Source organism: Talpa europaea (assembly GCF_964194135.1).
Source record: "Talpa europaea genome assembly, chromosome: 6".
Taxonomy (NCBI): Eukaryota; Metazoa; Chordata; class Mammalia; order Eulipotyphla; family Talpidae; genus Talpa; species Talpa europaea.
The window spans coordinates 22,195,640-22,336,087 of record NC_140072.1 but is presented as its reverse complement, the minus strand read 5'-3'; the positions used below and the strand labels follow the sequence as shown (position 1 = coordinate 22,336,087).

The window sequence follows — 140,448 nt, the reverse complement described above, 5'->3', positions numbered from 1 at the left end:
TGTTCCAGAAATCCAAAGTTCATTTAAGAAAGTATTAAGGGGACACACATATATATATTTTTAATAAATGTGTGTTATTTTATTTTTTTTAAGATTTATTTATTCATTTATACATGCACTGGGTACAGTCAGAAGCGCGGGAGGGTGAGAGAATTCACCAGAGCCAGAGCCGGGAGCAGAGCAGGCAGAAGGACCGAAGTACACTGCTGAGGGGAGCGGGCGGCAGGAGGGTCTGCCCGCCATGTGGGACCCTCACCCGGCAGTCGGGGATCGAACCGGCGCTGCAGAGGCTGCAGGCAGCTTCGCAACCCAGCGCTCAACCGCTGCGCCACTGGGGAGGGCCCAAGGGGACACACATTTATTAAAGTTCTAATAAATGTCAGGTACCCTTAATATCTCTTCTTCCACAAGTAGAAAAAAAACTTGAAGTATGTATTGGGAGTGGAAAAACACAGAGGTCACTAAATAATGGACCTGCTTTGGGTACCTCCGAATTATCTTTGGAAATTAAAAAAATCCCCAGCCCATCCCTGGAATATCCTGATTCTGTGGGTCCAAGGTAAGGCTCTAGAACTTGTCTTCTTCACAATGTCTGAAGGTTGTTCTGTTGCAGATTATCTGGGATTGATTTTGACTAATCTCAGATTACTCCCCCCCCCAAACAGATTGATGGCAGAGGACTAAGATAGTGCTACTAATGGCTTTAATAGATTTGGCAGATAAAATAGAAGAGCCTGTGTATTTCTTTGCTAAATCTGGCGGCTCTTGCTCATACTGCGACAGGGAAGGGGGAGGATGCTGGAAGCTCAAAGACCTGTTTTATTCAACCAAGTGCATACTCAGCCAGTCTTTCCTTGACGCTGCTTTTGGTTTGGTTCCTAGGTCCTTCAGAGGGAATCAGACTAGATTGTGGTGCAGGCTAGATTGTGAATCAGTGTGGTGCAATTAGGAGGCTTGGGGGTATCATGTTCCTGTAATCAGATGCTAATATGCCATAATAACTGTCTCTCAGCCCTATTTGGTGCAGTTTGAATGAATATTTAGCATTCTTACCACAAAGCCTCAATTCTCATTCATGAAGCAGGGGGAATTCTGATAGCAAAGAAAAAAGGGATTTCAATGAAGAACAATGTATGATTAAAAAAAAGAGACCAAGACGAGTTAAATTACAAGCTGCACCACATTCATTCAATAACCCTTGCCATGCTGCTTCATCAGAAATTCTCATAAACTCTTCAATTCTCATCAGCCCACTTAACATTTATGGCTGATTCATGCATAAGCCTTGTCACAACGCTGTGTTAGCAAAGATGTCTTAGAGGTTCTTCTGCGAGCAGGAAGTCCGCCTTTTCTTTTCTCAGCCTCCAGTTCTCAATGTTCTGCCAAGCTCATGATGTCACAAAGAAATAAATGCATCTGAGTGGCCAAAGCCAAGTGTTAGAAAGAGAGCTCTTGTAACTCAGCTCGGTAAAAAATGAAACAGCCTGGTGTCTCTCTAAGTTGTAAGGTGTACCTTCTTGATTTCATTTTCCTTTCGCTTTGAAGGGCTTAACATATTGTCCCAATAGTACTGCCTTGTGCTAAATCAGCTGTCGAGCATAAACCTTGATTTTTATTACCGAAATACCCCATTTTCCTAGTCCCACAGTGATCCACTAGAGGAATATATATGCACTTAAAAAATCAAAAGGAGGCTTAAATCCAAGTAAAAAAATTCCACCCCCAAATTTTGATTAGGTCAGAAGCAAGGTAGTGATTTTTGAAAATGAAGGATTGTCAATTTTTCTGAGATATTTATTTTTATTTTTGGGATGGGGCTGAGGGTAAGGTTATAAGGTAGAGGAAGTAGGAATTGTGATATTTAAGTCAAAAGGGAGTTACTTGTGTTAGTGTGTGACAGAGGGGCACCCTGAGACCCCTAAACTTGCATGCTCTAAAGGGGATCTCACCATCCATATGCACAAATACAAAGGAGACTTAGTGTGAAAGAACTTTAATACAATTAATGTGTATAGAGAGAGAAGAAAGGATAATAGTTTCTCAATAAAACACTCAAAGGTACCTATCCCCTACTTGGTTAAGTGCCCAGTCAACAAGGGTTGACCCAAAGTGGGGTCGCTGAGACCTGAAAGGTTGCTGCAAGTCTAAGGCACCTTCTGACAGGGCCCCATAAGAAAGGGGTAAAAGGGGGCCTCCCCTGCTGGCTCAGCAGTTGAGCGCCGGGCTGAGAGGCTGCCCTCAGCCTCTGCAGCACTGGTTCTTTCCCTGGCCTCGGGCGAGGGTCCCACAAAAAAAAAAAAAAAAGAAAGAAAGAAAGAAAGGGGTAAAAGGGGCCAGGCAAGTCTGGGACAAAAGGAACAAAATCAAAGTATGCCTCCCTGGTGGCACAGTAGTTGAGCGCTGGGTTGCGAAGCTGCCCGCAGCCTCTGCAGCGCCGGTTCGATCCCCCGCTGCTCCCTGGCCACCGAAGGAGGGTCCCACATGGCACGCAGACCTCTCCTGCTGCCCGCTGCTCCCCTCAGCAGTGTACTTTGGTCCTTCTGCCTGTTCTGCTCCCCGCTCTGGCTCTGGTGAATTCTCTCGCCCTGCTGCGCTTCTAACTGTACCCAGTGCTTGTATAAATAAATAAATAAATCTTTAAAAAAACAAAAAAACAAAATCAAAGTATGAATCAAGATCATGGTTGCCACTGTTGGCCTCCCCGCTCTGTCACCCACATGTGTCTTCTAGTTGTCTCTATGTGTCTCTCCTGCACACAACTTCTCCACATCCTCCAATTCCCCGGTCCAATTCCAAAGCCAAGAAGCAAGCATGTCAGGCCCTTCACTATGTGTCGCTCTGCTCTGTCCCCCTTCTCCTGAGCCCACCTGCCTTCCGTGTTATATAGCTTTGCCTGGCCATTGAGCTCTGCCCCTCATTAGGTGGGCAAGGAACATGGTACCTCCCCTTTTTATGGAGATGTGTCCGTTACACTTAAAGTGGATACTTTTTCTTTCAACCAGAGAGTGAGGTGTCAGAATAGACAGGTTAAAGAATAAGGTCTTCCCCTTTTTTCAAATGGAGTTTGGTCTCTAAGGTCCATGGATCCAGGGGACCAAGAATGCGGATATTTGAGCAGTGAGACCCACATCCCACCTAATTCAACATGGACACTCTAGGTGTGCTGTTCCTGACACCTGGGACCCATGGTGAAAGCTCCAAAGTCTTAGGCTGTCAGCAGGGTCACGGATAGATTGTCAAGTGAAATATAGTAAAACCAACTCTCAATGCCTCACAATTTGTCAATAAAGAGAACTAGGATAGAGTCTCTTCAATTATGTTGCAGCATCTCTGCTCTCCTCTTGCTCATTGTTCTGAACTCTGTGCTCAGTTTGTTAGGTCTCTTCAGCTGTACTTAGATTATTTCTTATCTTCCATCAGTACATTTTGCGGTGTTTACCCAACTGTGGGCTCCCTGACTCAATATTTTGACTTACACATAAATTTTTATGTTGTGTTTTTATTTTCATTAAGTTCAATGTCTTTTATTTCCCTTGAGACTTCCTCTTTGACCTAAAAAAGGGTGTTGTTTAAGTACCAAGTATCTGTTATAGATCTACTGCTGTTTTCTAACCTGATTCCTTTGTGGTCAGAGAATACATTCTGATGATTTCAATTTGATTAAATTTGCTTAGGCCCATTTTGTGTTATATATTTTATGAATACGTAGGGAAAGTGTGCATTCTACTGTTAATGCATGGAGTGTTCTAGAAATATTTATTAGATTCTGTTGGTTGATAATATTGAGTTCTTCTATAATTATGCTATTTTTTTAGATGTTCTACCAATTGTTAAGAATGTTGAAGTCCCCAAACGAGTTGTAAATGAGTATATTTCTCTTCAAGTTCTAACACTTTGCCTCACATATTTTGCAATTCAATTGTTTAGTGCATACACATTTGGGATTATTATGATTTTTTGTGGAATGGCCCTTTTTATTTTGTTATATCCTTCTTTGTATCTTTGCCTTGAATTCTACTTTGTCTGATGTTAGTGTAGCCACTTTATTTTCTTTTGATTTGCATTTACACGAACATTTTTTTCATCCTTTGAGGCTACATAAGTAGTTAAATTTAGAGTGAATTTCTGGTAGCACATGTAGTGAGGTCATGTTTTCAAACCAATTCTAACTATCTTTGTTTTTTTTTGTTTTTTTTTTATTTGTTTGTTTGTTTGTTTTTTGTTTATACATGCGCTGGGTACAGTCAGAAGTGCGGGAGGGTGAGAGAATTCACCAGAGCCAGAGCGGGGAGCAGAGCAGGCAGAAGGACCGAAGTACACTGCTGAGGGGAGCAGCGGGCAGCAGGAGAGGTCTGCGCGCCATGTGGGACCCTCCTCTGGTGGCCGGGGAGCAGCCAGGGATCGAACCGGCACTGCAGAGGCTGCGGGCAGCTTCACAAGCCAGTGCTCAACCGCTGCGCAACTGGGGAGGCCCCTATCTTTGTTTTTTAATTGCTGCATACCATTTACATTTAATAAAATTATTGATACAAAAATATTTTGACTTACATATTTTTTTTTGTAACCCAGACATCACTGTATTTGGTTTTACATGAAAATGGCATAGATCTGGCAGTCAGGAATAGTTGGAAAAATCACATCAAGTTCACAAGAGGTAGAATTCTTCATAGTTCAATTCCACTCTATTTTATAAACAATTTTAGAGCAGCTATTGAACTAGGTATTATGGGAGGTATGTGAGAAGTTATTAAGTGAACTGGATTAAATGTTACTCTATGATGTCCTTTTCATTCTTCAAATATACAATGAGTTTGTGCTAAATACTGTCTGTATTAACTACTGGTTATACATTTAGCAAAACATGATCCTTGCCACCAAAGAGTTTATAGTCTAAAGTGATATAATGCTCATCTCTAGTCTCCACAAAAATGTCTGTAAATTTAAAAATTTATGGCCAATTTTAAATAAAACAAAGTGCTAGGACTGGCTTCTAGGCAATTAAAATTTCAGGGTTACCCAAAATTGATCCCCCAGAATGGAATTATTTCAGAATTCTCTACCACCAAGCCCAGAGATGAGCTTGAACGAATACTTGATACATTCATATGTACAACACTGTAGTGGAGAATTGACTCTGATGTCAGGGACTTGAGTTTTAGAAGCACCAGGATTTACTGAGTAGACAGTTTGTTCAACTATGCTTAACCTATGTTTCTTAGTCTATGAAATGGGAATGATATCACATAACCGGCTCATCAATGGTTATTTATTGAATGGTAAATAATAAGCATAAAGTGCTAAAATTTTATTTGGCCCCATTATAAGTACTCCTATGAGTGAAGTACTATTATCTGATACTGAAACTGATACTTAAAGAGATTAAGTAACTTTTTCAAGGTAGCATATAGAGTCAGGACACCAAAATTTGACTCAGGGCAACATGGCTACAGAGATAGGAACTTTTAGCCATTTCCTTATATGCTGCCAAGAATTGCGGCCAGTTGAGAATCTGGATTCCTAAGCCCCTTATAAATTCCAAACCAATGTAAAATATTTTTCTTCTAATTTTTATGGTAATTTCAAGTTTAAAAAAAAAGTCAGTTTCTGTAATTAGGTCACATCAAACACATTAAACACTTGTTGGAAGTTAATTCTGATGTATTAAATTCTTTTTGAAATAACTATACATGGAGTTATTTTCTTAATTTCTTTTGCTTCTTATTTGTTATTTACATATAAAAAGGCTGTGGTTTTTTTGTGTGCTGATATTTAACCTGCCACTTTGCTGTGTTCATCTGTTGTTTCTAAAAACTTTTTAGTGGAGTCTGTAAGGTACTGTATATCTAATATTAAATGATCTGCAAATAATGATAGTGTCACATCTACTGTTCCAACTTGAGCTCCTTATAGTTCTTGTTTTTGTCTGATAAGTCTGGCCAAAACCTCTGATACTGAGTTTAATAGTAGTGGCAGTGATGGGCACCCCTGATCTTAAGGGGAATGCTTTCAGTTTTTCACCATTAAGTATTATATTGGATGTTAGTTTGTGATATATGATATTTATTATGGTGAGGTAATTTCCTTCTATTTCCACCTTGTTTAGAGTTTTTAATCATAAATTGGTGCTTAATCTTATTAAACACTTCCTCTGCATCTATTGCTAGTATCATGACTTTTATCTTTACTTTTGCTGATATGCTGTATTACATTGATTGACTTACATATGTTGTACCATCCTTACATCCCTGGGATAAATCATGGTGTATCATCCTTGCGTTACATTCTTGAATTCAATTTTCTAGTATTACATTGAATAATTTTACATCTATACTTATCAGGGATATTGTCTATAATTTTCTTTTGCTGTCTTTGTCTGGATTCAGTATTAGGGTAATGTTGGCACTGTAGAAGGTATTAAGGAGCATTTCTTCATCTTGTAATTTAAAAAACAATTTGAGCAAGATGGACATTAGTTTTTCTTTAAAGGCTTGAAAAAATTCACATGTAAAGGGGTCTGGTCCTGGGCTTTGTGCCTTGCAAGATATTTTATTATTGTTTCTATTTCTATGCTTGTGATCTGTTTAACTCACCTGTTTTTTCCTGGGTGAGTTGAACACATTGTTGGGGTCATAACCCTTTACTCCGGTATACTTCAGCATATAGCCTCTAAGAAAATTGTTATTTTCTTACTAACCACAGTATAAGTATCAAAATCAAGAAACCTAATATTAAAATACCAATATTCGTTGGGCCTCCCCGGTGGCGCAGCGGTTGAGCGCTGGGTTGCGAAACTGCGCGCGGCCTCTGCGGCGCCGGTTCAATCCCCAGCTGCTCCCCGGCCACCAGAGGAGGGTCCCACATGGCGCGCAGACCTCTCCTGCCGCCCGCTGCTCCTCTCAGCAGTGTACTTCGGTCCTTCTGCCTGCTCTGCTCCCCGCTCTGGCTCTGGTGAATTCTCTCACCCTCCCGCGCTTCTGACTGTACCCAGTGCATGTATAAACAAAACAAACCAGCAAACAAACAAATAAATAAAGCATGCCTCTATTAAAAAAAAAATAAATAAATAAAATAAAATACCAATATTCGGGCCTCCCTGGTGGTGCAGCGGTTGAGTGCTGGGTTGCGAAGCTGCCCGCAGCCTCTGCAGCGCCAGTTCGATCCCCGGCCACCGGCGAGGGTCCCACATGGCGCGCAGACCCCTCCTGCTGCCCGCTGCTCCCCTCAGCAGTGTACTTTGGTCCTTCTGCCTGCTCTGCTCCCCACTCTGGCTCTGGTGAATCCTCTCACCCTCCTGTGCTTCTGACTGTGCCCAGTGCTTGTATAAATAAATAAATAAATCTGAAAAAAAAAATACCAGTATTCAATCTCTCTGGATCATATGACCTTCTGACCCAGTTACCTGGTGCTTCTAAGGTAGAGTCAGCCTCACCCAACAAAATGAGCAGAGGAAGGGGCACAAGGGAAAATATAGATGCTGTTCCCAAAGTGAGAATGGATACTGAGTGGGCAAAAACAATATGTATCCACCAAGGAAAAAGAAAAAAAAGGGAGGGGTGCTAATCTCACCTGAGAATTGCAAATGTGTTAGAAATTAGAAATAAGAAATAACTGCACTGGGAATTGTTATAGAAAGATCAAGCAATTTAGCATATTTTGACATCAAAGTTTCTGTGTCTCACAAAGAGCTTTCAACATTTTGTCAGTGGTTCGGTAACAGGTGTTGCCACATCTTTACTTCTATTCTTTCATCTTTGTCTTCCTTGGTTATCTTAACTAATATGGTAGTAATGCAACCTTGCTTGAATCTTTCCCAACATTTCCAAATCCCCTGCTTTTTTCCAAAGGACAAGAGCTGCCAATGTTCTAGAAAGAATGTTAGTGCAGATCTAGCCTTACCTGAACCAGATTCATCCCTTCTTTGTTTGAGAATAAACCAGAACAGGAAGCTGCTCTCCAAGTTTATCTGGATCTATTACTCATGGAATCTTAAATCAAAAAGTACGGGTGAATATAATTCTTAACAGAAAGTAACATGAATACAATATTTAAAAATCATCTTACTCAAATAAATGTGGAGAATCCATTTATGATTTTGCCAGTCTGATACAGTAACCTCTGATTCTGTGCCTTTGATATCTTTTGACCATGTAAACTGCAATTAATGTAATCTTAATTTCTATGTGGAACTTGTTCAAGAGACCCCAAGGAGCATAAAATTCATAAAATTTTTATAATTTCTTGCTTTGAATGGATCATAATTAGTTCAGCTTGAGGATAAATTTTTCACAGGATACAATAGGCATTTTTTATTGCTGAATCACAACTTTGAAAAGTTACACTTTCATTAGCTAAGATTAGGTTTGGCTGCCTGTAACAGACACAAAATTACAGTCTCTTAAGAGTGAGAGATAAAACTTCTTTCCTAAAAACAGTCTACAGTTAAGTATGTCAGGTTCTGGGATTTTACCCTGCTTGCAAGCTGATAATTACTGTTTCAGGGATGCTGGCGGAAGACACAGGATTGCTCAGTTTGAGGTGAAGGATGATGATACTGCATAGCAAGGAGCATGGGCATCATGTGCTGGTTCCCCATGGTCCCCAGGACTGATGGAGGCAATACAGGGGGACAGAAGTAGACACTAAAAATTTATTTAGTGGGTTTGCATACAACTGAAATAGATAGTACTTGTTAACAAGTCTGTTCTTTGTCTGGGAGATGTTCCCTCATCCTTTGAGCCTGCTTATTGTAAACTCAGCTATGAGAAATGGTTGGCTAAATAGCAGTAAAGACCTTGCTTTATTGGCGTACCCCAAATGATGTTCAGGCTTGCTCGGGGCAGTGGATTGCTTGTGGATTGCTTCTCTCCACAGGTGGTCACGGTTAGGTTCTGTTCAATGTGGTGATCTGGGACTTATGCTCCCTCTAACTTGTGGCTTCCCCATCTGTAAGGCACAACTTGAGGTCCACATTTAGAGCAGCAGGATAGAGGAGAGGAGACAAGGTGCAAGGACATTGAGGAAGGGACAGGCCCCTTTTTTTAAGGACACTTCCTGAAAGTTTCATACACTACTTCCCTTCATAGCCTATTGGCACATATCTGGGCTGAGACTGTATGTATTAAATATACTTTGGGCACTGTCCAAGCTGAGACCACAAAGGAATTGGGTGATTTCCAGAAACCTGGAAAAAAGATAGGAATTTTACTTCAGATGATGGTGTATTTGTCAGTATTGAGCTAGAGACTCCAAAGATCAAATGGCAAGGTCTGAAAGAGCTCTGGTTGGAGAGGGACATTATAGAAGTTGGGTGGTACAGCATGGGAGCCATTTGGATGTTGATGGCTTCATCAACAGAGGAAGAGCCCATGCTACGGCTGTCTTCCCAATCCTCATTCGAGAGCTAGCTTCCATGTCAGATGTGGAGAAACCCTAGTGAGTCAGTACGGGATATGGCCTGTTTGTGTCATGGGGGAGGAGACTGAGCCAGAGTTGGAGAAAGAGGCTTCCAGGAGTCAGTGTTGACCCAGGATAGTTACAGTACAGAATTTCCTGGGGTCAAGACACTGGGATCTGCCTAGGTCACTAACTATCCAGTTCAGGTCCCTGGGGATGAACTTGCAGCTAGCAAGTCCTTCCTACATTATAGTCCTCTAGTCCCAGGGAAGCTTCCTTTTCTTGGATGACTTGAGCTGCTTGGCCAAGAAGCGCTTGGCCTGTTCATTCCACTTGGTCTTCTACAACAGATTGGGCCTTAGTCATGTCCCTTGATTTTGTGTCATCTCTTATAGTCTCCCTCTCTGTGCATGGGCAAGATAATCATTGACCAGGTTAACATTGGCCTAAACAGCGTCCTAGCAGAGAAATTCACTGTTAAACATTACTACATATTTTTAAAAAGACTAAGAATATCTTAACCTTTGAATGATTTCTAGTCTGCTACTAGGTCTACGAAGATGGACATTGATTGATGAAACTGGATGGCTTTAGTGGGACAGGGAGAAGACAAGGAAGGGGAGGATTTGGCATTTTAACAACCAATGCTGGCACAGCAACATAGCTGGAAACTCACGGTAAGATAAGAAAGCTTATCAGCAAAGCTTTGGCTGTACTCCTGGGGTCTATCCTAGTGGCAATGACTAAATAAGTTTATTGTACCAACTCTGGGGCATGAGGAAAAGCCCTGATAAATAGCAAAGAATTAGGGCAAAGACTCTAGCTTATACGACAGGCACCTTCTAACCAGGTTCAAAAGGTTAAGAAGCAGCTGGCGGGGGGAGTGAGAGGATACAGTGTTCAGTCAAAGTCAAGGCAATCAGTGAGTCCATAAGATGATGCCAGAAAATAGGTTCTCATGAGACAGCTTTATTATAGAGCAGCCTTTGCTCCCTGGCTTGTTGGAGACTGTCCTGGGTGTGGTGTGGATTATAGACACTGGGTTAGAGGCATGTAGGCAAGTCATGCCCTTCCTTAAGTCAGCTTGAACAGAAACAATGCAGGCGCCATTTCTACTCATTTTCAAAAGTTAATACTAAATTTAGGTCATAGAATTGCAGCTGAATTGGCCGTTTCTTCTGGGCTTAACCACATTCTATAAAGAAATGTGGTTGTACAAGGGCCAGGTGAAGTCACGAGGAGGCAAAATGTGACAAAGCCTCTGTGCAGTGGTTTTTTTCGACACCACTTCTGACACTACATGTGTGTAGTTTTCCACACACCAACCAGTTCTATGGTGCGCAATAATTCAGTTCAATGTTGACACCATCTACTTCCAGTTAGGGTGTGGCCCTACAAGTTAACGGGCTCAGTTCCACAAAACTGGCCCCACTTCAAACACTGGGTAAAAATGGGGTGCCCAGGCTACCCACACTCTGTGTGCTGACGACAAAATTATAGTTTTGATAATTTGCTCGAATGGGTCACAGAAGTCAGGAAAGCACTTTATTTTCACTTCCAGGGTCACTATAAAGAATTTAAGTGAGGGACAGTCAAATGGAAGGATACATTGGAGAGTTATGGGGGGATAGGGGTTGGGAGAGGGAATGGGGATTGGAGCAGAGCTTCTGCGCGCTTTGCTGTCGTGTCATCTTCTCAGCACATGAATGTACCCATCAACCTGGAAGCTAATGGAACCTGTCCTTCAGGGGGTTTTAATCAAAGTTTCATTAGGTAGGCATGATTAATTAAATCACTGACCATTGGTGATTGGATTCAATCATCCCCTCCCCTGAAGTCATGGTGTGAAAATGAAAGTTCTAACCCTCTTTTAAACACTTGGTTGGTTTTTCTGGTAAAAACCAGTGCCCATCTGAAGCTATTTAGCACCTTCTGGCCCCGCAGCTCCCCAAAGATGATCTCACTAGCATGTCACTTCAGACACTCATCACGTGAGTGATTCCAAGAGTTTGGTCAGTTTTGTGCAGAACCTGTAATCAGATCCCCACAGCACCCAGAGGCCACAGGGCAAGGTGGCTTTGAGTACACAGGTGAAGCAGAGTTTGGATCCTGGAGATTCTGCCTCAGGTCTGAATCAGGATTTCAGGAGAGGAATCATCACTAACATTGGCCAGTGCCACTGGGCCTGGAGATATGCATGTGAGGCATCTTGCCAAATTTCTCTCAGGGGAGGTATAACCTGTTGTTATTGCATGGTTAAGGAAACTGAGACTCATTAAGTCCAGGGCTGGTATTCAAACTCAGGCTTACTCAGCTCCAGTACTGAGCTCAAAATAGTAAGCATTTAAAGGGATTATGTCGAGCTGGTGTGACTTGGTTGTGCACTAGATTCCTCACAGCCACTGTGCAGAGTTCACCCCTTTGCAATCTCTGCTGCAGAAACCGGCACGCTGACAGGGTGGTTCTGTGCTGCCAAGTATGAAAAGCCTCAGCTCACAGAGGCTACTTACTGAAACAGCTAGATTCTCAGGACTTCCCAGGGAAATCACGAGTCCTGCTGAATGCTTCCCTGTCTACTTACTGAACTCAAACTCCTGAGATATAGCATGGCCAGCATTTCTGGAAATTGCTGAGATCTCCATATACCCAGCTGAATCTAGTCTGCTTGTGCCTCTTCTGACATGAGTGTGCCCAGGATAGTTCTATGAGTGTAAGTCCGGTCCATAAGACCAGGGCAGCCCTGTGACGGGAGCAGCCTTTCTGTTCAGCTTTAGGGTAGAGGCAGATGAGCTGATGTAGGACTGGTGTTACCCTGAGATTTTGAGTCAGCCAAGGTTAAATCTAATGGAAACAATGGGGGAAATGAACAGGGGAGTGAATGTAAAAATCAGGAGCCAGAACTTCAGAAATAAATCTGAGGGAAGAGGACTAGGTGATGGACAGCCTGACCGGCACTACTAGAGTATGTTGTAGGACAGGAATTTAGAGAAACTATGTGTACCTGGCTGGACTGTGTTCTACTTCCATGTGGGGTCTTGTCCATCTCCAGTGGAGGTGCACTGTGACATGATATTGATAGAAAGGACAAGATGGGTAAGCCATGGTGTTGCCTAGAGAAACTGGTCAAGTGAGTGATCAGTATGAGTCCAGAGTCTGGTCCTCAGCATTTCAGGGAAGAAACACAATCTTGATAGGATCCCAGGATTCATCCTGCTTAGTGAGACCACTACCAGCTAAACTCTTAAGAGTCTGCTGTATAAAAATATATTCCTTTTCTGGGTCATTCTTTTTCAGTACCAGTCTCTAGTATTGAAGAACTGGTGGCAATGAATTAATAATCAAGCATCATTTGATGAACATGGATTAGAGAAAAGAGCTGGTGAGTCTTGGGCCAGGCTCAGCCCAAAGAAATGTAGAAAAAGGCAAGGCAACAGGACGTTGTAAAGGACTTTGGGTTTCCAATCTTCAGTGTCTATCACAGGGCTGCATTGTGTTCTATTATTCATGAAATAAATGATAAAGAAGGACCTTGATGGCAGGTGGGGAGAGAGAATGGTGGAAAGTTCAGATATATTGGATGAAAAAACTGAAGTCTGGCTTTGTTTCCAGATCGTAGTGCTTTTATAAAGAGATTACTCAAATCCAAGAGAGCTCTAACTTCTCTTCATGGTACTCTTCTCTCTTCTAGATTCCTTCTTGAGAACAGATTTTTAAAAATCTTTATTGAGATAATTTGCAAATCACAAAATTCACCCATTTAAAGTGCACAATTCGATGGTTTTAGTATATTCACTGAGTTTATGTAGCCACCACCCAAATCTAAGTTCAAGACATTTTCGTTATCCCAAAAGAGCCAGCCCCACCCCACAGCAGTCACTCTCATCCCGCCTTCCCTCATCCACCCTCCCAGACCTAAGCAGCCACTATCTGTTTGAGAAAAAAATATTTAAAAGAGTCTGGATTTTTGCTGTGAAACGAGCTTCAGGGTGGGCACTGAGGTTTAAATATAACAGAAAGGTCATTCATTGGCTGTACTAAAGGTTTGTTTTTTGTTTTGTTTTTTCTGAAAGAAATGATCCAGGGCTGCACACACTCTGCTTAGAAGCAGAGTGTCTAAGCAATTCATCCCTTTGCTCATTTTGTCCTAAAAATTCATGCTGTTTTCTAAATCTTCTCTTACATAGTTCAACCTTTCTTAGAGATAAGTGAGATTTATAAAGTAGGTCTAACGGTCCTACTTTTACAATGTAGCTATAAAGTTACAAAACTCATTATCAAATTCAAAATCTCATTAAGGGAGAAAGCTTAAATTTAAAAAACAAAACACCCAAGGCTTGAAGAACCTAAACAAGCTGCTGATTGACAGAGATAAGGGGTGTGGGCGCTTTTCTTCTCCCTTCATTGGGGTACAGCACTGTCCCACTTTAGGTGTCATTTGCAAGAGATAATATCATTTTTCTACTGAGATGGAAATGAGTAAACAGGCTTAAGACCCAGAGTCACTCCTCTGGTAATTGTTTGCAACATTCCCTCTAACTGTTATCCTGCTCTGCTTCCTACCTGTTGCAGCTAGGCCAGAGAGAAGACAGGAAGTGAGGCAGGTATTTCGGCACAGGCAAAGGGCTAAAATCAGAGTTGCGGGGCCAGCGCTCTCTGATCAGAGGGTTGAGAAGTTGTGGAGGAAAAACAGAATATTTGTGCTAGTTAATATCAAAGAAAAGGAAAACCGTGAGAGCTAAGACAACGAGCCAGCTTTCGCTGCCGGGTTACAAGTCATTTAAGGAGAGGTTTTCCCCACCGAAGCCTGCAGATTTTAATGTTGTTTATTTGATGTGAGTCCCAAGCCATCAAGTATCTTTTCCTCTTAGCTATGTTTTTCTTTTGTTTTTAATTGCTATCACTATGGCAGAAGTATATTTTGTACCTGTTTAAGATGGTATTACAATAAAGGTGGCACTGTACGTGTTTTTATCTCATTTTTTGAGACCTAAATAAATTAACTGCTAAGCAGTTGCTATCACCAGTAAAGCCTTATTTTAAAAATATTTTTTCCAATTAAAATAATTCATAGATGAGACATATTTCTGATTTCTAGAACCAGTTGACCTCAGGTGGAAATGAGTTAGTCTAGTTAGTATCACATGTAAGTAAATCAGTGACTGCTGGAACAAAACACATCTGACAGTGCTAAGGAAAGTGTGTTTATGGACCATGATGTAATCACTTCTAAAATTAATACCAAAGTGGCAATCAATAGTTTAACTATAATTTCAGATTTATTCTTGTATCCCAGATGCTATTCTTTGATGGTTGATATTTTTGTCCTTGACTCAATATTGATTTTGATTTATCGATCTTATGCCTACGTGTATGTATTTCGTGCACCTCTGCTAGTGCCATATACATTATATAGTCTCCTTCAGCCTGATTTTTGTTCAGGCTCCATCTGCTTCCTAAATATTCTCCCAGTAGAAACTTGGATCTGTAGGCTCAATTTATCTAAGACAGAGCTCAGGATTTCCTTCCAAACTTTCTCCTTAGAAAACACATGTGAGTGTTGCTGCTATAAAAACTTTGAGCACACAAAATTGTTCTTTACACAATGAGAATCACCTATTTTTAAATCTAGTGATTTCCAGTTCTACTTTTTAAGTTCTAAATGTCCACACGCACATATAGACAAATACATAGATTTAGAAACCTCATAAATATGAAACAGATAGGCTAGCCCTTCTTGCACTGCTCTACAGAAGGGGTCAGCAAACCATGTACAGGGCCAGATAAATAGTAAATGTTTTAGGCTGTGGGGGGGCCTGCTGAGTGGGTGGTTTTCTTCACAGCTGCTTATTTCATTGCAGTTCAAAAGCGGCTGTACATTAAAAAATGGTGTGATGGTGTTCCAATGAAACTTTATTTGTAGAAACCAGAGGTGGATCAGATTGGGCCCTTGGGTAATGTTTACTCACCCTATTCTAGAAGATCAGTAGCTCTCAGGTAAGAAATGATCACTTGCTTCCTAGAACATCCTGCCTAGAGTGGTGCGTATAAGAAGAGGTCAGGTTGCTGCTCTGCACATTAACGGTGAGATTTGGTGAGTCTGCCCTTGTGATGTCTGCTTTGGGTGTCATATTCAAGATCACTCAGTTTTCCCTGCCCGAGATATCTTTGTATAAGTTGTGTGTCTCTCCCAGTGAACACTCCCAATGGCCTTGTATTATACTTTAGGATCAGCTGCTCTGGACAATAACTACTCTCTAGTTCTCTCCCCAGGTGAATATTTTGTAAACCATGTAGCCTCTCTTCTAAAGCCGATCTTTCTTTGCAAATATTCCATCTAATTCTAGCAAATAAATACGTTTAGCAAAAACGAGTCCAGAATCTTATATTGCTCTGTATAATCAGGGGTGCAGTGGTGGATTTACCACTTACTATATGTGTAGTTTGGGCAGATTGTGTATTTTTTTGAGTTTGAGTTTCCATTTTTAAAATAGGACTAATAATACTTACCATATAAGGTCTGCTGCAATGATGAAATGAGTCGATGTATATAAAGGATCTTGTGGCCAGGCACACAGCATATGCTTACTAATAATAGTGATCAGCACCAGCAAACACTCACATTGCACTTGCTATACACTACAGCGTTCAGGTGCCCTGGGCCCGCGCTGCCCAGAACCAACCTAACAGTGATCCTCTATGCAGATGTTATTATCCCAGTTTTACAGATAAGAAACTGAGACAAAAAGAGGTCAGACATCTAGGAAGTGGCATAGCATGAATTTAAAACCAGGCAGTCTGTTTCCATAGTTTTACTCCTTTATTCTTATTATTCTGCTGTGACCCTAATAAGAATTAAAGGATAAGAGCATCCTCTAATTTCTTGACTGTTGTTATGCTGTATGGTGTATTTTCTTCCTTATATCTTTGTCCATTTCAATTTACACTGTGAAATTAAAATATGGAAGGAGGTTTGTAGTATGGAAGGGACTTCAAGAATTTAATGCTGGGCCTCCCTGGTGGTGCAAGGGGTTAAGTCTACACACTATGAAGTTATCTGTTGCCACTGCAGCATGAGTTTGATCCCCAGCCAGGGAGCTACTCACATGGTGCAGCAGACCTCTCCTGTCTTTCCCACTGCTCCCCTCAGCAGTGTATTTCAGTGGATCTGCCTGTTCTGCTCCCTATTATTCTGTCTCTGGTGAATCCTCTCACTCCTTGCACCTCTGATCTACACCCCAGCTCTTGTATGCATAATAAATAAAATAAATCTTATTTTTTTAATTAATTAATTAATTAATTTATATAAGCACTGGGTACAGTCAGAAGCACAAGAGGGTGAGAGAATTCACCAGAGACAGAGCAGGGAGCAGAACAGGCAGAAGGATGGAAGAACACTGCTGAGGGGAGCAGCGGGCGGCAGGAGAGGTCTGTGCGCCATGTGGGACCCTCGCCCAGCAGCCGGGGATCGAACCGGTGCTGCAGAGGCTGGGGGCAGCTTCGCAGCCCAGCGCTCAACTGCTGTGCTATTGGGGAGGCCCAATAAAATAAATCTTTAAAAAAAGGGAACTTCCTCTAAAAAAAAAAGAATTTAATGCTATTTTAACAATTTCAGGACAAGAAGGATTCCCCCATACTATTTGCTAAAGACCTCTTATTCAGTTATACAGTTTACAGTGTTTTCTGAAAGGAAGACAAGATAACTAAACTGAACCCACCATCACAGGCACATCTATGGAATAATCTGTACGAAGTGTTATATGAGTGAACACGGTGCATGTATAACCTGTTTGAGTTATCACATTACTGTAGGCTACCTCTGCGCCCTACACTGAACAAATATGGGTTGAGGAGACAAATTTCCTCTTGCTTCCCTTTTTGTGTACTGCTCAGGACCTATTTAAGAGCAATTTGATGCAGTGGTTGCCATGGTAAATACTTTTCACAAGAACTCGGTAATTGTTAGAACTGTTGTAATTTACCATTGTTTAGTGTCAGAATGATTTGAATGTTCTCACTTTCCCCCTTCATTCAAATGTTTTATCTGCATCAGAATTTTTTTTAAATTTTCTGGGAGAGATATACTTTATAGAATAATTGTAGTGAAAATTTATGCATTGTCCCTCCAAAGGAAATGGTCAGTGTGGTTTTATGCTTTTTGATCTGCAGGACTTAAAGCATCTGAGTCTGACCTTTTATTAGCAGATGTTTTAAACCAGGCAACAGTCAGGGAAAAAAAGGGCAATTGAGCCATTTTATCCTGAAGGGAGTGTTTGTGAATGCTGCATTACAAATGTGCTCAGTAACATCATAATGGAATCACACTTCATTCAAACTCTAAAAGACAAAATTTGAATGCAGTTTTATAGCATAGATGAGTTCTGCAGCTGCAGTAACAGTATCTATTGCCAGGTGTCCTGTGGCTTATGTTGGTAATGGATACTCAGTACCCAAAGATACCAAGATAATGAAGTATCCATAAAAAGAATAGGACTCTAAGGCCAAAATGACAAGAATTTGAGGTGATGCAACAGGATTAAAAAACAAGAAGGGGAGGATTTTTGTTGTAACCACATACTCATAAATAGCAGCCAACCCAACACCCCAAAAATGTTAGGTATGTTTTAATCAAAGGCTGAAAGACTTCCCCACTAGGGCAAACTTTGCTTTTCGTTCTCAAAATCGAAGACTTCTTATTTTCTAAGTCTTTTGCTTCAAAAAATAAAACCTATATGCTGACAGTTTAAATTTTTAAATTTTTTTCTTCTTACTGATTTGAAAGTAGAAATAATAATAAATAAAATTTCCTAGGCACTTTGAGGATCTAGGACAAACCTTTAAGCACCAACATTTGGTGGCACACTCGAACCACCTGTGTGCGGTGAGTGAGGAATGCTGATACTGTTACAGGGCACGGTGCCCCCAAACCTGCCCACTCTAAATAGGTTCTGCCATCCGCTGCATCAAGACAAAACACACTCTGGTGTGTAAGACTTTAATGGAAAAAAATCTGTACTTTTAATATAATTGGTGTGCAACAAAGAAGAGAAAAAGAATAAAATTTTAAATCAAACACCCAAGTTACCCATCGCCTGTGGGTAAATGCCCAGCCAAACAGTGTTGGCCCAAGGCAGGACTGCGGAAGCCCAAAAGTTTGCCATAAGTCTAAAGCACCTTCTGGTGGGGACCCATAGGAAAGGCGCAGAGGGGACCCAGCACATTTGGGACCGAAGGAGCAAAATCAAAATCAAGACACAAGCTGCCATTGTTAACCTCCCCAGGGGTCTCTCACCTGAATCTGTTTCAATCAGTCTAAGACCAAGAAACAAGCGCGGCTTCTTCCCATGTCTCTCTGCAAAGTGTGCCTCCTCCAGGTCTCCTTCTTGCTCTCCATCCTGCTTCTCCTTTCTTCCAGTTTCCTCTCTAGCTTCTCCTTCTCCCTGCTCAGCTCCACTTCCTTGGGTGGGGCACAAACCTGGAACCTCCCCTTTTCTTGGGAACCACCCTGTTACAACATGGGCTTGTCCTATATTTCCCCACCAGTATCTTAGGTTCTTCAAAGCACCAATGTCAAAGTTATGTTCCGTTTGGCTTTTAGAAATCTTTCTTTTTTCTTTCTTGCTTTCTTTTGATTTATTTATTTATACATACAAGAGCTGGGGTACAGGTCAGAGATGGAGGGGTGAGAGGATTCACCAGAGACAGAGTGGGGAGCAGAACAGGCAGACTGACTGAAACACACTGCTGAGGGGAGCTGTGGGCAAGATAGGAGAGGTCTGCCGTTCCATGTGGGTTTTTCCCTGGCCGGCCAGGGATTGAACTCGTGCTGCAGAGGCTGCTTCATAGTTCATTGCTTAGCCCCTTGTGCCACCAGGGAGACCCCTAGAAATCTTTCTATAATGTGATTATCCCTTGTAAGATGAATCAACTTAGTGAGTATTTGTATAGGTCACTTTCCACCTTTGACATTGGACTGGGAGCAAGAAATTGAAAATTGGAAATGGAGAGAGAGAAGTATAATAGGAGAGGAAATTTGCTTCTGATTTTGCCTAGGGTGTGCCCCTTAGCAAAATTAAGAGTAATCCTTTTTGTGTCCCCCAGAATTTTAAGGCCATCTTTTCTCCCCTTTCTTCCTTCTTCCCAAAATATAAAGCTCTAAAAGCTTTGATTTATAAAAAATATTATTACAAGTCTTAACCAAAAAGGGCAGTCATTTATGCCACATAGGAAATTTCCCTTACAGGAAATTTTCAGTAAATTTTTCCTTTGATGGGTCTCTACATTAGAATTTTTCCCTTCTGAAAGTCTTGAAATTATTTCATAGGAAATAAAATCATACATTCCTAAACTGTGGTTTCTTAGGACCACGAAGTTTCCTAAAATGAGATTTTGCAGCATCAGCAATGCACCGGCTTAACTAAATCCTTGTATGGAGCAGACAGCACTACTGATGGCTTTAGGGCAAAACTGCCAACTTTTCTAAGATAACTACAAAGTACAGCATGGTCTTGAGAGATTTCTTATTTTAGCAAAGCCACACTCTGCTTTGACAAAGGTCAAAATGAGGGCAAAGGCATAGCTTCCTCTTTATTGGCCTTTGATGAATTTGTCACTTGATGCAGGACCTAGTAAGGTCAAAGGGGGAATTTGCTTTATCTTTACAATTTCATCTTGAAGCACTTAGTCTTATGGGCCAATCTTTCATAGACTTTTGCTTTTTTTCCTTTCTGATGAATGATGCCAAACCTTATCACTTTGAAAAATTATAGATTATTCAGAAATTTTAAAAAGGGTTTTTGCTTTGTATAACTGTAGACTTGTGCTTTCTTTCTGGCATTTCTGGTGTATTTATTGCCTTGGGGTTACTGGTCACAAAATTGGACTGCAAAATTGATGCAAAGCCTTAATAATATTTTTAAAAATAGGGCCTCCCCGGTGGTGCAGCGGTTGAGCGCTGGGTTGCGAAGCTGCCCGCGGCCTCTGCGGCGCCGGTTCGATCCCCGGCTGCTCCCCGGCCACCGGAGGAGGGTCCCACATGGCGCGCAGACCTCTCCTGCCGCCCGCTGCTCCCCTCAGCAGTGTACTTCGGTCTTTCTGCCTGCTCTGCTCCCCGCTCTGGCTCTGGTGAATTCTCTCACCCTCCCGCGCTTCTGACTGTACCCAGTGCATGTATAAACAAAACAAACAAACAGACCAGCAAACAAATAAATAAAGCATGCCTCTATACAAAAAAAAAAAAAAAAAAAAATTTTTAAAAATAGTACAGATTATGCAAAAGAGGCATCTCCATGGGGAGGTACCATGTTTTTGGACCCCATACATGCTGAAATACTGGAAACTGGGGTATGGAACTGAGCAACCAGATGAAGCCATATAACATGAGAGGCAAATGGGCTCAGGGAGATATTTGTAAAGGGCATGCTTACCTTTCAGCTTTGGATTTGCACCAGGGACCTTGGGACATGGAAGGAGACATGTAGAGGAAAGATGTGGAGACACTTGGAAAAGACACATGAGTGAGAGACCTGTGGAGAGTCTGACAATGGCAGCCATTATCTTGACTTGTACCCTGATTTTGCTTCTTTTTTTTAAAAGATTTATTTATTTATACTGGATCTGGAGTACAGCCAGATGCGTGGGAGGGTGAGAGGTCTCACTAGAGACAGAGTGGGGAACAGAACAGGCAGACTGATGAAATACACTGCACTGCAGAGGCTGCAGACAGCTTCACAGCATGGCGCTCAACCGCCTTTGCCACCAGGGAGGCCCTGATTTTGCTCCTTTTGTCCCAGACTTTCCTGACCCTTTGCATCTTTCCTATGGTATCCTGCCAGAATGTGTCCTAGATTTGTGGCAAGCTTTCAAACCTCAGCAGTCCTGCTTCAGGCCAACCCGACAGGGCATTTAACCATGAGGAGATGGGTAATTTGTGATGTTATATTTGGCAAATCCTTTCTTCTTCTTTTCTCTCTGTATATACACTAATCTATTACAATTCTTTCTCACTAAGAGTCTCCTTTTTCTTTGTGCACGAGATCCCTTTAGAGCATGCAACTTTAGGAGTCCTGGGGTTCCCCTTAGTCTGTGCACTAACTGTGGGACATCAGTTTCAAAGATGCAATTGGAAGTTTAGGAAGTGACAATATAGATGACAGAGCGGGAGCTCCACACTGAACTGGATTCAGCCTAGTCTTTAGGAAAGTAGTGGCAATCTATGCATGGGGCTTCTTGGGAGCTATTTATCCTTGGATATGGTGACCTCATTTTAACAACAGCTTAAAGCTGTATTAAAACAAAGCACTAAATCAAACTTGAAGATACTTCACAATAACACAATAATATTTATGGAGCCCACTTTAGCATAAGTAACTAAAACTTTCACTGTTGCCAAATGAAACTGTGAGGTGTAGGAAATGGGAGGTGAAATATCATCTTGGGAGGTAGGGGACTTGAACTGTTGTCTAGTAATGATGATTAATGTGACCCAGACCCATTTAAATTCTGCTGTAGATATCTCATCTTCAAAGGGCGAGATGAGGCTTATCAAAAGCCCTTATCAAAAAAGCAATTGTGCTCATTACAACAAAATAAAATAAACCAAGAAATTGAAAAATGCAGAAAAAGAAAGAAAAATACAGAGATAATCTCTGGTACGGATAATCCTACTTGTTCTGATAGATTATTTAATATAAACATAATGAACCTCTTACCCATTTTTTCATTTTTGTAAAACTGAAATCTATCTATCTCTCTATCTATCTCTATCTATCTATCTTTCTCTTTCTCTCTCTCTATCTATCTATCTATACATCTATCTATCTATACATCTATCTGTATATCTATACATCTATATCTGTATATATATACACATAGCTTTTTGAAAAGTAGTTGGTTCAAAATTCATTGTCCTTCATAAAAGAAGGTTGGAACAGTTGGAAAGGTGACAATATTCTTGGGTAGAACGACTTAAGAGCATAAAGAGGTTATCCCACTAAGGATTGGCAATGTCCATGAAAATTACAAACATTTGGACACAGCATTCCACTTTTAGCAAGGATTTCTGGAGATAGCATCCTAAAATTATTATTCATTTTTTTGGGTAGTAGTAAAATATTGGAAGCAATGTAAATGTCAGTATAGGTCTTGTTAAATAATTTATGGTATAGCTGCACTTTGGAAGGTTACATGCTATTAAAAAGAATGAGTAAATGCTTTTTGTATTGACTCAGAAAGATTTTCAAAACCATACTAAATGAAAAAAATCAAGTTTCTGTAAATATGTGCATTTTATTATTTGTATAGAAAAGGAAGATGACAAAGAATATACATTGTCTTTTACTGGAAACAACCCTCTAGAAGGCTAAACAAGAAACTATTAATACTGATAACCTATATTGGGGTTAGGGATGGGTCAGAGTGGAAATGAAACTTTATACTGGCATATTTTTATACATGTTTAACGTTTGATTAACCTACATGCTTTATCTATTAACATTAAATGAAAACAGAAATAAAAGTTTTCTGTCCTGTGTTTACTAAGATGATATTATTGATTCACCATGTTAAAAATACAACAAGCCCAAAATGCAGTCTTTCCTGCCAGCCACCCCCGCCCCTCAGATTTAATACCAAAAGCACGAAAGCAGTTTTAATCTCTCCTAAAAGTACAATCCTAAACCAATCAATCCTGAGTTTCCTAATGGGTACCAGTGAGGTAATCTACATGATAAAAACTCCCTGCCCTCAGTGGGGAAGTGACTTTACCTGAAATAATCTTTTCTTTTGCTAATAACCTTGTCCTACTCTCCTCTTGCCTATAAATACCTTCCATTTGTGTGAGCCCTTATAGTATTTAGTCTGAATGCCGCCCGATTTATGAATCATTTAATAACACCAATTAGATTCTACAGTTGTGAATTTTGTTTTTTAACAACCATGAATAGGACTTTCATTTTCAGTTTAATTTTAACAGTAAAATATTTGGGGCCTCCCTGGTGGTGCAAGGGATTAAGCACCGCACTATGAGATGATCTGCAGCCACTGTAGCACTAGTTCGATCCCTGGCTGGCAGGGAGCAACCCATATGGCACAACAGACCTCTCCTGACTCACCTGCCGCTCCCCTCAGCAGTGTATTTCAGTCAATCTGCCTGTTCTGTTCCCCACTCTGTCTCTGGTGGATCCTCTCACCCCCTGCATCCCTGGCCTGTACCCCAGCTCTTGTATGCATAAATAAGTAAATCTTTTGGGGAAAAAAAAAACACAATGAAATATTTGTACTGAATCTTGATATCACATTTCTTTGATGCTAAGAAAGTTTTACCCAACTATTAAGATCTCTGAAATGAGTCATTTCTCTTCAACTACTGTGTAGAAACTGTACTCTATTTTGCTACTTGACTATTATTGGACATTCAGGTTGTAGCTAGTTTTCCTCCTTTCATTTTTTTTCCATGAATAATTGTCTTACACGGTTCATTGAATCATGAAATGGTATTTTGTTTTCACAATTAGTAGCAGTGCTGCAATGCTACAGTATATATGGCATTTAAAAATGTGGGTTGCAGAATCATAGTGCCTGTGTTTGGATCCTGGCCCTAGTGCCTCCAGGCAGAGTAATCTGAGCAATAATTTAGCTTACGTCTCCTTAGTTGTGAGATGGAGATTATAACACCAGCTATTTCATAGGACAGTACCATACTTGGCACAGAAGCATTCCCTTTGTAACAAAAATATCTGTGGATATATAAGGATAATTTCTATAAAGCAGATTCCTGGAAATGGTAATATTTAACCAAAGGATATATAAAAATATGTTAGGACTCCTAGGAGGTATTGATAAATTACTTTTCACAAATTTGCATTAATTTACCTGCCTATCAGTAGTATAGTGTCAAAATGAATGTATTTTAATCTTTTTTTGAGACATACCAGCACTTAAATATTAAATGCTGCCTGGGAAGGGGGGTGGGCATTGACTGATGTATTTTATGCCCCAGGGACTGATCAGTGGAATACCTTGTTAATAAGATTGTAGCCATGGGTGATGGTCTGGAGTACATTAGTGGACTCAGCTCCCTAAAGTCCTAAATTCAGTTTTCAGTTTGACCCAACCTTTTTTTTCTATCAAAAAAAAGGTGAGGATCTTGCTCTTTTCTTTTAAAAAAAATTATTTATTTATACAAGAACCGGGGTACAGGCCAGATGTGCAGGAGGATGAGAGGATTCACCAGAGACAGAGCGGGGAACAGAACAGGCAAACTGATGAAAACTGATGAAATACAAACTGATGAAATACACTGCTGAGGGGAGCAGCGGGCGTGACAGGAGAGGGCTGGTGCGCCATGTGGGACTCTCACCAGCCAGCCAGGATCAAACCGGCACTGCAGAGGCTGCAGACAGCTTCACAGCGCTGCGCTCCACCGCCTGCTCCACCAGGGGAGACCAGAGGATCTTGCTCTTGAGCAGTGTCCTGCATCCTACAGTCTGTGCCACAACTCCTGTTGCTTTTCTTTATCAATGTGGTATTGCTTATGCAACAAGAGGTGCCCAAATAGGGACACCGCAACATCTATTATATTTGTGGTAGAAAGATTTTACTGTTGCTTCAGGTGACTCATCATAGTTTGTTTTTTCATGTTTTATGGTTTTGGGTTGTGTTCCTTGAAACACAGGAATTCTTTAAAGCCTGGATTTAAAGGATGTCTTGCCTAAGAGAACATTTGTCCTTGTTAAGTGCTTTGGAGCATTGATAAGTAGGACCACTAAGTTTCCACTAAGTTTTCAGACTGGGAGGCTTCAGGCTATATTGGCGGAGTGAATGTCCAGGATCTATGCAAGAGCACACAGCTTGTGGTTAGGATATCTGCCCCACCCTTTGGTGGTGGAGTTATTTCTTCGTTCCTTAAATTATCCATTTAGTGGGCCATCTTTAGAACATTCCAGCTTTATTTGTGGTCTCTGTTCTGATCTGTCATCTTGTGAAAGATGCAGGCTTTTCTCTTGCTGCCTTCTTACTCAGAAGGTTTATTAAAAGCTCAACTGCCAGGTCACCAGGGACCCACAGACGCCCCAGGGTAAACATGGCTTACTTCTATCACCTGCCCCCTGTATTCTTACAGTCTTGTAAGCTTTTAAACATTGCTAATTCCCATGTTGTAAGGCAGGAGCTATCTTCCAATCCACAGATCCCAAGGAGAATAACACCTTCTACCCCAGAGGAGCGTATAACACTTTATGGAGTCAGCATAGTTTAGGCATATTTATACACATAATTCATCAGACTATATGAAAGTATATAAAAGGTGACAGGAAAAAATACTGCATTGCAGAATAAGATAGTCACATGTGGTGTGCATGTTTGAGGCAGTTGGTGGTAATGTGTAGCTGAGTCAAAGAAGTTGGTCTGGTTTGAGGTAATTTTGCATGGAAAGGAATTGGCTTTGTGACCTTAATGACTGCGAATTGGAGGCCAATGATGCTTGAGATGCCAGGTGGTTTCATTTTCAACTGTGGTCCAGATAAAGGGTGGTTCAGAATTGCAATCAGACAAAAAAGATGGCAGTAAACTGAACAGGTCACCAATGTGGCTCAGTTGGGACCCTTTGGGATCAACTGGATCACTTTAAAGCTTGAAGAATTCAAGATCACAGTCATCACAACAAGAAGCACCGTAAGGTCCTCGTATGCCACGGTTGCTTCAGGAGCTGCCATCCCCTTTAGTCTCTTTGGTTTTTTTAAAATTAAAAAATATTTTAGATACACAAAAAATATATAAAATAATTACTCTCCATTCATCTTAATGATTAAGGCATCATCAATAAATATATTGTTATGCCTGCGGAATTCTGGTAGGTGTCTCCTTTCGTAAGAACTCTGGTTATGAAGTCAGAAACATCTGAATTTCATCTGATTCCAAGTATTAGGGAATACATCTTTTGGGAAAAGTGCCCACATTGTAGCCTCCTTTTCTGAGAACTGCCCCCAGGAATGTGCCCTACAAATTCATGTGATTACCTTAGTGGACACATTTGATTGGATCAGAGGAGGAGAAAGATTAATCAAATTTTCTCCTAATATCATGACCACTGCATTTAGAACAAGTAAACTTGCAAGCTGGGGGCAACTCTATTTGGCCATGCATATATGGAGAAGCAAAGTACATGCCTGGTGCTTAGACAAGAATGAAGACAGATGATCTTGAAGAAGGAAGTCAGAAAGGAAGAAAGTGAAAGAGAGATGAATTCTTAACCACAAAAATACCTTTACATGAATTCTGAGCCTTCACGGACGTCTCCTAACTAATTTCCACTTCCTGATTTAAGTCCATTTTGGCGCCTCATATTACTTTCTGACCTCTAGTTCCTGGTTACACACCTCTGTTCTTAAATTTCCTTTTTGTGTAGGAGGGGAGCTTAATTTAGCTCAAATGGGTTTCTATTGCTTACAATGTAAGAAAATCCAATTCTAACAATCATTTACTACCTGTGTAACTTAGGCAAGTTCTTTAACCTTCTTGTCTCATTTTCTCATTGGTAAATGGAATTGTCGGAGTATCTACTTCCTAGGGTTGCTGTAAGGATTACATTAGTTAACATGTAAAGTTTCTTAATGCTATTGGTGAGCCAACATTCAGCACATATAACAAACCCATAACTTTAGTTAGATAAAGGATTGAATATAGGTAATAAATTTGTTGTCTTAGCCTCATTATTTTTGTGGCAAGGTGGCTTCTTCTTGGGTTTTGTTACAGAAAAGACAATTAAGTGAAGTCAGCTGGAGAAAGGCTAAACTCTTATATAAGTCTGGAGAAAGTCACCAAAATCTCTACTTTTAGGTTTAAGAACATTTTCCAGGTCTTTGACATGTGAGATAATGAGCTCCATAAAAGTGTACATTTCCGAGAGGTATGTTTTGATTTGAAGACCAATAGACATTGCTACTAACCTATTCGGTGAAAATTTCCCTCTTCTTTCTTTTGATATAATCCTTATTTTGTTAAGGCAGCATGGCTCATCCAAAAGTAGATTTCACTTTTCTTGGCAAAGTGGTGGTGGTGTATGATTTTGGTCAATACGATGATCAATAGAGACACATACAGTTTGCACCATCATAGCTTCCTTCCCTCTTCTGCCTTGACTAAGGTGTAATGCCTGAAAGTGCAACAGCCATCTTGGGCCATGAGGAAAAGAGTGAGAAACTCATAGAGGTGCCGTCTCTGATATAATTGAGATATTGAACACTGCCTGCAGCTTCTGCCTCCATCTTCTTGCTACGTGAGAAAAATAAATTGTTATTTGTGTAAGCCATCACAGTCTGGTTTTCTGTTATTTGCAACTAAATGTAATCCCTGCTGATGTGAGACTCTGGGCAGAATTGTGCTAACTCTGTTGATCAAACAGCCTTACAGGCAGTGAATATAACTAGACTTGACACTATCCAGGATCAAGAACTCTGACTTCAACACCCAAATTCTGTTTTTATTTTGGGATATGTTTTCCTGTGGCAGGTTTTCCTTAAATGATTGGCCATTAATTTTTAAGAGTCTTAAAAAAGCTCTTCAGGGCCTTCCTGGTAGTGCAGGGGGTTAAGTCGCAGCACTGTGAAGCAGTCTGCAGCCACTGCAGCATGAGTTTGATCCCCAGCCAGGGAGGTGACCCACATGGCAGGGCAGACCTCTCCTGACTCGCTCGCTGCTCCCCTCAGCAGTGTATTTCAGTTTGGGTCTGCCTGTTCTGTTCCCCACTCTGTCTCTGGTGAATCCTTTCACCCTCCACACCTCTGGCCTTTACCATAGTTCTTGTATGTATAATAAATCTTTAAAAAAAAAAAAAAAGCTCTTCAGAAACTCTGAGTGCATTGATATCAGGTTTGTTGTAAGATGAGTGGATAGTGAACCAGCCTCATTACTGGGACACTCTAATGCCAGGCCTGGAGGGCTTCTCTCTGGCACTGTCCAGTTTCTCCAGCAGAGAATCTCTAGTTGTTTGGATGAAGACAGGGTATATGCTTGTTGCTGAAATTCCAGAGGCTGGAAAGGGACATACCATAGTTCAGTGCATGATAATCATTTTTAGTTCAATAGCTTGTCCAGGCCTTGAGTGTGGCTTAGTCTCCAAGTCTAGAATCTCTGATTAATTTCTCTAGAGTATGAATTTCCATTCTCCCATGGAGTGGTGAGCAGAGAGATGTACATTTGTCTGGTTACTTAGAGTTGGTAAGGGAACCTGGAACTAGAGGCCCAACTTCATTTTCCACACTATAATCCACCAATCCCACTCACGTTAGACTCACACATTTGCTTCTACATTTTGTGGTCTGTGCTGCATGCAAGCACTGAGACTCTCGGTTCCTAGATTATTCTTTGGAATTCCCCTCTGGGATGCTTAGAGTTCAACTTCCTCTGTCCTATTTAGTTATTCCTCCTCCAATTACTTTTCATCTTCCAAAATTTTTGGAATATTGTCTTTGTTTTCTCTTCAATTTGTTATTGGGGGTTAATACCTTTTTACCGTCTATGTCTTTTTTTTTTTAACCGTTATTTTTTTTTTAAGATTTATTTATTTATGCATACAAGAGCTGGGGTACAGGCCAGAGATACAGAGGGTGAGAGGATTCACCAGAGACAGAGTGGGGAACAGAACAGGCAGAATGACTGAAAAACACTGCTGAGGGGAGCAGCGGGCAAGACAGGAGAGGTCTGCTGCGCCATGTGAGTTGCTCCCTGGCCAGCCAGGGATAGAACTCATGCTGCAGAGGCTGTGAATTGCTTCATAGTGCGGTGCTTAACCCCTTGCGCCACCAGAGAGGCCCCTGTCTATGTCTTTACTGCTATTTTACCGGTGTCTGGGGGTAGGCTAAGGTGAGTGGTCACTACCTCATGTTTTTCTTCTTTTCTAGTTAAATTGGTTTTGGATCCCAATTCAAATGGTAGTGAGCATCCCGATTGATTGTAGGAATAAAAGCTTGTCAAGAGGCTTCATAGGTCAGCAGATTGTGGCAGGATCTTGCATTACTTTTTAGTGAAAGAAACTCTACCCAAACAGACTAAAGCAAAAGAAGAATTCATTGGCTTATGACAGGAGGTTTGGGGGTGGGGGTGGGAGGGTTGAATGAACAATTTGTTCTAAAGAAAATTCAGAGAGATTATCTATGTAGGAGGAAGAAAAGCTATCTACATTAGTAGAAGTAAGATTAAGTTAAATTAGTAAATTCAGGGCAAAATGAACATGTTAGTCAGAAGACAAAGAGGGAGACAAAACAAGGAATTGCAGAATGTCTGTTTCTGTGCGCACAAAAGCAAGGGGCAGCAAGAGCGGGAATTTAACCTGGTGAGGGTCGATCAAACTTCGTCACAGTGTAATGTGCTCTTTCCCCATTGTTCTGGCAGTGGAATTCTCTCTTAGAGATACTGACAAAGACCATTGCAAAATGAGGTAAAGAACAAATTAGGGGCAAAGTCACAGGTATTCTAGCTATCCTGGAACCTAATTGGAAAGGAATTTTTTTTTACTGCTGCAGAACAGATGGGAGAAGAAAGGGGAGTCATAATGGAGCTGGCTTCAGATAGAACTGGGTCAAGGGATTCCAATGATCATCAGGGCAGTTTCCCTGTCTTCAGGTTGCCTTATCTCTAAGCTTCTCCAGTCCCAGAAGTCTATGATTCCAGTTTAGTAAATTCAGCAAAATAGCAGTCTTTCCCAACATCTCTGATGAAAAACTCGTGGAGGTGATCCAGATAGATTTTGCTCTGAAAGAAGCAATGGAACTACAGGAATGGGAGATTCTGGTTAGTATGACCTGGTCACTTACACACTTTTCTGTTGCTGTGTAGCCTCAAAGGAGAATTCAGCCCCAGTTGGGTTCCTCACAGAAAATAAGAGTTCTATTATAAGGGGGAGGAACCAGACTTTTAAAAAAAATTTATTTATTTATGTATACAAGCACTGGGGTATAAGCCAGAGGTATGGGGGTGAGAGGATTCACCAGAGAAAGTGGGGAGCAGAACAGGCAGATCCACTGAAGTACACTGCTGAGGGGAGCAGCAGGCGAGGCAGGAGAGGTCTGCTGCACCATGTGGGTTGGCCTCTGGTCAGCCAATCTAACTCATGCTGCAGTGGCTGGCAAAAGCTTGATAGGACTGTATTTAACCCCTGAGCCACCAGGGAGGCCCCTGGAACCAGACTGTTAAATAAGAGATGTCCATCACAAGTTCACTTACCACTGATGGACTAAAGTCTTATCCCTGTGTGCTGGTCAGTACGGCTCCCTACAGAGATCATACCCATTAGACAACAAAAAACATGCTAAGCTTTTAGAATGACTGTGGAATGTATTTGCTTTACGTAATTTAAAGTAAATTTTAACTTGATGTGATGATCATAGTACCTGCAGACACAATAGTATTACAAACTCACTCTTTGAGTTTCATAAATCCAGCTTATAAATTTGGTAGCTGTGAACATGGGCAACCCTGGCATCGACTAAAATGGAGAAATAATTTTAGAGTAGGGGATGTGCCCCTCCTGGCTATCAATGCCAGCATGCTCTGACTTAGCCTTCTTATCAGTGCCCTTTCTTATCAAGCATTTTAAATCCAATTTATTGGAATTTTTCCCTTCACTGGAAGAAATGTAATGGTTACTATATATGTAAATTACACCTAAAAGCTCTATTATGAGAAAATAGGATTTGCTCTGCAATTTGTGTGTAGTCAACTTTTCTGGAATATAAAACTGGGAACCAGTGGGATTTTTTTTTTTTTTAAACCAAATGTGACTGTTCTTCACACCTAGTCAGCCTGTGGAAACCAAAACCACACTAACAATACATGTCTACCTAAAAAGGCTTCAATAACTCCCCTTTATAAAATCGCCAGCAGACAATCTGGGAGTTGTGATTGGGTTTCTCGCATGTGCTTAAGAGCAAAGCTGCTTATATTCCCGTGGAGGCCCAGTTCCCTGTGGAAGTTCCTTGCTCAAAATCTGAGGTAGCAACCCTATTGCTGGGCCCCCGTGTCGATTCTGCTTTTCTGCTGCTCTCCCCTACACGCACTCCCCTTAACTTTACTCCATCCATGCAGAAACGAAGACAATGCCCTCAGCCCACTCAGTTCTTTACTACATGGGTTTCAAAACAGTTCTGTATGTACTCAGAGTATCAGGAGAAGGTTTTTTCCAACTTTTTTTTTTTAGGCATGTATTTTTTATTTATTTTTATTTATTTGTTTGTTTTGTTTGTTTACACATGCACTGGGTACAGTCAGAAGCGCGGGAGGGTGAGAGAATTCACCAGAGCCAGAGCGGGGAGCAGAGCAGGCAGAAGGACCGAAGTACACTGCTGAGGGGAGCAGCGGGCGGCAGGAGAGGTCTGTGCACCATGTGGGACCCTCCTCTGGTGGCCGGGGAGCAGCCGGGGATCCAACCAGCACTGCAGAGGCTGCGGGCAGCTTCACAAGCCAGTGCTCAACCGCTGCGACACCGGGGAGGCCCTTTTTCAACTTTTGATTCTAATACTTTTCACAAGAACATGAGTCCACAGGACCACGAGGATCAGGGTGGAGTGGAAGTGGGGTGCTGAGAGACTATGCTTTTGACTCTCCCCTCTCCAGACTTTTGTTCACAATTTTTTCTCTTCCTTTCTTCCTCAGCCTTCAGACCCCCCAAGCATTAGCTTGCTAAGTCAAACGTAAAACACCCTTGTGTTTGTCAACATTTTCAAATACAGTATATACCTTAGAACAGGAGAAGGTGTGTATTTAGGTCTACTGGATCACCTGTTTCTTAGCTATATTGCTTTTCAGAATATCATTGAGACTTTTAAAAAAGTTTTTAATCACCTGTTCTAGTGGAGCAGGAACAGAATGGCTATATAAATGTTGACAATGGTTTATTCTTTCTCAGTCCTACGTGCTAGAGTGCCTTACCCTCTCTTTGGTCTATATTATATACTTGCTGTATTTCCCAGCACATGTTCATAATGGAGGTTCTATTTTTTGTCCATTAAATGAAAGTTTGAACACTGCATTCTGCAAATGTTAGATGCTGTAATTCCTAGTACAATTTTTAATAAAACTGGGCACTGTCAAAATATTTTTAGAAACTTTCTCATTGAAGCCAAACATACATTAAGTTCTTCCTCAATCCAGTGATGGCTATCAGTGATGAAATAATTCAGATTTCACATTTTTTCTTGTACAAAGTTCCCTTTGAAATCTATGGCAATTCTGAATGTGGGTTAGCTACAGAAAGCATTTGGCAGAATAAAAATTATGCTGGTTCATGGAGGCGTCATTGTGTCCTTCCTGTATGAATCACATACAGTTTGGTTTTTATGGATTTCTAAAAAATGATTTTGCAAGCATCTAAATAAAGCTCTATTAATGATATGATTATAGTGGGAAGATTAAAATTATCTCTAATAATAAGATGTGTATTAATCTTTAAAGATTAATTTTTACGAGTTTATAAATCACAACATTGTTCAATTTTATTTTAATGTCCTAAAATTTTTATTGCAAAAATATTAAAAAGAATGTTTAAAAGTTTCAATAACTTTATCACTTATTAAAATGTCTTTTTAAGTTTTCTTTCCAGCTCTGTATATATGTGTATATATTTTATATAACTGTCATTACAGAAAATACACTATCCATATAAGTTCATCTGCTAGGGAGCCTCAACAGGAAGCAATTTTGTCCACTAAGGCACAGTTAGGAATGTCTCGTGATATTGATTGCAGGTAGGTGCTACTGGTATTAGTGGATATAAGTCAAGATGCTATACATACTACAATTAAGGCCCTCCCAAAAAGATAATTATCCAATCCAAAATGTCAATAGGGGGCCTCCCCGGTGGCGCAGCGGTTGAGCGCTGGGTTGCGAAGCTGCCCGCTGCCTCTGCAGCGCCGGTTCGATCCCCGGCTGCTCCCCGGCCACCGGAGGAGGGTCCCACATGGCACACAGACCTCTCCTGCCGTGCCCGCTGCTCCCCTCAGCAGTGTACTTCGACACTCTGCCTGTTCTGCTCCCCGCTCTGGCTCTGGTGAATTCTCTCACCCTCCCGTGCTTCTGACGGTACCCAGTGCTTGTATAAATAAATAAAATAAATCTTAAAAAAAAAAAAAAAAACAAAATGTCAATAGGGCCAAGATTGAGAAATACACACACACAAATACGTTTGTATTTATGTTTTTTAAAATTGTCCATTAAATAATGAATCATTTTTTATTGTTACAAGAATCTTACAATTATCCCTTATTTTGTCTAGCTGACAATGATAATTTATCTAATGATTTCCCTACTCTCGGATATCATAATGTAGTGAACAGCTTTATATAGATAGCTTCTTAAATTCTCATGAGTAAAATTACTTTGATAAAGGGTATTATTTTTGTGACTCTTGGTAAAGGGATGGTATCAATGTTAACTGGCAAAATGCATTATTAATAACTTATTAAAGAGAATGAAAGTATGCTTTTCACTACAGTTTTTAGTGCTACAGTTTGTAGTGGGAAATAATGGTGCTGACAGTTTTAGCTTTTTGTATAGTTAAGGTGCTATGTACCCTACTATTTTTCTTGAAGTCTCAGGTAAGTCTATGGAGGAAAAATGGTAACAATATTCCTTAGCCTTTAAGATATAAGTGGTTGACATGAACACAGAGAAAATTGTGATGTCTTGCTCATCTTCATCTCCTTAGGCATATGCTCACCCTAGGGTCAGGTTGAAAATATATGTTATAAACACTTGTTGAATGAACAGAGAGCTGTAAGATTATGAGGTGATTAACTGAATGTGATTGACTTACAAGGGCAGATGACAGCAAAGAAACATTTGTGCTTCTATAAAGCTATTAGCACTCATGTTGCAATTGGTTCTTATGGTAAATCATTATCCTTAATGATTTAAAGATTTTTTTCCTCTTGCTGTGAGACTCTGCTAGAAATATCTGCTAAGGTTGATTGTAGGAGACAAAATATCAAAGGTCTGGGAAAAACATATGGCTCCTCTTCTCAGCTAAGATGAAAAAACAGTCCCTTGCAAGATAACATTGGTTTTTGTTTTATAACGATACAAAGGAATTAATTGATGAATTTTTAATAACTAAGGGCTATAACTACATGGCACGTGAGTTGAAGAGTATAAGAAAATATATAAAGTATTTTTTCAAATTGTGGTTTCCAGTAATCCAGTTTCCTTCTCTGGAGGGTCTAACATAGATAGGTTAGGTTAAACTGCCACAACCAAGTGATACCAAATTAAGGCAAAATAGAAGATTGTCTCTCTTACATAACAGTCTGAAAGAAAGTGGTTCAGGGGTGTTGGTGGGTGGTGGTGGTGAGGATGATGGCTCTGCTCCATGAAAATTGGAGGAACACTCATGTATTCATTGCTTTACATAGCAACTATTTATTTACGGTCTTCTGAAAACAGGTGCATATATATGTGTGTAGATATCTTAAGTACATATCACATACATATTTCTTTTACAGGTATGTAAAGCAATAGTTTTTATTCACAAAAATTACTTATTGATTTAAGAGTTATAGCCCTAGGAAAGTAATTCTCCTTTTAGGGCAGAAAAATGAAAAGTTTCACTTCCAATCTAATCATATGTCCTCATTGGGAGAGTGAAAAGAAGATGGAAATTTGGAGATTAGTCTCTCCAAACTTCATCTGCCAAATGAAGATCTAAGGAGCTAACCTGTCTACCTCGTAGGTTTTCTGTGAGAATCAAATATATTTGAGATTGCTTTGTACATAGTAAAGTGCTACACAGTGCTACTTCTTTATAATTTAATCTAGAAAATTTTCAACATTGGATGCTTACAATAGTCCCTTTAAAGATAATTATTTTTGTTTGCTTAGTTCTCAATTATGTAATTTTGATTTTCATATAATGTTGTTCTTAAAGATAAGTCAGAGAGTGGTTACTCACTTTGAGAAAGGAATGTTCACTTTTGGAAAATATTCATAACAGTAAATCTTTCATTAAATGTGCCTTTCTCACATTGAACACAGTGGTTGATTTACAAATTTAAATCATACGCATTTTGGTACATCCAGTGCACAAAATGAGTCATATGTGTTCAGCTTTTTGAAGAATGGAATTATATTTTGAAAATGATCTCATTGCAAAAATGGGTGAGGAGCAAATCAAATTATAGATCAGTCTTTGAGATACCATAGGCGTAATTACAGTTTACATATTTTGTTTTATGTGTTTCTTTTTATTGAGCTATGAGAAAGAGCTTAATTTAGATCAACAAATATCCAGTCATTACCTATTATGTACTTTTATTAAGTGTGAGCTACAACTGGTAACTTTATTGTATTTTCATATGCAAGATGAATTTACTTTGATAAATTCTATGTACTCTCAACTGTGGACAGAAATGCTATAGTTTTATTTTATAAAAATTATTTTTAAAGGTGTGTAAAACACAATTCACATGAATCATAGAGAAAAATGAAAGCCATTTAAATATTCTTTCTTAGACTAAGGGTAAGTGGCTACAACTGATGACAAGAATCTAATTTTACCTATTATTAGCTGGGATATGACCAGTCATTGTAAGATCAATGTATTTTATTTTTGCAGATTTATCACAAATGGTTACTATTTTTTACAGAGTTCAAATGTGAAGGCAGTCTAGCCCAAAAGCAGATGTGCGTAATAATAGTGTGTGAAAGAGAATACCACTGTGGTTACACTTGGCTGCACAGAGAGCTAATTGTACTGGAGGCACTTCCTGCAGGGTGCACGCCCCTGGAACGGTGACTTTTCTCCTTAACCAACTGTGGATTGAATTAAATGGGCCAGTTTGGGTAACAGTGCTGCCTGATGCTCTCGGTTAAAAAAAGAAAGTTCTAACATCACAAATAGTATGTTTTGGGTTCATCACAAATAGTATGCTCCGGATTGACAGTTTCACAGGGACTAATTGATTTGCCTGTGAATGGACTTTGTTCTAGGCTGGATTTCATGTTAAGTATGACTTAATTAAAATATCCGTCTATAGTTCCAATCCTTTGGGAATGTGGCTCACAATTAAGGTGTGCATGAAAGTTTTATTTGAATTTTGCTGGAGATGGGATAGGAAACAAAAGCTTTGTATGACATAGCAATATTGGGAATTGAGTTTTACTGTGAAAAGCTTATAATTTGTACCTCTAGCTCAGAGAATTCATTCCTCATGATTTTTGAGCCTTGTCTATAGAAATTAAAATTTAAAATGAACACTTAAAACAATGTGTTAAATGAATTTCCTTATACCAATGAAAATGGTATATAATCTATAATCTACTCACACCTTCCATAATTACAGCTAGAAATAAGTCAATTAGTACTATAAGGGACTGTAAATTATATCTGTATGTATAGTAAATAACACAGTGAGTCAACTATCCTTCTTCGTGATGGAGAGTACTGGCTTTGGAATCAGATTGCTTGAGTTCCAATCCTGGTTCTGTAGCTTACTGTTTCTCTAGAGCAGGTCTCTTAACCTCTCCTAGATTTTTAAAAATTGTGCAACGGGCATAGTAATGTTTCTGTTAGATGGCTTCTGTCAGGACTGACATATTACTCTTGAAGTGGTTAGCACAGTGCCTGGTACATTGAATGTACTGTAGTTTTCTTCACAAGTGTGTTATATGTGCCTTGTAGCCTATCTCTTGGATATATGCTTTGTTTCCTCAATTTGATTGTAAGCTTTGAGAAGGCAGAGACCAATTCGTATAGTTTCCTAGCCCCTCATCACAGGGACTTATAATTTTACATAGGTCAGCGATGAGATTTAAAACTAAAGGGCAATTTGGGGCTAGATTATAAAGAACCATGACTATCTGTTGCTCATATAATCTTTGAATCTTTTTGACTAGTGATAATGGAAGTTCTTGGCTGCTACCTACTCAAATCAGCAGCTGTCAGTTCAATCAAGCACTCAGATAATTGGCCAAAGGTCAGATGCTGTATGTAGTGCAAAAGAGATTCCAGATGGTAACTGCATTTAGGAGCTCTTTTGGGGTTTCTTAGGCATTTCTGGCTACTGTGTAATTTCTTTATCTCATCTAAGTCATGCAGCAGGTAATTTATGCCCCGTTTCTTTAGTTTTTCTCCTAGTATAGTGATTGATGAGCTGCTTCACATTTTCCTTACTAAAGAACTTACTGTTTGAGCAACATATCTGCAAGAAACCCAAAGGTTACCATGTCAATGTAGTACCTGTGTCCTTTACATATGCTGTCTCAGTTTTACTTCCTTTTTTAACAGTTTTATTTAGGCTATTTAAAGAGAATTAAGTGTAATACTTGTTCATATTGCTTCCTACCCACTGTTAGCGAAGTAAATGCTGAGTACAGCAGTAAGGTTTGCCAAGACTGGCTTTCCTTATGGACAGGTGTCACAGTTGCATTTTAACCCTGTATAAGCCATAGGTTGGATGTAGACTTTGAGAATTTAAAATTATTTTTCCCATCATACAAAATATCTGGAAAATTTGTATAATGCCTTCCAGTTCCTTTCTTTTTCCCAGTGTGCTGCCACTACAGTTCCTCATCTGTAACTAACTCTGCAGTTTCCTCTTTTGATTTTTCTTCTGTTCATTTCCATGCGATCTTCATTTCTAATTGTTTTTAGTTCTACTTTGTTAGTGTACACCTGCAACCAAATCAAATTTCTAATTGTTTTTTAGTTCTATTTTGTTAGTGTACACCTGCACCCAAAGACAAACTTGATTGTAGCTGGATGGCATCATAGACAATGCCTACAATTGGATTTCAAGATGACAGGCAGGGTAAATTATCAAGTACAAAACACTGTACGTTAACGCACTGTCAGCGCTAAATAAAAACGGCTTTTCTGAAGGAAATAACTTTGGAAAGGAGAGAGAACTAGGCTAGGGAGGAAACAATCCACACAGGAAAGGAAGAGCCAGCCACCTTTAGGGGAGCAGCTGAGGGACAAAAACAACAAAAACACTTAAATGACGCCTGATCCTAGGCAGCCCTCCAAGTTTGAAGTCACAGAGGCCAGTTAGGTGCTAGGTCGGTACTTCCTTTCCTGCAAAACCTTAATTTTAATATTGGACCTTAATTTTCCAGGCACCGCCCATGCAGCATGCTTGAGTACCACATTCACGTGGTGGGGGACTGAGCAGGAACTGGGTTGGCAAAGACAAAAGGGGCACAGTTCCTGTCTTCAGGCGCTCCTAGTGTTTACAAGAAAACATCCCAAGAAGTAGGTACAAAGGACCCGCTTGCAAAAGAGGAAAAAGCGGCAACGAGGAGTCCTCAGAGCTCCGTAGAGGAAGTGAGCGGTGTGGCTGGAAGGACAAACACTTTTTACGAGCCCTTCTTATCTTTCAAAAACAAGCAACTTGAGATCGATCCTCCAGAATAGAAAGGGCTGTGGGGAAGAGTAAGATTTTATCTGGAAGCTTGAAAACACACTTAATTGGAGCAGGAACTGCCACAGCCAAGTCCCCGGCGGCGTGAGCCAGGAAAGAAGAGGGGGTTACCAGTGAGCGCCGACTTGATCACCCTGACTTTCGCCCGCGTGGAGGTGTCTTCTGCAGCTGCACCTCGCTGCTCGCAGTACGTGCCGACTGCAGTTCTTCACTATCTAGTTAGGGGCCGGGAGAGTCCACCCACTGCTATTAGATTCTGCACACAGCACGAGGAGCACGCTACTTCACGGCTTTCACCCCCTGCAGATTCAGGGGTGCGCGGGGCGTGCCCGCAGGGACTGCAGAGGTCTTCCTCATCCTCTTCCGAGGAGAAGTAATTAGAGCATTTGAATTAGCGGGAGGGCGGTTAACACCCACCCGCAGCCCCGGCCCCCTGCTCGCCTCATCTCCCACCGGGGCTCACGCCGCGCCCGGCCTGGGCCTGGGCCTGGGCCAACACGCTAACGGCCGCGGGGCGGCAACGGCTCCCGCCGGCTCGCGGCGGGCGTTGCGCGGTCAAGACTCTCCAGCCAGGGGCTAGTTGAGAAAGCGGGGGGTGGGGGCCGTGGGCGGTTTTTGACGAGCAGCCCCTGCAGCCAATGGAAAGCCCGGTCGGCTTCCCCCCTCGCCAATAGGGAGCAGGACCCAGGCTGAGGGGCGCTTCCCGCGGGCTGCGGCTGGATTTGATCCTGCGCGGCGGCCGGGAGGCGGGGGCGGAGGGAGGCGCAGCCCGGGCTGCGGGGAGCGGATCAGGGGAGGAGGGAAGACCGGAAGCCGCGGGAGCGTCCCCATCCTTAGCTTCGCTCCCCGGGCCGGGAGCAGAGACCGAGGAGGAGCGAGCGGCTGAATGTCGGCTCCCTAAGAAAGGGGAGCGGCCGCTCTGGAGCCTCCGCCCGGGGCGCCCCCCTCCAGCCGCCCGCCCTCCGCTCTCACCCGGATCCTGGGCGCGCGGCCCCCGCGGACGGCTCGGCGGCGCAGACCCTCGCTGAGGCGGCGCTGCCCGCGGCGGGGACTGGCCGGCGTCGTCTGAGGCCCGCGCCCCGCCACCCCCCACCCCCCCCGCCTGCCCGCCGGGCCCTCCGGCCGCCGCCATGTCCTCCTCCTCCTCCTCGCCCCGGGAGACGTACGAGGAGGACCGGGAGTACGAGAGCCAGGCCAAGCGCCTCAAGACCGAGGAGGGGGAGATCGACTACTCGGCCGAGGAAGGCGAGAACCGCCGCGAAGCGACGCCCCGGGGCGGGGGCGATGGCGGCGGCGGCCGGAGCTTCTCACAGCCGGTAACAAAGCGCGGCGCCCTGTCCACCGTGCCGGGCGGCGCCCCGGGAAGCAGGGCCCGGCGGGGGCACCGGCCTCCTGCCCGCCCCGGCGGCGTCGGGAAGAGCCGACTCTCCTCCGGGGGCTTCTCCCCGCGCGGCTCTGCCCGTTTTCGCGTTTCCCGACGCGAACGCCGACGCGGCCCCGGCCCGGCCGAAGGCCCCGGCGCCAGGCGCGGCCGGCGGTGAACTTGGGGAGGGTCGGAGGCGACGGGGAGGCGCCGCCGGGGCCGGGGTGGGGGTGGGGGGCTTCGGGGCGCGCTCGGCTCTTTGTTAGTTTGACTCCTCGGGCCGCTGACCCGCCGCGGCCGACCCCTCCCTTCAGCCCCCTCCGGCCGCAGCATCGCGCGCCGGCCGCGGGCGCAGGACGGCGGCGTCGCTGCCACCCCGGGGCCCGTGGCCTGGCTCGGGGGAGGCCGTGACTGACTGAACCGCTCCGCGCCCCGCAGCCGTGATCCCCTGAAGGTTTACTTCAGCATTTTTCACTGTTGGCGGGCGTGGGGTGCCTGCCTGGCGACCCAGTTTCACGATCAGTGCGGAGGACCGTTTTCACCACTTCGGTGGGGCGGCGAGTGTGGCGGGTGAAAGCACATCCCTGTTTCACGTAAAAGCCATCGTAAAATCATCTCAGTTCCCAATAGCATATTTTTTTTTTTTTTTGGGGTCTTCAAAATTTGCCCCACTAAGGCAGGAACTGAGCTCAGAACCGCTTTCAAGGGTGTTTCTAGATTCTTGTTTTATTCATCCAGAATGTTAGCTGGAGGCAGAAGGAATGTGAAAATCACTTAATCCACAGCAAGTAGAAACTCGGCTTCAGTGGGAGACTTAAGGAAACAAGCAAAGGTTTTTTTTTTGTTTTTGTTTTTTTTTTAACCTTTTTGGTACACTTAAGCTCTTTTAATGACAACACATTTTAATTGTGAGTTGTCAAGCAAACTAACTGAAATTTATTAAATTGTACACACATTTCATCGTTAGATTAAAATGTTTCCTTTCATCAACGTCAAATTAGAAGTCGTTTAGATACCATGTGAATTTTTATGCAAAAAATTCTGTCAGTACTTTTCAGGGTTAGTTTCAAGTAAGTGATGGGACAGATAAGGTTGCAACATTTTTTAATAGAACTTTTCTTCTCAAAATGAGATCTTTTTTAATGGATATTTTTATGCCTGACTGGGATCTTCAGCATGTAACTTGGAAATGTCAATGAAGTATATTCCTTCCTAGAAAGTTTCAGTTCCAAACAGGCTCCATTGTGGAAGTTAGAAACAATTCCTTTAACGGGTATTTTGATGTGGTGGATCAGTATAGCTCTTTTGCCAAAAATGCTGCTGGAGTTTTTGTGCAGCTTGCATACATGTCTTCTTTCAGTAATGCCTTGGGAAGATACTTAAGTCAGTTTGTAACAGTTTTTTGAAAACAGATTAAACATTAAGCTAATAGTATTCTTTTGGATGTTGTGAGGAAATTAACAGAATATCCAAAGTGAGTTTCAGTGCAGCCCTGGAAATAGCGCTGGTCAGGGTATGGGGGGAGTTGGGAGTCTTAGGTCCTTTACAATTTGTGATCTTGGAAACGTTAGGGACTAGTCTCAGTTCTCTTAATCATAAAATGTGAAAGTGAACATGTTCCTTCCAGCCCTGAAGTTGTAGTTCAGTGACTAATGTAATGCAGTTTTTTTTATTTTTGGAAGGTTGACAAAATAGAAAGAATAAAGATACTGTCAGGTAATTTGAACAGTTAGGTTATACCAGAAATGACTTGGAATTTATTATCTTTTTTTGATGTTCTGCAAAAGTTGGATTCCATTATATGTGCCTTGTTCTTTTTTTCAGATTGGAATTGAGCAGAATCATGGCTTACATCTGCCTCAAATAATTCTTGTACTCTAGACAAAGTGCTAGACCTTTAAGCAAAAAAAAAAAAAAAAAAAAAAAAAAACCAAAAAACAAACCAGGTTACTGGCAATAGTACCTTTAAACTCTGGAGGCTTTTTAATGATATATGTAGGAAGGAACAAGCTGCTCCATTCAGTTTTGCAGGCGCGCAAGACCCTGCGTTAGATCAACGGACATTGTAGGATGAATGAATATATTATCAGGACAACCTGTATTCATCCAGGGGGCAGTTGAATTCTTCAGAATTGGTTATGAGGTGATGCAGCATCATCGTAATGATGGATTTCTATAGGGATAATTCTCGTTTTGCTCTGTAACCTATGAGCTCTTTTGAGCTTAACCACATTTCTGAGAGGAGGCATTATACCCATTCTCCAGCATCTTAACATGCTCAGGAGTTCCAGAGCAGTGGGTAAAATGAGTTAATGCAGCTTCAAATTGCCCAATTTTTATTTATCTAAATTTATTTTACTGCTGTAAGTACAATCACTTAAAGTTTACCTTACTGCTGTTAGGCTTCTTAGAAGAGAGTGAATTGCTTTTATTTAGAAACACTATTGTGCTGCCATATCTATGAATACTTTTTTCTTTTTTTAAACACTTTCTGCACAATTTTTGGTACGATTTTGAAATTGTAACCATGGAAACCTGTACATAATTTATTAGGATAGGAATTTTCTGGATAAAAGTCTACTGTCTAGTGTGTCATCATCTAGAAATAGGTGATTTATCTGACTGAAAATGGTTTGACTTAACTCATTGGTCCTTTAGCCTGAAGAGGAAACACCTGTGTGGTCAAACTGTTAAGTAAATGTAGTTTATTTTTTTTTAATTTTTTTTTTTTTTATGGAGGCATGCTTTATTTATTTGTTTGCTGGTTTGTTTGTTTGTTTGGTTTATACATGCACTGGGTACAGTCAGAAGCGCGGGAGGGTGAGAGAATTCACCAGAGCCAGAGCGGGGAGCAGAGCAGGCAGAAGGACCGAAGTACACTGCTGAGGGGAGCAGCGGGCGGCAGGAGAGGTCTGCACGCGCCATGTGGGACCCTCCTCTGGTGGCCGGGGAGCAGCCAGGGATCGAACCCGTGCCGCAGAGGCCGCGGGCAGCTTTGCAACCCAGCACTCAACCGCTGCGCCACCGGGGAGGCCCTTAAGTAAATGTAGTTTAAATATGATGGGCAGCCCTTTAAACTCTAGTAGGAAATTTGTAAAACACTAAGTAAGACTTCAAAGATTTACGTTGTTTGGCTTTTCATAATTAAATTTCCATTAGTGTTTTAATATATTAACTATACTTAAAGAGGAAAGTGAATTTTGGAGGAAAACAGTAGTTCTGCAAATGCTTCTAAAGTAAAGATGAATTGGTCATTGTGAATGATATTTTCTTATTTTTTTTAAAGATTTATTTATTTACACAAAAACTGGGGTACAAGCCAGAAGCACGGGAGGGTGAAAGGATTCACCAGAGACAGAGTGGGGAGCAGAAATGGCAGACTGACTGAAATACACTGCTGAGGGGAGCAGCCAGCGAGACGGAAGGGGTCTGCCGCGGTCTCTCTCTGGCTGGCCAGGGATCGAACCTGTGGTGCGGTGGCTGCGGACAGCTTCACAGTGCTGTGCTCCACCCGCTGCACCACCGGGGAGGCCCTGTAAATGATATTTTAATGTGCAAAGAGAAATGAGTTAGTACTTTGGATATGAAAAGTATCAGATTTGTGTCTTTTGGCATTTACTCTGAAGAGCAAAAACTTCCAGTATATTTCAGATTCACTGGGCCACATTGTTGAACAAAACTTGATGATGGAGATTCATACTTTGCACTATATACAGTTTGTTCTTATGGGGTAGACAGTGTTTTCGAATTTAGAAGGCATGACCTTCAAGATTACATTAATAATAAATTTCAGGGCCTCCCTGGTGGCGCAGGCGGTTGGGCGCTGCACTGTGGGGCTGTCCACAGCCTCTGCAGCACGGGTTTGATCCCAGCTGGCCAGCAAGAGTCCCACATGGCGAGGCAGACCTCTTGTGTCTTGCCTGCTGCTCCCCTTAGCAGTGTATTTCATAGATCTGCCTGTTCTGTTCCCTGCTCTGTCTCTGGTGAATCCTCTCACCCTCCCGTGCATCTGGCCTGTACCCCAGTTCTTGTGTAAATAAATAAACCTTTAAAAATAAATAAATAAATTTTAGTGTCGGTTTACTTTTAAGAAAGCAGCTTGATATATAAGTATTAGCACTTCATCTAGTAAAGATCTGGTTTTAACATTTACATCAATAAAATTTATGGAGTACTAGTTCATTTTGGAGACTTCAAGTTTTTCCTTTATTCTGCAAGTAAGCAGAGAAATAAAAGACTATAAAAGTTTGTTTGCTGATGAGGTAAAAATTTAAATTTCTCATCTTTGGTAAAATGCCAAGGATTTCCAAACAAAGGAGTTTACATTATGCAGAGAATCTAGTTTGAATTCAAGATACACTATTATACTTTAATGACCTAAACTACAGAGATAAGTATTATGGCTTGTTGGGTGAATTTGGGCTGGGAGATGGGATGAGGTGACTACATTAGTCAAATTCCCATAGGAAAAGTGTAGAGACGGCAGTGAGCATAGTAACCACCCTGTGGGGAATGAAAAAAAAAAAAAGGGTTTGTTCTCTGGAGGTAAGTGCCAGAGCTTTGCAGCTTCTATAGCAGTTATGTCCTATTGTTTCCTTTAGCTAAGCAGCTGTGCTACAGTGGGCTTTTTAGTTTTGGGTAAGAAATGTAAAGCAGTAGGTTTTACTATATTTTGGTTTTAAACAAGTGACTATTTCTTCATGTTAGTACATTCACTGAAAAGAGCTGTTAATAGAGCTACAAGCCCAACCAAGGCAGGTGTCTTGCCTCTGCTACTGACAAGCTTTGTGACTTAGCCTTTTTGGACTCACGATGACATGGTTGAATTAGATGAGCACTGTGAACTCTTTAATTCATTAAAAAAATAATATTAGCTCCTCCATGGGTTTGCTGCTGTTCTGGTGATGTGAGTATAATAGTAGAAACAGTTCCATATCTGTGTTGCTTTTTTCTCTCTGAAATTTATTACAACTTTCAAGACTTTGTTTGCAGCCATAGCATCTACTCAGGTGAACTTAAGCAAAACAAAATGGAGCTGGGGGTAGGGAATTTGTTGGCCCATGTAGCTGGGAAAGCCAAGTTAGGCATAGCTGGACCCAGAGATTTGGAGGATGTTTTAGCGACTTGATTCTGTTTCTGTCTCTACGTTGGGATAAAACTAGGTTTGTAGGTTTTTGTTTCTGTCTTTTTTTTTTTTAACCAAAAGAAGGGAAAGGGTTCTGGGTAGGCAAAACCACAGGATTTTTACTACATGAACAAAATAATAAAGATTTAAAAAAAATTTAAAAAAACTTGTATTTTCTTACATCATCAAGTCATTTTTTTATTTTTTTTTTATAGAGGCATGTTTTATTTGTTTGTTTGTTTGTTTGTTTATACATGCACTGGGTACAGTCAGAAGCGCGGGAGGGTGAGAGAATTCATCAGAGCCAGAGCAGGGAGCAGAACAGGCAGAAGGACCGAAGTACACTGGTGAGGGGAGCAGCGGGCCGCAGGAGAGGTCTGCGCGCCATGTGGGACCCTTCTCCGGTGGCCGGGGAGCAGCTGGGGATCGAACCGGCGCCGCAGAGGCTGTGGGCAGCTTCGCAACCCAGCGCTCAACCGCTGTGCCACCGGGGAGGCTCTTCATCAAGTCATTTTGGCTCCCCCCTTGGGTGTGACCATCCCACCACCCTGCTCCCCCAAGTTTTCTTCCCCAGCTCTGATCCAGCTCCTCCCTCAGTGTAAGACACAGATCAATGGTCGGCTCACGGGACATTTCTTTTTCTTGGAACTTGTCCTTTTCCTGGATGAGGACCTGTGCTGGACCACAGCAGACCAGGCTGCTCAAATCCCCAGGAGCAGCCACTGTGAGGCAGGTAGCAAGGCAGGGCATTTCAAGAACCTCTTGTAGGGAGTGGTTCTCTGGACTTCTTGATTCTGGGTCTTCCTGTGGTTTAGGAGCTGTCCTGTTTTCTCCAGACCAGTGATCTCTCTGGGTTCTGGGCATCCTCATTCACACTAATTGTCCCATCCATTCTGATGACTGTCCCATGATGCTGCTTCTCAGTCTTAAAATTCTGGTATTAGGAGTCCAGCTCCCAGCCAATGTCGGTGGAGGAGTTCCTTAGTGGGGCAGACTCCAGTAGGTGGTCAGTCTAGTTCCTCTCCACTCCTTTTGTGGTTTCCAGTTCTGCCCGGAGTTGCCTCACCAACCTCCTCAAGGTCTTATCTCATGGTTCCAACCATGGGTCTGCCCCAAGTAATGACTGTCTGGGGATTTGATTTGTCCCCTCATCTGAAGGTCTCCCACCTGACTGGACTAAAGATTATTTTTTTAAAAGTTATTTGAATCATGTTTGTCCTTTTTAATCTTTATTATGTGATTAGGTGTACTTGAAGACATTGGATAGGAAAATTAAAGGTTTTCTCATATTTTGGATCTGCTATATATATATTTTTTTTAAAATAAAGGAAATGACCAAGGAGAGAAATGTGATTGTGTAGTTTAATAATATAGTAGGAAAAAATGTAGTTTAGTCTAAGCATAGTCTGAGTTTAAAAAAAAAATTGCAGCTGCACCTTAAAACTAGTTTGTCCTGATTCTGCATTAAGTATCTGCTAAAAGAGTGGATAGTCTTACCTACTGTATCTGGAAATACTGTACTCACTTTTTTAACTACATCAATAAATTCTGATCTCAAGAGAAAGATTACTGGACTCGTATGTAGAGTGACAGAAGAATGTGGTGGATATTTAGCCTGAAGGGGAAATTTAGGTGTGATTTAATAAGAAATCATGTAGCAGAGAGAAATGTATGTAAGGGTAGGGAATGCCAAATAATATTTGTTGAACCTTTATTCAATAATTACATGCAAAACTGTGTTAGACATTTTGTATTTGTTGTTTCACTTATTGTAGTTTTGCATTCTTTGTTTTTTAAATAGTGAAAATGTGGCTTAGACAGGTTAAGTAACTAGCTTAAGATCACTGAGCTAGTATATATCCAAAGCTTCAAACACTGGTGGAACTCCAAAGACTGTTTCAGATAGGAGGTATAGGGAGACAGATTTGGGTGCCTATTATAAGGAATTTTCTAAAAATATAACAGATTGTCTTAACAAGGTAGTGTGTTTCCTGTCATTGGAGATGTTTAAAGAGAATCTGGATAATCACTTGGCAGTGGGTCTATGTATAGCTTGGTGTTGGGGGATGAATTATTGAATTTGGGCTGTTTTTTAAAAATCCTATAATTACAGCAGAGCAGAAAAGATTGTTCAATGCTATTGAACACGTGTGCACGGAGATGGTGGGAAGACAAAAATACCCATAGGCTTTTGCCTGGCCCATGTGTATACATTTAAGTTGTTGCTTCACTATACGAAGAGAATGAAGAGATTAATGGGCCCTTCTAATTTCTCTCAGATAGAAGCTTTATTTATATGCTTTTGAATTTTTCTTCAGTAGAGCCTGATCTTCATCCTGCAATAATCAAAATTAGCAAGTAAGATTGGTATTATAGAGAATTTGTTCTTGCGGAAGGGCTGGGAGTTTGGAATGGCTATGACTAGCCTGGTTTACAGTGTGGACCAAATATGCCGCTGTTATAGTAGACAGTTTACTTAAAGAAGAGATTGAATAATTAAGAAAGAAAAGTATATGTATATTGCAGGTATGCCTTCATTTACTGAACAATTAATTTAGGATATTTTCAGTCTGATAATAGATATAAATAGGCCAGATGAGTCTAGATAAACATTTGAAATGGAAAGAACTTGGTGTCTGTATGAAAAAGGATTAATCAAAGACTTGTTAAGTGGGAGAGATGATACAATCAAATATTAATATATGAATGGAGTAAATAATACTGATTTGTTCAAGTTTAGGAATCAAATGCATAGTATGATACTTAGTGATTTTAGGGTAGATAAAAGAAATTGTACAGACTGCAGATTTCTTATCACCAATATATGGAATAGGTAGAAATAGCAAAATATTGATTTAAGAAAAGTGTTAGTAATGGGAAAAGGAGGAGGTGGTGAAAAATAGTTTGAAAAGAGATCTTTTAATATCATAGATTTTTTATTTGGAAGGGACCCTAGGATTTTTTTTTTCCTTTTTAAAATAAACTACAGAAAGAATGAGAAAAGCTGGATGACCGTTTCATTGAGTTTTGGGAATAAGGGAAATACAAGAGGAATGAGATGCTTTCAACCTTGATGTTGAGCTAGTCATTGTCTTCCTGTAGGTACCATGTTGATTGCACTTAGCATCTTCCATCTTCTAGAGAATGACTTTAATCTCAATCCATTCCATCTAGGAAATGTAGTTAATAATGTATTAAAATCAGAGTGTTTTTAAAGATTTGTTCTGTAATCCATTTCTTTGTGAGAAGACCATTTTGAAAAATAGTCCTTTTTTTTTTTTTTTTTTTTAGCACTGTATTCAGGATAGTGGTTATCCTGATGGGGAAGCAGGCAGAGGAGATATAACCAACTAATTGGTAGAGTTTTGTTTATTAGATTGCTAAGTTACTATCTGTATTGTTCTTCATACCTTTTTGGATCTAAAATGTTATTGTAGGGCCTCCCTGGTGGTGCAAGGGGTTAAGCACAGCACTGTGAAGCTATCTGCAGCCTCTGCAGCAAGTTCGATCCCAGCGGGCCAGGGAGCTACCCACATGGCGCAGCAGACCTCTCCTGACTCACCTGCTGCTCCCCTCAGTAGTATATTTCAGTCAGTCTGCCTGTTCTGTTCCCCACTCTGTCTCTGGTGAATCCTCTAACCCTACCTCACCCCTGGCCTGTGTACCCTAGTTCTTATATGCATAAATAAATCTTAAAAAAATGTTATTGTAATAAAATAATTTCCCCATTTCTTCTTATGGTAGAGTGTTCAATTGCATATACCCTTCACCTAGGTTCAGCAGTTTTTAACATTTTCCATTTGTGATTTTATCTCTATTTGTGTATATATTTATTTAAATATATTTATTCCCTTAAACTATTTGAGATCTAGAGGCAGACATGGTAATTCATCCCTATTCTAGCTTTCCTAAGACTAAGGATATATTTTTCTCATAGGCATTACCATTGTCATAATGGTACCAAGGGCAATAACTCCATTATATACTATCTGTATTTAATATTTTTCAATTGCCCCTAAAATGTCTTTTATAGCAGTTTTTAATCTATTATAAAATTAACATTCACTGTTGCATTTGCTTATTTTCAAAACAATTGAGTTTACTTTTTACCTTTGCCAGCTGATTTTTAATGATCAAGAGATGACTCTTATTTCTTGTAGTTTATTGCTGTCTATTTTTAGAGTAAAACTTATTATTTATCCTGAAATGTATGCTTTAAATTAGGTTTCTAGGTGTTATTTAGAATAACTGCTTTACTATCATCCATTTATGTTTTATGCTTATTTGGTTGTTGAATTTCACATAGTCTTATCTGGTACGATTGCTAAGAGTATATTGATTTACAGAGGGCACAATCAGAATGGTTCATTTCAAATTTAGTGGCATGCGATGAATATCTTTATAACTGTAGAAAAGACTCAGCAGGGCCTCCCCGGTGGCGCAGCAGTTGAGCGCTGGGTTGCGAAGCTGCCCGCAGCCTCTGCAGTGCTGGTTCGATCCTCCGCTGCTCCCCGGCCACCGGGGGAGGGTTCCACATGGCGCGCAGACCTCTCCTGCCGCCCGCTGCTCCCCTCAGCAGTGTACTTCGGTCCTTCTGCCTGCTCTGCTCCCAGCTCTGGCTCTGGTGAATCCGCTCACCCTCCCGTGCTTCTGACTGTACCTACTGCTTGTATGAATGAATGAGTGAATGAATGAATGAATGAATGAATAAATAAATATTTTTTTAAAAAAGAGAATTTAAAAGAAAAGACTCAGCATAATTTTTAAAAGATTGATTGGTTGATTAATTGATTGATTGATTTTTTGATTTATACAAGCACTGGGTACAGTCAGAAGCATGGGAGGGTGAGAGAATTCACCAGAGCCAGAGTGGGGAGCAGAACAGGTAGACTGACAAAGAAGTACACTGCTGAGGGGAGCAGCAGGCGCTGCAGGAGAGGTCTGTGCATGCACCATGTGGGACCCTTGCCTGTTGGCCTGGGATCGAACCTGCGCTGCAGAGGCTGCGGGCAGCTTTGCAGCCCAGCTCTCAACCGCTGGGCCACCAGGGGAGGCCCAGCAGCATAATTTTTTTAAAGACTTATTTTTTTATTTATTTATGCATGCATGAATTGGGGTGTAGGCCAGAGGTGTGGGGAGGTGAGAAGATTCACTAGAGTGGGGAGCAGAGCAGGAGGATGTACTGAAATGCACTGCTGAGGGGAGAAGTGGGCGAAACAGGAAAGGTCTGGTCTGCTGCACCATGTGGGTCAGCTCTCTGGTTGGGGATCCAACTCAGGCCGCAGTGGCTGGTTATAGCTTGATGTCGCTGAGACTTTAACCCCTGTGCCACTAGGGAGGCCCTCACCATAATTGAAATAAAACTCCAAGGACTGGATTAGTATTTGCAAAGGACAGACTTTATTTCTTGGGTTTGACAATAGTGTAAGAGTAACCATGATTACTTTATAAGTCAATTCTCTCTTTTTTTACTGGGAAGGTACACAGTTGTTTTTCTAACAGTCTTTATACAAATAAAGAAAAATTGGTGGGCCTCCCCAGTGGCGCAGCGGTTGAGCGCTGGGTTGCGAAGCTGCCCGCAGCCTCTGCAGCGTTGGGGTGCTGGTTCGATCCCCGGCTGCTCCCTGGCTGCCACCGGAGGAGGGTCCCACATGGTGCGCAGACCTCTCCTGCCGCCCGCTGCTCCCCTAAGCAGTGTACTTCCGTCCTTCTGCCTGCTCTGCTCCCCGCTCTGGCTCTGGTGAATTCTCTCACCCTCCCTCGCTTCTGACTGTACCCAGTGCATGTATAAACAAACAAACAAATAAAATAAATAAACATGCTTCTATTAAAAAAAAAAAAAGAAAAGAAAAATTGGTGAGTCTTTTAAAATAGACATAACAGAAGTTAATTTTCTTAAAATGATTCTTCGGTTTTAATGGTAAGACATTAATGCTTTTAGAGTAGTCTGTTTATAGGCGAAAAGAACTATAATAGATTTTTGTGTGTGTGCATACATGTGTATAGATTGTATTAGAAATCATTTCTGAAGTAAGAGAAATGCCCAGCAGCCAGTGTAAATACAGATCTTTGTCTTAAGAGAACTTGAATAAGGGAATGAGAGAACTATTTTCATTTTCAAAGTAATTCTTATATATAGTACCATGTGAAATAAACTTTAAAACCATCCCATACTTATATTTTAGAACTTTCTCCTGGGCTTCCAAAGAAATATTATTATGTTACTCCTTTGAAGCCTAGGAAGGGTTGCATTTTTGAGTACTCCTTAGTCACCAGCAAGAGTGTGGTATCTTGTGTAAATTTAAATCAAGTGTACTGTTAAGTGTGTTAAGTTATAAGTTTAAGCTCTAGTCACACTCGATAACCAAGGACAAGAGATGATGTAAATCTCCTCTTCAGAAAGAATTAAGTATATACTCCTTATATTAATGAAAAAAATTAATTGGGACTTTTTATTCTTTTGGATTCGTTGAGGTTTTGATTTTTTCGGTGATGAAATTATGAAATTTTGAACACAATCTTTTCCAATCGTGGTATGCTCTATATATCTGCTGAAATTTTTTCTGAGATTTCCTTGACTAAGTTATCAAGTAACTTATTTGTACTTCTAACTGAAAACAAATGCTCCCTTTAAAAAAATCAAATTCTTTGTGTCACATTTAATTGTTGATTTTACTTTTGTTAACGTTGTGAATTGCAATTTGGTTTGGGGTTTTGTTTAAATTTAACTCTGCTTTTTGGACGCAGATTTAAAGGAAACAATAAGTTTTATAACTGGGAATTATTTTTTCTTGCTAGGAGGCAGGTGGAAGTCATCATAAAGTTTCTGTTTCACCGGTTGTACATGTTCGAGGACTCTGTGAATCTGTGGTGGAAGCAGACCTTGTGGAGGCTCTGGAAAAATTTGGGACAATATGGTAAGGATGATCGGGGCTTGATGCAGTTTGACAGTACGGTTGCACAAACCTTGCTTGCTTGCTGCAAGCCTTGGTGTTTAACATAGTATATATTAAGTTTGTTACGATTGTATTTCTTTGGAGTCTTTTAAGCCTGTTATTTTTAACCTTCCTGGGATGATGCATTGATGTATTTTCATGGAACCATGATCATCGCTCAGTCTCCAACCTGTTATATATAAAGTTGATTATTGCATCTTTCATCAGATTTTCAAGGAGTCCATGATTCCTTCTTAAACACTTCTTTAAGCCAGTGAGTTGATTATACACTTCATCTTTAGAGTTTCAAGCAGTGGTACTTATGATTAAAAAACATCTTTTTTGTTTATTCTGGAATACTTTGCAATTAACTGGCAATTGCAAGTAGGTAGTTAAGGGTAGGTATTATTTGCTTAGGTGGTGAGTGTTCTTAGAGTTCTTGCAGATCATGAGCCATCACTGTTTTATACTTGCTTGTCTCTCTTTTGTGCTTTGTATTCAGTCAGGCTCCTCCTTACTCTCCCACAGCTGGTATATGCTTGAGAATATTGACTTAAGTGAAAACATAATTAGAAAAGTGAATCTACTGCCAAAAATAGACACTCGGAAATTCTTTCAAAATTATTTTTGGAGCGTGTTCAGCTGTTGTTCTTTTCTTAGTATGGATAATCTGGGGTTTATTTTATTATTTTTTTCTTTGATGAATATATTTAGGTTTTTTGTTATGGGTATCAGACTAAGTCAGAACATATAAACAGGAAATTTCAGTGTATTTGACAAGATAGCTTAATTTTATAAAAGTTTGGTTTTTTGTACTAAAAGGATGATATATAAATAGATGGTGAGGAAGTGATAGAAATGTCGAACAGAAAGTAATCATGCTTCAAAGGAATAGGAATAGTTTAACAGTTTTTTAATAGATTTAATAGTTTTTATAGTTTAATAGATTTAATAGTTTTTTAAAAAAGATTTATTTATTTATGCATTCTAGAGCTGGGGTATAGGCTAGAGGTGTGCGGGGTGGTGAGAGGATTCACCAGAGACAGAGTGGGGAGCAGAATAGGCAAATCTACTGAAATACACTGCTGAGGGGAGCAGTAGGTGAGACAGGAAAGGTCTGCTGCACCATATGGATCAGCCTCCTGGCAGGGGATCGAGCTCATGCTACAGTGACTGCTGATGGCTTGCTTCATAATGCTGAGACTTAACCCCTTGTAACAGCAAGAGAGGCCCCAGGAGTAGGAATAGTTTTATTTATTTATTTTTTTGAGTAGGAATAGTTTTAGATAACACCTTCCATCTTGACATTTTTAAAATTAATTTCTGTGGTGACCTCATCGAGAGGTTGGTGACTTGGGAAACCCGTTATTCTCAATTTATGCCCCTCAAGAACAATATTATGTATTGTTCATCCTTGGAGGTAAAAATTGGGGATCCACATGGACATAATAAATTTCTTTAAGTATCACTAAAATTTCTGTATCACTTCTCAGCCATTTGGTGTAGTTAAGTCTGTTTTCATAATGAAACAGACTCCTTAGACTGTGTTTAGGCTTAGATGTTGGCACTAAACTAACCCCAATCATCATAAGGACCTTTTAAGTGGTCCATTGTCCCGCAGTTATAAAAAGATGATTATCTTTGGTCTTTTTTACTTTTGTTTTTAAATATTTAGGCTTTTATTTTCTCATAGCTAAGAAATACCAAAGCAAATGTCAGAAAACAAGTTGGTGAGCAAATAAGCTTGGAAAATTTTAATGACAAACGACTATTGATATTTTGAAGTTAATTATGATTATGATCTGAATATTTGGTATTAAAGAATTGAACTATTTTAAGTTGATGAGTGAGTTGAATTACTTTTGGGTGACCTGTGTTTTTTAGACCAGACTGGTATAACCCATGGTAAAGTTTTCCACATACAAGTGTTACTCAATTCATTTGAATAGTACTCATTTTGCTCTGGCATTTGGTATTTGTGTTGATAGAAAAGTTGTGAAGTAAATTGAAACAAATTAGTGTATAATTAAGAGCTTATTTAGCATAAAAATGTATAATTGTTTCAGTTATCTGAAATAATACGAAGATAAAAAAGGGAGAATTAGAATGTACATTTTAGAATGTACTTACATTGTCTGACACATAATTTTTTTAAAATTATGAATAAAGAGGTGACTGCTATTAAAGTTAAAAAACCTTGAGTAGCCTCAGATGAGGAGTAGAAGTTATGTTTCAAAATGTTGCACTTATAGAACCATTTTCTACTTATCTATTTAATGGTACTTGGGGAGTTATAAAGATTATAGAACGGCTCATATTAAAAATGAGAATCACCAAGTTCAATATATAGTGAATTTTTAAATCTTAAGGACTAGATGAATAGAAAAGATGTTCAAATGATGAGAATGCTGTGTCAGGATAATAAAATTATTATATTTTTTTATTCTATAGTCAAGTATTATAATCAGAAGAAGGTTTAAAAATATGTACTGTAACTCTTCTTCCCCGCTCTCTTCTCATTAAAGGAGCAGAAGCTAGGTAGTGATTAGCTATACGGTTTAAATTTTGAAAAATTTTGTATTTTTGTAGTAAATCACTTGCCTCCTCCTGTTTTTTATTTAACAGTTAGAAAACATGTTTTGAGCTGAGTTGAAAGCACTGATTCTACCTAACCATGTCTCTTAACCTTTTTAATTTTTTTATCTGGTCTTTCAATCTTCTTCATATTAATGATTTAAAATTTTTTTAAAAAATTATCAGACAATTTAAGTACATTCTAAAATGTACAGTCTAATTTTCCCTTTTTTATCTTCATATGATGCTACTTTCCTAGGCAACCAACCTTTTTGATATTTAAGTCTGCATTTCTAGCTTGCATTTTATTTATTTATTTGTTTGTTTGTTTGTTTGTTTGTTTGTTTCAGAAAGCAAGTTTATTCTGACCAAGTTATAATAGGCTAATAAAGAATTTATTTTTTGGGCCTCCCCGGTGGCGCAGCGGTTGAGCGCTGGGTTGCGAAGCTGCCCGCGGCCTCTGCGGCGCCGGTTCGATCCCCGGCTGCTCCCAGGCCACTGGAGGAGGGTCCCACATGGCGCGCAGACCTCTCCTGCCGCCCGCTGCTCCCCTCAGCAGTGTACTTCGGTCCTTCTGTCTGCTCTGCTCCCCGCTCTGGCTCTGGTGAATTCTCTCACCCTCCCGCGCTTCTGACTGTACCCAGTGCATGTATAAACAAAACAAAAACAAACAAACCAGCAAACAAATAAAGCATGCCTCTATAAAAAAAAAAAAAAAAAAAAAGAATTTATTTTTTAACTTGTATATTTTTCTGTGTTTCCCAAAAACCAAATGGCATTATTAACATATTTACTTGGTTATACTGTTTAGATGCTAAATCATATATATAAAACTTAATATTTGTGAGTAAGAATATTTACTTTAATTTCTTTAATGTAGAAAGATACCAGGGTTTTGTTTTGTTTTTTCTTTTTTTTTTCCTTTTTTTTTTTTTTGTATGCAAGAGTTAGAACATCAATAAAGAGTCTGTGTTTCTAAAAGGAATGTTTTTCTCCAGGCATTTGTATCTTGCATTTATAGTTCTAAATCTAAGGCATTATTGTTTTCTATTTTTTCTTTAATTTGAATGATGTAGATCGGGAGAACTAAAAAGCCTCATAGACCAGTAAATATTGATTGAACATGCCAGGTTGTTTCTAGATTCTGAGGATATAAAGATGAATGAGTAAAGGTGTATAGAAAATATAGTAATATTTCCCTTTTATTAGGGCCTACAGTGTGCTATGCAGGCTGTTAAGTAGTTTGTATGTGGTAACTATAATCTTGACAACAATCCTTTAAGTTTTATAAGTGAGGAAGCTGAAATTCATGAGAAAAATTGTATAATTGCCAGGCTACGAAGTGGTCTGTTTTTTATTAAAAAGAGAACCATTTGCCAGTTTCTAAAGTTGTAACAGTAAGTCCTAGAAGTCTGACTGAAAAACAGTGCTGTCACAGAGTATCTGGACTGATGTTATATTTCTGATGTGCTTTTTTTTAAATTGAGGTATAACTGGCATATAACATAATTGGCTTTCTGGTATTATAGAAACCTTGTTAATTGTATCTTAAAACAATTTTTTTTTTTTAATAGAGGCATGCTTTATTTATTTATTTATTTGTTTGTTTGTTTATACATGCACTGGGTACAGTCAGAAGCGCGGGAGGGTGAGAGAATTCACCAGAGCCAGAGTAGGAGCAGAGCAGGCAGAAGGACCGAAGTACACTGCTGAGGGGAGCAGCGGGTGGCAGGAGAGGTCTGCGCGCCATGTGGGACCCTCCTCCGGTGGCTGGGGAGCAGCCGGGGATCGAACTGGCGCCACAGAGGCCGCGGGCAGCTTCGCAACCCAGCGCTCAACCACTGCGCCACTGGGGAGGCCCTCTTAAAACAATTTTAGGATCCCTTTTCTTGCACAGAGAGGGTGTTCCACTTTGTTGTGATTCATATTGTTGTGATTTCTTTTTTCCTTTCTTTCACTTATTTTTCATTTTATGTATTAAAATATATTTTCCCCCAAAGAGTATATAAGAAAAATAAGTAATTCACCTTCCTGCCCATAGACAACCAGATTACCATAGTCTAGTGATAGCTTTTAATGGATTCTTTAACATGTAAAATATTTTGGAGGCTATTATTTGTATGAGATTTGGTCAGTTGCAAAAAAATTTGGTTGGTGTATCTTTTGGTTCCTTGTTTTTAGTAAGATAAATGAAAGTATAGTCAGTTTTTAGTTATAAGTGGGGGCATTTTTATATTTGGAAAATTTAGAAGTAGTAGCACTTTTCTGGTAGGGGTCCTATTTGCTAACCTTCTGTGGAGTTTTATCTTTGTTGCTTTCTGTGTCTCAATATTTTCTAGTACTGCTTAGAAGTGGCAGCCCGAGGAATAAATTGGGTTGTGCCATTAGTGACTAAGAACAGAATTGTGCTTGAGGAGGGCATGAGGATAAACTTTGAATCACAGGGGAGGATAAGCTTTCAAATATATGCCTTCTATCTGTTGTTCCACAGTTTATTTGGATGATTTAAGAGTTGATTAACGTTGAATATTAGGTAGTAAAGAATACTAATCTGTAAACTTTTAGACACATTTTTTTAATGTCTGCTTTTACTTAATTGAGAACAAAATATTAATTGAACTTTTTATTTTTATATTCTGGCATTCTCTCCCAATCTCCCTTCAGCTATGTGATGATGATGCCATTTAAAAGGCAGGCTCTTGTGGAATTTGAGAATATAGATAGTGCCAAAGAATGTGTGACATTTGCTGCAGATGAACCCGTGTACATTGCTGGTCAACAGGCTTTTTTCAACTATTCTACAAGCAAAAGGATCACTCGGCCAGGAAATACTGATGATCCATCAGGAGGCAATAAAGTTCTTCTACTATCAATTCAAAATCCTCTTTATCCAATTACAGTGGTATGTATTTAGTATGACAAAACTAAGTTAAAAGTCATCTTGGAATTTACCCCTGGAGTGACTAACTTCCAGTTTTCTTCACTGCCATCTGGATATTTCAAAGTAGTTTTTTTTTAAGAATTATTAAAATTAATTCTAATTTTGACTATTAAATTTAATGAAGAATGGTAGCACTGAAACTGAAAAAGTTAGAAGCACAGTTGTCAATTTAAAAAAGCACATTTTGAAATTTGTATCGGTCCACATTAACTTTTTTTCTGGTAATAAGGAATTAGGTAATCTTGTTGGAAGTGATCAAAGAAAATCTGTCTCACTCATGTGCCAGTACATAGTACATGTATTGAAAGTATTCTATGGGACAATCCCAGAATATAATGGGATGCTTATGTCCTAATAAGTTGTTTTGTGATAGTTTGTTAAAAACACATCTGATAGGGGCCTCCCCGGTGGCGCAGCGGTTGAGCACTGGGTTGCGAAGTTGCCCGTGGCCTCTGCGGCGCCGGTTCGATCCCCGGCTGCTCCCCGGCCACTGGAGGAGGGTCCCACATGGCGCGCAGACCTCTCCTGCCGCCCGCTGCTCCCCTCAGCAGTGTACTTCGGTCCTTCTGCCTGCTCTGCTCCCTGCTCTGGCTCTGGTGAATTCTCTCACCCTCCTGCGCTTCTGACTGTACCCAGTGCATGTATAAACAAACAAACAAACAAACATATAAATAAAAACATGCCTCTATTAAAAAAAAAATTCTTTAAAAAAAAAACACATCTGATATACTTAAAACTCCCTGCTTCACCTTTTATTTTATTTTTATTTTTAGTATTATTTTTTATTTTATTTATCTTTTATATCATTGTTCTTTTTTTTTTTTTTTAAGATGTTTCTAGCATCAATGGCTGGCATTCTTTTTTTTTTTTTTTTTAAAGATTTATTTATTTATTTATACAAGCACTGGGTACAGTCAGAAGCGCGGGAGGGCGAGAGAATTCACCAGAGCCAGAGCAGGGAGCAGAACAGGCAGAAGGACCAAAGTACACTGCTGAAGGGAGCAGCGGGTGGCAGGAGAGGTCTGCGCGCCATGTGGGACCCTCCTCCGGTGGCCAGGGAGCATCGGGGATCGAACAGGCACTGCAGAGGCCGCTGGCAGCTTTGCAACCCAGCGTTCAACCGCTGCGCCACCGGGGAGGCCCTATATTATTGTTCTTTTATAAACAATGTTTGCTTCTCCCCGCCCTCAGGTGTAGTCCCCATAGAATTTCCTTCCCCAATGTACCCATGCACCATCACCTCAGTCCCCTGTGCTCCTCCCTAACTCCCTCTGCTTCACCTTTTAAAAAAGTAATATCAGTACAATTTCAAAAACAATTCATGTCTTAAAATAACTGAATTTTCTATTTCATAGTCATGTTATTTGATAATAAGCTAATGACAGACTTAATTTTTACAATGAATAGAATATTACAGTACGGCAAACTTCAATTAGTATGATTTTTAGTGTGGATATAGGATGTTGCTATGTAAACTTAAAGCATAAGGTAGTGATATTTAAATTTGATTAGATATTTACTTTTATAATATTTATAAAATACCTACTAATAGGTAATATTAATATCTTTACACTGTTTGTTTTTGGGAAAAAGAATATAACTAATCTCGTACAAGCATTCTCGTTTGTTTTTCTTGTGTCCCTAGTACCTGATAGTGTGATTGTGTAAATGTAGGTGCTCGAGAAATTTCTTTACAGTTGAATTGTTCCTAAGGGTTCGTGGGTATTAAGATGTTCTCTCAGAGGATTCAGGCATCTCCTTTGGTGCCATCTCATACTGTATGTGTGACCTCCCCTGGGTTCCTTCTCTGTAGCCGTTGTTTGCTGAGGAATGAATACTGAGTTGTTCTACAACTACCCTTTAATAAACATTTATTACTATAACTCAAGTGTTTATAATATTAAGCATTTCATGATCACATTTGGGAAGAGAATGATTGCAGTTTTGGTTGCTAATTATGTATTGTCAGATTATTTTAGGCATCTGTTAAGAAAATAAAAATTGAGGATTCACTGAGGAGATAAAATATCAAATAGTGATCTTCAAATATTCATTGGAACTTTGATAATGTGTTGTGGAGGTACAAGAATTTATTTAGATTAATTTTAGACTTATTAAAGTGAAACAGTTTTAAAAATTTTATTAGTAGCTAGTAGAAAGGACATCTTGATTGCTGTTTTTTTTTTTTTGTTGGTTTTTTTTTTAGTAAAACCAGACAGTATAATGTCAATGTTTTCCTAAATATAAAATATTTGCTTTCCTTTATAGGATGTCTTATATACTGTATGCAACCCTGTTGGAAAAGTACAGCGTATTGTTATATTCAAGAGAAATGGGATACAGGCAATGGTTGAATATCCTTTATTTGTAAATTTTTATTGATGTATGTGAGTACTAGGTTATATAGATCTTTTTTCCTGAGTAATTGTTTCCAAACCAGTGTTGTTTACTCTTCCTTTACCCACAATTAAATCTACTTGGCTTAGAGTTAAAAAATAAAACTATAGTACCCGTAAAAATTTTGCTGTGTTTTAATAAACATAAAACAGTCCAGGTCTTTACTTTACAGTGTGGTCTTCCTTTTTAAGGGAGAAAAAATGTGCACTATTTGATAATATGTATACTCGTACCATTTTGAAATTTATCCCAAATGAATTTTTCTAAATTTCTCTTCAGAGTAGGTAGGTTAGAAGTACCAAAACAAAACCTGCTAAAGATAGAGCTTCCATATGATCCAGCAATTCCACTCCTAGGTATTTACCCAAAGGACAGAAACATTAATTCAAAAGGGCACCTGCACCCCTATGTTTAAAGCAGAATTATTTACAGTAGCTAAGCTATGGAAACAATCCAAATGCCCCAAAATAGATGACTGGATCAAAAAGATGTGGTATATATACACCATGGAATATTACTCAGCATCAAAAAAGATAAACTCGTGCAATTTGTGGTGACATGGATGGAGCTGGAAGGGATCATGCTCAGCGAAATAAGCCAGAAAGAAAAAGAAAAATACCGGATGGTCTCACTCACAGCAGGAATTCAGAAAACCTAATTAAGGGCCCAGGAAAAAGACTAATTATAAGAAAAAATCATTATTATAAAGAAAAAATCAAAATCAACAAGCAGCTATAAACCAGAGACACACTATGGGGGACAGGGGAGGAGAGGAGGGATTAGGGTCAAAATAAAGGGGGTACAATTGTATGGGGAATATAACCAAAATGAAAATGCATACATTGTGCAAAAATGAAAAATTATGTAAGAGTTATATAAAATAAATAATTAAAAACAGTAATGGGGAAAAAATACCCTTAACTTTTGTGTACATATGTATGCATAGAAAAAGATAAGAATATAAAAACAAACTCTTAATGGTGCTTGCTTCTGGCAAAGTGTTTTGTCTTTTTTTAAAACTTCTGTTGTTTGATTTCTTTTTTAAAGCAATTGTAGACTTAAGTGATTAAAAAAACAAAAGTTACATGATTATAAAATCTGCTTTCTCAGAAATACATGAAAATCAGGTATTTCTTTTCTGTTATTTTGATTCTTTGTAACGTTTTTCCTGTTTCAAGGCAGCAAATAGTCCTTAGCTGGGAAGTGGGAGTATGCTCCATTCTCTCTCTCTTCTCCAATTTATAAAGTATTTCTGATGAATTAGGCTTATTGTAAATAGTTTGGCTCTATTATGTTTTCTTTGGTTCTCTTGATCTTAAAAATAATTTCTACTGAAATTCACCTAAAAGTTTTATTTGGTAAAACATTTCTAGAAGTGAAAGTGTTATTTCTGATTATTTTCGGTCCTTACAGAATGAGTAATAGCTACATATTGGACACTTTAAGCCAAATTTCCTTAATAGAGCTTATGTTTGAATCAGTCCTTTGTGCCCAGAAAGCTAAAGCAGCACTCAATGGAGCAGATATATATGCTGGATGTTGCACACTGAAAATTGAATATGCAAGGGTAAATATTTTTTCAATACTATGCCAAAGAAATGTTTATCCTTTGGATATACAATTTGAACTTACTTTCTTTTTAATTTTAACAGCCAACTCGTCTAAATGTTATTAGGAATGACAATGACAGTTGGGACTACACTAAACCATATTTGGGAAGACGAGGTAAGTATTTTATGTATTTTAAAATGTACTTATATCTGCTGGCAATTTTTACATGCAGTTAGATTCCTTTGTCCTGAGATGAGCTAGTTTATTCAAATGAAAACCTTGTTGGTGAATGCTTTTGTTGCAAAAGCCATGTAATGCTGGAAAATAACCTTGAACATTAGTGCCCCCTACTGGTATGTACCGAGCTACTTATATTTAGTTCAACAAGGAGCCCACACATACAGGCACGCCCGCAGTTCAAGGACTTGCATTTCTCCAAGCAGCTCTCTCTCTTTGGAGGAGAGGAAACTGATTCAGAATATTTCTTACAAACTGCAAACTTGCACACTGCTTCTCTATGGAAAGGACTTTTCCCCCAAGCTGGACAAGGCATTAAGAAGGATAGAGGACTCCAGCAGGCTGACTCTACACTTCATCATGCACAACATCGGCATCAGCAAAAGCCCTCTGAAAAACTCAGACTTGCAATTCACCTTGACTGCATACTGCATGCACCATCACCCCAAGTTTTTAAAGGAGGACACTTAACAGTACTTCAGACTTGCATGGGATGAACACCATGATAGACTGTGCCCATTTATTTATTCAAGTTGTATGTATATATTGGTCTGATTTCCCTTAAGCTTTCAGTTGTTAGAACTTAAGAATTTTCACTAACGGATACTAGACTTTATTATGTTGTAAATCTTAATGCCCATTACTGTAACTGTTTGCAGCTTAGATTCAAATTGTTAATTGGCAAATAACCGGGGCCAACTTATCTACAGGTCTTGGGAATTGATAATGCTCAACCAATCCACACAGATGCTATAAGAAATTAGAAAGGTGCACACTTGGTGCACTTAAGGTTACTTTTTTTTCCCTTCTCGATTGTGGACATTGAGCAGAATGACACAAATGAAAAAGGTGCATTATATGTAAAAGCCGATTTTCTGTGTGGTTTGATTTTTGTAAAGTGGCTGTTTATAAGTTGTCACTTTTTGTAACATTTTAAAGTTATCATTCATGTTAATTTGTGTAACGAGAAATTTTGACATTTTAAATGTAGGTGAAAGTAACATGTCTGTTCAAGGTAGACTATATTTAAACTTGATAAATCTGAAAATAAGAGCATTTCGTTTGAGGTGCATTTTCACTTTTAAATGGTAGATTTCATGGGCATAGATTCGACTGATAAAATTGTTCAACTAACTGTGTGGCAATTCTGGAATATACAAATTAAAATGTGGATCTTGTAAAAACAAGGGGGCTGCAGTATTGGCTATTTCTCCACTACAATATCATTATTTGAACTACTTGTTGGGAAAACCTCACCAAGACAAGAATGTAAAAGTCAATAAACTAGAAGAAAATTTATGGCATCCAAAGTATCTTGGGCAGTAGGACTGTATAGTGTGTGTCCTTGCCAGAAGAAAAAAGATAATGCAGTGCTCCTTGCATGTTCAGATTATTTAGGACATTTGGATGATTGGCTTCTCTAATTCTCAATTCCCAGGAAATCATCTTGCCTTATCCTTGGGGTTGCAGACAAGTTTGTTTTGTAACGTGACTTTGGCTGGACCCCACACTTTTCACGATTCACAGAAATCTGCTTGGCATAGACTTGATGCAGTTGAATACAGTATTGGAAACAAAGCCTTAGTACTCAAACAACAGAGCAAGTGGTTGATGAGAAATCTCTCACTTCTGTCAAATTATAGTCAGTTGTTAAATGCTCAGTTTTTGTTTTTTAACTCATTTCAAATAGTCTTGGTTATATTTCTCATGTCATTTAAAACATTTATAGATATGCTTATTGTAATACATATGTTCTTGAAAATATCTAAAATAACATAACACCAACTTAGCTTTCATACAAGGAATTATAGTCAGAAAAATTTAGGCATGTTTAAGGTAAATATTTACATATTGAAATATAATTAGAAGTAGTAAAACAGAATTTTAGTTGTTTAAACTGTCAAGAGAAAAGAATACATATACAGATAGGTATTTGTCTGGCAAGAATGTACCAGTTTGCATTTTTGGTTTTGTAGTTATTTCAGCTTCCATTTAAGTTGTTACTTTTTCTACCAAGACAAAGAAAAGAGGTTTTTTTATAAATCTAACAATTTTTAAAAGTCCTTTTCAGCCCAAATTTACATTTTAGGGCAAAGAATTCTTAACCTAAACACCAGAGATTGCCTCCAGTAATATTAAGTAAAACTTGGGTGTATGTGGATCTTTTTTGGGAGGTCCATAGCTTCTGTCAGATTTTTAGATGAATACATGAAAGGTTACAAGCCACTATTTAGAGACTGATGTTTTCAGTGTTTTGACTCTTAGGCACATTTGTTCTGTTTTATGTGACCTTGTACTAGGTAGTACTTCAAATAAAGAGAATTATTAATAATAAAGAATGTGTAGCTGAAAGATACCTTGGAGATCATCTACTCTAACACCTTCATTTTATGAATGAAGATTGTCAGTTTCTGTGATTGTATAGCAAATTTGTGGTTAAGTTGGAATCTTCTGATCCCTAATCCAGTATTCTTTCCTATATAGTACACTGTTAACTATATCAATAAAACTGAGCCTTGAAGACTTTATGATATCTTTGGTTTAAGAGTCCTAGATCAGATAAAGAATTATATTTAATCTTTGGTGGCATGCTTATGCAGCGGTACTTAAACAGAACAGATTAGTGGACTGGAATGAGTCAGGATGAGTGAGACTTAATGATGAGGTGCTGGAAGTCTAGTAATGCAAAGAAGACTCTGAAAGCTTAGAATGGAGAAGAAATGACTTTGGGAAAAGAGGAAGATCAATATGAGCATTTGAAAGGATTTTTGAAGACAGATAGACTGTGAGGACCCCAATGGGATAGACTGTGGGTAGAGGACCAAATTTTACACAGTGTAAAAATTTTCTCATGATTTGGGATTACTGAAAATGTAAGGGAAAGGAGGTAGTACTTTGCTACTGGTGTTGGGTATTTGGAAGCTGGGCGGTTCCAGTTGTTAGGGAATGATGTAAAGAGAATTTGTACACTGAATGAAAGTTTAACTTGATGACCTCCTAGGTTCCTTTCAGTGCTATGATAATTTGGAAGTGGTAATGAAAGTGATATTTCTCAAGACTGAAGTGAAAATTAAAGTATTTCTCATCGCCCATAAACCTCATTTGTTTAGGTGACTAAGGATATATATATAAAACCTTCTCTTTGAATTTTCAAAGATTAGAATAAACAGACTCTAAAGATACATTAAAATTTTTTTTATTGGACACAATCTGAGCAGCTGACTTTGTAAAACTGTTATAAATGACTTTTTAAAATTTACTAACATAGGAAGTGCTGTTTCAGAAACTCACAAGTAATTTTATTGATGTCTCAATTAGATTTGGGAAAATTGGCATGCCTTCTCTGAAAATGTAGCTAGTATTGTAGTACTCTAATCCAATAATGTAGCCCCCTTGGTTAGTTTTATCTTGGCGTATTTAAACTTTGGGGGATGCTCATAGTCATGCCTGGTGTTAAAGTCTATAGCTAATGACCAATCCATGATACATAATATGGGCCAGTGATGTGCAAATTTCCATCTCTCAAGTCAGTAGGTGTTTGTAAATATGTGTATATACATACAAAATACTCTGTGTTTACTGATTGTGAAACCATGTAATACAGGTTGTTGTTGGCTTATGCTGAACTTCTTGAAAGAAGCCCACTTTGAAAATGTGTTGCTGTTGAAGCTAATAGTATGATTCAGGTACTGTCTTTCAAAAGTACTGCACTTAAAGCTTGTTTTAAAGACATGTATTGGTAAAAACTTCTGTACAGTGTCAAACTAGCATTGTGTACATTCACTTTCTGAAAAGTATCCATTCTTTCCTTAAATTTGAAAGTGTGATTGTATTTGGCATTTGCCAAAAAGATATTTTCAAGTTAAGTGGAATTTGTTAGATAGAATTACTTTCTTAAACTTTTGGTGTTTGTATTTAAATTGGATATGAATGGATTTAAAAGTTAACCAGGAATCATATTTCCTTTATGAATTGTAATGGATGTTTTGAATGGGTGTTTCCCATGTGAGAACTCTGTTAAGTACTTGGGTCAAATTGTTAAAACCATGTTTCTACTTTTGTGTCAGATAGAGGAAAGGGTCGCCAGAGACAAGCCATTTTGGGAGAACACCCTTCTTCGTTTAGACATGATGGCTATGGTAAGTTTGTCAAGGCAGAAGGAAGGTAGTATAGATGAACTATTAGAATTTTTGCATTTTTGATGAAGAATGGCATATTTCTTGTCTCTATTTTTCTTGCTCACCTGACTTGGTTTATATGTGATCAGTCCCTTAAAATATATTCTGAAGTTGTCCAAAATCCTTTGTTTTCTTAGGATATTGATACATAATATAATCCTTCAGATAAATGAGAACTATAGGTTGGGGATTGAAAACTTTTTGTGTTATATTTTGTTTTGTTTTGGTTTGGTTTTGAGTAGTTATGGGCTCTGATGTGTTAGGGGAACAAAATGTATTATTGCTCCGTAAGTGTATTTTCTTGCATTCTAGCAGTTGTCAACATGGAGGAATTTTGATAACAAGAGCAGATAGAATAGGGTATTTGTCAAAAGGAAACATGTTTCTGGTTAGATCATTATTTCTTTCAGTTCTGTAGTTGGTATTTTGACTTTGGTTAAGTTTGTTTGTATTTAACTCCTCTTTTAAAACTTGATAATGTTTACTAGGTTGATAAATTAAGGTTATGAAACCGAGAATTACTTCTTCAGGAAAAAGTTAGGTTTCAGATTATTGTCGTTCAAAGTAAATGTTGAGAATTACTATTGATAAGACTTTTAACTGATTATAGACTCTGTTCTTAAATATTTTTTTTTTTGGTTTTTAGTCATAGTTATTGACCTTACCTATTCTGTGGTTTAAAGTTGAAGTACTATTCTATTAGAAATGGTAGAAAAATAAAAATTGTTACATTGTACTCCTGAGATTTATCACCAAAAAGCCCTAGATATTGTTTGTTGTCAAAATGTTCTCAAATTACCTACATATTTGATGAACATTCTCAGCTGTGAGTGTTGGCATATTTCCTAGTGTCTCTTTTTGAATTTCAGGCATTTATTTTGTGTGTGTGCGCGCACGTGTGTGTACATATATATATATATGTATGTGTGTGTATATATATATATGTGTGTGTGTGTGTATTCAAAATTCGGTGGTAGTCTATATGGTAGAATAGAATGAAACAGTCTCTTGTTAATGTCAAAACAGCAAGTGTAGTATGGAATGAAATCTTGCAGTCGTTTTAGTGAGTGTTCTTTGATCATGTTTCTTAGTTGTTTAACAGAAATAGTAAGTAATGGGTAGTTCCGATTTTGCATTAAAGAAACATGTATTGGTAGTCCACTATGCTTTGCATAATGGAGCCTACAAAAGAATTACTAATTACAAGTTTGTAGTGTAGTTGTAGAGTGTATAAAAGTGTTAAAGGAGTCAACTGAAAGCTAAAATTTAAATACTTTGCCATAGGGGCTTAAAAAAGTATGTGAAAGAGTAAATGAAGGACAAGGAACTCTAATAGTGTTGACAACAGACTATTTTCTCAGTATGAGTTCTCAGATTTGTCTTCCTTTATAAAATACATTTTGCTGAAAATTTGTATAAGCAAAAATATATGACTTGATGCCCAAAAAGAACTTTTTATTTTTAAAAGAGTGTTGTGAAATTGTCAGTTTCATGCTCTTTTATTTATTTACTTACCTAGAGACTAAATTTTAAAACATAAACTTATTTAAAGAGAGTGGCAAAATTTTTCGTTGGACTGACAGTTGTAGATGGAGAGTCCTGCTCAGGATGAGAGTGGTGGTGATGGGCTTGTGCCGGAGTGTCTCATCTGAACTATGTCCATTAAAATTGAAGAAGTAAGCAGAGTAAGGTATAGGAAGTAAGAATGAGATATGAATAAAAAGAGGTAGAAAAGAGAATTAAGATGAAGAAATAGAAAAATTAAAGAAAGTAGGAGTGAGTGCCAGTGATATTGAGCCTTTTTGACACATTATAGCTGTATCCCTTTGGCAAAACAAGTTTATTTGTAACTTGATAATGATACCATGCATGGCTGATTTTCCTTCACTGATGGTATGTGGGAAAGAGGGAATAGAAAATGTTAATTATTGGGCCTCCCTGGTGGTGCAAGGGGTTAAGACACAACCTATGAAGCTGACTGCAGCCACTGCAGCACGAGTTCGATCCCCAGTCAGGGAGCAACCCACATGGTGCAGCAGACCTCTTCTGACTCACCCGCCACTCCCTTCAGCAGTGTATTTCAGTCATTCTGCCTGTTCTGTCCCCCACTCTGTCTCTGGTGAATCCTCTCATCCCCCTATACCTCTGGCCTGTAACCTCGTTCTTGTATGCATAAATAATTTTTTTTTTTTAAAAAGGTTAATTATTAAATAAATTCATTGGTTTATTATAGCAGTACAAAGCTGTGCTTTTAGACATCTTTAAATCTTTTAATTTGGGAAGACCGGCCCTATGAGATAAGCTGGTGGATGCCCTCATACTTGAAAAGTGGCAGAAATGAATATATAGATTAGTTGCTGTGAGCCCAATTGTTTGTTAATTGCTAGCACCTTTGGATAGTTTCTAGACCAAAGGTTTTAAGTTTCAAAAATAGAAAATGCCTTTGGAATGTGAATAATGTCATTTATGTGGCATTTTTGCACAAGTGAATTTTTAAATCTGAAATTTTTTTGAGCACCATGACTTTTTTGCATGAACTATTTAATATAGAAAACTTTTAAAAAACTTCCTTTAAGAAGATCTTCTTAAACAATATAGGTAACAATTTAAATAATGTAAGTAATAAAATATATTACTGATGGCTGAAGGTCATAGTTCAGTGCAAATTCTCTTGCACTGAATTTGGCCTTTACCTGTAGCAGCAGATCTCAGAGGTTTTAGACCATGGTTAACTTTAAGCATAGTGGAGGTTTTCACTTCCCATCTACCACACATTTTCCATGAAAAGGAAATGAGTGATAATAGTGAATTATCCATACTGTCCAAACTAATAATGGTACTAGTTGGAGGGGACAACTAGTATGTATTTATAGTTTTGTAATAAGGATAAGAATGATTGATATTAAAAAAAAAGAATGATTGATTTGAACCCCAGTGTATATAGCAGTCTAAATTAGAGACCAAAATATGTTCAATTACTAGAAAGTAACTCACCATGAATATGTTGATTGTTTGGATAAACTACCAATTGTTTGGATAAACTACCATCAAGAAAAGCAGTTAAAACCAGTTTAAGGCACCACTGATGATGAGGCATTAATAAGTATTCCTCCATAAAATTTCAGAAATTCACATTGTGTGTGTGCTCAGTAGTGGTGTTGCTGTGTTATGAATTGCAGCTGTATTTAGAAGACTGCATATGAAACTGGAGTCCGCATACTATGGTCTGGATACCAAAATATAGTCACCCTTAGTAATTCACTTACTAGATGAGAAGTATCTCTTAGTTTTACATAAAAATGAGAGTCAGTGGCATTACATACTCTTTACTTGAGAAATAAGAAAAGGACTTGGGTTTTTGGATTGGTTTCTTGCACATCTGTCTGGAAGACCTTTACACGTACCCCAGAGTATGCTTCTGTAATCACTAAGATGTGTGAGTTTATATTGAGCACGTGGCTCCATCTAGTTGCTGTTTCTTTGTTCTTGCTGCTATAAATGTGCCTGTGCCTATTTTAAATATCACAGTTTCTGCAAATTCCCCAGTTCATTTCTAGTCCTTTCAGTCTAGTTTTCTTGTTTAGTCCGTTGTGGAGGAGAAAATCAGGTTAATTAAAGTTATTTAGAACTAAAGTTAGCAAGTTCATAAGTGTTCTCAGTACAAGAGACAGATTGTGTATTTCTATGTTAATAGTTTCAGATACTCAGGCATTTTCTTCTGGGTTTTTTATTTTGTTTAAAAAATGGAAGTTTCTGAATAATGAGACAACTCTGAGTATGTGAGGTATTAACTTAGGGTCTTAGTTTCCTAAATTAGAATTAGGGTAATAAAATACTAACCTGAAAGTACATTATTGTAAAACATTCAAGAACACAACTTTTCAGTGGAACTAAAGATGTTTTATGTTATATCTATATAGTTTCTTAGGTTTTACTGTGTATTTTATGTATTATTTTCCAAAAGACAATGAGGTATATTCACTTTTTAAAAAATATAAGGTATACTTTATATGTAGTCACCTAAGGGTTTGCATTGATTTTCCACAGCTATATCCTGATCTTACATACTTTTTTTTTACATACTTTTTAAAAACTGTATTAAACAAAATGCAGACTTTTAGCCTGATGTATTTATGTTTGTACAGGTCAATGTATATTGGATTTAATACAAATAAGGATAGATTTTATTAATTCCCACAGGTTATATTTGAATATTCAGGCATTTGAGTTTTGCTTGGACATACATCAAGCTATTTAATAAAAATTTATTTTTTTATGTAGTGAAGTGTATTTGCTAAAGTTATGGGTTTTGTTTTTTTTTTTTGTAGGTTCCCATGGTCCATTGTTGCCTTTACCAAGTCGTTACAGAATGGGCTCTCGAGATACACCTGAGCTTGTTGCATATCCATTACCGCAGGCTTCTTCCTCTTACATGCATGGAGGAAATCCCTCTGGTTCAGTTGTAATGGTTAGTGGATTACATCAGCTAAAAATGAATTGTTCAAGAGTCTTCAACTTATTTTGCTTATATGGAAATATTGAAAAGGTAAGTTTTGTTTTATCTTATTTTCTTTTGCTAGTTAAACAATAGAAAGTTCTGAAAAAGCTTTAGATATGTGTCTTTTCCTTGTATTAGGAACACACTAGCTCTTTTAATAGCCTACCCCTACTCCTTTCACCACCAAAGCTAAAAATTCATTAGGTGGTTTTTGTTGGTAAGTGATTAGTATAGAGTATTGGTACTGAAAATATTTTTAAATAACTGATATAAAAAGTTCAAACAGTACTTAAATAAGTTATATATTAGAGATATAAGTCTATATTTTTTTAACATTTCAAAGAGAGTCTAGAATTTAATATGCTGCACTTGGGAATTTGAAAGAAGTTTTGTGGAGGTAGGTATACATGAACATGTCTGGAAGTTTGATCATAAGTCATGTATTTTAGAAGGGTTCTAGATTTATATATTTGCTTCAAATGCTGGAGCTGCAACTATTTTCTGAGGAACAATGTGCTTTTAACTTAATCAGTAGTTAAACTGATCCACTTTGATAGAATATATCCAGGACTTTCTGTCTGAAGCTTACATTCAAAAGTATAAAAGGTTTAAAATACCATATTTTAAAGGTCTTTAAAATTGTGACTTTATTTTTGCCAGGTACTGTGGTTTCCCCAAATACGTGATGATGTTTTCATTGCTACCTCACTAATAATTATAATAGTTTCTGACATAAGACATATGCTATTTTTTTTTTTAAAGAATCATGGAAAAAATTGGAAATGAGCAGTAGTCTTAAGTTAACCAATTATTTGACAAACTCAGTAATTTGAGTTTCAATACTTTGCCTTGAATTTTATGAATTCGCTTATGATTTAGAAACCCAAATCACTGTGTCTATTAAAACTTGTTTTCTGTATTTTATGTAATTCTAGTCTTTCATCCCATCTCTCAAAGACGTTTTTAAAATTTTATTTTTATTTTTATTTTTTACTTTTGTTTCCTTTTATTTTAAAAGTTAAACTTACTCCCTCGCCATAAGTTTTTGTTTCTTCTGGGTTATCTTTTTCTTCTGTGCCACCTCCTCTTCTGGTTTAGGAACAATCTGCTCTTTTTCAGTAAGGATCATCTCAGTGTGGCAGGGGGAGCTCATGTATGGGTTAATCTGACCATGAGCTCTGTAAGTTCTGTGACGCATCTTAGGGGCTTTGTTCTCTTGGATATGCTCAATGACCAAAGAATCTACATCTAAGCCCTTAAGTTCGGCATTACTCTCTGCATTTTTAAGCATGTGCAGTAAAAATTCAGCACTCTCTTGGGCCACCGATCCTGCATCCAACCCCACTGTTTGGCCTGGGCACACCTACCAACGCCACCATTTTAACAACAGAGTAGCACGCACTGCTTCTATAGAGTGATATCCTTCAGATACTTGGTGGCTTTTCGGATATGCATACCCTTGATGGCCTGGAGAGTTTCACGAGTGTTCTTAAAATGAACACGGAAATTTGAACCTCTTGATTTGCATGCCTTTATAGGGGTTTCTGGGTCAAGTGAGTACCATTCAGAGATCACTAAGGCCGCTTACGGGAAGAGGAAGCAGTTTTTAAACATTTTAAATGATAACATGATCCACTAAACTTAAGTAATCATAACCCTTTAAAGACCTATATGTACATATTAAAATTTCTGAACTTTTCTTTAGATTTACCAGCACGCGTACTACATAGTTAACATATATATTTAGTCATTATATGATTTTGTCAGATGTTGTTACATTAAATCTAGAGAAATTTTTCGCACAAGAATATTCAAATCTTTGGTTTGATGTAAAATAAAGCTGAATACTGATTTGCAGTGTTACTTCAATTAAAAAAAACTAAAAACTTCTGTTGAACTTGTTGAATGAATAAATATTGAGTCCTGCCAGATATTATCTGTTTCACAGGAAAATTTATGACTCAGAGGAGTAAATTGCCCCAAATCACATAACTAATAACAGAATCAGGGTAAGCCTGTGCTCTTCTTCAGTGTACCATATTATAAAGTAGATATAAAAATACACTGCCATTTATTTATAAACGATATAAAATATATTATGGCAGAACAGAATAAAGATTCCAGATGATCGCCTGTATTTGACTTCAACCACTTAAATCATATTACCTTCTAAAAATTGTTACTCTTAAGGGGAGAAATGGTCACTTTTTTGGGATTTTGTATTCACAGGTAAAATTTATGAAGACTATTCCTGGTACAGCATTGGTAGAAATGGGTGATGAGTATGCTGTAGAAAGAGCTGTCACACATCTCAACAACGTCAAATTATTTGGGAAAAGACTTAATGTTTGGTAATTATTTATATTAAGTGGTAATTTAAAAATCTTTTATTATTTTGTGAAAAAAATTCCTTGCATCACAGTTTGCTATAAAGTGAAAAGTCACAGAGTGAGAGAAGACATTTACATATAACTGACAAAAGATTGACATTTATAAAACAAAAATTACTGGGCCTCCCCTGGTGTCACAGCGGTTGAGCGCTGGGTTATGAGGCTGCCTGCAGCCTCTGCAGCGTCAGTTCAATCCCCGGCCATCAGCGAGGGTCCCACAAAAAAAAAAAAAATTACTCCTATACATTTACAGAGAAACTAGATAAATAGAAAAATGAACAAAACCATAAATAAGAGCTTAAATTTTTTTTATCAACTTTAGACATTAGTTTCAGTTTCAGTATTTTAATATTTTAATGTAGGTGACACTGAAATTAGCAGCAATAATGTTACCATTTTGGAAAAAAATATTAGGATTATATAATGCAGATTTTGCCTACTTATATCTAGTTTTAAGTTTCTGATCATAAAACAGCATGTTAGAGTGGCATTGTTTTATGTTAAACATTTCTAATGTGAATGTATTCAAAAGATATTTCTTTCTAATTGGTATCTAAAGTATCAGTGATTGATTATATTCAAGCTAAATTGAAATATTAGATGCATATTTAAAATGTTAAATATTTAAACTATTATACAACACCTGATAATGCCTTTTTTATGAATGATTCAGGCTATGTTAGCATTTAGATACTATTTGCTACTTTTACTCTAACAAGTATGTTCTCTATGTTTTCCTTTCCAATTTTTAGTGTGTCTAAACAGCATTCAGTTGTTCCAAGTCAAATATTTGAGCTGGAAGATGGTACAAGTAGTTATAAGGATTTTGCAATGAGTAAAAACAATCGTTTTACAAGTGCTGGACAAGCATCTAAGAATATAATCCAGCCACCCTCATGTGTGCTGCATTATTATAATGTCCCATTGTGTGTCACAGAAGAGACCTTCACGAAGGTAGGCACTGAAATTAAGTACAAATTGTATAGAATGTTCCTATTTCTTACTTTAAAGTATATATTGTATGATAATCTCACTTTAAAGTCGTGTTCTGTTCATCTCCTTTTGATATTAGTATTGTTATTTTGGCCTCCTTATTCTCTGGTCTTTTGTTGGTTTGTGACTCAATCTTTTTGAGAGTTAGAATTAGATTGAGATACTGTTAACTCCCACATTCAGAAAGTTCTTTTACCTTCCCTTTTACTCTCACCCTCAACAAAACATTCCCCTGACTGTAGGAAATACTTCAGAAAAGAATTGATTTTTTTTTTAACTCTACTTCCTACCTTAAGTACTAGATCTTTCAGTTACAAGTCTGTGGTTTTATTTGTGACACAAAGTTATTTATATAGTTTATAGAATATTACTGTGATTTGGTCATAAAGGATATTTTGAAAAACATTTAACTTAATTCATGCTAATCTCAAGACTTAAATGCTGACATAAAGTTTATTTTCTTTAAAAAAAAGATTCTTTCTTTGGCCATATTTTAATGGAGTTTTACATTTCTTTGGCAGTTGTGTAATGACCATGAAGTTCTTACATTCATCAAATACAAAGTGTTTGATGCAAAACGTGAGTGAACATTCATTCCTCTTTAAAGTTTTTTTGTTTTACTGAGGACAAGCAAATAACAACTGGATTTGTGTTTCTTTATTTTACTTTAGCTTCTGCCAAAACACTTTCTGGGCTGTTAGAATGGGAATGCAAAACTGATGCAGTAGAAGCTCTTACAGCACTTAATCACTACCAGATAAGAGTTCCAAGTAAGTTAACTTGTATCTTAATTATTCAATGAGAGAGACCTTCAGAAACATTGGCAATAATTTAAAATTTATACTTTTATACTATAAAGTATATAGTATAAAGTATATAATATAAAATTTAAAATTTATACTAAATTTATACTTGCATTAGTTTCCTATTGCTTAACAGATTATCACAGTATTTTGCTGTTTAAAACAGCAGGCATTTTATTATTTTTTTTCCTGGGGTTAGTAATCTATGTGCAGTTTATCAGGGTGGTGCCTAGTGTTTCTCATGAGGTTACAGTCAAGCTGTTTGTTCTCTGGGTTTACTGTCATTTCAAGTCTTGAAAAGTGCACTTCCAAACTCACAGATAGGGTTGTTTACAGGTCTAGTTAATCCACATTAGTCATTTCAGGGTAGTTGTCTTCCTTCAGAGTGAGTGATCAGGAAAGATGAGTGAAAACGACACAGAGACATTGGTGTCTTTTATAACTTAATATTAAAAGTAACATATTACAACTTACACTATATTCTTTTTTTAAGATTTATTTATTTATTTATACAATCACTGGGTACAGTCAGAAGCGCGGGAGGGTGAGAGAGTGAATTCTCTGGAGCAGAACAGGCAGAAGGACCGAAGTACATTGCTGAGGGGAGCAGCGGGCGGCAGGAGAGGTCTGCGCCCGCCATGTGGGACCCTCCTCCGGTGGCCGGGGAGCAGCTGGGGATCAAACCGGCGCTGCAAGAGGCTGAGGGCAGCTTCGCAACCCAGCGCTCAACCGCTGCGCCACCGGGGAGGCCCTACACTATATTCTTTTGTGCCTATTTCTCTCTGTATATTTCACATCATCATTTTTGTACAGTTTGCTTTCTCCTCTCAGGTATAGTACCCATAAAATTCCTACCACCAAGTCACCCGTGAGCCATCACCATAGTCTCTTGTGCTCTTCGGCCTGTTTTAATCCCTCTCCCTCCCCTGCTGATTTATAGCTGCCTGCTAGTTTTGTCATTTTTTCCTCCAAGGTCCCTTATCCCTTATTTGGTTTCCCTATATTTCCCTATATTTCTCTTATAAGTGAGACCATCCGATATTTTCTTTTTCCTTCTGACTTATTTCACTGAGCATAATCCACTCCAGCTGCATCCATGTTGCTGAAAATGGCATGCATTTTTTTGATTGCTAAATAGTATTCCATTGTGTATATATACCACATCTTGATCCAGTAATCTATTTTGGGGTGTTTAGGTTGTTTCCATATCTTTGCTATTTTAAAAAGTGCTACAACAAATATAGGAGTGCAGGTTTCCTTTCGGATGAATGTTTTTGTGTCCTTTGGGTAGGTTGCTAGGAGTGGCATTGCTGGGTCATATGGTAGCTCCATTTTTAGTAGTTTGAGGACCCTCCACACAGCTTTCCATAGTGCTTGGACTAGTTTGCGTTCCCACTAGCAGTGTAAGAAAGTTGCTTTTACCCCACATCTTCGCCAGCATTTGTTGTTACCAGTTTTTTTAAAATATGTGCCATTCTCACTGGTGTGAGGGGTTATCTCATTGTGATTTTGATTTGCATTTCCCTGATAATAAGTGATGTTGAGCATTTTTTCATATACCTATTGGCCATTTGCATTTCCTCTTTGGAGAACTGTCTTTTTAGCTCTTCTTTTGACTGGATTTGTTTGCTTTGTTTTTGTTGAGTGGAGTAAGCTCTTTGTGAATCTTTGAAATCAGTCCCTTATCAGTTGTGTGGAGTGCAAATATTTTCTCCCAGTCAGTAGAGTGTCTCTTTGTTTTGGTTGTTGTCTCTTGCTGTACAGAAGCTTTTTAGTTAGATGAAATTTTAGGTCACATAGAAAAACCATGGTACATTGTGTATGTGAGTGATGGGGTAGGGCACCTCAGACTACAAGAGTATGACTACCAGGAGGTAGAGATTATTGGGGCCATTTTAGAGGCTGGCTTCCACAATCCCTGTTGACCTTAGAAGAAAACAATACATATGCATGTATATGATTAAAAACTCAAATAGTATACAAAGGTACAAAGTGAAAGTTAAAGCTTTCTGTAACTTCTTACCTTTTTTGTCTCATTTTCTCCTTCTGTGTGTGTGCGTGTGTGTGTGTGTGTGTGTATTTCCCTCCCTGCCTATCATCTACATTTTATTTTTTGTTGTGCCATTTGCTTCACTTTATTTCATCAGGAGTGGCGGTAGTGAGGTGTCACTCAGAAAATGGATTTATATATCGCACAAGCATATTTATATTTTAAAAACATAAAATAGCCTTTCTATATAGATATTTTATACCATGCTGTTTTCACTTAATTTGTTAATATATCTTGGAGCTATTTATAACACAGTTTGATATACCCATCTTTCCCTACTAATGAATACTTGATTGTTTCCAGTTTTTTCTGTTACTTCAATAAACATCCTATTAGTTGCACATTTTAAAGTGTATTTGTAGGACTGTTTCCTTACAGTGGTAGGCATAAAGATTTATATTTTGGTAAATGTTGCTAGATTGCCCTTTAGAAAGGTTGTACCAGTTTGCTTTAATTCCAGTACCCCATGTGTGTGAAGGGTAGGTAGATGGGTTAAAGCTGCCAAAAGTTGATAATTATTGAAATTAGGTGATACATATGTGATGTTATACTAATCTCTATAGGTTCTTGTGCTGGAAAGTATTTGTAGTAAGTTTAAAAATAAGTTAGAGGGGCCTCCCTGGTGGCGCAAGGGTTAAGACGCAAACTGTGAAGCTATCCGCAGCCACTGCAGCACGAGTTCGATTCCAGGCCAGCCAGGGAGCAACCCACGTGGTGCAGCAGACCTCTCCTGACTCTCCCGCTGCTCCCCTCAGCAGTGTACTTTGGTCAATCGGCATGTTCTGTGTCCCACTGTCTCTGGTGAATCTTCTCACCCCCCCGCATCAATGACCTGTACCCCAGATCTTGTATGCATAAATAAATAAATCTTTTAAAAAAATAAAAATAAGTTTAAAATATCTTCTTTTTTTATTGAAAGATTTATTTTTATTTATGCATACAAGAACTGGGGTGTAGGCCAGAGGCACGTGGGGTTGAGAGGCGTCGCCAGAGACAGAGTGGGGAGCAGAACAGGCAGATCTACTGACATACACTGCTGAGGCGAGAGTGGGTGCGACAGGAGAGGTCTGCTGCGCCATGTGGGACCCTCACCGGCTGGCTGGGATCGAACCAGCGCTGCAGAGACTGTGGACAGCTTGACAGCACGGTGCTCAACCGCCTGCGCCACCAGAGGAGGCTCTTAAGGCTTAATTTTTGATAGAAAGTTCTAAAAGGCTTTAAAAGTATATGCATACTTCTGATTTATTCAAGATGCTATATGAATTGTAAACTCCTTAGAGGCAATTTTTTTTTATTCTTTACAGTGTCTTGCAAATACTTGTTGATGTATATATATGCTTTTATCTTTATAGGATTTTTTTTTTAAGTATCTGTAGCTTTTAATACTAAAGTTGTGGTAACATTAAGATAATCAGAATTGTTGGGCCTCCCTGGTGGCACAAGGGGTCAGCACTATGAGGCTATTGAGTCAGCACCTGAGTCAGCACTATGAGGCTGCTGGCAGCCACTGCAGCACGAGTTCAATCCCTGGCCAGGGAGCTAAGGAGCTAATCCACATGGTGCAGCAGACCTCTCTTGTTTTGCCTCCTGCTTCCCACAGCAGTGTATCTCAGTAGATCTGCTGTATCTCAGTAGATCTGCCTGGTATGCTTCCCACGCTGTCTCTGGTGAATCCTCTCACAACCCGCACCTCTGGCCTGCACCCCAGCTCTTGTGTGCATAAATAAATAAAATAAATCTTTGATAAAAAAAGATATCAGAATTGTTCATTTTGATTTCTTAGAAAGCAAAGAGTTATCTTCCTGGTCTGAAAAGTTAAAGAAAAGTAGAAGTATTTTTTGTGGATTAAACCTCATTATTTTGGAGTAATTTCAGAACATATATGTCCTATTGATGATCAGATATTGAATACTAGATCTTCTGAAACTTTTTTAATTCATTAATATCTTCATGTACTTTTCACCCAACGCACTTCTCAAGCTGTGTTTGAATTAGCTTTTATCGGAGAATTGCCACTGGAAATATTTTATGCAAAGTGAGTTTTGCTGATGGATACATGCCTAGGTGCAATACTATTTGTAATAATCTACTAAGAAGTTATGGAATGTCTTCTAAGTGTTGGATGATGTTTAGAAGAGTAAGAATGTAGCAGTGGGGCCTCCCCGGTCCCCGGTGGCGCAGTGGTTGAGCACTGGGTTACAAAGCTGCCTGCAGCCTCTGCATCGCCAGTTCGATCCCCGGCTACTCCCCGGAGGAGGCCACCAGAGGAGGGTCCCACATGGCGCTCAGACCTCTCCTGCCGCCTGCTGCTCCCCTCAGCAGTGTTCTTCGGTTCTTCTCCCCGCTCTGGCTCTGGTGAATTCTCTCACCCTCCCGCGCTTCTGACTGTACCCAGTACATGTATAAATAAATAAATAAATCTTTAAAAAAACAAAGAATGTAGCAGTGAACACAGTCTCTGTTTTCATGGAACTTACCTACTTACCAGTAGATAGGAACAAAAGTAATTTTCCCCTTAGTTTAGAAACTTTCTTCTTTATATTCCTGCTTCTTCTAATATTATAAAAAGGTGAAATATTTACTTCGCTAATTCCAGGTAATCTTGAAACTTGGATGAAGTGGACTATTAATTTTGTTTTTTAACTTTTACAGATGGTTCCAATCCCTACACATTGAAGCTTTGCTTTTCTACATCATCCCATTTATAAGAAGAGAAGAGCATGTTAGAATTTATGTTCGCCTTTATTACAATTTAAAAATTATACTTCATTGAAAAAAATCTAAAATGATTGATCTAATGTTGCCTTGCTTACTTTAAGATCCTGTTCTGTAATAAACAAATATTTTGCCTTGAGTAAATTTGTTGTATTCTTAAATATTGAATTGTTTTCATTTTAAAATAGAATATCATAATGTAGACTATTTACAGCTTCCTTGTAGATTACACAAATATATGATTTCTAACTTTATTATAATTTTTCTTCCACAGTGAAAATATATTTGCATTCTTAATGCTTATTATCTGCAAGTATTTTTCCATTGTGTATGAGATTAATGCAGGTGAAAGTATTGCATTTTAATATTATAGAATTCCTATTATATGTTTAGATGTTTAAGTATGTTGCAGTTATTCATATTAAACATAACTTGTATTTATTAAGTATTTTAATCAAGTTTGAGAGAATAACATTGCACATATGGAGTTTTAAGTACTACAGATTTAGCTGATTTTATATTTCTGAAAGGCTAACAGACATGGGTACAATTGTACAGTATGCACTCAAACTTAAATTGGTGTATTTTTTTTAAGTCATTGTCCATTTGTATTGACATGCCTCTGTTTCTAGTTCCAGTTGGAAGATTTTATAAAGTTACAACAATTAGTTAATGTGTTCATCTTCATTTGTTGCATGTGACTTGATCTTGAAAATACATCTAGTATTTGACATTGAGATTTCTATAGAAATTATTATTAACAAATTCTCTTCTAAATAACTGAGATCTATCTGAGCTTTAGGGACTATGTGAATCTCCAAAATTGTATGTAGAATTTTGGGTACTTGCATTTTTATTTTTTACTCTTGAATCCATCAGTAATATATGTATTTTTCTATATGGTGCAAGGTGTAAGGATCTAATTTTATTTTTATTCCAAACATAGCTATTTGTTTCAATATCATTTATTAAACATTCGTTCTCCCACTGGACCAGTTTTTTTCCTTTTTTTTTTTTTTTTAAATACTACATCTCATACATGGGCAAGATGTAAGGTTTAAACATGGTATTCAGAGACTATTCACATTTACTAAGTTCACAGCTTTTTTATAATAGAATAAAATGCTACCTAGAATAATAACTGAAGTCTATAGTTGGCAATAAATTTTGTGATCTTTTAGACTTTTAAAGAAATTTGCAAATCAAAGTTCCATTTAGATCATTTATAAAAGTTTATTTTGAACTTTAACATAAAAAAGTCAGTTTGCCTTAATCCTTTAAGACATGAGGCAAGGGCTTAAAAATGTTAGTTGCTGTTGGATAGAAAGCCTAGATAGAAACTTAACACATTACCATATCCCCTTGAATTTTCATCACAATGAACCAATCATTGTCTCTCTAGCCCTCTTAAGATCTAGAAGTATTTAAAGTTCAGGGTAATTTGTTTATGAAGTGTAAAATGTATGATACTGAGCTGTTTATGTTCTTCACTCATTGCCCATCTAATACCCAAGCTTACCCATAATAAGCAAAGTTTTATTTTTCTTCCTCTATACTTTTCTACTTTGTTGCAAAATTAAAATGACTTCATTTTAGAAGGTAGCTTGTGCATGTATGTAATAGTTCTCCATTTCTGCTGTAAAAACTAATGTGGATATCAGTGATAATAGATTATTTTGTGTCAAAGATTTTGGGAACTAGACCAGCAGATGCTGACAGGGTTAATTTAGATTTTCTTTAGGTGGTAATGATTTACAGATAAAAACTGTCTTCATGCTCTTTCCCCACCAAAAATGACAGATAAATTCTTTAGGAGTAAATTAACTGCTAAGTTGGGCCATGTTGATCTGTGCACTAGTGTGTCAGCCTTTTACTGTCAGTGATGTCTGACTGCTTTTAATGGGATTTACTTTAGCTAGTACTCCCTCTCATTAGCCTTAATAACAGTAGTCTTCCCTATGCTATCTTTTTCTTTTTAGAAGAACATGAGGAACATATTTTTACAGCTATAAAGAAATTAGTTTTGAGTTATTTTTTTTAAAATATTGAAATCCCATTCCCTATCTAAATTCCATTAAATATTTGATAATCTGCTGGGGTTACTATCCCACTACATAAAAAATATTTGCAGCTGACTTGAGACTTAGCATCTTGGTTATTTGGTTATATTTTTTAGCTGAACTAAGAGATCATGATAAAATGACCAAATGAGGTCAGTTGTAAGTTGTATTTCATATTTTCTTTACATTCCTATATGTATGGGGATAGAGAGATTGCTGGGTAACTGCTTTTTAGTAGTTATCAGTGATACTCTTTCTGGAATAGAGACATTTTGAATGTAGAATATTCTACCACAATTAGGAATCTAGAGCATAAAGGGCTTTATTTCACTGAAAAGTTTGTTCAGGTGACAAGAGGTCCTTATAAGAAAGTTAACTGTCATAACCTTCCTGTCTTTATATGGCTGTTTGAACTCAAGAGACTTGTTTCAATGAAGGGGCCATGTGAAGAGTAGAAATTTAAAACTTTAACAAACAATGAGAAATAGAAGACACAAAGAAATGGACAGATATCCTGTGCTCATGGGAGAATTAACATTATAAAATGACTGTCTTGCTCAAAGCAGTATACAGATTGAGTGCAATCTCTATCAAATTTCCTGTGGCATTCTTCAAGGAAATTAAGATTACTAATATTACAGAACCACAAAAAGACCCCAAATAGTGACAGCAATTTTGAGGGAAAAGAATGGAGGCACCACACTCCCGACTTTGAGCTATGATACAAATTTTAGTAATCAGAATAGCATGGTACTGGGATTAAAAAAATAGTATCAGATGAAACAAAAATTAAGGTTTGTAGGTTTTATCCCTCAGCATGCTTTATTCCTTTAGGAATTTTTTTACTATACCATTGTCAAGCAAAAGTAAGTGAATGTGGGCCTCCCTGGTGGCGCAGCCGTTGAGCGCTGGGTTGCGAAGCTGCCCGCAGCCTCTGCGGCGCCGGTTCGATCCCCAGCTGCTCCCCGGCCACTGGAGGAGGGTCCCACATGGCGCGCAGACCTCTCCTGCCGCCCGCTGCTCCCCTCAGCAGTGTACTTCGGTCCTTCTGCCTGCTCTGCTCCCTGCTCTGGCTCTGGTGAATTCTCTCACCCTCCCGCGCTTCTGACTGTGCCCAGTGCATGTATAAACAAACAAACAAATAAATAAATAAAACATGCCTCTATTAAAAAAAAAAAAGGAAAGAAAAAAAAAAACAAAAGTAAGTGAATGTGCAACCAGGACTTCTATTTAAATCAGAAATTATGTTGGGGATCTTTAGTCTAATGGACATTTAATCTATGAGGTCATTGCTTTTTCCTAAAACCCAATGTTTCCACTAAATGGATTCAGCTGATTATTTCAACTAATCACCTTCCTAAATACCTCAATTATAACATGTTTTGACCTGGAAGAAATAAAACTGGACTTTACAAGTAAAAATATGTTAAATATAAAGCTGTTTTTTGAGGGAGCACTTGAAATTCTCTTAGTTTTAATTTATGAAGAAGTTAGTAATGGTGGTATTGTTGCTTCCTCACCTTCATTTTGTTGAGTATCAAATTTTTAGTCAACTTAGACTTTTTCATCTCTCTAGCTCAGTGCCTCTTAATGAGGGAAGTACTACTTGCCCCGTTGGAGTTGAGAGACACTTTTGACAGTTTGTAAGGGTGCTTTTTCACATTTTGGGGGGGAACTACAGATATTTGATAGGCAGTAATCAGGAAGAGTTGTCCCCTGTCCTCCATGATTTCCCAGTATCTCATCAGATAACTGATCCTAGACTGTAACTATCTTGAATACATAAAGTATTTTTGTAGAAATTCAGTATACAGTACACTGAATTTTCTGAGTGCAGCTACTTTGTGAGTCAAGGAAAAGATGTGTGTGTTGTTTGTAATGTTTCCAAGAGTACCACTGAAAGGGTATTTGAGTTCGCTTTCCAACATATCAGGGTCATGTTTTTTTGGTAGTAGTTACATTCACCCCTTGTATGTCTCCTACTGTTGTCATTTCTGAGCATTTATCTATCACTATTTCCCTTTGCCTATTAGGAGGCAAAGCACTATTTCCTAAATAGAAGGAATTGAAATTAGTTAATCTTTTATCTTTGAGTAATATAACTAAAATCTTTTTTTTCTTTTATGAATTTCAGTATAAAGTGAAAAATGAGGTCAAGGAGTGATTAGCATAGCATGGGGTATGGAGGGAAATAGATATGATGATGTTTCACAAGTGGATGAGCGACCCAGATAGTGTGATCTTGAGTTTAACAAACCTGTAGGGATATTATGACCTCAGGTTAAATTGGACTTAGAATCCAGATGTTAATTCTCAGAATTTTTAAGCAAAAAGCCCTTCTGCTGCTTTGAAATAAATGGTCCTTTTAAGTGACTGGCAGTATTAGCTGTATTAGCTCAAACAATTATTCTGTAAGTGGCTAGAAGGAAGAAGAATGGCTGCAGAGACTGGAGATTAGGGAGAATAGGGAGTGACTGCTGTAATGGGTATAGGATTTCCTTTTAGGGTGATAAAAAGGTTCTGGAAGTAGTGTGATTTACTGAATGTCATGGAATTGTTGTACACTTTACAATGGTAATTTTGCTAGGTGTATTTTATTACAATGAAAAAAGCTGGTCTAGGGCCAATACAGTACTTTGGGACTTTAATGTAGCTGGTTCAGTAAATTGAGTTAGGAGTGTTGGAGAAATCTGAATTAGTTTCACCCCCCACACCAGCAGAACATGTGATTCTAAATCTGGCTTATGACTATATTGCTGTGATGGATTCTGTCACTTTGGACTACGAGGCAGGGGAGTTGGGACCAGGAAACAGCCCCCTGGGGTCTTGTGCACAGTGATCAGCTAGGAAAGAGGATTTGAGGCAGGGGTGGAGGGGATAGCTCCATGAGTTAAAGTGGAGTTTCCCTTGAGTTCCGAATCAGTAATGCATTGGCTACTTAGTTTAGGTTCTGCTGGAACTCTACTACCCTACCCTTAGCTTGCAGGCAGACATGAATATGCTAATATGTTCATGAATATGCTAAATTTTCTTGAATTGAGAGACTTAAATTTTTATTGTGGTAATGGTTTATAGTTTTCAGGTGTACCACATTGTAACTCAACATACATTGCATCATGATCAGCACCAAAGGCCTCATTTCCATCTGTCATTCTGGAATTGACCTCCTTGACTCCTTTCACTAAATTCCTAATCCTTTCCCCTACCCCCTTCTGCTGTCCCAAGAGGCTATCTTAACCAGTTTAATCTGGTTTTATTTAGACTTTAACTCATTATTAGCATGCATAGTTGGTTCAAAGTCTTGGAAAGGGATCCAGTAAGAGAGTTACATAGAAAACATGTAATATATAAAAAATTTCAGAGGCCTTTAGGAGTCTTTTATCTAAAATAAGAAAACATGCATTTTGTCTTATGCACCTGTATAATACATGATAAAACCTCAGCTTTTCCTGCCTAATGCAAAGTAATTGAGAGACCTAATGCCAGTATCAATGTAAGAGCTTTTCTTGCTAGGCTGTTAGATAACAGGCCTGAAAGTATTAGGCCTACAAAGGCCTAATACATTTGCTTAATGCCATATTTCTCATCAAAGTGTTAATATTTGAGCTGAAATTTCTCCCACTTGACCAAAAAGATTAAAATAGTTCCACAGCCTGTTGTACTTCTTCCTGCTGTGTAATAACCCTTTACTCCCTACAGTTCCTGCTCTAAACACTTGTCTCAGAATCAGTAAAACCTGTTATTTTCCTTAGTTTGCTTGTTTCTAGGAAGGTAGATCTGCTTCAGGGAATTATTTCCATTATGTGTGAATGAAAACCACATGGTTTATAAATTATAGAGGAAGACCCTGGAAATGCACAGGGTAAATATCTTGAAGACCTGCTTTCAACCTATTTGATACCAAATGGCTCTGATGCTCTTTCAGTGAAGAGCATGTGATTGTGTACAGGGCAAAGGGCGAAGACTGAGGAAGGAGATCTGGATTATAGTAATTGTTCTTAGGTCTATATCTGCATTGGCAACAATACAGGGTTTAGGTTAGATGACATGGTTCAAGACTGTAGTTCTATTTGAGATTTTATATATATGTGTATATATATATTATGTATTTGAATAAAATAGGTACATTTGTTACTGAGTAGTAGTTTTATTTTGCATGGATTATCTAGATAGGTTTCCTCAATTGATCAAAATAATTATTGTTCCTTAGTAAATCTGCTTTTGTAGCAAAATTTGAGTGAATAAAGGAAACAATCAGGTGGCCTACCAGTATCTTGTCTCATGAACATCCATTCATGTGAGGATTCTTAAAGCTAGTGCAGATCAGAGCAGTAACTTGGGTTAGGGAAAAAAATTTCAACTTCAGCTTATAGGAAAGTAACTGAGGAGATGGTTACCAAGCAACAGTTGTTACGTTCCAGGGAAGTCCTGGATGACACCAGCTAACCCTGCTCATTCAGGTTGTGGGTAATGTGGATGGGGTCAGGATATGAGTTGGGTTGCTGTGAAGAGGGTAGAGGGAATGATAGTGTTGGCACACGTAAGTTTTGAGTTTGGATGTCTGGAGAACTATACTCTTCAAGGACCAGTCTTTCTGAGATCCTAACTACAAGTCTGGGCAAAAAGAAACAGCTAGAGTCTTGATTTTTTTTCTCCCTAAAGCTATGTGACTTTGAGAAAATCTAGACATTTGTGGTCATAGGAAAATCACACTGTGCCATTGGCCGTCTAGTGGTGAGAGGGAGTGATTATTTTAAAAAACAGCTCCACTAAATGGGGGACATCTTACTGGCTATAGTTTACAATATAGTTATATACAGTATCAACCAGAAATGCTGCTTGATCATGTGTACATCTTGCCAGCTCCCCTGGGCTCCTGGAAAAAGTATCTCTGTGCTAGGAGACAGGCGACTGGTTATGCTGCAGGAAAGAGTGCAAGTCACAGTTCATATACATCTCCAAACTGTTAAAAGAACCAGAATTGTATTACACAATTCTGGAGAGAGAGGGGCACTTCCATTGGAGAGGACCCATTGGAGGACACTTGGGAAGGAAACATAGGCTGCCAAACCAATCATTGCCATTTCAAATTCGTGGTCAGTAGCTCCTTTGAGAATATTTAATCAACCCAAATGGATTTCATAGATTAAAAAGCAGCATAGCTCAGGTAACAAGTTGGTAGTTCAAATTATTGGTATTTGGGCAGCATTTTCTAAAATTAGAGATTTCGTTCCCTCATTAGAGCAATAAAAGTCCTTCCAAATTCTAAAGGCAGGCAGAGATAAATTGATTTTAGCAGTTGAAGAAAGGCTTATGACAGACACTTTCAGCAGTAAATGTATGAAAATTATGTATATGCACATACAGTAAATGGAGAACACTTGCACAGCTAGGATACAATGCATTTAGACCCCTTTCATTTTTATCACTATGGAGTTTTGAAGTCATAATATTGGATTTTAACATGTTGGCTGTATTTGTGCTTTATTTGGCCAAGATCTTCATACCATTGTCCAATGGGGAAATAATTAATTCCTAATAATTCAATTTATGATTATTTACCCCTAGGAACTCACTGATAGGATAATGCTAGTCCAAATCTTTCTGGCTAACACTACTTCATGTAGTGTGGTGTTTGATAAATTTCCTTTCTACCCTGTGAAGAAGTAGTTTCATGGGCGTTTGGAAGGTGCCAACTAGATTCTAGGAAACAGTTCCTGCCAATCTTAGTTCTGTCAGTGTGGATTTGATAAGATGTCCCCCAGAACATCTTGTAACATTTCTAGGATGAAAGCTCCAAAAGTTTTTTGCTTGCTTATTTGAACTTAGCTAGTAGTAGTTCTTTCATCAAAGAACTAAGGTGTTGTCAATCAGGTAATTGTCCTCTTTCTGGGGCTTTTCAGGTTCTGAGGTGAGGCAAGCAAAGTACTATGCCAATGGCGGATCCACCGCAGTTCACAGGAAGCTATTTTCTGCTTTGGTGTCATACCCTTGGAAGGAAGGGAGCTGAGGGGGGAAGAGCGCAGATTGACAGTCAGAAATCTTGTGTTTCATGGCTTTGCCCTTCCCTTTATTAGCTATTCAAGCCTGAACATATGACCTGATGTCCAGTTGCTTGTTAATCTTTAAGGGGGGCATGTAACGATCCCTCATTTATCTCATTTATCCACTTGAAACTCAATTGAATGTCATAGAGCAGGCCTGGACTCTGTTGCGGTGACTGTGTTTTTTCCTCAAGAGTGAAAGTGTTCATCAGACCAGGAAGTCTGTAAGGGCAGGATCCCTTGTGTTGCCTTTCTCCTTCCTCTCAGCATGTCACACACACAGACAGGGTGACCCACGTGTAATTGTTTGCACAGATGAGGGCTCTGTCCATTGGTGCCAAAGACACAGCTTGACTCTGCCTAACTTTGTAACAGATGAAGGAGCAAAGCTTGCTTCTTAAGGGGAAGATAGCACAAATCTAAAACGAAGACCACAGAATCAAGATTAAAAACTGTCTTGAGGGCCTCCCCGGTGGCGCAGTGGTTGAGCGTTGGGTTGCGAAGCTGCCCGCAGCCTCTGCAGTGCCAGTTCGATCCCCGGCTGCTCCCCAGCCACCGGAGGAGGGTCCCACATGGCGCGCAGACCTCTCCTGCCGCCCGCTGCTCCCCTCAGCAGTGTACTTCGGTCCTTCTGCCTGCTCTGCTCCCCGCTCTGGCGAATTCTCTCGCCCTCCCGCGCTTCTGACTGTACCCAGAGCTTGTATAAATAAATAAAAATAAATCTTTAAAAACAAACAAACAAAACACTATCTTGACAAGCTATGACCCTGGGTTGGAAATAAGATGCAATTTAAGTGAGATAAGGAAAAGTTTCCTCATTTAAGCTTAATACTTAATAACTAATATTTATTGAACACACACACATATAAATACACACACACATATATATATTAGCCACTCTGCTAAATAATATGCTGTGTAATTTTTATGACAGTCTGATGAGGAAGATACCATTATTAAAAAGATGGAGAGGGCCTCCCCTGGTGGCGCAGCGGTTGAGCGCTGGGCTGCGAGGCTGCCCGCAGCCTCTGCAGCGCCGGTTCGTTCCCTGGCTGCCGGTGAGGGTCCCACAAAAAAAAAAAAAAAAAAAAAAGATGGAGAAATTGGGCTTCCCTGGTGGCACAAGGGGTTAAGTCTCAGCACTATGAAGCTATTCACTCAGAAGGGAGCTAACCCAACCCACATGTTGCAGCAGACCTCTCCTGTCTCACTGGCTGCTCCCCTCAGCAGTTTGCGTTCAGTAGATCTGCCTGTTCCGTTCCCCACTCTGTCTCCGGTGAATCCTCTCACCCCTCAAACCTCTGGCCTGCACCCCAGCTCTTGTATGCATAAATAAATAAAATAAATCTTAAAAAAAATGAAACCACAGAATGATGAGGTGAAAACCAAATAAAATCAGAGAGGCATTTGTTTTCAGATCATGTCTTACTGTTTTATAGATTGACCAGACTATTTCTGGAATATCCGGTCAATTCTGAATACTATATTTTGAAAGTAGTCAGCAAATTAAAGTGAATCAAGCATAAGAGTAATGGCCCTAGTGGAATGATGAGACTGGGATTCACACTTTTAATATTTTGGAAATTGATGCATTTTTCCCATGAACTTAGCTTTGTCCTAATATCTTCTGAGAGTAACAAAATATATCATTAGATCATATAATATAGAATTTTCTTTTTGGTTTGCTGTTTTTATCCCTATTTCAAATATAATCAGACAGAATTCAAACATCGTCAAAATATAAGGCAGACGATGAAAGTCCACTGTAATCCTAAATCCTAGCCATTGCAGCCTGCAAAATTTTCTTCCAACATTTTGTTTGTATGTATATTCACCTATCTATATGTGGGTACATTTTTTGAATTAAAAAGCAAATGATAAGGTTTATATATTTTGAATATTGATTTGAAAGACAAAGTCTATTCCAAGATTTCAAAATATTTTTCTATACTTTAAGGGGTGAAATCAATATTATAAAAATATTTTTTAGAGTTTTAGTCCACATGGGAATTTATTTTTATTTGCTGTGTAAAATAAGGATCCAATTTAAACATTTTTTCTGTATGCAAAACCAATTGTCTTAATACCGCTTTCTGAATAATCCTCTCCAGGTGGTGACCTTTACCATATATATTAAATCTCCATAATGTTCGTGTCTGGTTTTGTATTCTCTAATCTGCTTTAGTCATCATCTATTCCTGGGCCAGAGCCGTGCCTTTTAATCTGGTATCTGGAAGAGTAAGTTACCTCACTCTATTTTTCACAAATTTTCTTGCTTATTGTCTGGTATGTATTTTTCTAGATTAAGGATCAACTTGTCAAGTTAAAAAAAAAAAAAAACCCTGTTTAAAATTTTCATTAGAATTACATCAGACTTATACACTATTTTGAGAAGGATCAATATATATATTTTACAGTTTTAATTATATTTAGTTATTGTTAATCATTCAGAAATTGATCTATTTCCCATTAAAGGAGACAGAAAAGCATGGTGGTTAAATAAATGGCCTTTGCAGTTTGATAGGACTTCTGTGAGTCCCGGTGTCAGCACTTGTTAGCTGTGTGTTAGTGGGTGTGCATTTTAATATATCTTAAGTCTGTTTTCTTGGATGTAAAATAGGAATATTGATAGAGTTGCTAGAAGGCTTCAATGGGGCGTTTTACAGCACACGGTTAAGTCTCAACAGTAATGGCTGTTGTTACCATCACTGTCACCCTCACTGGCCAGGCAATGGATGCACCTTGCTATGCCTGCAAGGGCTGGAGAGGTGCCACCTGCCTTTCAAAGGAAGGCTGTCTCCTGGAAAGCAGAGCAAACATCTCTTCCCTATCCCTGGCGGATGACTCACCAATGCTTGGTAAACAGCTTCTCCTGCTCTCCTGTTCCCCGACAGCACCTTAGAAGTCTATGGCAGAGCTGCTTCCACATTTTGCTATGACATCTTGGGTCTGGTTGCTATGGAATGGAAAGTTGAAGACAAGGACTAGGAAGAGAATCTCCAGTGTTTTGTACTCAACTTGTTTTTTTCTCTGCTTGCGTTTTGTTTCTTATTCCAGTAATGCTAAGAAGGCCAGATTTTCTTGGCAACACAATTATTGGTACCCAAAAGAGGAAGCCAGTTTCCTTTGGAAGATCCCTGCTGTTTTCTTAGCAGGTAGGAGTTCCTGTGCTCTGCTGAGGCTGTGGGCTGTTGTGTTTCCCGGGTTCCTCTTCTCCATTATGAGACAGGAAGCCAAATATGCAAAGAAAACTACTGGTAGTTCCACCCCTACTTGTCCTCATTAGTAAGGCAGATGGTTTGGTTTTTGTTATTTTGATTTGTTTTCTTTGTCCTCTGTCCTTCCTTTCTGTAGCATTATTACCTATTTATTTTTGAAAATTCAAAATATATCATTTGATAAGACTGATAAAATATTTGAAAGGACTATCCTAAAAACCCTGAGACTTCTGGTCGCTGTGTGTACTACCTCCTGTAGGGTCTGAGCAGTTCTGTATGACTACCCGTGAGGCACCCACGCGTGTCCTACTTTATTTCATATAAGGCTCAAAGGCAATTTTACCTTGAGGCCAAAGGAAATGAAGTGTCAGCACCCCTTTCTTGCTAGGGGCTGGCCCTTTCTAAGGTGCTTGGAAAGGACTTATGGATGTGTTCATACTTTTTTTGTATACATGGCAAAGACATTTTTGTATTGCTTTCCATTAAAGACAATCTCAAAAATTTTATAAGCTTTGTGCCCTACAACTGTGAATTCACTTCTGACAACGGTTTCCTTTCTGGCTAAACCCAGCACATTTCACCTTGGCATTGACAGATAGGAGGTATTCTCAACTCCAGGCCAGGGCACACTGGAAAGCCAACAATCTTGTGGTAATGCAAGGAGAGAGTAGTATTTACCACCCAATTAGCTGGATACAGAGAAAACTGCGTGCTGGGCCAAGACCAGACCTCCTGGGGAAAAAGAATTGGTAGAAGCTATAATGCAGAATCCTGTTCTAGGAGGTGGGCAGCAAGTGACACTAATCAGTTACCTTTTTAAAAATCTTTCAAAAAAACAAATGATCTACTTTTTAAGTCCTCCCTGCATAAAAACACCATGCCTACATGCTGTGTTCCAACCGCCGCCAAGCGCCAAGCCCTGGAGGGCTGTGTCCTGTTGTGGAGAGAGCCCTGGGGGTGCTAGGCTCAGCCCACCTGAGAACTTTCGCCAAGTTATTACTCTGTCTAAGTTTCAGTTTGTTCATAGTTAGGATGAGGCAGCTTTACTCTGAAACTTGTATAATTTTATGGCACAGGGGTAGAATTTAAATGATTTCTGTAGAAAAGCGTGATGCACGTATTGAGAGGAAGATTGACATGTGCACCATATGGGATTAGGACACTAAAAATGATAGCCTCCTGCTCAGTAAATGTGCCAAATATGAGCTGCTCATCCCCAAAACTGTCTTCCTTTTAGCAGACATTATGAGCAATTCCAAAATTAAAAGAATGTTCATGTCATGTCACATGTGTGATGTGTGTAGGCAGTGATGTCTTAGGTTCTAGGAAGATTTGTGTTCAACAAGTGGGCTTTGTTATTTTGGAGATGACAGCTAAAGCAAAATTAGCCCAGATGAAACAATTAGCAAACAAAGGGGATAAGTTATAACCACAATATATAATTAATAATGGGCTGATTTAGTAAATTATGGTGCATCCATCCTATAGTAAACGATATCAAATTTTTGATTTGGAAAGGTATAGAGACCTTAAGTGAAAATAAGCAGTGGTAGATAATATCAAAAAGTACAATGATATTTTTGTAAAAAACAAAACAGACTATAAATAGGTGATTGTTTGTATAAGTACAGAAAAAGTACGGATGATATGCACCAACATCCTGATCCCAGCTACTCTGAGAGGGTGGGGCTGGCCAGAGGAGGAAGAGAGAATTTTTTTAAAATCTTTTTGTAACTCATTTTGTTTAAATTAGAATGTTTAAACTATTATTTTAAAGTAAAACAAAATGAAAAAAAAAAAACAACCATAATCTTTCTTTCCTCAAGCCTCACTAGTCTGTAAGTGTAGGTTGGAGCATATCATTGTTATGTCTTTCACTCTCCAGTACCCACAGCTTCCCACTAAAATTTACCCAGTGGTTTTGGAGCCAGCTCTCTCCTATTTTGGGTGGGGTCTTGGCACAAGAAGCAAATGCCCTACTGGAGGGGGCACTATCTGTACTCAGTGTTCTGCCAGAGCTACAAGATGGCGCCATCTTCCCTCAGATTCCCCAAACCCCAGCAGCCCTTGGTTTCCAGGAAGGAGGAATGCCTTTCTTCCCCTCCCTCCATCACAGTTCACTGGGTGGTCACTAGGGCGGGCCAGCTTGGGCTCCTTTGTGCTTGGGCAATGCTACTAGGGGTCCCACACTTCTCAGGAAATGCTTGGGTCTTTCTACCAAGGGTCAGCTTCTCAGGCATGTCCAGATAATATGAGTCCTAAGTGTGTGTCAGGGGCAGAAATTCAGTGAAGGAAAAGACCTAGGGTCCAACCAAATGGGACGGTGGGGAAGGGATGGAGATACAGGACACCAGCAAAAATAAAGCGTGTGTGTGTGTGTGTGTGTGCATACGTGTGTGTGTGAAAGTGAGACACACAAACACACACACACATAGAGGCAGAGGAGGGAATGATGGGGGTGCGCGCTGAGGTGAACCGGAGCAATGACACTGAAGGCAGAGACCTAGAAATTTTCACCCTGCCAATGATGAGAAAATATATTATTGAGCAAATGAATATAATAAAGATTCCAGCAGAAATTCCAGCCCAGGTGCAATGAACATTCCAACGCAGCCATAATCAGCAAGTTTGCTTACAGCTCCTTCCCTTTCAAGATTCATGGCCAGGGCCTCAGCACTCTTATCTACAAGGTTGGGCAGCCAGCCAGGTTGGTCTCTCTCTCTGAGGCCATCCCCGAATGTCGGCATCTTTTCCCCATGTCTTGCCCCCCTTGTCTAGGGACTTTGCTGCAAAGTCTAGGGACTTTGCCTGCTGAAAAAACGATGTTATCAATGTAACAGATATGGACATAGTTGTGTATAAAAAGGAACCCTTGGTCTTTAAACGGGTGCTCAGAGCTTACGGGGCTCCCCAGGTCTGGGACCTCTTGCTTGAGTAATAAAGCTTCTCCTGACCTCACCATTCCTGAAGTACCGCTTGCTCTTCCTCTCATGGGTAAAAGGCTAGAATTTATTTCTACAACACCATAGGCTTTCCCAGTGGTTGTGAGAACGTCATTTACATACCTGCACCTTCAGTTGTGGTGTTTATTCGTTGCCTGAATGAACCAGATGTGTGAGGGCCTCTCAGAGGATGGCTGGCTATGGCAGAGCACTTCTTTGGAAAGCACAGGAGAGTGAGGGCATGTTGGTGAGGTGGGGAAACATGCGAAGACACTTGAATTCCAGGAGGCCTTACCCTCATAACCGGATGGAATTAAGGAAAGAACTTGGACTTCAGGACCTGTCCTTGTGCAAGATGACCTAACTGTGGAGGGCACACTGGAGGGCAGACATGGGAAGGACAGGGCACTCCACCATGACAGAGATTGCATCACAACCTTACAGGCAACACACCATCCCAGCTGGGCTATGGGTGTGAAAGTATAAGGAATATTCTAGGCCAACAATGGTTTCCTCCTGGAAGTATTGTGTACGTATCATAAGACGTTCAAGTGTCTGGAAAAGTGATTTCCTTTTTAAAATGGATCATATCCTGCTCTGAGTGCAGGGATCTGATGAATCAGGAGAAACATCCTTCCCTGCAGCCTGCTGTGGTCAGGGTGGATAAAAAGAGCGCTCTCTGGATTCCTACTGGAAGGGAAGCCAGTGGTTGGACGCAATGTTCCCTTCCTTAAGAGAGAACACATCTCTTGAGAAATAGAAATACTTTTCCGGTAAAGAAAGTGCTGCTCCAAAGTTTTCATAACTAATTCATTTCCAATTCCTGTGTCAAATACTGGTGAGGAAAAGATTTTGTGTCATAGAAATACATGGACTAATGAATACCGCAGATTGTGCATGAAGCAGTATTAAATAAACGTTAGAGCTGAAAATATACATATTAATTGTCAAATATATAGCAACGAAATGTTATGAGATCTAGGGTTTATTTTAAAATAACTCAGTCGGCTGGGGAAAAGGACACGGGGTACAGGCAAAACAGAATAGGTCATATGTTGACAGTCATTGAATAGATTCATCACACGGGGTTCATTATACTAAAATCCCCCCAAGGTGTGACTTTCTCTTGTTTGAATGCAAGATGTTTTTGAAAATCAATGTTTTAATAGAAGTTGCATACTGAAATATAGAACACAGCTAACATTATTGGTGCTTACCATGTGCTGGGCATATATACACACTATATATACACATAGATGTATATATTATGTACATGTGTAATCATATAATTATATGTACTTTTTATATGTATACATAATTTAATTGTACTTGTATTCAATAAATGCACAGAGGTGTTGATGAGGCAGTGAGGTGAAGTGGAGGTAAAATAATGTGCACAAGGTCATTAAGTAGGATTTGACCTCCTTTACACTCTAGAGCCCACACCCCTGGAGAGCACCCTCTTTTTGTTACCTGTATTTCATGCTGTTTTGTGCTGTTGCATTGTCGCCAACCAATAACCATATCATAGTTTATTTTTTATTTTAAGTTGTTTTGGGAGTGGTGTGTGGGGAGAAAATTCTTTTTTTAAAAAATATTTGTTTATTTATGTATACAAGAGCTGGGCTACAGGCCAGTGGTGTGGGGGATGAGAGGATTCACCAGAGACAGTGGGGAACAGAACAGGCAGACGACCGAAGTACACTGCTGAGGAGAGCAGCAGGCGAGACAGGAGAGGTCTGCTGTGCCATGTGGGTAGCTCCCTGACCGGTCGGGAATGGGAATCGAACTTGTGCTGCCAGAGCCTGCGAATTGCTTCATAGTGCGGTGCTTAACCCCTTGCGCCACCAGGAAGGCCCAACAAAATTCTTTTTTACACGACTGTTCAGTCATCCTGCTGAAGCTACCTGTCCACTGGGCCCGGGCCCGAGCTGGTGTGGCCGCGGCGCCACCTCCTGGTGGCCCGAAAACCTCGAGCGGGCACCGGGTCTCCGGGGCGCGGGGCGCGGCCCTGGGAGGTCGGATCCCGGCGCTCCGCCGGTGGGTGTCGCCCTCGGCCCGCGGGCCTGGCCCTCCCCAGGGGCGGAGGGGAGGAGTCTGGAGTTCTGGCAATTGCAAACCTAGGACAGGTGGGCCTGTAGCCCTTGCGTGGAGCAGGCCTCAGGAGGGGTATTTAGGGTCCGAGCAGTGAGGTCGCAGCTCCCGCCTGCCTTAACCACCCTACGCAGGGCTCACCTTTGGGGAATTGGGAATTAAGGTGAGGAGCGGAGGGTTTTGCCCGGGGACTCAAAATAAGCTTGTTAACATTTCTAAGTACTTAAAATTCGTGTATTTTTTTATTTAGTGCATGTATATATATTTTTTTATACATTTTATTGTTATATTCCCCATACAATTGCAGCCCCCCCATTCTGACCCCAATCCCTCCCCTCCCGCCCCCGCCCCCCTAAAAGTGTCTCTGGTTCATAGTTTTTTGTTGATTTTGATTTTCACTTTCTTATAGTTATTCATTTTCCTGGTCCCTTATTTAAGTTTTCTAGATTCCTGCTATGAGTGAGACCATCCGGTATTTTTCTTTTTCTTTCTGGCTTATTTCGCTGAGCATGATCCCTTCCAGCGCCATCCATGTTGCTGCAAATTGCATGTGTTTATCTTTTTTGAATGCTGAGTAATATTCCATGGTATATATGTACCACATCTTCTTGATCCAGTCATCTATTTTTGGGCATTTGGGTTGTTTCCAAAGCTTAGCTATTGTAAATAGTGCTGTTATAAACATAGGGGTGCAGGTGCTCTTTGGAATTGATGTTTCTGTGTCCTTTGGGTAAATACCTAGGAGTGGAATTGCTGGATCATATGGAAGCTCTATGTTTAGTAGGTCCAGAAATCTCCACACAGCTCTCCATAGTGGTTGGACCAGTTTTAGTGCATGTATATTTCTTTGTATCCTCACGTCTTTCCAGAAAGGTGTAATGCTGGAACTACAGTACATATGTTAATGTTTCCCCCCCTCTCAACAGCCCTCCTAATCTTGAGAAAAACAGGTGTTGATGGTCCCAGAGCCCTAACGTGTGGAGTAAACAGCCCTGACCGGTGTGGGGAAGGGCTCTGACCAGCCTTGAGGCCCTCCACGCAAGGCTGACACACCCTGATGCTGGCAGGAAGTCCTGTCCCCCAGTGCCAGAGGAAGGTGGCACACTGTAGAGACAGAGTATTTTGGGGCCCTGGCAGAAGCCGTGTGCTCCCATGGAGGCTGCCCCATCAGAGCAGAGTCCTAGGTACCAACCTTTCCTCTCCTATAAGCGTGCCAAGAAGATGCGTGAGGCCTGTGGAACTTTCTGCCTGCACAAGTTGAAGCTGAAGGACTTCACTGGCTACAAGAACCTGAAGGCAGCTCTAAGGCACTTACCCCTTGGCTTTGGTCTGTGCTGCTAGGAGCCAAGCACATCCCGAAGGCTGCCACTCCATCTCCAGTATGCAGGCCATGGCCTGGCTGCTGTCCTCTGCGCCTCCTGTTTATGCAATTGGACCCAGACGCTCAGAGGTTGGGAAGCCCCTCCACGCACGAGGCCTCACTCCTCATCTAGACCTGAGAGAAGATACAGGTAATAAAGGTCAAGTCTGTGGAGCCTTCCCTGGTGAAGGACTAGACTGGCCATCAGTTTACTTTGTGGATCCTGTATCCTGGGCTGAGTCTGTATCTCTGTGAGGAGGCAGGGTCCTGTTTGAAGGCTCAGCTTATGCATTACGTCACTCTATTTAGGAGGAGGGGCATTTTTTAAATCTGAATCTGAGATCTGAGCAGGGAAAACTTGGGGGGGGGGCTGCAGAGTGAGTGGTCTCGCTTTGCGTAGGGATTGAGGATGTTAGGATTGCCAATGAGGGGACTGTTGGGGACTACCTTCCATGTGGAAATGAGGAACCCAAGATGGGTGTTGATCCTTTGGGCAGGCATAAGGTCTTTCAGATACTGAGTGACTGGGTTAGAGCCTGTGTACTCTGAGGACAAGTGAGCTGTGTTGGACGCAACCCCTAAACTGGCAAAGCCGCTGGGACTTAACAGGGTGAAGAGAAAGTCAGGGACTTTGGAAAGGGTGATACCCACATTCCACCAAGCTGTGGCAGAAGGCTGCAGCTTCTGGGTACCAGTGTGGTGCTCACTCACTTGGTGACTGACATGAGAGAACCCAAAGGTCAGGGATGTAACCAGGGCTCCTTAGTCATTCCTTTCTCTGCCTTCTTCTAGTACTAAACCTTGCAGGATCTGGGTTTAGTTTTATTTAGGAAAAATTTTTCCTTGGATTCCATGGTTTCTCTATGAGCCAACAGAGACAGTGGTTCAACAAGGCAAACACTGTGTTTGGTGTGTTAATAGCAGCACAGCACCCGGGCCAAGGGGTAAATCATCTTATTGTCCCGTGTGCACTCTTTGCTGGTTGTGGGCTCTTCCTCTGTTGGAAGGAGATGGAGAAAGGAAGGTGTTGGTCAGCACTTCTGGTGGGGGGAGCCTTAAGCACTCCCTTCCCCTGGAACCCAAATCCAGACCAGAGGCAGGTGAACGGCCTTTTTGACCCCTTTATCTGACCTTTTTACTTAGTTGATAAGAAAGCCTGGGCCAGGGACTATAGCATTTCTCTTGGAACTGAAGAGAGTTCTAGCAGATCACCACTTCTTACCTCCTTTGCCTGTCTTCACTTTGGTCCTGTTAGTAAGGGCAGATCCACTTCCCACATAGTAGGCAGCTACCATCCTTTCAAAAAGACCAGAAGCATGTTCTTCCAGGGGACAGAGGTCTTAGTAAGGAAAGTGGAAGAGGCCAAAAGAACATTTCCCTAGCTCTGTATCCTTGAGCTGGTCCTAGTTGCCTCCTGTCCTAGGGTAAATTAAGTGAACCTTGAGCTTCCCCTTGTGGCTTAGGAGTGTCACAAGTCTGGTCAAACCATCTTCCTCTAGAAAGATGTGTGGCCTATTAGCACACAGGTAGTTAAAAGGGCATTCTTAGTTGCTTTTGGATGTTTGGTTTCTGGGCCAATCTTAAATATAGAATATGGGAGGGAAGGTAACTCTTCTGTGTATGGCTAAAAGGCAAAATTGGGACCTAGGAATAATTACAGGGAACAGATTTTTGCTGCCATATAAAACTCGCTCCCCCAGGGACATTCACAAAGGTGCTGCTGGCTCTGCGGCCATGTCCTGGGAAGGCACATTGGCTGGAAGGCTGCCCTTTCCTGCAGTGCTTTATTGCAGGCTTTCTGGGAAAGTCCTGTTTCAATAGTCTGCCTGTGACAGGCACTCTAAACAAGGATTTTGCAGAAAATATACCTGCCTTCACCCCAGACCCCCTGGAAGACCTCCTACATTTGGAAACAGAATAAGGATTCTTCATTGAGTCATGTCCTGACTTGGGGTCATCAGCTATGGGCAAGATGCTAGAGTTTCACGAACTCTGAAGGTCTGGAACTCCACATTTTTCAGACAAGATTAAGTAATCCCTAAGGCAGTAGTTGCAGAATGGGAGCTAGAACCCAGGCTCCCACTTCGCCATGGAATATTCAAGGCTTTTAGGAATTCTGGCTCAAAAGGGGCAAGAATCATCTCTTGGTAGGGAACAGGCTTCCTATCTCTGCCTGCTTCATTCTGCGTGTCTTCCGCTCATCCTGCCCTCCCCTGACACATCTCCACAGCGACAGCTTTCATCTGTTCCTTCAGGATGCTCCTGTTGCAGTGTGAGACGAGAGCTCACTTCTGGGTTGAGCTGGTGTTTTTCTGGAGATGAGCTCTTGTCTGTCTGTACATCCACCTCTGGCTAGACAGGGCCCGGTATGTATCATCTCATGTCCCTGAGCTGGTTGTGTATTTGGAGGCTGCTGTTGCCTTGGAGGCTCTAAGTCCTTGAGGGCAAGGGACATGGCATCATTACTCTGAATCTCCGCACAGTTAATAAGCTGTTCTACCCCGTGGGCATTTGAGAGGTATTTGGTGTTTGCTTTTTTTCTTCTCCCATGTGAAATCTCAAGATTCCATCATCCAGGGAGCCAGTTCCACCTTGTTGTGTTTCTCCTCCTCCGAGCTCCGCTCGGGAGATAAGGCTTCAGAGGGGAGTGTGTCTTCCTACATATTCTGTTTTAAATTTAATGTGTTTATTTGAGTATTAGATGCCATGGTGACAGGTGCCATAGAAATAGAGCAGGGAGGTGGCACAGAGAAAGGGAGGACCCGAAGCACAGGGGGCTGGAGGCAGTGTTTTAGTGAAACTGATGTTTGTGTCGGGGGCAGCATTATTTATCAAGTCCTCCACATGCAGTCTCTCTGCCTGGGAATGTAAGTGCTGTCTGCTTCCTTATGTGCCCTTTTCACTCTCTTTCTCTCTCGAGAGAGAACTGCTGCCTTCAGCATGTAAAGATACACATCTGTGTCACTACTTCTTACAATTGTGGGTCAGTTGACACTTTTCAGTGCCCATTTACAAGTTACTTCTCTCATCTGGTCCTGTGTCAGGGGCAGCTAGTATTCACCTCTGTTTTTCTGATGAACCTGAGATGCAGAGACTAACTTGTCTAAAGTCACATGGTAAGTGAGTGGCCAGAGCAAAATTCCAACTGTTTCCTTGAGTAACTTCTTTCTGCTCAGGTCAGGTTTGTGCCATGATGGAATCCAGGGCAGGCTGGACAGATAGTTGGCCTGTATTGGGCAGTGTCTTTTAGGTTAGAGTGATCTGGGCACAGAGAAACAGCTCTCAGCTTCATCTGCTGGTACCCCTCCTCAAGGCATCCCAGGACTGGGTTCTTACTCCACCAAATTTGGTGTGTAATCGAGACCTGGGCATGTTAGTCTGTTCCAGCCTCATTTCTGGGACCCATTATGTGTGTCTGTGTTGTTCAGTAGTGTCCCCAGCGAGTCCTGCCGCTGCTGGGCCCACGTCCTAGAATGCCTTTTGATTCCCATGCCAGTTAATTCCACCATGAATCTTCTTTGCCAAATCTGACCTGTCCTTGGAGGTCCAGTTCTGAGGCCTTCTCTCCCCAGATGTTTGTCTGGTTGCCTGTTGTTGAACATGATTTCTTCTTCCTACTGCCTGTGACACCACGAGCTAAGCCAGCCTTCAGTGGTGAGGATCAAAGATCTCTACCCTTAGAAAGCGCCCAGAATTCTGAGTCAGCCAGGCTCCTTGCCCCTTATAGAGGGGAGTCAGAATGGACCCCACAACCACCCATCCAAGCTGCTCTGTCCCTCCCCCATCAGTATAATTTAAGACAGGATTGAAAAGGAGAGAGGTTATTCACTGCCCTTCTTGAAGCCAAGAAAGGGGGTGGAACCCAAGACAACAGGAAAAATACAGAGGTACCTGCAAAAGGTGGCTTGGGCACTGTGCTCCCTGGATGGTGGTTTGCTTGACCTGCAGTCTTGTGAATCTGCCTTTGTGGTGTGGAGCAGGGGCAGGAGTAGGCCAGGGAGGAGGTCGGGACAGGATACTACCACTTTGAGCCTTGAGTTCTCGGTCCTGAGAGGTCTAGAAGATGGGTCCCTGAAACCTGGTTCCATTGAGGTAAGGCGACACCTGCCCTTTGCCCCTTCCTCTTCCTGCCCACCACTCTGGAGGGGCTGGCCTAGAGTTGGGAGAGGGACTTGGGTAAAGAGATCAAGTCTAAGCTGGAGCCACAGACACCCACGCATGATCGAACAGGTGGAGGTGAGACTTGAACTTTTAGGATGAACAGAACAGAGTCTTGAATCTGAAATAATCAAAGGTGACTGTGAAACTATGGACTATGGCAAAGATGTGATGAAGGGACCCTCTAGGACAGATTACCTGGATGAGTTGGCAATTATAGACTGAAAATCATGTTTTCATCCCCTACCTAGTTGAGACTATTCAATAACTTGTTTGGAATTAATTTTGCATGTGCCTTATCTCTCATTTTAAATTTGTAGAGCACACCATAAATTTACTATCTTCATGTTTCTAGGGTCCTCATATATATTAAATCTTCTGGCTGGCTTATTTCACTTAGCACTGTTTTTAAGGTTCAGCCATGTTGTAGCATGTGTCAGAATTTACTTCTTTTTAAAGACAGACTAATACTCCATTGTCTGTATATACACCACATTTTATTTATCCATTTGTCTGTTATGGATATTTGGCTTGCTTCCATCTGTTGGCTGTTGTGAACATTGCTGGTGTGAACACAGGTGCAAATAACTCTTCAAGACCCTGCGTTCAGCTCTTTTGGATCTCTGCCTGAAAGAGTTCCCTTAGTCTGTTTGGGCTGCTTAACAGAATGTGATAAACTGGGTGACTTGTAATAAGATATGGAAATTTATTTCTCACGGATTTGGAGCTGAGAAGTCCAAGATAAAGGGACTGGAAAATCAGGGTTGCTGAGCATCTGGTTCATGGATGGTTGCTTTTAGCTGCGTCCTACAGGCAGAAGGGGTGAGAGAGCTCTCTGGGGCCTCTTTTATGAGGGCACTGATTCGGCTCATGACTTGCCCTCATGGCTTAACCACCTCTCAAAGGCCTCAGCTCTATGTGCTGTCATGTTGGGCATTAGGAGTGCAACATATGAATTTGGGCTAATACAAGCATATTTATCAGTGCATGGATTATATGGTCATACTATTTTTAATTTTTTGAGAAAACTCTAAGCTGTCTTCCATAAAGTCTTCCTATTTCTCCACATCATGGCTGGGAAAAGAGTGCTTCCTTGCTGAAGGGTCATGCTTGCTGGACGGGGTCCAGCACTATGATGGACCTCGGCAACCTTGAGACTGAGATTGGGACAGGACTTCTGATCAAACTCAATGGACTCCAGGCCGAGAGTTGACAGCACCTGGTCAACATCAGAAGCCTCCAGGCTGAGAGTAGGGCTGGCCTTCTGGTTGACCTGGCAGCCTTCAGGCTGAGATTGAAGCCGACCTTCTGGTGGAACTCCACAGCTTCCAGACTGAGGTTGGGACTGGTCTTCTGGTTGACCTCGGCAACATACGGTCTGAGAGTGGGGCAAGCATTGGGGCCGGCCACTGTAGCCTCCAGGCTGAGAGTGTGGCTGGCCTTCTCATCAACCTCGGCAGCCTCCAGGCTAGACTAGGGCTGACCTTCAGGTAGAACGCAGCACCTCCGCCTGAGACTAAGGCCGGCTTTCTGGTCGAACTCAGTAGCCTGCAGGCTGAAACTGTGACCAATTTTCTGCTGGACCTTGGCAAGCTCCAGGTTGAGACTGTGGCCCACCTTCTGGTTGACCTTGGCAGCTTCCAGGCTGACACTGTGGCCGTCCTTCTGGTTGACCTCCGCTGCTTCCAGGCTGAGACTGGGTTTGGCTTTCTGATAGACCTCAGAAGCCTCCAAGCTGAGACTGGGGCTGGCCTTCTGTTTGATCTCAGCAGCCTCCAGGGTAAGACCTGGGCCAGCCTTCTATTTGACTTCTCAGCCTCCAGACTGAAACTGGGGCCGGCCTTCTGGTCAACTGCAGCAGCTTCTAGGGTGAAGTTAGAGCCGGCCTTCTGGTTAACCTCAGCAATTCCAGGCTGACTCTAGGGCTGGCCTTCTGGTCTACCACGGCAGCCTCCAGGCTGAGACTGGGGCCAGCCTTCTGTTCGACCTCTCAGCTTGCAGGCTGAGACTGGGGCTGGGCTTCTGGTTGACTGTGGCAGCCTCAAGGATGAGACTGGGGCCGGCCTTCTGGTCAACTGCAGCAGTTTCTAGGCGAGGTTGGGGCCGGCCTTCTGGTTGACCTCAGCAGCCTCCACGCTGAGATAGGGTTTAGCTTTCTGATAGACCTCAGAAGCCTCCAGGCTGAGACTGGGCCCGGCCTTCTGGTTGACTTGGCAGCCTCCTGGCTGAGACTGGGGCCTGCCTTCTGTTTGACCTTGGCAGCCTCCAGACTGAGACTGGGGCCTGCCTTCTGTTTGACCTCGGTAGCCTCCAGACTGAATGGGTCCAAATTTCTGGTTGACCTTGGCAGCCTCCAGGCTGAGACTAGGGCTGGCCTTCTGGTCTACCATGGCAGCCTCCAGGCTGAGAATGGGGCCCACCTTCAGGTCGACCTCAGCAGCCTCCAGGCTGAGACCAGGGCCAGACTTCTGTTCAACTTCTCAGCTTGCAGGCTGAGACTGGGGCTGGCCATCTGGTCAACTGTGGCAGCCTCCAGGGTGAGGTTGGGGCTGGCCTTCTGGTTGACTGCAGCAGCCTCCAGGCTAAGACTCGGGTGGGCATTCTGATCATCCTTGGCAGTCTCCAGGCTGATACTGGAGCCAGCTTTCTGGTTGACCTCTGATGCCTCCAGGCTGAGACCGGTGTGGGTCTTCCTGTTGACCTAGGCAACCTCCAGGCTGACTTGGTTTGTCTTTCTGATAGACCCTCAGAAACCTCCAGGCTGAGATTGGGCCTGGCCTTCTGGTTGACCTGGCAGCCTCCTGGCATTCTTGACTATTGGCATTCAGCCAATAGTCTGAGTGTGGTGATGTGTTACTCTTAGCCTCAGCAGTCTCTAGGCTGAGAGTGGGTCCACTCTCTTCGACCTCATCAGCCTCTAGGCTGAGACAGAGGCTGGTCATCTGGTTGAACACTGCAGCCTCCAGGCTGAGACCTGGTCCGGCCCTCTGGTCGATCTCAGCAGCCTCTAAGCTGAGTGTTGCTGGTCATATGATCTATATCAGCAGGCTCCAGGCTGAGAGTGGGGCTGTGCCCCAGTGGACCTCGGGCTACCTTCATTCTTAGAGTGGGGTTGGCCTTGATGGATCCTGGTAGCCCCCGTACTGAAATTGGGGTTGGCCTTATGGTCTACTGGTTGCCACCAGTCTGAGAATGGGGCCAGCCTTCTGGTTGACCTCAGCAGCCTCTAGACCTTGACCGGGGCCAACCTTCTGATCGACTTCGGCATGTTCCAGTTTCAGAGTGGGGCTGTTGCTATGATGGATGTTGGCAGCCTCCAGGCTGAGAGTGGGGCCAGCCTTCTGGTCTACCTACTCAGTCTCCAGAATAAGATTGGGGCTGGCCTTTTGACCTCTGCAGCCTCCAGGGTTATTCTGGGGCTGGCCTTCTGGCCTACATTGGCAGCTTCCAGCCTGTAAGTGTCTTGATCTATTGTGTTGTATTTCCCCGCTGAGATACTATCTAAAGTTTCAAAAATAATTCTGGACAGTTTGTTAAAGAATCTCAATAAACTTTATGTCCCTTGGAAAACTTAAAGGAGAAATATACACAGCTGGTAAATTTATTCTAAAAATTAATGCTTAAAAATAAGATGTGTTGAATTAGATAACGTATTTCACTTCATATGCGCCGGTCACTGTTTTAAGCACTTTACATGTATTTAACTTACTTTTATGCCTCACGATCGCCCTGTGAGGTTGGTATTATTATCACCCCCTTTTGTAGTTAGAGAAACTGAGTCACATGAAGGCTAAGTGACTGGTTCCAAGGCCACAGAATAGAAAGTGGTAGAACTGGAATTTCAACCTATGACCTGGCTTAGAGCCTGTGTCCTTGACCTCTGAGTGTTTTTTATTTTACATGCCCAGAACATTTTTCTACCTCATTCAATGCAACCAAACAGCATGTGTATTAGAAGGACATTCCCTTTAAGCCTGCAATTCCTCACTTGTGCCTTCTGAAACATTTACCATTGACTTAGGTGTTTGACTAGGACTTGGTATCCCTGCACCCTAAGAACGTCTGCTCTCCCCAGGCCTCTTGTAGCAACCACACATCTAAACCTCGTTTGGAGCCATACAAACACACAAAAATAATCCATAGATATAAGGGGAAAAAAAATCTCTGAGAAAGGATTTAAAAAATTCACAGATCACAACACCATTAACACACTCAATAAAATTTTTTTTAATTTTTATTTATTTTTTTTTATAGAGGCATGTTTTTATTTATTTATTTATTTGTTTGTTTTGTTTATACATGCACTGGGTACAGTCAGAAGCACGGGAGGGTGAGAGAATTCACCAGAGCCAGAGCGGGGAGCAGAGCAGGCAGAAGGACCGAAGTACACTGCTGAGGGGAGCAGCGGGCGGCAGGAGAGGTCTGCGCGCCACTTGGGACCCTCCTCCGGTGGCCGGGGAGCAGCCGGGGATCGAACTGGCGCTGCAGAGGCCGCGGGCAGCTTCGCAACCCAGCGCTCAACCGCTGCGCCACCGGGGAGGCCCAACACACTCAATAAAATTAATAACAGTTTCTTCATATCACCTAACCTAGAGTTCAGTTTTCTCTGATTATTCCACAACTTTCTTTTCACAGTTGTATTTGGTTGCAGGTTGCTTAAGTCTTGTCTACTCTGTAGAGGAATGTCTTCCTTTTCACTTTATACATTTTATTTGTTGGTGGGACTGGGTCATTTGTCCTGTGAAATTATTAGGAAGACTGAGAAATGTCTGTGGTCCTCACTGTCCCCATGCTCTGTCCTCCCCTCTGCGGCATTCAGTCAGAATGCTGTGTTCAGAGTCACTGGAGATGTTTCCTCATCATCTCTACTTGCTATTAGTTTCATTTGTTTGGTCTTGTTCTGGTTTACTGATGGTTGCCTTTTCTAAACATTATTTTGTTCTTTAATGTTACAAAATACATACATGACTGAAAGTCAAAATTATTAGAAAGATGTAACAGAGAATGTTTGCTTTCTTGTTTGGCTATTTCCTGACACCATTGTCAATCTCTTCTCTGCCTTAAAGAAAGAGAACAGATTTTAGTTAGGGTTCGTTTCATCCTCCCATTGTTGTTTGTGTGTATACTTGTATTCTTCCTCCCTTTCTAACAAGAAAAGGTAGTGACTGGGCAGTGCTTACTCTTCTGACCTTGTACTTGGGATCATTCTTATTCCTTCCTACAGCTGAATAGCCCTTCTGCTGTGTGCACCTCCAGAATTTATCCACCTTATCCCCTCTTGATGAATATTGAATTGTTTCCAGTCTTTCCTATTGCAAATAACCTTAAGCATATATCATCTTATAATTTTGCAATGGATGTCACAATTTTGCAACAGATAACCTTGTGATGTATATAACCTTGAGCATATATCATTGCACAATTTTGGTCATTTTACTGGGGGTAGACTCCTAGAACTGTGATTGCTGGGTCAAAGTGAAGAGGTTCCTGCAATTTTGCTAGATATTACAAAATCCTCCTCCACAGAGACTGAACCCATTAGCAAAGCAGGAGAGGGACTGTTTCCCCAGAGCTTCACCAATAGAACATTTTATCAAATATTTGGATTTTTGCTTACTTAAAAGAAAAGAAAGAGTATCTGAGTTTAGTTTAGCATTGCATTTTCTTTCTTCCTTTTTTTTTTTTTTAAAGATTTATTTATTTATTTATTTATACAAGCACTGGGTACAGTCAGAAGCACGGGAGGGTGAGAGAATTCACCAGTCAGAGGGGAGAGCAGAGCAGGCAAACTGACGAAACACACTGCTGAGGGGAGCAGCAAGTGGCAGGAGAGGTCTGCGCGCCATGTGGGACCCTCACCGCGTGGTCAGGGATCGAACTGGCGCTGCAGAAGCTGCGGGCAGTTTCGCAACCCAGCGCTCAGCTGCTGCTAGGGGAGGCCCTAGTGTTGCATTTTCTGCTGGGAGTAATGGTGAACTTCCTTTCATTTGATTTTCTTTTTCTGTGAAATGCATATTCATTTCTCTTGCTCATTTTCCTATCAAATTATTGGGCTTTCTTTCTTAAAATTTCTTGAATTGCTAAGGATATAAGCATTTTGTTTGTGATCTAATTTATAATTATTTCCCCCATCTTTTCATTTGCCTTTTGATTTTACTTAGCATGTTTCTATATTGCCATGGAGCCAAATTTATTAATCTTTAATTATTCTGAACTTGCCTCTCCTAGGTTATAAACTATTTCACCTATCATTTGTGAAATGTTTAGATGGTTTCATTCTTACACTTAGATTTTGACTGTTCAGAATTATCCCGGTATTTAGCATGATAAATGAATCCAATTTTATCTTTTTTTCCCCATCTGCCTATCCAATTGTATGATTTGCAAATTGTATCACTATATAGCTATCACAAATCTCTGTGTTTGAAAGGATATATCCTAATACTTCCACATTGGTCGACTCTGTATGGGATCATGAATATTTTTTGTTTTTCCCTCCTATGTGAACAAATATGCCCTGTACTTTTCTCCTGTCATCAGGAAGACCTTCTTTCTATGCCATATGACTTAGAAGACTGACATAATTATTTCTGAGAGGACATAATATAAACCCAGTAAAAAAATATTTTTGAAGAAGTTTGTCCATATTTCACACTTAGGCAGTCAACCACCAAGTACTTGAGTGTCTGCTGTGCATACTGAATTGTGCTGTGTGCTGGGGAAAATAAAAAAAAAAGTATGTCATGTGAATATCTAAGTCAAGTTGACTAACCTCAAGGGAAGGTAGGGGCTGTGGAAAAAGCCATATGCATGGTGTAGACAGGGAGGCTGAAAAACTCACAGGAGGGAGAGATCTCCATGGAGAGGGGCAACCTTGGAGGATTCAGGGAGGAAGTATCTTCAGTTAGTCCTAAAAGGATGAATTGGATGAGACCGACAGGGATTAAACAGGCGTTTCCAGGCGAGAACAATATTGTGAGTAGAGATGAAGGGGAGGCCCTGCCCCCTATGGGCATTAGGGACCAAAGTGGTTGCCTTAAGCATCTAACACTGTTCACTGTGACTAGGGAGCAATGGTGAACATATTCCTGACAGGAGCTGAGGCTGTCTCCAGTCTCTAGGAACCAGGTGCCTCCCAGAGGATCTAGTTACACACAGAATGGTTCTCCAAGGAGCTCATTTCTGGTGGTAACTGCTTGCAGGTGCTGAAGCTTGCAGATGCTGAAAGCCCATGAGCAAAAATACTGTCAAGGTTTGGATTTGATGCTGCTCTTAATCATTCCATCCTTGGCTGTCATCTGTGGTCTGAGGACCCTTGAGTCTGCATGGGAGGCTGCCAGCCCTCTGCAGATGGGCACACAACAGCTGTCAGGCAGGCCCATGGAGGACAAGTGTCCGGGCTTAGAAGGCCTCTGAGCATAAATTTGGAGAGAGGCAGGCAAGGACAGCCGCATCAGTGACACACACCATAGTCTCATTCCTTTGAGTGTTAACCTAAGAAAAGGCCCCACATTTTCTGTTTATCTTTTTTTTTTTAAGATTTATTTATTTATGCATACAAGAACTGGAGTGCATACTAGAGGTGTGGGGGTAAGAGGATTCACCAGAGACGGAGTGGGGAACAGAACAGGCGGAATGACTGAAATACACTGCTGAGAGTGTTAGGGGGAAAAGGATGTCCCAAAGCTATTTCCATATAGGCTTTGTGGACTCCACCCCCACCCCAGGTCAAAGCCAAAGACACTGGGAACTCCAAATCCCATCACCACCAAAGGGAAGGTGGCTGGGACCTGAGGGTGGGGTTAAGCAGCCAGGTGGAGATAAAAGGCAGACACGTGGGCTGTGGGGGATCCCATTTTTGGGCTCTCCACCAGCTCGCAGCGTCCGGCCAGCTCTGAGAGTAACTTTGGGTTTCCAGGTCGTCGGATCGGGTAGGACGCATTAAAGACTTTATTTCCCTATTTTCTCCCTGAGTTGTACATTTTCCTTATTTCCTTTCCTCTTGTAAATAAACCTTTTATTAACCTTTTTTGTGTGTGTCTATAGTAGAGTATTCATAAGTCCCTTCAAAGCGTGCGGGTGAGGACCCACAGCCAGGAATCCGTTTAATATCGGGGTTGCTCTATAACAAGAGGAGCAGCGGGTGAGCCAGGAGAGGTCTGCTGCGCCATGTGGGTAGCTCCCTGGCCGGAGATTGAACTCATGTTGCGGTGGTTGCGGATAGCTTCATAGGTTGCATCTTAACCCCTTGCGCCACCAGGGAGGCCCTGTTCATCTTTTTGATTGAGAGTGTTTATTGGGGTGGGAGTCTTCCTTGACTCTCCCTCTTCTGTAACTCCCTGGAACCATCCCTCTGGGCTGCCCTGAATTGCAAAGGGTCCCCCTTTGCTGTACTTCCTCCCACTGTAGGGCAGGGAGATATTGCCCAGCCATCTCCCAGAGCAACTTCTCTAACTGCCTGAGATGATCCATTTCCATTTACCACTCCTACTTGTGTCCAACCTAGTGCCTTGCACTGTGGCAATAGAGGATACATGAATAACCTCCTCCACAGACTCTGCTTGCTCCCCTTTAGAAAACCATGGGGTGGGATGGACAGAGCTTGGGCCTCAAGTCAGATGGAGCCCTGGCTCCATCATTACCAATCAGGTGATCTTGCTCAGTGACATAGCTCTTGAGCCTGTTTCTGCACCTTTGTGGGTTTATAGTAGCAGTAAATAACAGGCTCTGTGCCTGGCTCAGGACAGAACACCATGGAAATTAGTTTCTTTGATAGGCTCAAATGCCCTTACCAGCTCCCTATCCATATCCATCTGTTAGTCCCCATTTTTAAGTGCATTGCTGCCTGCTGTGCTCTCCCAGAAGCCTCTTTTGAGCCTGCACAATGAAAATATTCCTTTGCAGACAAGGTTTACCAAGAACTGCAGTCTAGACCTGAGGAGGCTGCCCCAGGGAGAGAACATCCTCTAGATGTTGCTGCAGAGCAGGAGCAGACAGAGGCTCCTTTGTTTACAGTCTTGACCTCAGTAACCTGATGCCTGTCTCCAGGGGAATTAGCAAAAGCCACCTCCAATTTCAGGATACATATTTCTACCTGGGGTTGAGCTGTCTGTCTTCTCCCTCTCTGGACCTGTACCACATCCTCCCAGAAATAAGTGGCCCAGACTCCTTCTGGAATGATCTTTAGAGAAAGCAAGCCTTCCTGGGTACGGGGCAAGAACTGGGACAATACACGAGGGCAAGACAAGACTCCTGTGAATTAGGCAGGTCACACACTGCTGGTCAAGAGCCAAGTCATTATTGTTTCTGCTGATTTCCCCCTGGAGCAGTGTGGAACTGTTTTTCTTTCACCTTTACCTTTCTTTTACATCTGGAAAGCCCTTTGATAATGAAGATGGTGGTAGATAAAAGCAAGTACTCCCTTATCTTCCCAAAACCTTATTCAGTTCCTCCATTCCCCCCTTTGTCCTGGGGCAGCAGCCTTCACACCCAAGTATTCAGGTCTTGGCTCCCCCATCTCAATTTCCCCTGAGGCTGGTTTAAGCCTTGGTTTTACTCACAAACTACATGCATCTATCTCAGACCAAAGTGTTCATGTTAACAAACCAATTTAATTAATGTTTTCAGGCTACATCAGAAAAGACTAGAGGTACTCGGCTTCACCGGCTGAGTTTCCTGTATATGTCCAGGCTTTGTGATACTGATGGATGTTGGAGATTTCTCATAAAGCAGGAGAGGCTTTTGGGGCAATGAGTCATTGAAACACCTCATATTATGCCACATACTGAAATTCTCTATAAATTAAAAATCAAGATTTGAAATGGCCATCATATTGCTAAGCAATAAACTGTGTACTGGTGTTGGGACCAGTACTATAGTCAAGGATAACATAAAAAAATTATCTGATGCCTACTTAGTGATATTATTTCACGCTTCTTCCAACCCCTATTACAAATAGCCAATGAAGAAGAGTATCTTCAATTTGACTTTCCTATGGTGATGTGTAGCTTCTGAGTTTCCTTTTACAAATTGTAGAGTGATGGCCTTTAGATATGGTCCTGGAGCCATCAGCATCGGTATCAGCTGGGACCTTGTTAGAAAGGGAGATTCTCATCCCATCCTAGAACCACAGAATTAGCGCTAGAGTTGTGTCCTCAAGCTGGATCATGCCTCACAGCACCCGTTCCAAGGTGGGGGTATCCACTACCAGAGTTTCTGATCCAGTTGGTCTGGGGTAAGCCTGGGAAATTTGCATTTCTGGCTCCTGACCAGCAGTGTGTGACCTTGATGCTACTGGTCTGGGGGACCCCACTTTGAGAACTACTGTGCTAGATCATTCGCAATGGGCTGCAGGTAGCAGAATCCCTGTTTTCCATGAAGGGAAACTCTGACTCAGAGAGGTCAAGTGAATTTCTCCTAGTCCGCTGGGCAGGACGTTGTGGCTCAGTAATTTTGTTATGGGACAGGGAGAGGGGCAGCCCAAACCCCGCAAACCTGCCTATTCTAAATGGGTTCTGCCATCCGCCACATCAACACAAAACATAGGAGACTTTAATGGGAAGGAACTTTAATAAAACTAGGAAACAATACAGGAAAGGCAAAGAGTCCAGTTTCTAAATGAAGCACCCAAAGTTACCCGTCCCCTCGTGGGTAAAAGTCCATCCAAATGGGATTGGCCCAGAGCAAGGCCCCAAGGCCTGCCACAAGTCTAAAGCATCTTCCAGTGGGGACCCACAGAAAAGGGTCAGAAACAACCAGACAAGCCCGGAAGGAAAAGAGCAAAATCAACATCAAGATAAAAGCTGCCATTGTCACCTCCCCATGGGTCTCACCCACATCTGTGTCACCCAGTCCACGACCAAAAGACAAGCGCAGTTTCTTCACGTGTCTCTCGGCTCCATGCGCCTCCTCCAGGTCTCCTGGCTCCATCCTGCTTCCTTCCTTCATCTCTTCTGCAGCTTCTCCTCTTCCTGCTCAGCTCCACCCTCCCTTGGGTGGGGCAGGGAACCTCCCCCTTTCCTGGGGACCACCCTGTTACAATTTCACAGTGTGGCCAGTTAAGAGAATCAAGGTCTCTGGGCGGCCCCTCTGTGACTCAAACCGATGGTTCTGCCTGCAGCCCCAGCTGTAGTGCGGAATCAGACCCAAGTCAAACTGGTCCTGACAGAGGAGAGTGTGAGCAAGGTTTGTCTTTTCGGGGATCCTCTTTGGGGAGTGATTTTTCTTCCTTCCTGCAAAGACCAGAGCCACGCTTCATGTCCCAGGAAGACATTCCTATTAGTGTCTCTCACAGGACTGACAGCGTCCTATCTATCAGATCGTCCCTGAGATTAATTCTTCCAAGGTCCCTCCCAGGGTATTCTGATCTGCTGGGGACAGTGAGTAGGACACAGTCAACCTAGTTAAAAGGAATAACTTCCCAGAGGCAGAGATTCTCCCGGTACCAATGTCAGGCACAACTGAAAGCTAGAAAAGAAGGTTGTAGGATGATGGTCCCCAATTCCTCGCTTCTACGGAGGAATAATTGTTTATCCCTTCTATGGGATAATTGTTTATATGTTAGATACCAGGCCAGGTGATGTGGAAGATTAAATACCGACACAGACACATATGCACACACATGTATGTATACACCCCCCTCCAAAACCTTATAAATGAATGGAGGAAGCCATGTAAATACACACATCTTTATAATGAAGGCAGTATGTAATAAGAATAATCTGGAGTTGGGGGTAAGAGGATTGGGGTAAGGGGATTCACCAGAGACAGAGTGGGGAGTAGAACAGGCAGAATGAGTGATATACACTGCTGAGGGGAGCAGAGTGAGACAGGAGAGGTCTGCTGTGTGGGTTATCTCCCTGGCCAAGGATCGAAATTGTGCTGCAGTGGCTTCTGGTAGCTTCATAGTGCTGATACTTAACCCTTTGCACCACCAGGGAGGCCCAGAACAATCATTTTTTGTTTAAATAATGATTTTCTGACTTTTACAAAATGCCTCTCTTTCCTTCCTATTAACCTTTCTTTCCTCTCTTCTTTTATCTGATTACACTTTCCTGCTTACGGGCATTACACAGAATGGCAATTCCTATGAAAAGCAAGAACAAGGAAAATAATAGCTTTTCCATCAGTTCTCATTAGCTGTAAGAACTGGACTGGACAGTTGTGTAAGTTGGTGAGCAGCAGCTCCTGGTTCTGGAAATATTTGATGTGTCATCTGAAAAAGAGAGGCCTGTCCTGGAGCTCAGTTGAAAAACCCTGTGTCCATCTGAGGTCTGGAAATAGGTTGTCAGGACAGGAGAAGGGTGACCTGGTGGGGCCAGATCAGCAGAGGTTTCCAGCAAGGACCCAGCTTCTTTCTGCTCTTCACACCCTACATGTGATTTTGGGGTCATTTGCTTCTCTGAAACTTGATTTCTCCATTTGCAGGGTGGCATTAATAGCACTGTCCACTGCACAAAGTTGTTGGAAGGATAAAGTGAGTTAACATATGCACATAAACTCCAGCCCCAGCACCTAACTTTGTACCTAGAGTTTGCTTACATTTCTCAGTTCACTGGAAAAGAGGTGAGATTTCCAAGTACCTGACATTCCATTAAACAGTGACTCCGTAGTGTCCCTGTGATCTTCCAACACATACAGCCTTATCAGACATCCACTCTGGTGCAACAGTGAAGATTTAATTTAATCATCTCCTCAGAAACCAAAGCTCAGAAATGCTGACGATAGATCTCCTCAGATCACATGAGAATTCAAACTCAGATCCATATGAATCAAAACACATTTGTTTTGTATTGTGCCCCTCACAGCTTAGATGGCTATAGAAACAACACCTAGGCTTTTCAGTCAAACTGTTAGAGCTCTAAACATGCAAGTAGGCCCTGGAGAAATGAAATGGTGAGATGTCTGGAAAAATCTCCCTGCCTCAAGACCACTTTGTAGAGATATTTGGTGGCCCATGCGAGGCCTGAGTCCACTAAAGGAGCATCACCTCCTCTCTCTCTCCTTCTCTGGTATCTACTTAGGATGACCCAAAGTCACAGAATGCGGCATCCCAGCCTCACACAGTTCTAAGCTGCCCAACTGCCTTCCAGGCATCGGGCCAGATGGACACTTCAGGTGGCACTACTTGGGGAGCAGCTTGAGCAGGGGTGGGGTGGGGGGCGTGGGTGGGAGAGGGGCAGGTTTCACTCTAATTCTCATTACCATTACCTATGCAGTCTGCCTCCTCCTCCTGACCTGCTTTCTGCTGTCCCCAAGGCCTTTGCAAGCAGGGAGAGTGGAAGCACAGAGTGGATGCAGCATCCTCTAATCAGGTCATCCGGGCAGCGCCTTGCCTGACCCAGCTGGCTCTGAGCCTTTTGCCCGGGGATCTTTCTGTTTTGTAACAGTAAAGCTGACCTTAAGATAGACCACTCTGTCCGGATCTTTGATCTAAACAAGCACAACTCTCTGATTCCCAGGAGAGTTCTGTCTTGCTGGCAGCTCTCCAGAAGGGGGCGTTGCTGTTTAGCCAGTGGATAGCAGTGGCCTCGCCCCCTGCTTAGACTGGATAACCAAGGAAAAGTGTACACTGATGGGTTTTCCTTGGGTACAGAAGGATTCAGATTTTCTAAAGGTGTTTTAAAAAGCCTTATAAACTTTTTAAGAGACTATATTGAGATTGCTAAATAGAAAATTATATAAAAATAAATTTGCATTTTATGCAATTGCATTTTATGACCCATCACAGAAGACAAAAAATATTAAAGTTAACATCTTTAAGAAAAATGAAGGCTACAAGGGACTAGAAATCAGTCTGATGAAACATGCAGGATCTTAATGAAGAAAATGACAAAACTTCACTTATTTAACCATTCTTCAGTAGAGAGATAAGATATGTTCAGGACACAAAGATTCTCTGTCATAACATTTCAGTTCTTCCTAAATGAACCTATAAATTCTATGTGACTCCAGCCAAATCCAGACAGGTGATCATGCAGACAGGTGATTCCAATCTCTTTGTGAAAAAGTAAAGGACCGAAATACCTATGAAATTTTGAAGAAAACAACATGACTGGCCTTATAAGATTCTAATACTTATTAAATTTTGACAGTGTGTCTGGTATTAGCCCAGAAAGGGACAATAGAAAAATGAAACAGAATAGGGAGCTCCCTCCAGATCCTGTACATGTGAAGGCTTAATCTATATAGAAGCAATAAGCAGATTTATAGATAAAAAATGAACTATCAATATTCAATTAATAGTGCTGGAAATTTAGTAACCCACCTAGAAAACCAAACCAAAAACTATTAAATTCTAGACGAAAACTTGGAGAGCAGAACTTTAAGAATTCTAGGAGAAAATAAAATGTTCAAGATCACAGCATGGATGATAATAACTAAAACACAAAAGGTATGCCGCGGACCAGCAAAGCAGTGAACGATGAGGCTGTCTCAGGGTTGAGAGACTGCGCAGGGTGGTCAGGGATTCGGCTAAAGAAATGACAAACAGACACACTTCAATAGAGAGTGTAAATCTGAGTGCAACTTTAATTAAGTTAGTGGCCAGTATATATATGTTTTTTCTAAAGGCATAGGATTGGTGAACATCAAAGAAATCAGCTTGCTCATAGGTTTAGCTTATCATTGACAGGGCAGTGATTTATGTCCAAAATACATCTGGACCTAGCCGCATTCCTAAGTAGACAGGCTATTAACTCTTTATATTTTTGTTGTACTACTACTACTACTACTACTTACTCATGTTTACTCATAGTTAATTGTCATGGGTGAATTTATATTATAATGCAGTTAATATCAAAGGTACTAAAGTCAAGCACATAATAGAAAGATTATTAAACCAACAATTCTATTATAACACAGTGTTTATTAATGTTTCATTTGCATCAGCCTAATTATTAAATTATGTATGTTTTTTAATTAGCAATCAATAACTAGAAAAAGGAAAGATTTTAGAAAGACAGTTGTAGCAGAATAAGGTTTGTGGGCCTTGAGAAAGCGAGATAAGGTTCCAGGTGGTCAGCATTTCTTTTAATCATCTTTGTGGCGGCTTCTGGTGGTCGTTATCTCTTGGCAGGCATTCGGCTTCTCTGCATCTTAGGGAGTTTGCTGTTCTCCCCCTGCGCGCATGGTTCCTTGCCCACGCCGGACTTCAGGGACCATGGCAACGGCCATTAGCCGTGAGGGTCACTGCAGGGGGAGGTGCAGCAAAGGTACAAACCATAAAGAGAAATAGTGGAAAATTTGTCTGCATGAAAACATAAAGCTTGGGCCTTCCTAGCGCAGTGGTTGAGCGCTGGGCTGTGAGGCTGCCCACAGCCTCTGCAGTGCCAGTTCGTTTCCTGGCCGCTGGGGAGGGTCCCACACACACAAAAAAAAAACAAAACCCAACCCAACCCAACCCAACCCAACACAACCCAAACCAAAACACTTCTCTTCATCAAAAGAAGCCATGAGGGAAAAATAGAAACAGACAGTCACAAGCTGGGAGAAGATCCTGGCGAGGTGACAGGCTTGGGGGGTGCCTCTGTCTCTGCAAGAGAGAAGCACCAGCTGGGAGTGCGATTGGCTGAGGCCTACAGTCATTGCACTTAAGAGATCCACCACATGTTCAAGTTGAGGCCATGCTCTTCCCGGCCTGGTCCCTGCCAGTGATAAGTGTGGTGGAAGAACCAGAGCTGCGCCATTTCTGCTCAGTGCTGTCCTTGTTTAAAAGCAGACTTCTTTTGGGGTTCCCCATTAACCTGGAAGAGGTGTTCTCAGAACTGCCTACAGACAAAAGGTCTTCCTACTCAGGTCTCCTTTTCTCTCTCCCTTCGCAAGTATCAAGGTTACATTGGGGTCTGAAGCCCATTTCTGCTCAGTGCTGTCCTTGTTTAAAAGCAGACTTCTTTTGGGGTTCCCCATTAACCTGGAAGAGGTGTTCTCAGAACTGCCTACAGACAGAAGGTCTTCCTACTCAGGTCTCCTTTTCTCTCTCCCTTCGCAAGTATCAAGGTTACATTGGGGTCTGAAGCATCTCCCCAAGAACTGCTATTCTGTCCCCATCATCTTTCATAAGCCTCATTCTGCAATAATTGTCCTGCCCTTCTAATCCCTTTTTGGTGTCTACTTCTTAGAGGACCTGAAAAGGTAAGGCTACCTGTAAATAGCAAGGAACTTGTATCCGGAGTGCATATGGAAAAACACACTAGATAAGGATAAAACCCCAACAGTTTGTTCGAAAATTAGGCCACAGATATGAGCAGGTAATTTATAGAAAAAGTCTAAAAGGCGAAAGCATACTCAAAAGGATGCTCATTTTTGACTAATCATCAGGGAAATGTAAATCATAGCAAAACCAGATACTAATTATACCTATAAGATTAGTAAAAACCACTGTCATCTGCAAGTGCAATGGGGAAGGTGTGGGGAGCAGAAGCACAAGTGCCTTTGGTGGGATTGTAAATTGATGTGACCATTTTGCATAGTGGTTTAGTCATTACTCATTTAGTGAAGACATGAAAATGCTTACAACCATCAGGTCCATTTAGGACCCTCTCTGAGTATGCATAAGGAGACATGCAGGCAAGTATGTGTATCGCCAAGCTTGTAAAAGAGGAAAAGAACCTACCACAGTCATCTATTTTTTGCCATTTGTGTTGTTTGCAAAGCTTAGCTATTGTAAATTGTGCTGCTATAAACATAGGGGTGCAGGTGCTCTTTGGAATTAATGTTTCTGTGTCCTTTGGGTAAATACCTAGGAGTGGAATTGCTGTATCATATGGAGGCTCTTATCTTTAGTAGGTCGAGAAATCTCCACACAGCTTTCCATAGTGGTTGCACCAGTTTGCACTCCCACCAGCAGTGCAGGAGAGTTCCTTTTTCTCCACATCCTCGCCAACATTTTTTGTTGCTAGTTTTTTTAATATGTGCCATTCTCACTGGTGTGAGATGGTATCTCATTGTAGTTTTGGTTTGTATTTCCCTGATTGCAAGTGACGTTGAACATGAGACAACCGAAATGCTCAAAAACAGATGACTGGATCAAGAAGAAGTGGTACATGTACACAGTGGAATATTACTCAGCAATCAAAAAAGATAAACACATGCAATTTTCAGCAACATGGATGGCGCTGGAAGGATCATGCTCAGTGAAATAAGCCAGAAAGAAAAAGAAAAGTACCAAATGGTCTTACTCATAGCAGGAATCTAGAAAACCTAAATATGGACCAGGAAAAAGAATAACTATAAGAAAGGAAAAAATCAAAATCAACAAACAACCATGAACCAGAGACACTCTTTGGGGGACGGCGGAAAAGGAGGGATTGGGGTCAAAATCGGGGTTGCAATTGTATGGGGAATATAAAAATTAAAAAAAAAAAAAGAACCTACCATAACCTAAATGTCCAAGACAAGCATGGACGAATAAATCATGGAATAGATATGCTTCAGAATATCACATAGCTCCGAAAATAAATGAACCAAAGTAAAAAATTTGACATGGAATGGAAGCAAAAAATTAACTTTTGGCTAGGAAAAGCCAAAGAGTTGAAAAAGAGGGAGAAAGAGACACTTGTTTGTGCTCTAGACTGCAGGAACTAAGTTTGACACGTTCTTTTGACATGATTTGTCTTGGCCACACTAACTCTCGAAGGAGACAAATTATGATTTCATAAGTCTTTCACCTATTAGAAAAAGATAGGAAAGTGTGGTTTGTTAACAGTCTTTACCCTCATTTTGAAGTAGAAGCTTGGTGGTGCTCTCTTAAATGCCTACTTTGAGTGGACCTGTTGTTCTGGGGGTGCAGATAGTGGGGGCTTTGGTGGGCACGGGGAGGAGCTGCCCTCTGGCTCTGCTGACAGTCCAGCTGCTGCCTCACCTGTGCTGTCCCAGAATTCTCATTATGGTGCAAGCATCTGGCTCTGGCCACTGGTGAAATTATAGACTGCAGGGTCCAGACTCGCCTGTGTGACCCAGGAAGGGAAACCTCTGTCCTGGATCCCGGCTTTGGAATACCTCCCGGGCCACTCTGCCAGGGCCTTGTCCCCAGTTGCCTTCCTGAGCTGGGACCAACTGACAAGCTTGGAACTGTTTACTGGATGCAAAGCTTTTTCTGCTGACTTTGCCGCTACACCCTCCTATCAAGTCAGCAATAGGTAATAACTAAGCACTAGGAAAGAGCAAGGCCTGGACAAGGGCTGTCCATAAGCTAGCCAGATCTGGTCTAGTAGCCAAAGAGTTTCCAATTAAAGGAAACGTTATTCTATTTTTAATAACTTGATTCCAAAGACATTTGTTGAGCCTTACAACATATTTGAGGGCAACATGGGACAGGATTCTGACTTGTCTACAAGGCACTATAGCTTGGAGAAGACAGACAAGGATGAGATTAGGCCAGGACAGCTAAGAGCGGGGTGCCATGGGGGGGTGCCATGGCATCCAGTGGAGCTGGATAGAACCCAAACCTGGAAGTCTGAGAATGCTTCCAAGGAGATGACACTCCACAGGGACCTGAAGACTACTCTGTGGATGGGGTGGGGTGCGTGGGGGGGAGGGGACTCTTAGGAAGTATAGAGAGAACTTCCAAGCAGAGGCTGTAGCATGGAAAATTTTAGCGGAAAAGTACAAGGGCAAAAGGAAATAGGGTATCTAAGAATGGTTTGGAGGGGTAATACTGGGGTTAGGGAAGTGAGGCAAGAGCCTGGGAGTATGGTGTCCTTTTCCTCAAGGAGTCAGATGGGAAGAGACTCCCTTCGGTGCCCTCCCTTCTCATCCTTTCATCCTCATTTTTCTCTCTTCTTCATCCCCCTCATTAAATATTTTTAAGTTTCTTCTGTATATTTGGCAATGTGTTGGTGACCCTGTTGAGGGATGCTGGTGGCAGTGGTGTTGAGATGGAAGAGGAGTGTAGTAGGCAGGATAATGGTCCAAAGAGGTCTATTTCCCAACTCCCAGGATCTGTGAATGTGTTACCTTATAAGACAAAGGAGACTTCACAGATGTGATTAAACTAAGGGTCTTCAGATGAGTTATCCTTTAAGAGTCCTTCAAAGATGGGGGAGGCTGAGGTCAGAAGTCACAGAGTGATTTGAAAACACTCTGCTGCTGGAATTCAAATGGAGGGAGGGGCAGAGAGCCAAGGGAATTGATTGCCCCCTAAAGCCTTTGGAAGGATCACAGCCCTTGCCAACACTTGAGTTTGGCCCAATGCGAGGCATTTTAGACTTCTGACTTCCAGAACTGTGATAATGTGTTGTTTTAAGCCACAAAGTTTGTAGTAGTTTGTTATAGCAACAATAGGAAACTAATCTAAGGTGAATAGGTTCTAGAATGATTTTTAGTAGATAATTTGATTATGGAGAAGAGGTAAGAGACCTCATGGCATTCCAGGTGAGGCATTAAGGTGAACTGAAGTACCATTCCCTGAGCTAGGATCCCCTGAGAGGGCTTGGGGATGGAGAGACAGTGGTGGCAGGTTCAGGTTTGGACATGTTAGTTCTGAGTGTGCGGGGGGGGGGGGGGGTTCAAGGTGAAAATGTTCTGTAAGAAATGTTCTGTAAGCTTATCTTCCAGGAGAGAGGCTGGTCTGGAGGTCGAGGTTGTGTTTGGACTGCATTATGGGTTGGGTTGAGATAAACAACAGAGAGTGAGTCTGAAAACAGAGCCTGGATTTGAGGGAAAAATCTCTTTAAATCTCTTTAGGTAGAGACACAAGCAGAATGCACCTCCAATAAATTCTTCTCTGTCCCATAAACCTTTCTACTCTTGCCTCCAAGGATCTTAGAGTGCACAGTCATACGTCAGGGATAAGTTCTGAGAAATGCGTTGTTAGGCAATTCTGCTGGGTGAACATCACAGAGTGTATGTTATTCTCCAAGCAATACTTCTCCATTTCGCCAACTGCTTCCATTCTCCTGATAGCGCTTCTATTTCAGGAGGGCATTTTGGAAGAGGAGCTGGGTCATGCATGACTTCTTGTTGCTCCTGCAGGGCAGTGCTGTAATGACATCACTGGCCAAAGGAATTTTGGGGAGCACGTGGTATATGTGGTCCACTGTTGATCTTAACATCGTTAAGTGTATGACTGAGGAAATAGTTCTGTGCTCCTGGATTCTCCCTTTTATCCCTGCTCACGCCTGCCCAGGTACAGAAGGCTATGGACAGAGGCTTTAGAATGTTTCTGGGCTCCAGTGCTCTCTATTCCTTCAGGCAGGTCCCTGTAGGGAACTTCTTTGCATGTGCTGGTCGTGCCTGCCTGCCTGCCTGCCGTCTATGTCTATGTGGCCAGCCTCCCCGGCAGCAGCCCTGCTGACCCAGAAAGGCCTCTGAGGTCAGAAAGGCCTCAGCGGTATCTGGCTGTGAAACCATCTCCGTGGCCTCCCCTCTCCCCAACCTTCGCTGTTCAGTTAGTCCTGTCCCGTTCTCACCACTCTCTTCTCTCAGCTTCTGCCCCTACTCCCTTCAGGAGAAGACAGCCTTCTGACTCTGCTCCTGGAACTGGAGCCTTAGCTTAAATTTTATTCTTTTAGGACCAGAGGACCTGGGCCCACTCCATAACTTTTGTATCTGCTGTTCTCTCTCCCAGCACACCCTCCTGAAAGGCACCAGGCCTGCAGATTTTGCACACTGGAGGGGTCGTTTCATTTTAGGTATCACATGGATTGTAAACGACTCTTTTCTTGCCTATGTCCCCTTTCTTGACCTCTTGCTCCTTGTGCACAGGGCGCTGGTTGATGCATTTCAGTATCCCCAGCACCCAGAGTACACATATGGTTCACTAAATGCCGAGCCCTTCTAGACATGTTTCCCCATCCTCACTCTGACACCGAGGTGAGCTTGCACAAACAGGCAGATTACTTCCTGACAGTCATGCACTAGTTAGCAACAGGTGAGTGGCAGCCACAGCACCCACGTGCTTGCTTTCGTAACCAACCTGGCTCCTCTCTGGTTAGCTGTCTCCAGGCGCCAGAGGCTGCAGGGATCACAGGCATCTCCGCCTCCTGACAGATCCTGCCTGTACCTTGTTCAAGTATGTGAGCCAGGCAGGCAGGCAGGAACTGCCTGACTTGAAATGTTTCAGCAGGTCTGGAACCCAGAGACTGTGTGCTTGGAGTGGGGGTGGGGGGGTGGGGATAGCTCCAGGGCTATCAAAGTCCATTTTCCTTGGGGGAGGGGAGGGGGGAGTCTGTGGTGGGAAATACTAGGATAATTGAACAGGAAAATGAAAAGAAAGTGGGGGAGCATGTGAGCAATCTTCGCTGTTACGTGCCTGTCACTTGCAGTCTTCTGAGCTCTTGTTTCCAAAGGGGAGGGCCAGCTGGTTCAGGTCTTCGGGACAGTTCTCAGTTGCCTTGCCAATTCACACAGGCTGTCAGGGAGCCCAGAGCTGCCAGAGCCGAGTCTCCCCACAGCTCTTTGTTTACTTTTCTGCACTTCCCTCAGCCTAGAAGAAGGCAGATCCAGTTGATCAAATTACTCGCTGGCCCTGTTGCATTGCCTCCTCCTCAACCTTAACATCAAAATAGTTGACTCAATAATATGCATGATAACGCTACACACTGAGCTATGTCATAGAAATTCTGCACATTTCTGCAAAGAAAGTTTAAATACAAAAGCCAAACAGAGAGAAACAGTGAAAGGGTAAACCATGTAATAATTTCACAGCTCAGTGCAGTGGGGCTGCCATTCTGCTAAATTGGTGGTTCTCAGACACACTGGCATCTGCCGCACCAGAAGGCCTGTTAAAACATAGGCTGCTGGCCTCGCCCCTAAAGTGTCTACCTTCATTTCTGGGGGCAGGTAGAGCATTTGCACTTCTACGAGTTCCCTGATGGCGTTGATACCACCGGCTTAGCATTCCTGCTTTGAGAACCAGTATTTTATTTTTTTGTTTTTGTTTTTAAACAACTAAAGAAACTTATTTAGGGGGAAATACGAAAATAAAAAACAAATAAACAGAAAAGATACTGCGGGAAGACCAGGCCTCAAAATAGTCACAAATAGATGACCTTCGGACCCTTTTCATCATCCCTTGAGTGTTAGCTCACCCTCATCCAGAAGCATCCAAGGTCCAGGAGAAATGGGTTTTCCAAAGAGGTATTCATTGCCTTTTTCCTTCGAGGCTCCCAAGATGCCCTCCCACACAGTGTGAAGGTGAACAAGGTGGGGTGCATCTAAGACTGTGGCATTTGGAGGTTGGAAGATGGAGCTCATATTAACCCCAAATATTACGGAGTCACTTTCAAACCTTGCTATTTCCTATTCCCCTGTATTCCCACAACCTCTGAGCCTAGCAACTTCTAAAGCAGGCTTTAAAAGCCTGAGTTTCTCCCTGAACAATTACCCCCCTCTTTTCCCTAAGAGCACAAACACTTTTCTGTGGACACTGAGTTACTGCTTCTGTCTTTTATTTTCTGCATGAGTCAAGATAATTTTCTGCTTGGGTTCCATGTCTGCCCTTTGGTTCCGCTCCCCCATCATTCTCCCGTAGGCTCTAACAGCTCAGTCCCCTTCCCGGAGACAGACAGCGTTGAGCTTTGCCGTCTCTTATTCACTCTGCGATCAGTATTGGGTCCAGAGAATTCTCATTCCTGTCCCAGCTGGCTGCCTCAAGTGCCATGACCCACTTTAGACCACTTCACAGTCAGGAGGTTTCTCCCTCTCTCTTCCTTGGGAGTGACCATGAGGCTGAAACTTCACTCAAATGCAGCCTCTCTGCACCCCTACTCCTCTAGGCCAAGTAAAAATTCTGTGGAAGAAGGGGTGAGCTAAGCGAGTGGGAGGCTCGAGAGGCGGAGATCATTCACTTATGAAATATTCATAATGGGGAAAATCAGATCCTTTTCCTTCCTTTACACTTTGCAAAGGATTTGCAATTTTTTGGGGGGTGAGGTAGGGGTTTAAGATTCTTAACTGGCTCTGTATTTATGGTCCCTGAAGGTCTTAATTGGGCTCTGACCACCACTTCCAAATGATCAAATTCTGTGACTACAGTCCGGTTTCACGATAGAAATTTCTAGATTGCTTAGCAGGCTGTTTTAGCCTTATGCTGAGTGGCTCAAGTATGCGTTGAAAGAAAGACTGAATTATGTTCATGTGATTCCATGGGCTTATCTTTATAATGGGATTAATAACAATAATATCATACCTCACAGACTTCATCTCGGAAAATACTGTAAATTTAAAAAAAAACTTGAGAATGGGAAAGGTAAAATCTGGAAAAACATTTTTGACCTGCGCAGAGAAATGTCAGTGCCTTCTCTTCTTACTCATGTGTAAGGAAAGTGTGTCTCTCCTGGAGGCAGATGACGTAAATCATGGGGTGGCCGTGCTGGGTTAGCTCAGAAAAGTGCTCTCAGTCTTTCTTTTCTTAATACTGAGCCTTTTTTGGGAACTGCATGTTGGTGTCCTTGGCGAGGCTTGAGGATGGAGTCATACTATTTCTTCCCTGGGGTTACACAGAACCCCGTTAGGACTCACCCTTGTGAAGCAACAGTTGAAGCCAGGGTGGCGGAGCCCAGGGTTTAACTTGGGAACTTGGGATCTGATCCAAGGACAGAGGAGGTCTTGGTGCCATCTGAGCAAAAACCAAGAGCTGGTCACTGCTGCATGCCTTTTGGAGATACCATCTGGGGGTTAGGAAATGCAAACTCAGAACCAAGGTGTCAAGCTGGCCGGTAGAAAAGCTGTTGCTTGCTGACAGTGGCTGCGATTGAGTGTAGAAACCAGCCAGCAGCTAGCCAGGCACAAAGGAGTCACTCAAAATGCAGTGGCCATCCTTGTCCTCTAAGTCCTCCTGCTCTGGAGGGGGCCCTTCTAAGGGCCTCTGGGATGGACAAAACTGCTGCAGAAATCACAGAGGGACGCGTGGTGAAGGCCCCAGTGGGTGGGCAGCTCACACTAGACCCCAGAGTTTGGGGCTTACTTGTTCAAGTTGCTCCACCAGAAATGGTAGCATGAGTGCTGGCCTTCCCACCCCCAGGCCCACCAGTGTGGTCGGTGACTGTTGCTCCCACTGAGGGCTGTGCAGAGGAGAACAGACTGCATTTTGGAAAGAAAACTCCTTTTTAACATCTCTACCTCATTCTGAACTCAAGGAGGAGGATTTCTGTGTTTTCCATTAAGAAAATGAGAAGGCAAAGGAAAATTTGGGGAATCAAGACATTAAAGGTATTTATAGCAAAAGGATTCTCCCTACCTTTCCAGTGGAGCAACGCAGGCCTCGAACTATTCTCTTTCTGATCCTGAGTCATGTGTCCACCTGGGAGTCCTGAGTAAGACTTCTTTTGGGAGACCACAAATGGAACAAACTGAATGATTGTTTGTGGGACTGGTCACTACAGTGGTCTTTCTTCTCAGGGATGGTGGGGGGATGCCAAGGCTCCTGGGAGGGAGTTGCATGATGTCTCACAGTAGCTGCAGCTCATCGAAGGCCAGGACCGCTTCTGAGGGAGGAGGCATCTAAGCTTCTCTTCCCAAGGCCCACAGTGAGGGCTTCGTTGCCATGTGTACAGGAGGCTGTGGGAGGCCACACAATATTTCTTTCTTTTTTTTTTCTAAGATTTATTTATTTATGCATACAAGAGCTGGGGTACAGGCCAGAGGTGCTGGGGATGGGACAATTCACCAGAGGCAGAGTGGGGAGCAGAACAGGTGGATCTACAGAAATACACTGCTGAGAGGAGCAGCGAAGAGGTCTGCTGTGCCATGTGGGTCACCTCCCTGACTGGGGATCAAACTCACGCTGTAGTGGCTGGTGATAGCTTGATAGCGCTGTCTTTAACCCCTATGCCACCAGGGACACCCCTACACAATGTTTCTGATTAGAGGAACGTGTTGCTCTCAATGCTAACAGACATTTACTGAGCACTGACCATGCCTTGGCACTGTTCCAAGCACTGGATGTGCATTAACTTAAAATTGACAGCCCTATGAAAGGAGCTGCTGCATTTAACACCCCCCTCTTGCAGATGGGAAAACCGAGGCACAGAGAGACTAAATAATTTGTGCAAGGTCATCCTGGTAGGAAGTCTGGCTCCATGGCCAGTAATCTTGATGTCCACATCCTGCCCCCTCAGTCCTTTGCTGTGTGGGTATTAAGGGTCACTCTTTATCCAGCACATTGGCTACATGTAGGTGCCTTTGCATACATGACCACATTTGATTTCTTTCTGCCACATCCCTAGGAGGCAGGTAGATTGAATAATATTGTCCCCGTCAGGTGCTGAGGTCAAGTACCTTTTCAAGTCTGCCTTTCTAGTTAGTAATAAACAGCTCAGGGCACCTGCTTTTGAAGAACTGTTTGCTCTCTTTTTTTTTTTTTTTTTAATAGAGGCATGCTTTACCTATCTGTTTTGCTGGTCTGCTTGTTTGTTTTGTCTATACATGCACTGGGTACAGTCAGAAGCGCGGGAGGGTGAGAGAACTCACCAGAGCCAGAGCGGGGAGCAGAGCAGGCAGAAGGACCGAAGCACACTGCTGAGGGGAGCAGCGGGCGGCAGGAGAGGTCTGCGCGCCATACGGGACCCTCCTCCGGTGGCCGGGGAGCAGCCGGGGATCGAACCGGCCACGGGCAGCTTCGCAACCCAGCGCTCAACCGCTGCGCCACCGGGGAGGCCCCTGTTTGCTCTCTTGACCCACAGTGTGAATCTGTGTGTTGGATTAGGAACAGTCATGTCCAACCCGACTCAAGATGTCAGGTGATTCATCCCTAAGCCTTAACCATCATGACCTGCTTATAGAATACAATGGAATAATTGCCTCTAGGTGCTTTTTGGGTTGCAAGGACAAGACAGGCTGGGCCTCCCCAGGGGATGGATGTTGGCTGTAAGGCCACATGACAAAGCGAGGAACCGTGCGGAGCCCTGTCTACATGGCACAGCTGTGCTTTGTCCTGTGCCACCGGCACTGGCCTATGGAGCACCTTGAAGAAGGCGATGATGGCCAGTCCTTATTTAGAGCTCCACCTGCCTGTAGTTGCTCCGGCGTGTACTCTGTAAGAAGCTCATATTCATCCTCCTGGTATGAGAGGACACGACGATCTAGTCCCCATCAATAAGGAGGGTTCCTTTTGGGTAGAGTAAGCTGCCTGTCACCTCCCTGGTAGCCAGCTGCCTTGGTCCAGCATATAACCCAGAGCTAGTAGAAACCTCAGAAACCACCTTTTAATTTTATTGAAAGACCAAGTTTAGTGAGGGAAATTATTTGCTCAGGTGGTGGAGCAAGAAGCAGTGCCCAGCTTCAGCCCTGGGTCCAGCACACTTTCCACTGCCCTGGAGCTGGCAAGGAGGCATCCACCATCTGCTCTGTTGGATGCTTGATAAGTGTTGCCCAGTGGTTGAAGGGGAAAAAAAGCAAGACTTTCTTGGCCACTTACATTTCCATATCTTCCCCCACCCCAACTCCCAACTCCCAGTTGTCTAATTTGAAGCAGACTCGCTACAGAGGGGGTGAAAAGACATGAGGAAACTCCACACCACAAAGCCAGGAATCTGTCTGTAAGAGGGAAAGATGTGGGGAGGTTGGAGCAGGTGGGCAGCGATCAGACACCACGTGTCTGTGAAGCAGTGACACTGCCACCCAGTGCTGTCTGGCACTGCCTGCTGGGCCCCCAGAGCCATGGTTAAGCCAGAGGGCACACTAGAACTTGTTAGGCATGGAACACCAAGTAAACAGCCCCTCGGAATTTTTCTTACTTGAATTTCAGCTCATTAACTTGGCAGCCTCTGTCCCCCCTCCTCTCTGCTGGGGGAAAGGGAGAGTGGAGATGAAGATGGCTAAGATGAGAGTGTCCTTCTGCCTTAAGGAGGCTATGTGGCCCAGAGGGGTGTGTGTGTGTGTGTGTGTGTGTGTGTGTGTGTGTAGGGGTGTGTGTGTGTGTAGGGGTGTGAGGGTGTGGGGAGAGGCCCCAGGCAGTTTCTGGGATGCTTGGTGGGGCCATGGCAAGGACAGAGGCTGGGGAAAGTGCAGGGTGGGGGGAAACTTGGGGAGGAAGCTCATTCCCTCCCCTCCCACTCACCCTGCCTCCTGCTACTCAACTTCTATCTGCTTTGAACAGAAAGTTCTGACTAATTTTCATTCCAGGTGAAGATTCTGTGGCTAAAATCTTTTAAGATGCACTGATCTAGCCAGAAGATGGAGGATGGGAGGTAGCGAGGGCTTCGGCTCACACCTGCCCTGGCTTCTGAGTGACCTTCTCCAGGATGCTCATCCCCAGAGCCAGACCTCAAGTCATTTCCACTTGGAGGAAAGCCCGCCTGGGCCTGTCCTCGCTTCCCTCCAGGAGGGGGCAGGTTAACAGCCCAAAGAGACTTCTCCCAGGCCATTCTCACAGCTCACTCCCCCTCCCTGCTCCCCAGCTCCCCACTAGGCCACTCAATTAAGCCCAAAACTGGATAGATGAAAAGGATGATTAAAGATCTAGGTACTCCTATCACATGCATTGACAAGGAGGAAGAAAGCTTGGAGGAGAGGGCAGGAAGTGGGGAAGGAATCCCTTCAGGGCTACTTTTAGCAATTCTCATTTACGGTCTAGTCAGACAAACTATAGATTCATTCAAAGCGAACAGGGTTTGAGGCAGCTCCGCTGGGTTAGGTCAAGTACACTAATTAGAATGGGATGAGGAGGCAGAAAAGAAGGAACTATGCATCGGATTCCTAACCAGGCTCATTGAACCAATGGGAAGCTTGCCACAGGGACACGCCCTGTTGAAAAGGTCAAAATCATCAAATGAGAACTGCGGGCAGGTCAGGAGTGTGCTCTGACATTCAAGCAAGGACTGACAGGTCTCCATAAAAAGGACCAGCCCCTTTGCTGACTGCTGAATTCCCAAACCCAGGCTTGCTCTCCAAATTCCATGACGAGCATAAAATTCCGCCTCCCCCAAGTGCCTCCTTGCTGTTCTGTGCAGTTATCTATTAAAGGAAAGATGACTTTTCAAAACAACACTCCCTATGTAGTAGGTGTTCAGGTGGGGGGGACTTAAGTGATTTGAAGAGGAATGATGATGATAGGGAAGAGAAATTTGAAGAGGGAAAAGTAGCAAGATTATAAACAGGTTAGCAAACCAGATTTTTAAAAAGTAGCTTTTGGAGAATACCTATTCACCCTCTACCCCTGCCAAATAGAAGTTGCAGAAGAAAAAAAAAAAAAAAGGTCTAAACTTTCCATTAAGATTCTTAGGAGCAGATGGATTTCAGCCCAAGGGGATGATAATATAGTAATTCAATTCCCTTGTCTCCATAACTAAAAATAAGGATGATTAAAGAATGGAATTTTAGCTCCCTGAATCCCGGACAGCCAAGTCTTGTTCCTAGACTTGCCAATGGAGCAAGCTAGCACGCTGGAGACGAAGAATTGCCTTTATAAACATTTACTAAGGCAGGGAGGTTGGGCTGGGGACAAGTCACTATTGGAGCTCCACTGGTTCCCGCTCTGGCTGACCGCCCTCTTGATGGGTCAAATCACATGCTTTAAATGACTCCTGTCTGCCCTCTCTCAGCCCAGCTGTCGATGTGACCCTGTATCTTCTGTCTCTGGTGGTGATTTGCATATGCTCTAGAATTTCTCAGGCTGGATCTCCAAATGCTGTCGCACTATTTGGAATGTTATCCTCAACTCACAGCTGGTTCCCTCCAATAGGGATTTCTCCCATGGTGTCCACTGCATTGGCATGTGGTGCTCCCTTTGCCACAGCTGTGAGAGGAGCTGGAGTCAGTGCCTGGTGAAGCTGCCCTTCAAAGTTTCTCAGGCACAGCAAGAACATTCCAGCAACAGAACCCAAAGAATATCCCCTTTTGGAGGCCAGTCAGAGGGACACATGAATCTCAGAAACAAGATGCAAAGATTTCTGAAAGAGGCAAAGTCAGTTCTGTGGCCAAATGGGGCTGTAAAAGAGCCTGCCTTGATGAGGGGAGAAGGAAGGATGAGAGATATAAACACATCCTGGAGTGTCCTTACGTGAGCCAGTGAAAGTCAGATGCAACACTCTCTTATGATTGTGTGCATGGGTGTTTCAATTACTTTTGGGATTTCCCTATGCTAAATTCCCTGGAATTTGAAACTGCAGCAAGTATAGGGTGTAAATTGCTCTGTGTTCTATTTGCCTTCTGTTCAAGTTGTGCAGTTTACTGTAGTCTCTGGTCCATGGAAGTTGATGACAACCAAGCACAGAATCCCATGATAGATAGATAAACATATCTGTACTTAACTCTTAGCTCTTCCAGAACCTCTTCTATAAAGCCTTCTCTCTCTCTCTCTCCCCCCAACCCCCGCCAATACTTTATTATTATCTATATTAAGCCAATATTTTTACTGTCCTGGGAAAAAGGAGGTGAGGTGTTAATAGCATATATATTTACCTGAGTTGTTAGAGATTTTTTTTCCAGTCTTGGCCTCTGGCAATGGAGGCCTGGAAATAACACTTAAAAGGAAAAGGAAAGACTAGTTATCCTGCCATCTAGAAATCTCAGCTGATGGGCAGCACAAAGTGACCTTATATTACCTCCAAGGCTGCTTCTTGGGTCCACTCATCCTGGAGAACCTTCCACCCACATGAACCTGAGGCCCCTTTGGGTGGACTGACCCCATGGGCGGTTCTGGGACAGACGAGGTCCTGCACACAGTCCCTGAGGACTGCGGGGTGTGTAACAAGAAGGATGCTCATGAGGTATGGTGGGGAAAGTCTGATTCGGAATCTGGGCTCCACCATCTACCACTGTGTGACCTTGCCTGAGGGGGCAAGTCACTCTCTGGGCCTCAGTATGCTCAGGTGAAGCAGTGATCCGAGTTGTCTCAAGAGATTCCGATTCCTACTCTGGGCGGCTTGGACACTAAGGAGAGAAGGTTTCTTCCTTCTCTCCTTAGGAGGTGCTGCAGCTCAACTTAGCCAAGAACCCAGTGATATTTTCCCTGGCAGGTGGTTTTCTAATGTCGCTTGGATCCTGAGGTCTAATCAGATGACATTTCAGACAACTACAAGTAGATGGCCAATGCGGACAGCCTGGCATCACAGTCAAGTTGTTCTTTTTTTTTTTTTTTTTTTAAAATAATAGTTAATGGTTTTCTTTTCTTTCTTTCTTTCTTTTTTTTTTTTTAAGGTTTATTTGTTTATTTATTTATACAAGCACTGGGTACAGTCAGAAGCACGGGAGGGTGAGAGAATTCACCAGAGCCAGAGCGGGGAGCAGAGCAGGCAGAAGGACCGAAGTACACTGCTGAGGGGAGCAGCGGGCGGCAGGAGAGGTCTGCGTGCCATGTGGGACCCTCCTCCGGTGGCCAGGGAGCAGCCGGGGATCGAACCGGCGCAGCAGAGGCTGCGGGCAGCTTCGCAACCCAGTGCTCAACCGCTGCGCCACTGGGGAGGCCCAGTCAAGTTGTTCTTACCCTCATACTAGGAGAAGAGAGAGTGAAGGCTCACTATGATGGGTGGGATTTAAATTTATTACACAGATATTTATTTATACTGACAAGAAAAAAGAGAGTGATGGTTCTATGGGGCCCTCTGTTGCCACACAGACCCACCTTGGGGGCCAGAAACAACCAGACGCCTCTGTGCATCTCTCTGTGGGAGGATGGGGGCCCCAAGGACAGCCACCTTCACTTTGTGAATCTTTGCGCAATAGGTTTGCGGCCTTCCCCACCCAGGGTATTTCTGAGCTCATCACATCACGGAATTTGTCTTGAACATAGATAATAGGGATCCATCTTGCATGACGCCTTGATTGCAGAAATGGGGTTAATAACACTTGCCTTAAAGGAATGTAGTACAATCTTTCCTATTAGTTTGAAAAGCCAGACCCAGAGGCAATAGCTGGAATCTTTATTGTGTATGATTGTACCTGGGCTGGGCATATTCAGGGAATGATGATTAATGAATGAGTGTGGCTTTTGTGTTGACTGTACAGTAGGGATAAGATGTGAGGGATGAAACTGGAGCCGGGTATAGGGCTAAGGAAACTTTTTTATTTCCTGGGAGGAATAAAATGTCTGTAAATATATATTTGGGCCACAGTGGGCTGTGTTTAACTGAAATCATGGAAATTAAAACCATAGGTAAGGGAGACTACTGATTACAATATTAATTTTTAAATTCTGCATCTGCTGAATAATAGATAAAATACATGCACACATTTATGTATATAAAATTTGCCATTTCACCCATTTGTAAGTGTGCCATCCAGTGACATTGATTATATTCACATTATTGTGCAACCATTGTGCACTATTTCCAGAACTTTTTTTTTATCATCCCAAAGAGAAACTCTATGACCTTTAAACATTAATTCCTCATTCCCTGCTCCTTGCCAGTCCCTGGTAATCTCTAATCTATTTTCTGTCTCTATGAATTTGTCTTATTGTAAGACATTTCAAGTAAGTGGAATCATCTAGCATTTGTCCTGTGGTGACTGACTCACTTCACTTAGCTTAATGTTCAGCCGTCGTAGCTGTATCAGAACAAAACTTCTGTTCTTTTTAAGGCTGAATAATGTCCCTTGTATATACCTCATTTAATTTATCCACTCATCTCTTGGGTTGTTTCTACCTTTTGGCTATGAAGGTAGGCTGTGAATGTAGGTGTTCAAATACCTGCTTTCAGTGGCTTTGGGTGTCTACCTAGGAGGGAAACGCCATCTACTTTGAACTTCCTCCCCCATCCTGGCTGCTCACACCAAGTCAGAAAATTAACCCTGATCCTAAAAATAGAAGGAGATTTCAGTGTTCTAGGGCAAGCTGACTGCAGTGTGACCACTTAGAGTATCTGTGTGAGTCCTTTGTCTCTCCAGAGCCTCAGAAGATGCTACTTCTGCTTGCAAATAGCTAAGCCCCCAAGGGGGGCAGAGTGTGGGGAGCTCATAGTCTCCTGGGGTGGGGGTGGGGGCGCCTGTTGCTTTCCTTCTCCCAGAAAGGGCAGGAAAAGAGCAAACACCCTATTGTTCCCGAGGAGAGTGGCTCCTTTAAGAGGAAGGAGAGAGTAAGTTGGCTCACAGAGCTTTGGGGGAGGGCTGGTAGGTACTATGTGTTCTCTTATTTAACCCCCTGGAGTATCACTGTTCCATTTTATAGATGAGGAAATAGGCTCAGGGACCGTGCCACACTGATTGAAAGACTCAGTGGCAGGACCTAAAAAATCCCAAAATTAGAAAATACAGGCAGATGACAGATCTTGAAAGAGGGACTCAGCAAGTGTTGTTGGAGTGCTTGGGGGTCCTGGGGCGTTTTCTTGGAGAAGGTGGGCCATGGAGCTGGGGAAGGAAGGATACTTCTACTTCCATAAGAAGACTGGGCATGGAGGGCAGCAGGAATAAGTGCTGTTGAACAATATGGAAATTGGTTTGGGATCCTTATCTGTTACACCTGGTTAAATCCCAAGGCTCAGAAAATGTCCTGTACAATGCTGGGGATGAAGAGAAGGGGGAGCAGAGACCAGGGTGTTTTTTCAGTCTGCCTTTGGGTCTAACACCTGGGGAATTGAGGAGAAGGAAAAGGAAAGGAACAGCAGTGGCCAAGGAGTAAGCTGGACCCCCTGCTCTCCCAGGTTGGGGAGGGAGCCTGGCCTTTCTCTTTTGATTCATTTGGTTGGTTAGTCATTGGCTGGTAACTGCTCTTGGAAGACCGGGTGACTTGGCAGAGGCAGTGATCTGTCAACCATGTTAATCCCAAAGGGGGTTGACAGCTGAGACCAATTGGTTGACATCCTTCCCAGCATCTGGGCAGATCAGCTTTCCATTCCCAAAGGGGGATCTGGTGGCACTTCCCTGGGTCTCTGAGGGTCTCCCTACCCTTTGTACAGTCAAGATTGAGGCTAGCAGACTCCTGGAGCTTTGGCCTTTCCCCTCAATAGGAGATGGTTTAAAAAATCTGATTGAATGGGGTGAGCAGTTCATATGTGTAACATCTCTGAAGTTAACAGGAAGACATTTGTGTACGTTCTTATAAATTTGATTGATGAAAAGGAATGCTGATTAATCCAAAAAGCAAAGTTTAAAATATTTATTTAAATGCATTTATAAATATAATAATGCGTTCTGATATTGTTATTACTTTTAAATGGGATCTCCATGGAAAATGTTAAGACTTGTGTAACTTCAGAGCAAAAGTTAAAAATCTCCAACCCCCTGGCGATTCAGAGGCTCGAGGAGTTTTTGTATCAGTGGAGAAAATCAAAGGCTGCAGTTGTCTAGCTGCAGCTGCTCACTTCACCCCATTGTCTGAGTACTCTCACTTCAGTGAGTGTGACTAGTTAGTTAACTCTTAGGGAGCCGGAGCCAGAATCTCAGCAACTCCATGGTCACCTGCTACTTGCTGAAGGGAATGCTCTAAGTGGATCTTAGATAACATTCCTTTATTTATTTATTTTTGCAAGTGACATCAAAATGCACTTAAACAAAGAGAAAGATATTCGCTCATGTACCTGAAAAGCCACTGAGGAACGGCTGAACCCAGGGCTTAAAAAATGTCATTGGATCCCTGTTTCTTTCTATATCTTGGCTTCACCTCTTCTCAGCTGGCTTCATTTTCAGACAGGCTGTTCTCTTGCAGTGAACGATGGATGTGGCAGCTTTAGATTTTTCAGATTCATGTTCACTTGGAAGGAGCAAGCTTATTTTCATAGGTTTGATCAACTTGAACAACCCTAAGTCTTGTGATTGCCTGGGTTACTTGGCCAGGACAAGAAGATGGCCTGATGTATCCCTGGAATCAGGGCTGGACCTCCTCCCCCTCCCATTGCCTATAGGCAATGACCCCATTAAAGTCGGGTATAGCCCAAAGGTGTTGCAGGCACAGTTAGTTGCTGTGGTGGATTCATCCACTTGGAACTCAATATCTTCCATTCTTCTGGCGTGCCTTCCTGTATCATAGGGGATTGAGAGCTAAAATTACATTTCCCAGATTCTCTTGCAGCTATAATTTCTGTTATGATTTGATTCTACCCATTGGATGCTTTCTCATGAAGCTTGGATCACAGAATTGAGGTGGAGCCCAAATCTTGCCAACTAGTTTGGGGAGGAGTTTAATCTATCTCTCGCAGCCATAGCAGAGACCTCAGGCTGCAGTCCTTGGCCTGCTGCATGTCAAGATGCATGATGGACCCTCTATTGAGCTGACAGCATATAGTCAAGGAGATGGCATGGTACCGTGGCCTCCTGACTGTGGCTATGGGCCTGTGGTTCCAGAGGCTGTGGCTTTTTGAGCACAGACCAGGCAGCAGGGAACTTTACAACACTCCCCTGAATGCTCAACCCAGAATTTGCTTCTTTAGACTCCACAATTTTGTTGGCTAATTAATACCCTCAAGCAAATTCCTTCTGCCTCACTTACTGAGAGTGAATTCTATTCTCTGCTCCGGAATCCTTTTGCTAACCCTACAGCTGTCTCCTTAGGCCACCAGCATGCACCCCTGCCCCCTAATTCTTCCTTGCTGGCAGTGCCTGTTCCCACTAGAAAGGCTGGAATCTTTTCCAGCCTCTGTTGCAGCTGGGACTATGTTGGGCTTGTGTGTATGAGGCGGGTGGCATTAATTGTTTGGTTTCCTTAGAGCTGAGTACATCAAGCTTGGCAGAGGAGGGTAATAGTGACTCTTTTGCTGGTTGATATGGATGGTGCCAGCCTCATACTTCCCATCCTCATTTAATTGCATGAAATAGTGTAGCTCTTATACATGCCTCCTAAGCCTTCTTATGCCTATTTTCATGTGATCTTATAAAAAAATCTACAAGGTGGCAGGGCATATATTTATTCGTCCTGTATTTTGATGAGAAAACTAGGACATAGACATCAATTACTTGGCCAATCTCACACAGCTAATTAAGGGAGCTACAGATTTTATGACCCCTGCTCTAGTTTTACTAAACCATATTGCAGCCTCTACACTTTGGCAAAATGATTTGTTGAAAAGAAGCATGTTAAAAATGAAATGCCTAGTGGGGAACAGCCTGTGGATTCACCCTTTTGTCCCCAAAGGAGCAAAGAGTTCTCTCTTCCTCCTCCACTGGGAGACCTCCCCACACTTTGCCTTTGGTGTTCCGCAGAGGGAGGGGACTGCTTGCAAAATGGTTGTTTGGCTGATTTGTGGGAAGAGACTAGAAACCTGAGCACACTAAAGTAGTAGGAGTTTGGATAATATAGTAGGATGAGTTTGATAATGCACCATGCAGAGCAAAAAGAAGCATCTCACAGATATGCAAGCCTAGAGCAGCGGGGGTCAGGCCTTGCAGAGGAGGGGCCAAGGTACCCTGTGAGGGACACTGGCCACCTCCCTGTCCATGTGATTGGCCGCTCTTCCAATCTGGGTCTTCCCAGCCTGCCCCTGTCTTCCTCATTGCTTTTCTTCTTGATCATTCTCTCTTGCCTTGGGCCACTCATGACATGTTTGGCCTCTACTAAGCCGCCAGGAAAAGGGGACAAGAGGCAGAGCGGGGGTGAGAACAGCACTAGGTGAAAAATGAAGCTCTTGGGGTGCGACCTGACCTAACATAGCCAGGCTGCTTCACAAACTGCTGTTGTCTCCAGGAAAGAGGCTGAGTGGCCCAGCCCACCTTTTCACACGGCATCTTGGGGCCTGGGTCATTGGCCAGGCAGAACGCCAGTCAGAGGCCTGGATGGGTCCGAGGGTCAGTGGGTCTAACACCCAGGATCCTGGTCCTGTCCTTGGCTAGGGGGCAGTTTCTGTAGAAAAGACTGGGGGTTGGTAAAGTCCGGAAACTTGTCTGCCATACTTCCCTCTCTGGGTTCTGATCCCCATGGAATGTCCTGGGCTGCTGCACTTTTGCCAGATTCATAAGTGAGCTTTGAAATTTGCTTCTTGAGGCCACTGCCCTGGGTTACACTGGGTGTGATATGACTTCCTCTACTCTGGGCCTGACTTCATTCTCCCGGGATTTACTATATGAGTGTCCCCTGGCACACTGGAGACGCCAAATGCTTGAGGATTTTATGGATGACTCCACTGCGGTTCTAGCTTTGTTGTTTGAAGGGAGACAGATCAAAAAGAGAATTTAAAAGACTTATTAGCTTTCCTTATAAATCACTGCCAATCATTTCCAGTCTCAACTACTCCACATTCAGCATTTTTTTTCCTGGTCTCTGAAACTCTTGACCTCAGCTTTGGATAAGGGGCCAGTGTGCAGTGGAGTGGAAAGATCATGGAGGAGACCCTCTTCCCTTCCGACCTTGGTCCCACAAAGTCAAAGGAGGCTACAGACAAACTGTGAACCCAAATGAACATGAAACTTAATAGGCTTTGGCCACTGGATGGAATTAGACTATTTTTAGAGGAACTATTTTAATATTATCCCCACCTGCTTTGCATTCATATTTTTAATACTTCCCTGAAACTTCCATTTGTCAATGTTCTGTCTCATTTAATTCCAAACTGCTGCTAAAGGTGTAATATGAACACCTCCCCTCTGGGTTATTGTAGGACCAGCTGTGGATCCACATACCAGCTCTCTTGCTGCTGATGCACATTAATATGTAGTTCTTGATTGCTAATTGATGTTGCTGTAATTCCTATTTTATGTAGTTATGCTGGTTACTAAGCCCAGAAGTAGAATCAAGGTTGGGATCTAGGTATTAATGAATGCTTTTTGAATGAATAAATACGTGACTAAGAAAATGGGGAGGTAGCCTTAGTTTAGGTCTCCACCCCAATGGTAGCCTCTTCCATTGGACTCACAGTGTCCTCAGCATCCCCTTGCTACCTCCAGGCTCTCCCCTTTGGCACATCATCCAGGCTTGCCCTAGATCCTATTTTCATGTGAGATTCTGGGAGAATGGAGATTTCCATAAAGATTTCCAGACATTGGCAAACTGGTCAGAGGAATGTTGAGGAAGGGGGAAGGGAAAGGGAAGGAAAACTTTCTGGGATTCCAGTTCTGTTAAGACTGTTCCTGGATATCTGAAACTCAAGCTCCAGCTAGTGGAAGCAATGATACTTGTTCTTATCCAATCTTTTATCCAGATGAGCTGAGCAAAGGGAGAGATATATGTAGATAGAAAAATCTGAGACCTGGAGTCCCTCACGGAGAGTGAATATAAGAATTAGAAGATACCAAGTGATGTGATTCCAATTTAGATTACAGGGCATGCTTTCAGAGTTTAAAACATATTCTAGGACTGACATGAGGGCTGACCTATAATAGGGGAGGGAGGCAGATTGCTGTTTCAGTGATTCTCCAAGAATTTTTTTTTAAACAAAAAAACATGTATAATTAAGAATTTTCTCCAAGTCATTTTGGAAGATACACAGGAAAAGTATTCTCTTAATTTCATTAAAAAATTACAAAGGGGGATTCTTCAGGATGATGATGAGCCCTAGTCATTACTTTTTACAACAAGTAAAATTTAAAGAGCTTTACTGAGGTATAATTGACATATAATAAATCATACATATTTAAATCTACCTTTTGATGAGTCCTGACAGGTACACAATCATAAAACCATTACCGCAATCAGGACAATAAAAGAGTCCATCACCTACTTGCATTTCATCTCTCCCATCCTATGCCCTTACCTAGTCTGACCCAGGCTCCTGTACTGTCTGCTTGTAGCCTCTGCTAGTTCATCTTTTTGAAAAATTAGGTTTTCTCTAAAAGGTTGAGAAATTTCTAGCTTTGGGGGTATGGCCATGAAAGGACGTCCCTAAAGAAGTCCAAATTCATTCTCAGCAGTGGCAGCCTGTAGGAATAAATATCTAGTCTTCAAGGAAGTGATCCCATTCATTTGGGTATGTTAATTCTGGTATGGATTTTGAAGAACTAATCACATTATTTTATATTTTATCTTGTCATTATACATATATATATAAAAACATCACCCTTCATTTTTGTACAATGTGTGATTTCCCTGTGAAATTCCCACCACCAGTTCACCCCTGTACCATCACCACAGTCCCTTGTGCTCTTCCCACCTTTGTCATGATCCTTCTTCCTCCGCTATCTTGTCATTTTATAATTTTTGTAGTTGGAATCTATTACCCCAAACTATATAATCGGTCAGTCCTACAATTATAGTGTTGAAGCCAATGTCTGTGAAAGTAATAATCCTTGTCTTTATTATATTGGTGTCATTTCAGGAATTCCAAACAGCCTACATAACTTAAATTTATCTCTTTGCTGTTTGTTTTTTTTTTTTTTCCAATGAGGGAATAGCTCATTAAAAAAAAAAAACAACAAACTTTCTTTTAAACCTGTTTCTTATGCGCCAATATTGAATCTACCACCAATTCATGTCAGTCCTATCCTCTCAATGACCGTCAATTTCATCCCATTCTGCCTGTCTTCTGCTGGTCCCTTAGGAAGGTCTATCTGCATTTCTCATTCTGAACCTGTAACCTCTTTGGCTTCTTTACAGATCTTCCTGTTTCCAGTCTCTCCCTTTTCCCAGCCTCTGTGTATCAATGAAAATTTTTATAAAAGGCAAATCTGACCGAATTATTCCTCTGCTTCAAATATGTTAGTTACCCTGTGATGAGCTGCCATCTGTCTTTCTGGAGTTTCCTCTCTCAGAGCACCTTGCTCCACATTCTTTTTTTTGGCAGGAATGGGTGGGGGGAGTGGAAGGGGACCTGCAGCCAGGAAAGAGTTTAACAGGCTGGCATCCACATTTCTTCCCAGCTCTACCTGAGTTTCTGGAGATTCACCTTCCAATCACACCAGACAACCTGAAGGACCCAAGCGTACCACTTGCCGTCCTGTATCTGTGCTTTTATGTCTGCTCTTTCCCCTACTTGAAATTCCTCTTGACTTTCACGTTGTGACCTCCCTACCCTCCTACTACCACACATCGCTGACTGTTGTGGGTAGTAAGTTTCTGATGGGTCACTAAACTTGTGGGATCTTTCATTTCAGAATCTCTGCACTTGGCACTTATGCAGGAGGGTGGAATGAATCAATGCAACTTGTCTTATCCCTAAATCAACATCTCATTGACCTCTAGGACAGTGTTACTGGAGGATTAGCAAATCTGAAATTATTCGTACTATATGGAAAATATTTGTAGCCTGACATGTACCAATGCTGTTCACTTACTGCTTCTTTTCTGTGCCA

General features: G+C 41.4%; 1 protein-coding gene and 1 pseudogene across 2 annotated transcripts; one reads left to right on the top strand and one right to left on the bottom strand.

The window, feature by feature from the left end:
- Positions 1 to 39,925: 39,925 nt before the first annotated feature.
- HNRNPLL (heterogeneous nuclear ribonucleoprotein L like) lies at positions 39,926 to 79,538 on the top strand (the record flags this gene model as incomplete). The annotated part of the gene is made up of 13 exons (XM_084234523.1): positions 39,926 to 40,111; positions 52,082 to 52,200; positions 57,457 to 57,694; positions 60,002 to 60,082; positions 61,596 to 61,697; positions 61,783 to 61,855; positions 65,986 to 66,057; positions 70,425 to 70,642; positions 72,824 to 72,945; positions 73,737 to 73,938; positions 74,499 to 74,556; positions 74,649 to 74,747; positions 79,483 to 79,538. 13 exons carry the CDS (start codon positions 39,926 to 39,928, stop codon positions 79,536 to 79,538), a joined length of 1,626 nt encoding a protein of 541 aa, XP_084090649.1.
- LOC311171662 (large ribosomal subunit protein uL22-like) lies at positions 71,589 to 72,049 on the bottom strand (annotated as a pseudogene). Its single transcript has one exon. The product of its transcript is annotated as a large ribosomal subunit protein uL22-like (transcript).
- Positions 79,539 to 140,448: the final 60,910 nt, after the last annotated feature.